General features: G+C 38.7%; 2 protein-coding genes across 5 annotated transcripts; one reads left to right on the plus strand and one right to left on the minus strand.

Annotated features, from left to right (window-relative positions):
- The first annotated feature begins 45,447 nt into the window (after nt 1–45,447).
- On the plus strand, nt 45,448–111,503 carry IL12RB2 (interleukin 12 receptor subunit beta 2). Its single transcript, XM_044238435.1, has 16 exons — nt 45,448–45,601; nt 47,462–47,573; nt 49,367–49,654; nt 56,845–56,959; nt 57,881–58,065; nt 59,255–59,397; nt 60,935–61,085; nt 70,841–70,920; nt 81,648–81,867; nt 89,768–89,968; nt 94,830–94,928; nt 95,019–95,177; nt 99,715–99,852; nt 102,818–102,908; nt 105,730–105,829; nt 110,904–111,503. Exons 2-16 carry the CDS (start codon nt 47,498–47,500, stop codon nt 111,441–111,443), a joined length of 2,586 nt encoding a protein of 861 aa, XP_044094370.1. The 5' UTR covers nt 45,448–45,601; nt 47,462–47,497; the 3' UTR covers nt 111,444–111,503.
- An 11,166-nt stretch (nt 111,504–122,669) lies between these two features.
- Nucleotides 122,670–137,816, minus strand: SERBP1 (SERPINE1 mRNA binding protein 1). 4 transcript variants are annotated; one of them, XM_044238437.1, is made up of 8 exons: nt 137,400–137,816; nt 133,298–133,448; nt 132,491–132,631; nt 132,289–132,360; nt 131,594–131,713; nt 128,605–128,782; nt 125,245–125,418; nt 122,670–123,891 (listed from the first exon to the last, which is right to left on the minus strand). In XM_044238437.1, exons 1-8 carry the CDS (start codon nt 137,710–137,712, stop codon nt 123,835–123,837), a joined length of 1,206 nt encoding a protein of 401 aa, XP_044094372.1. In that variant the 5' UTR covers nt 137,713–137,816; the 3' UTR covers nt 122,670–123,834. The 4 variants fall into 4 exon arrangements, with proteins under 4 accessions (XP_044094372.1, XP_044094374.1, XP_044094373.1 ...); XM_044238439.1 differs by having other exon boundaries at nt 131,594–131,668; nt 137,400–137,815; XM_044238438.1 differs by having other exon boundaries at nt 131,594–131,668; nt 132,289–132,378; nt 137,400–137,815.
- Nucleotides 137,817–144,179: the final 6,363 nt, after the last annotated feature.

Below are 144,179 nucleotides of genomic sequence, written 5' to 3' on the forward strand. Positions count from 1 at the left end.
ATCGCTCTCTCTCTGTGTCAAATAATGAATAAAATCTTTAAAAAAAAAAAAATCAGTCTAGCCTCTATTCTGAACTCCAGACTCATTCAACTGTCTGTCTGACATATCCATTTTCACATCCTCATGGCCTGTAATACCCATATGAGATGACCTCCCAAGCCTTGTGTTCTCACAGACATCCCCATCCTCATAAAGAGTATTGCCATTTTTCCAATGCTCACAAATCTAGTTATTACCCTTGGCTTTTTTTTTTTTTTTTTACTGCTCTTGTTCTCACTCTTCATGTCTACTCTATCAGGAAATCCTACCCACTCTACCTTCAAAACATATCCAGAAATTAAATCACTTCTTCTTACTACCTCAACTTGATCACCCTGGTTTAATCACTACTATCCCTTGTCTGGGTTATTATAAAAATCTCCTAAGGTCCATCTTCACTAACACAACTGTATGTACCTAGATGATCCTGCTGAAACAACACTTCTCTGTTTAAAATCTGCCAACAGCTTCCTATCCCACAAACAACAGCAGTCTAAGTCACAGTGGTGACCTATGAGGTCCTACATAGTTTACCTCTATCTGTCCCCCTGGCCACCTAGTAAGTACCTCAGAGTCTTTGCTCCTGCTATTCCTTCTTCCTGGAATGCTCCTCCTCAAGACCATTGCATTGCTCATGGACACACTGCCTTTAGCCCTTCCCTGGTCACTTTATAATTGCAACCCCCCAGCCCCAGCCCATATTTCCTACTCTCCTTTGCTTTTCCTTCATCAAAGCACTCACTACCACCTAAAATCAAGTGCACTGCACTTTTTAGACATTAATGTGTTCATTGTCACCTACTCTAATATAAGATCCAGGACAGCAGGAATTTTGCCTTTTTCTCCCAATAAATCTTTAATGCTTAGAACAGTGCCTGCCACATAATGGGGTGCTCAACAAATGTTTGTTTAAAAAATGAATAAATAAACAATGGTCTAATCTATTAATTCCATCTGCTTCACATGAGAAGGAAATCAATACACAAAGGTGTCCAAGAACTTTCAGACCTCAGTGTATTTTCTGAGGCTCTTCCATAACTCTATTAGTTTATCACCATCATTGTTGCTTCTCTCTAAACTGACACTGTGTTAATTGATGAGAAAACGGTAATACGATGTAAACATAAACATTTTTCTTTTTGACTGTGCAGTTTTATTTTATTCCTTAGATCATTTCAACATGATAGCTTTTTTAACCACTTTTTACTTTTGACCAAAACTGTTATTTCAAAGAGTTGCATATGGCAGAGTTAACAACACCTCAGTGTGCAAACAATGTCTTTCATTTCTTCAGGAAGAAAAGTTTCTGGCCACCAGACTAATTAGACAGCTCTCTGGCTGATAATAAGGGCCAGATGAATTGCATGATGTATTAAAGAAACCAGCAAACAGGGGTTTCCCCTTATAGAAGATGCGCTAAATAGCTTACTCATAAAAAACAACAGCTGAATTCTAAAAGACCGGGGAATCTCATAGTGGATAGGAACTTTGGCTTAAAGAAATGTCAGTAAATTCTACCTAAAATAGCCAAGTAGAGATAACGCATAAAATATACTTATTCATTTACTTGTTGTTTCAAATGCCATCGAATTGTGTTTCAATCTAGAAAATCTTCATTTTCTAAATGAAGCTGGGGTTGTCTTGGTCATCTGTGGAGGAGGCAATTCCTCCTCCTGACTCCTAGTCCAGATCTCTTTTACAACCTACAGCAAATCAGCTGTTTTGAAATGGACCAGTGGTTCTCATTTACCTAAACATTAGAATCACCTAAGAACTTAAACAACAACAACAACAACAAACTACCAAAGCCTGCTCACCATGCCAGCCTTACTGATACTTTTTCATCAGGGGTAATTTATGCACTACCAGGGTTGAGAACCATCCACTTAATTGTTCCTCTTTGTGAAAAGAAACTTTTTGCCTTTGTTCATTATTATTTGGCAGCAATTCTTCTGTCTCCTCTTCTCAGAGACAACAGATGTAGATCAATGAAAGCCCCTCCACCTCATTATATCCCATCTACAAACTTGCATTCACCCATCTTCTCTCCTTAGCTCCGTAAAACAAAAAAGATGCATGTTTTCCCTGCTGGGCTAATGTCTCCATCTAGCACTGGACTCTTTCCCTCACCTTGTGCCTTCTTAGAGACTGGCTATAGGTATCAATTTACATATCATATTCATCTTTTTCCCATTTACCAGTATCTGTCTCATAGTAAATGTGGTAGAGACTTCAAATTGTCTATTCAACATCCATTCTCACTTTCTTAATTACTAACAGAATTCCTCCAGTAATGAAGCAATAATGCCCCCCCCCAAAGACACATTTTCCAGCCTTCTTTGCCACTAGGTGTGGCCGTGTGACTGAGCTCCAGTCAATGAAAGATATACAGAAGCTGTTAGAAGGATTTCTGGAAGTTTTTTTTTTTTAAAAGAGGGCGGCAGAAAAGTGGATAAATATTTTCCCCTCCATGTCCCCCCTTCCTCCTTCCTAACTGGAAATTGGGCTTAGTAGCTAGAATTCCAGCAGCCATCTGGGACCATTAGGTGTCCTGGAGATAGAAGTCATGCACTGGGGATAGTGGAGCAGAAAGATGGAAAAAGGCCATGTCCCAGATGATTTTGAGGAGCTGTCCTGGATCACTTATTTCTTACTTTCACATGACAGTAATATTTTAATTTGTTTGTTAGTTTGTTGAAAGATTTATTAAGTATCTCTACACTGAACATGGGGCTCAAACTCACGACCCCGAGGTCAAAAATTACATGGTCCTCCAACTGAGGCAGCCAGGCTCCCTGAGAATAATGCTTTGAAATGACCATTATTGTTGGTCTTGCTATCCATATCTAAATTAATAATAACGGATGCAATAAGCTATCAAAAATTTATTTTTTCACAAAACGGCTGGAGCACACCCCTATGGTGGTCCTATATTGTCTCCCCAGGTCCCCTTTTCTAGAAACTACCCCTTTCTTTCTCCACTGTTCCTTTGGTGTCACCCTGGTCAGCTGGCAGCAATTGACTGATGTGAAGTATCCTCACCCAATGAGGATGAGTTCTGCCCCAGGACTTGCCTCTAATCATAACAGTTGGGCTGGAGGTGCACACCCAACCTAAGCTGGACTATGGAAAGGCTCTCCTCAGCAATTTTGGAAAAAACAGGGACTCTCTCCAGTGACAAAGTTTTAGATGCAAAGTTTAGAAGCTATTGTCAGTCATGCTCTTCTCTGTGTGGCCAGAATAATAGGAGGATGGTCTGTAGACATAAAACAAAAACAACAAACTGATGAATAGAAAAGGGCAAAAAGGAAAGATAGAATGGGAATCCTAAATGCACCTGAATCCCTCGTTATAATTGTTAATAAGGTTCAATCACCTTTGTGACTTATAGCATATGAGAAACTTTTATCATACATTCTTTCTGCTTAAGCTTCTTAAGAGTTGTATTTCTGTTATTTATGATTGAGAGTCATATTACAATCCCCTAGAATTAAGAAAAAGCTTTGTATTTTGCTCCTAGAATCTATATTACTTTCTTTTAATTATGATTAACAATGATGGCATTTGTTTTCTCTTGTACACTAATTTACCTGATACTGAATAGGGATTATTGCGCAAAGATGTATTTGATGTTGCTTTCAGTAAATGTTACTGGGTTAAATCTCAAGCCAACCTGACAACTTCTCCCTATATCAGCTTCTTTGCAATTACAGACAGAGGAATTGGCAGTAAATGCAATTCAGGTGAAAGAAAATACCATAAATTTTAAAAGCTTGTGAAGGACCACTGGATTGCATTATCAACTCATTATGCATCCTATCTGGAAGACTAAAATAGAAACCAAGTTCTAGTGTTCTTGTTTTTGTAAACGTATATAATTGTTATCTTTCCATCTCAATAATTATGTCTTGATAAAGATATTGCACGTTATCTGAGAAGAGGAAAATCCCTTTAAATTACATGACTAAGTTTCAGAATGGAAGTAAAGCATGGCTAACCAAAATGTTTAAGTGAAGTGATGTAAATTTCCTTTTCTATGCCTACATAAACAAAAATCTTTTGCACGGAACCAAGTTTTATGTGGTATAACATGTAAAAGAGAAAGCACTTTTTCTGTTTTTGCACAGGAACCAGGTAACTTTGTCATAAACTGGGGAAGAAATGACCTAAGTGTCACCTCCCACATCTCCTGGTGTGAATAAACTTAAGAGCTACTAGTTGCCATAAAATTAAATCTCAGTGCACAAATTGAAAAAAAATTTTTTTGCCATAAATGAGTTCTACATATTCATACTGGGAGCTTCCCATGCCTGACTTAACCTCCCAACAACTTGTGAGGCATTATCATCACCATTTTATAGCTGAGGAGACTGGATCAGAGAGATCCTGCATCGCTTACCTAGCTTTTGAACATAGGTCACCTCATTTGCACCATGTCCCTCATTTAGCACTGTATCCTAGTGTGAATTTCTCAAGGTATGGGAGCCGCTGTTTAAATAGTGTCTATAACGTTTGTCATACAAGGCTAGAATCTTCTTGGTAATAATAATGTGTACAGCACCAAGAATATAACAGTTACACCAAGAATATATTAAAGTCTGCAGGTATGTGTAATAGAGGAATTACAAAAGGCACACCTGTGAAATATTTTCAGATTCAGCAATAATAATCATTTAAAATCTAAGCTTGACCACCAAATACATCGCAAGATCCTAAATTGAAACCTATGCCAAAAGCAAGTAAGAGGGGAGATTTGCTGTCAAGATTATTATGAGACCATTTGACAAAATCTTAATATAAACTGTAGATTATTCTTAAAATGCTGTATCAAAGTTAAATTTCCTGCATTTGATACCTGTAATGTGAATACTTAAAAATGTATCTTTATCTATATGAAAACACACTAGAATATAACTAAAGAGACATAATATATGCAAACAACCTCTCTTAGATGGCTTAGTAAAGAAATTATAACAAACAGGCTTCCAGTTATGGAATGAATAAACCATGGGAATAAAAGGCACAGCACAGGGAACATAGTCAGTGATGTTGTAATAGCATTGTATGGTAACACGTGGTAGCTACACTTGTGGTGAGCATAGTATAATGTATAGGGAATGGAAATTTCTATATTGTATAACTGAAACTAATGTAACATTCTGTGTCAACTATATAACACATTTTAAAAAAAGAGAAATTGCTTCAAAAGAAAGTGGAAGGGAGTGACAAAACGTAAAAAATAATCCAGTAAAAGGTATATCGAAATTATTTGTATATATTGTTTTCACAATTTTTCTGTAAGTTTGAAATTATTTCAAAATATAATGTTAATTAAGTAAAAAGGAGCACTAAGTTTCTACCTAGAGTCTTGGGTACGGGCTCAGGTTTCCTGTTACCTGCCTGAATGGCATGTCTCATTTCACATAACCTCTCTAGACCATGTAAAACACAGAAGTTCTGTTTTAAATGTAGATTGCCATTCCATTATAAGAAATGGCTCATCCATTCCCCTACATTGAGTAGTTTTGACTTTTTCACTATTACTAACAACGCTGCAGTGAGCAGCTTATACATGGTTCCTTATGCTCATATACAAACTTGTTCTAGAATTAATCCAGATGTATCAGGAGGGATAAACTTAAGAATATAAGAATGAATGAAAAAAAACACACTGCAAAATAATACATCAAAATGATTCCATTTATAAAAATGTTCAGATATTAAAATACATCAGAGAAGTATAAAAACATACACTAGGTTGATAGACATCAACTTCACCATATAGCTTACCTAGAGGGGAGGGCAGAGAGAGGGAATGATAGGGTTGGCTTTAAATGTATCTATAATGTTTTATTTCTCAGAGACAGACAGACAGAAGGAGGGAGGGAGGGAAGGAGGGAGGGGGAAAAGAGAGGGAGAAGGAAGGAAGAAGAAGGAAAAAAGGAAGAGCCAGAAGGAGACGGAAGGAGAGAGAGTGTAAAAAAGGGTTCAGCTAAAGAATCTCTCAGTCCCTTCCAGCTCTAATGACCTATATTCAAATTAGATTTGTTACCTTAACAAACCTTATAAACTTTATCTTGCTGATGAGTATGTGTAGACTTAATTTAACAGAATTCAAAAGGCCCATGTTGGAGAAAATGTGCAAGACACTGAGCTACCTACCAGGTAGTCAGAGATAAATAAAATTTGGTTTGGAATGGTTTGAAGGAAAAAAAGCTCTAATATTACTTTGAAGAAAAAGTGTGGATCAATCATTTCCTTGAGATAACATAACTTAAGCTACAATTAAAGGAGAAAAAGAATAGGGGCTGGGGGAAGGGCAAGCGTTGGAGAAATGCTTTTAGCCATTTATTCCTGACATAAAAACAGGAGTTTTTAATTCTTAGCCTTTGTTGGCTCAGTCAACTGCCCAAGGAAGTTACAGCCCAAAAGAAAACATGTTATTACACATTGAAATTGGTCATTTATTAATAGCTACAATTGAAAGGCATGTTTTGAAATAGCAGAAAAACACAAGCAAAGAAAAATATTTTTGATCCAGGACTGGTATTATTTAAAGTAAGATGAAGAGGAAATTTAGTAATTATCCACTGAATTTCTGCAGCTTGATAACCAGACTGGATAGTTCAAGCAAAAAAGGCACATATTGGTTTACACACATGATTATAGCAAAACATTCTTCTTGGGGTTCCTAGGTGGCTCAGTGGATTAAAGCCTCTGCCTTCGGGTCAGGTCATAATCCTGGGGTCCTGGGATCGAGCCCCATATCAGGCTCTCTGCTCAGTGGGGAGCCTGCTTCCCCCTCTCTCTCTTTGCCTGCCTCTCTGCCTACTTGTGATCTCTGTCTGTCATATAAATAAATAAAATCTAAGGAAAAAAAAAAAAACCCAAACCATACTTCTCTACCTCTGAGAGTCCCCTTATGTAGAAATGAATAAGAGTTTATCCATCCAGTCTCTTTTGGTACTCAAGAGGAGAAAACCTGACTCAACTGAACTTAAAAGAAAATGGAAATTTATTGGATAAAGTAATTCAAAAGTTCAGGGTAGATTTAGCTTCAAGTACACTTTGACCAGGTGCGAAGGCAACAGCATTAAGACTCAGTTTCTCCTCATCTCTTAGCTTGTCTTTCTGCAATGTTGGTTTTATTTTCAGGCTTCGTGCGGTGGCCCAACAACTCCACCCCCTGTCACTTTAACTGTTAGCAGTCCCAGGGAAAAAGAGACAGTCTCCGTTGAGTAGTTCCTACATAAATTCCAACAGTGTGTTTGGCATAACATGCATCACATACGTATTTCTAAACAAATCAATCACTGTTGCCCAGGAATGCACTGCTCTTGCTGGCCAGGCCAAGTCACATGCCCACCAGAGGAGATTAGAGGTTAGCTACACTCTCAGCACTTATGGTAATGAGGTGTTCTTAATGAACACTTCTCATACTTTAATGTGCATTAAATTGCCAGGGGAACTTTTAAAATACAGATTCTAATTCAGCAGGTCTGTAGTAGGCCCAGAGAGTCTATATCTACAACAGTCTTGGCCATGTGAAACTCCCACTCAGTGTGCTAAATGGATGTTTAAGGATTGTTAAGTGTAGTTAGTTGCAGCCTAGACCAGCTTCATAAACTAAGGGGCCTATGCAAAATTAAAAGTGGGGCTCCTTTTTTTTTTTAATTTTATTTACTTATTTGACAGACAGAGATCACAAGTAGGCAGAGCAGCAGGCAGAGAGAGGGGGAAGCAGGCTCCCTGCTGAGCAGAGCGTGGGACTCCTTATTAAAAAATCACTAAGAATTTTGAGAAGACAAAAGCAGAGAATTAAACTAAGCACAACTTTTCTCAGTATGTGGCCTGTGCAACTGCACAGGTCACACACCCATGAAGCCAGCCTCATTTGCAGACTTCTATTTTGATGAGTCTGAGGCTAGAGTGAGATTGCTGTGAATAGGGGAGGGTTGAGGCAGAACTTGTGATCCTCTCTGCTCTTCTCAGATGTAACCTCATCTCTGCACAAATGTTGAGCAGTTATTTGAAAACATCTCCCTGAAGGAACACCAGTTGTTTGCCTGGTTGTGGAACCTACATATCTCAGTCCATCTCTCATTAGAAGAGCACTGAAATGCTTACCCATGTCCTTAATTGCCTTTGAGTTTACTCCCATATTCAGCTAGGTATTTTACTGTGTGTCCCCAAAGCAAATTACACCTTCAGGATCACAGCACTTAGTACATATTATCTCTGTTAATAGTTTAGTTATTAATAGTTTAGTTATCTATCTTCCCTCTTGGACTCTAAGTTCAAGGAAGGTAAGGACAGTATTTATCTTGTTTATCTTTGTGGCTCCTTTCTCTAACATAATACCTGAGATAATGTTTTATAAATATCTATGAAGTGGGTCAGTAATTGTTGTACTAGTTAACACCTGGCACTGTTAGACATTTAAAGTTTTAGCGATTCTAATGGATAAGTGGTCATATCCCACCGTGGTTTTAATTTGCTTTTCCCTGATGACTAAGGAGGTAGAACACATATTTGTGTATTTCTTGACCTTATGAATACCTTCTATATTCATTGGCTGGGACTGTTATAACAGAGTACTACAGACTGGGTGGCTTAAACAACAGAAACTTATTTTCTCACAATTCTAAAGGCTAGAAGTTCAAGATCAAGGTGTCAATATGGCTGGTTCTTCTGAGGTCTCTCTATGATTTGTAGATGTCTGGTTCTCCCTGTTTTTACATGGTCTTCCCTCTGTGTGTGTCTGTGTTCCAATCTCCTCTTCTTATAGGGACACCAGTCATAATGGATCAGGGCCCATCCTAATGACCTCATTTGAACTTAAATACTTCTTTAAAGATTCTGTCTCCAAATACAGTCATATTCTGTGATAACAGAGATTGAGAATTCAACATATCAGTGGGAGGGCACAATTTGGCCCATTACACCCTTTTGTAGAAGTGTCTTTCAAGTCTTTTGCCCATTTTTCTTTTGAGGTGTTTGCTGCTAGGAGCTCTTGATATATCTGGGTTCTGTCCTATTGGCCCTCTATTCTCTCTAGACTCTAGCTGGATGTATGTTAGACCTCATCATTGTTTCTCATATGTCCTTTACATTTTTTCTCTCCCTGCTTCAATCTGGATATTGTATTCTGACCTACATTCCAATTTGCTTATTTTCTCTTTAGCTGCATCTAATCTACTATTAAATCAATTCATTTAGTTCTTACTTAGTATTTTTCAGTTGTAGAACTTCCATTTGATTTTTACCATTTTTAGCTCTCAGCCAAAATTCTCCATCTTATCATTTAATTTCGTAAACATATTCTCCTATGTTATTTTAGGATCATGTCTAAAAACTCCAATATTTAAAAAATAAAATAAAAATTAAAACTCTAATATTTATATCTCCTATGGCACTGTTTCTATTTTCTTTCTGGTTTGGGTCAGTTATTATTTCCATAGGCTTTGTTATTCTTTATTGAGCTCTAGACATTGTACATGAAAAATTACAAAGGCAATTTGAAGCTCTGGTTGACCTTTACTTCTGGCAGGAAGTTTGGCCAGAGGAGACTTAATGTAATCTGGGCTTAAAATAATGCAAAGCTAAACTGCAGTTCTTGTGAAGCCCATCTCCCATTTACATTTGCTTCTAGGATGAGGCCCTTCAGAAGCTCAACTGAATGAATGTCTGGCATGTTTGCCAGGTAAATTTTTCTGAGCTCCAATTTTTGTCCCTCCATTCTTTGTCCCACTTTTCATGGAGCTTCTCTGTCACCATTTTTGTCCCAAGTCTCTAAAAGGAAAGAGAGTCAAAATGCTGAACTCACTTATCTAGGCTTTCTTTTTCTTCTTAGTCTTGGTCCAGCAAGTTCTCATTGTCTTCCTTGGCCTCTTGCCAGGTAGTTCCGGATGGGAAAAGAAGTAACCAGAATCACCTTTTGGGAAGCTTTCTCAAAGGGTTCCACTGTCAGGACACATCGGTTTCTTGGCTGAGCTATACTTGGAAGTCTCATGAAACCACTACTATTGCCTAAAGAACAAGAAGCCCCATCACCAATTCTGGCTTTCTCTAACAGAATGGAGTACACACAGCTGGGATCAAGTAAACCTTACAAATATTTTGGGAGCACCTGAGTGGCTCAGTTGGTAAAGCATCTGACTTTAGGTCATGATCTCAGGGTCCTGGAATAGGCTGGCTTTGGGTGGGCTCCCTGCTCATTGGGGAGCCTGCTTCTCCCCCTCCCTTTGCCCATACCCCACTCATGCTGGCACTCTCTCTCAAATAAATAAATAAAATCTTTAAAACAAAAAATACTTTCTCTAGAGAATTACTATTTTAAAGACATTCATTTTCCATAACACATCAGCCAAATCTGTATATACTTTAAACCAAATGATAAACCTCATCTTGAAGTTGGGCTTTGCATCATGAGCACTCTTTGTGAGCAGCCTGATGTGACAACTCTGCCAAACAGAAGAATGACTGTACTGTGTTGAATAGTGTCCTCCAAATATTCATGTTTCCTTAGAACCTTAGAATATGACCTTATTGAGGAAAAGGGTCCTTATAGATATAATTCGTTAAGATAGAGTCATACTGAATTAGAGTAGGCCCTAAATCTAACAACTGGTGTCCTCATAAGAAAGTCATGTGAAGACACAGGCAGAGATTGGATGCTGTCACAGTTGAGGATTGCTAGGAGCCATCAAAAGCTAGGAAGGGGCAAAGAAGGCAAAGAAGAATTCTTCCTAACAGGCTTCAGCCTTTAGAGGCCCATCTTGATTTCAGACTTCTAGCCTCCAGAAGTAGAAGGATAAATTTTGATAGTTTAAATCACCAAGTTTGTGGCAATTTGTTACAGCAGCCCTGAGGAACTAACACAGTGAATAAGAAAATTAATCATAACTTCTCTCATTAGTATTGAGTCTGCGACATCATTTTGATTGCTCAGGATTTCATTTATAGAAGCAACAGAGTGATGACATGGAAAGGTTAATGCCATTGAAAAAAAGCTTTATTACTCATAGATGCCAAGAGAAAGGAGCATATCACACTGGGCACACCACATAGAGAAGTTTCAGAATTGGTCAAGAAGCAGAAGGAACAAGGAGATTGCATGATCTAGAGACTGTTTGGTAGGGGGTGTGTGTGTGTGTGTGTGTGTGTGTGTGTGTGTGTGTTTGTGTGTGTGTGAAGAAATGGGCAAGGCAGCAAGTTTAAGCAAGTTTAGAATCGGGATAGTTAGAATAATTTCAGTAGGCTCTGGGCGATAGGGGTAGTCTTTAGTTGTCTGGTATTAGGACATGGAATGGTTTAAGGCAGGGGAAACACAGACTTAATGTGTGGGAATTAGATAAAATTATATGTTTGGAGATATGGGCTTTGGATTAATTGGTGTTATGGACTGAATGTTTGTTCCTCCCCCACTCCAAATCTGTGTGTTAAAGCCCTAATCCTGGAAGTATAGGTTTTGGGAAGTAATTAGATTAAGTCAGAAAGGTGGGACCTTCACGATGGAATGAGTGCCCTTGTAAGAAAAGGGAGAGAGAGAGAGAGAGAGAGATTTCTACACACACACACACACACACGCACACGCACACACTGAGTAAAGTCCATGTGAGCACACAGTAAAAACATAGCCATAAACAAGCCAGAAAGAAAGTTCCTACCAGGACCAGAATCTATTGACACTTTGATCTTAAACTTCCAATCCTCCAGAACTCTGAGAAATAGATGTCTGGTTTTTTAAGCCCTGTGGCCTGTAGCATTTTTTTTATAGCAGCCTGAGCTGACAAAGACAGTGGTTTGTACATGAAAGAAATGTTTTTAGGCAAGCTGTTTATTATCTCAGGAATCTGTTAGCTCTGGGAGTGTCAGTCTCTCTTTGAATCCTCAGGACCCCAAATGTCAAAGCATAAAAAAATACAGAAAATTGGGGCACCTGGGTGGCTCAGTGGGTTAAGCCGCTGCCTTCGGCTCAGGTCATGATCTCAGGGTCCTGGGATCGAGTCCTGCATCAGGCTCTCTGCTCAGCAGGGAGCCTGCTTCCTCCTCTCTCTCTCTCTGCCTGCCTCTCTGCCTACTTGCGATCTCTCTCTGTCAAATAAATAAATAAAATCTTTTAAAAAAATACAGAAAATGAAAAAAATGATTAACACATATAGACAGAAATTCCCAGAAGCTGAAGCAATAGAGAGAAGTTGGGAGAGAAGGAGACAGAATCTGAAATTTCTTCTTTCTTTTCAGAACCAAATTTATTGAATTACTTACATTTCTTGATTACTTGTCATTTACTCCTCAACAACTATAATTTGACTTTTTCCCTTAACTAAAATCTAAAATATTCCTCTTATGCAGATAACTGACTTCCTTGATGCCAAATATAATTGAAACCTTCATTTATGTCACCTCCCGAATGAATCTTTCCTTTCTCCCTGCCTTCCACAGGTAGAACTGGTTTTGCTTACACGGGTGCTTTTTTTTTTAAATCTTACGGAAATTCTAATCAAGCACCTTAAATATTTCACCACACATATTTGCTTATGTATATACTCTCTCTATTAGAATATGAGCTGCCCAATTTTGAGTTGCTATCCTTAATGTTTAGAACCTAACACAGACTAAGTTCCTAATTAATCTTTTACAAATGAATTTAATGACTAAAGGTATTCCTTTGAAACAGAACTTAGAATTTTGGACTATTCCTTCCCTTCTTACACTTGCTCCTCCCTCAGTTTCCATGGCCTCATTCTCTACCTCTAGCTCTCAATGCTTCTTGTCTATCTCATATTCTCACATCTTTTACTTTAAAATTATTTATTTATTTATTTATTTATTTATTTTAGAGAGAGAGAGCAGGGGGCAGGGTAGAGGAGAGGGAAAGACTCCTCAAGCAGACTCCCCACTGAGCACAAGATTCAAATGCTGGCCTCAATCACAGAAACCCCAGGATCATGATCTGAGCTGAAACTGAGAGTCAAACAATTAACTGACTCAGCCACCCAGGCATCCCACATTTCCATGTTTTTTAAGGGCTGGTGTTCTTAAGGGTCCCAAGAACTTTATAAAATCTCCCTGGATGATCTCATATACTTTCATGTTTTCAATTACTACCTTCATGATGATGACTTTAATATCATAAATCTTAGCTAGATCTCTCTTTAAAGTTTTAGGCTTATATAGCCAGCTGTCTACTAGACAGCCCAAACTGTCTCAAACTCATCATGTCCAAAGCTGAAGTCATTATTCTCTTAGCCATACCTGATGCTCCTCAGGTTTCTTAATCTCCCAAGCCATCTTTGACTCATTCTTTTCTGAGACATGCCATGATCTCCTGATCAAACCTTAGAGTTTCTTAATTCCAACCTCACCTCTGCAACTCTCTGCCCCACTGGCAGAGTACTCATTCTCTCCTTCCTCCAAGTCATTCTTCTATTTATCTTAAAATGTGACTTAAAATATTTTCAGTCCCTCAGTAGCTGTCTATATACTTCAGGATAATTATCCTTCCACATGACATACCCTTCCTTCAGTCTCTCCCTGAAAGACCCTTCCCATTTATCAGCCTGCCAGTCTCTTGTCCATGTAATCATTCAATTACCTTTGATGAGTGCTTTTGATGTACAAAACACTAGGATCTGTCTCCCCATTTCATAAGATGGCCACTTTCATAGAATTTATCAGATGGGACTATGATTACTTATTTATAGGTCCTTTTCTTCCTCAGCTTTACTAAGGTATAATTGAGAAATAAAATTATAAGATATTTAAAGTATACAACAAGACGATTTGATATAAATATGCATTATGAAAGGATTCCCCCCACCATCAAGTTAATTAATACATATATCTTCTCACAAATTTATCTTTATGTGTGTGTGTGAGAGAACACTTAAGAGTACTCTCCAAGCAAATTTCAATATGTGTCTCTTATCTCTTTCTTGTGGGTTTATCATAATCTTCAACCTATTTCAGGCATTTAGCAAATTGTTACTAACGGAATGGACGGCTGCATCTTTCATGGGTCCTCACAAAGGACAAGTGAGTATCTTCCCAATCTGACTCACCTTTTATTTCAGCTCATTTCCCAGCACCCTACTTCGTGAATCTTATCCTACAGAAATTACTCAAACCTTCCCAAGCTCAACCTGCACTTTAACTCCTTATTCTAACCATACTATTACATCTCCTTGGATGGTCTCTCCACATTCCTTGGGGTTGCAAAGTTCCTGTTCATCCTTCCAGACCCACTTCAAGTATCATATCCTGTATAACTCTATTTTTGATCCCTTCAGAATGAGTTAGATACTCTTCTGATTATTCCCATAGCAATGCATACAGTCTAAAACTTACTCTTGCACATATGTTGTGGGGTCTTTTTAAAATATATCTTTATATCTGTTTTCTTCACCAAAATGGGAAATGAAATGTCTACATATCATGGTGTTCCTAGCCACTGGCACTCCAAACCAAATGAATGGTTGCATGGTTAAACAAATGTTCAAATATAGGCTTCAGGAAGACTAACTTGGCAAAAGACATAATTAGGAGTAAGATACAAAGACAATGGGGTCATTTGGGTGGCACAGCCAGTTAAGCAACAGACTCTTGGTTTCAGCTCATGTCGTGATCTCAGGGTCATGAGATTGAGCATCGTGTCAGGCTCTGCGCTGAGCTCAAAGCCTTCTTAAGATTCTCTCTCCTCCTTCTGCCCTTCCCACCCATTCTCTCTCTCTTTTTCTCTCTCTCAAGTAAATAAATAAATCTTTAAAAAAAAATACAAAGACAATGAAGACCTGAATTAGGATGCTGCTAGTATTGATAGAAATACTAAGAAAATCAAGGTGGCAAGGTTAAAAAGATTTGACAATCAAGCAAAAGTTAAGAAAGAGAAAGAATAAACAAAATTAATTGTAGGTCCATTTTATTCAGTTATCCACCTCTGAAAATCTGAGGAAAGCTAAGGGCATTTATTCCTTAAAAAAATTCACATATGCTCATTCACAAACCTTTCTGCACGTTAAATCAGGAAATTCCCTTTGTAAACATCCCCCACTTCAGTTCACACACCACTACTTTAAAGTTGTGAGATTAGATGGTTTGGAGGATGGTGACAAAATTAACCAACCTATAAAACAAATAGCTGGTTTAGAGGAGTGGAATGAAGTTGGGTTTTGAGAAAACAGAAGACCTTAGAGTGTACATTGTTTTGACACCCTTGGGGAGACCCTTAGGGAACATGTGTAATTTCTAAGAATGCTGAAGCATATTTGAATCCTGAGGCACTGCTATATAACAGCAAGTCACTTAGAAATTAGCCCAACTGAACACATAGCAAATAAAACTTAACTGGCTTATACAACCTCCCTAATGAAGTAAAAAAAATAGCTTATGGAATGGGTATATACAAAAGAAAATCATTACTTTAAAGGATAATTTAAATTATGAACCTAAACAAACATTTCTTTATGAGAGAATTAGCAGATACATTCCTTTATCTTGAATATCAAGGTTTACATGTTGAGTTTGAAATGCTAATGGGCTGCAGAGGCAGGGATGCTCATTAGATTGTTGAAATAATTATTAGAAAAGAAACTGAAATTGAGATACGGATTTGAGAGTCATTCCTGCTGAGGAATGAATTTCACATACCTAAGTATGAGATTAGTGTGTGATAGGTGTGTGATAGGCAGAATTCTACAATGGCCTCATCCTTCTAGCTCCCTTGTACTCACACTTCTGTGTAATCCTCTATACTTGGGTGGAGCCTGTGACCTATTTCTAACCAATAAAACATGATAGAGGTGATAGGTTATCATTCCTATAATTATGTGACCTTATATGGCAAATGTGAAAGTATTTTGCAGGTGTAACTAAGGTCCAAAATCAGTTAACTTTGAGTTAATCAGAAGGAAGATTATCTTGGATAGAACTAACCTAATTAGATAAGCCTTTCCCTCCTGAGTTCAAAGAAATTCTCTCCTGCTGGCCTTGAAGAAGTTCTACAGTGGCATGGAAATGAATTCTACCAATAACTCTGTAAGCCTGGAAAGAGACCCCAAGACTCAGATTGTGTCACATCCTGGTCAACCCTTTGGCCACAGCCTGTGAACCCTTGAGCAGAGAACACAGCTGAGCTATACCTAGACTATTCACTTACCCCAACTGTAAGGCAATACATATCTGTTGTTTTAAACTGCTACTTCGGTGGCAATTTGTGATACAACAGTAGAATACCAACACACTAAATGAAGGAGAATATGGAGAAAACCAAAGAGCGTATAAAAAAAATTCTGTCAAAGAATGGGAGAAGATATTTGCAAACAACATATCAGATAAAGGGCTAGTATCCAAAATCTACAAAGAACTTATCAAACTCACATCCAAAGAACAAATAATCAAATCAAGAAATGGGCAGAAGACATGAACAGACATTTCTGCAAAGGAGACATCCAGACGGCCAACAGACACATGAAAAAGTGTTCAACATCACTCGGCATCAGGGAAATACAAATCAAAACCACAATGAGATACCACCTCACACCAGTCAGAATGGCTAAAATTAACAAGTCAGGAAATGACAGGTATTGGTGAGGATGCGGAGAAAGGGGAACCCTCCTACACTGTTGGTCGGAATACACGTTGGTGCAACCGCTCTGGAAAACAGCATGGAGGTTCCTCAAAAAGTTGAAAATAGAGCTACCCTATGACCCAACAACTGCACTACTGGGTATTTACCCTAAAGATACAAATGTAGTGATCCAAAGGGGCATGTGCACCCGAATGTTTATAGCAGCAATGTCCACGACAGCCAAACTATGGAAAGAACCTAGATGTCCATCAACAGATGAATGGATAAAGATGTGGTATATATATATATATACAATGGAATACTATGCAGCCATCAAAAGAAATGAAATCTTAATATTTGCGATGACGTGGATGGAACTAGAGGGTATTAGGCTGAGCAAAATAAGTCAATCAGATAAAGACAATTATCACGTGATCTCCCTGATAATGAGGAAGTTGAGAGGCAATGTGGATGGTTTGAGGAGTAGATAAGGAATAAATGAAACAAGATGGGATTGGGAGAAAGACAAGCCATAAGAGACTCTTAATCTCACAAAACAAACTGAGGGTTGCCAGGGGGAGGGGGTTAGGGAGACGGTGGCTGGGTTATGGACATTGGGGAAGGCATGTGCTATGGTGAGTTCTGTGAAGTGTGTAAACCTGGTGATTCACAGATTTGTACCCTGGGGCAAATAAAACAGTATATGTTAATTAAAAATTTAAAAAACTGTCAAATATACCACATTTGCATGACTAGGGGGATAAAAACAGGGAAAGTAATGGCTATTAAATGGGGGTGGCTGTCTTAATTTGGGTTGCTATAAGAAGTATATAGAAGACTGGGAGGCTTAAACAACATTTATTTCTCACAATTTTGGAGACTAGAAGTTTGATATCAGGGTACTAGTAGAGTCGGATGCTAGCTAGAGTCTTTTTCTTGGTTTCATCACAGTGTGAGAGAGCTTGCTCTCTTCAACCCTTTATAAGTACCAATCCCATTCTGGAGTCTGCATCCAAACGTAATTCCTTCTCAAAGGCCCCACCTCCAAATATGATCACATTGGGGATTAAAGCTTGAACATATGAATCTCAGGTGGGGAAACACAAACTTTCCATCCACAGTAGGTGGAGGCTTCCAGATAATAATACACCAACTGACACAAGAAGGTGTCTCTAACTTCAAACACACAAATCCTAAACAACTTTTTTAATTGTTCTAAGATACGGAGCCAAGGGACACTGGGGTGGCTCAGCTGGTTAATCATCCAGCTCTTGATTTCAGATCAGGTCGTGATCTCAGGGTTGTGGGATTGAGCCCCACAACGGGCTACATGCTGAGTATGGAGCCTGCTTGGGATCCTCTCTCTCCCTCTTCTGTGCCACTCCCCTTCCTGTCTCGACACCCCCACTCACCTATAAATGCCCCCTCTCTTTCTCTCTGAAGGAAAATAAAATAAAATAAAGAGCCAAGCCAAAAGCAGGAAAGCACAGCCCCACTGGCAAGAAATGAAGTGAGGCCAAAAATAAAAGCATCATGTAAGAGCTAAAACTGAACAGCTCACAGGGTAAAGGAGATACTTATAAAACCTTTGGGACTAGAGTTTTACTACCTCTGAAGAGAATAAGCAGACAGCCTTAGACCCATGCTTGATGGAAAGCTTGAATAATCCTATAAAAGACAGGCTATCCTGTTAGTGAAAATGGGACAAGGAAAGCTCTCCCAAAGCAACAGATTAAGACAATGAAAACAAACAAGTAGAAGAATTAGAAGTTAAGAAACAAAAGGTTTCATTATTTTTAGGTGATAAACTATAAAAAAGAAAAGATAAACTATGACAAAATATTATTACAATACTTTATCAAAACAAGATCAGTACAAAGACATCATTAGTGTCCCCTGTCCCAGCAATATCCAATTAGAAAACACAGCCAAAAGATTTCAATTATAATAGCAAGAGGCAATAAAGTAAGTTGGAATCTGTATAATAAGTAACACCAGGGCTTTATGTAGAAAATTTTAAGTAAAAATTATCTATAGGGGCACCTGGGAGTCTCAGTCATTAAGCATCTGCCTTCAGCTCAGGTCATGATCCCAAGGTCTTGGGACCACGCCCCACATCAGGTTCCCTGCTCAGCAGGAGACCTGCTCAGCGGGAGCATGCTACTCCCTTTCCCACTCCCCCTGCTTGTGTTCTCTCTCTTACTGTGTCTCTCTCTGTCAAATAAATAAATAAAATTTTTAAAATTATCTATAAAATAACTTGTAGTATATATATAGTTTGAAATTTTAAAATACAGAAAGAGTATTTTTTTAAGATTGCATCTATTTATTTATCAGAGAGAGAGAGAGCACACAAGCAGGCAGAGTGGCAGGCAGAGGCAGAGAGAGAAGCAAGCTCCCCGCTGAGCAGGGAGCCCAATGTAGGACTCGATCCCAAGACCCTGGGATCATGACCTGAGCTGAAGGCAGCAGCTTAACCAACTGAGCCACCCAGGCATCCCCAGAAAGAATTAAATATTTAAAAATTCCCTCCCACCATTCCCTAGGCACTCAATTCCCTTCTCCAAGGGCAAGCCCTCTTAGTTTCTTATGCATTCTTTTAGAGATATCCTAGGCATACACAGGCAAATACATATTTTCCTATTTTTCTTTTTGCAAAATTACAGCATAGTAGAATGCTTGGCATCCCACTTTTCTTCACTTATCAATATATCTGGGGATAATTCCATATCCAGACATATTGCCTCATTCTTTTGAATGTACCATTGTATTTCATTTACACAATACATTCCATACAAATGGAAATTGGAGGACAAACAATGCTGTTGTGAAATCTCTGTACCTAGATTGTTTTCCACAATTTCATGCGTAAGAATATCTCAAATTCGAATTGCTAGAGGAGGAATTGTTAAGTTGAAGGGTATGTGCAATTCAAATTTTGATAAATAAGCCAAATCAACCTCCACAGAAGTTGCACTAAATCACATTCCCACCAGCAAAGTATGCCAGTACTTGTTTTCTCCCAATATATCCTCTACCTCAGTGTTTTTAAAAAAATTTCATCTTTGTCAGTGTGAAAGGTGAAAACAGTCTCATGCAAATGGCAACCACAAAGGGATACCACTTCACATACTCTAGATTCTAGGCTATAATCAAATAGACAGTAAGTTTTGGCAAAGAACCCTCTACACTGCTGATGGTAGAAATTTTAAATGATGCAGCCACCTTGGAAAACACTTTGGCAGTTTCTCAAAAATTTAAATATAGAGTTACTATTTGATCCAGCAATTTTTTAAAAGATTTTTATTTATTTATTTGACAGAGATCACAAGTAGGCAGAGAGGCAGGCAGAGAAAGAGGAGGAAGCAGGCTCCCTGCTGAGCAGAGAGCCCGATGCGAGCCTCGATCCCAGGACCCTGGGATCATGACCTGAGCCGAAAGCAGAGGCTTTAACCCACTGAGCCACTCAGGCACCCTGATCCAGCAATTTTATCCCTAGGAATACACCCAAGAAAAATGAAAACATACATCCACACAAAAATTTGTATAAGAATGCTCATCGCAGCATCATTCCACTAAAAGACATAAACAACCAGAACAGCCATTAGCTGATGAATGGATAAACAAAATATAGTATAGCAATATAAGAGAATAATATTATTCAACCATAAAAGGGGGAGTACAGGGGCACCTGGGTGGCTCAGTGGGTTAAAGCCTCTGCCTTCAGCTCAGGTCATGATCCCAGAGTCCTGGGATCGAGCCCCGCATGGGGCTCTCCACTGCTCAGAGTGCCTGCTTCCCCCTCTCTCTCTGCCTGCTTCTCTGCCTACTTGCGATTTCTGTCAAATAAATAAAGAAAATATTTTTTAAAAAGGGGGAGTACAGAAATACTAAATGCTACAACACAGATGAACTTTAAAAACATTATGCTAAGTAAAAGAGCCAGCCATAAAAGACCACATTTGACTCCAGTTACATTAAATGTCCAAAATAGACAAATCCAGAGATACCGAGTGGTTGCTCAGGGTCAGGAGAGATTGGGGGAGGGGGCAGTTGGAGGGCATAGCTAAAGGTTACAGTGTTTCTTTGGGGGGTAAAAGAAAACAATTAAAGTTGATTGTGGTGATGGTTGCACAACTCTGTAAATATACTAAAACCACTGAATTATACACTTTAAATGACTAACTTATATAGTACACGAACTGTATCTGAATGTATCTCAAATTTTTAGAAAAAATGTCTCAGCATAGTTTTAATTTGCATTGCTATTATTAAGTGTGAAGTTGGGCATCTCTGCTCTGAAGGAAACAAAGACACTAACTCAAATAGATATCTGCATCCTCGTGTTCACTGCAGTATTATTTATAATAGCCAAGATATAGAATAACCAAGATACAGAAACAACCTTAATGTCTACTGATGGATAAGTGGATAAAGAAGTTGTGGTGCACACACATATCTCAGAATATTCTTAAACCACTTGCAATATCATGGATGGACCTTGAGGACATTATGCTAAGTGAAATAAGTCAGACAGAAAGACAAATATTATATGATCTCACTTACATGTGAAACCTAAAAAACAAACAAATACTGAACTCACAGCTACAGAGAACAGATTGGTAGTTGCCAGAGACAGGGTGTGTGTGGCATGTGAAAGGGTGAGGGGAGTCAGAGGTACAAACTTCCAGTTATAAAATAAATATGTCCTACTGATATAATATACAACAAAGTGACTATAGTTAATAATACTGTATTGTATATATGAAGGTTGCTAAGATAGTAAATCTTAAAAGTTCTCATCACAAGAAAAACAAATTTGTAACTATATATGGTGATGGTTATTAACTAGACTTACTGTGGTAATCATTTTGCAATATATACATATATTTAAGCATTATCTTATACATCTAAAATGAATGTTATATGTCAGTTATAGCTGAAAAAATTATAAACATGCACTTTCCTTGATATTGAAATTTTATTTCCAAAATCCTATGAAATATCCACACATGTTCATAAACATATATGTAAGCTATATAAAGAGTATTTCTTACAATATTATGTGCAATAATAGAAAACTACAAACAAAATGTCCATTAGAATGGAAATAGTTAATGAACTGTGACTTATTTCTACTATAGATGCAATGAAGTTGTTTAAGAAAAATATAAGGTGGACTTATATATCTTGACATGGAAAGAATTCCAACAGGAATAATGCTAATAAAGGAATAACACATAGTCTATGGTCCCAAATACACTCACACAAATAAAGGTATATCTTTGATAACACAGTGAATAGAAGGTGGTGGTGTAGAGATTAGAAATTTTTAACAGTAGACAGTTAACAGTTAAATTTTTAACAGGTCGAAGTTGTGTTTGCTTAAAACTTTGCACAAATTGGAAAAAACAGGAAGCATTGCTCTCAGAGTGTAGTGTAGAAGGACTGATAGAAACGATGAGAGAACTCAAATCTCCCTAAACAAAATGTTGACAACTGTTGAGTTTGTGATGGGGGTGGGGAATAATGGGATTGTTCATATTGTTTTTCACTCTTTTGTATTGAATCTCTACCAAAAAAGGGAAGATGATGTATTAATTGTAATAAAAGGGGGGAGTAGGACTTTAGAAGAAAATCGCATGCTGTGCACTTCATATACTAACAATTATACTCAATACAATTCTATACAGCTACAGCAAGGTTACCAAATGTTTTCTATAAAGGGCCAGATAGCAAATATTTTAGCCTTTGTAGATCGTAGAACTTTAACAATCTCTAGGGCTCAATAAACTAAAGTATTAAATGGACAAAGAAGCACAATTAATGTGACTCGTAAGTAGGAGAAAAATCAGACAATAGAAATAAACCTAGCAATAGCAGAAATTATAGAAATAGAAGATGAGAACTTTACACAACTATAATAAATGTAATCAAGGATTTAAATAAGAGACTTGGAAGCTATAAAAAAGAAATCAAATAGAACTTGTAGAGCTGATAAATATTTTAATATCGTATAGGAAACTAATTAGATGCATTTAACAGCTTTGACACTGAAGATAAAAGAGTAATAAAGTTGAAGACACAGCAATAGAAACTATCCAAACTAAAGAAAAGAGAGGGGGAAAAGCTGGGAAGAAAAAAACAACAAAGCCTCAGGAAACAAAATAAGGCATTCTAAAATTATGTCATTGGAACTAAGAGCGGGAACAGAAGACATATTTGAAGAAATAATGTCTGGAGGGTAGGAGCAAGATGGTGAAGGAGTAAGAGACATAAAAATCATTAGGTCCCAGGTGTTCACCTAGATAGTTATCAAACTATTCTGAACACCTACAAAGTCAACAGGACATTGAAAAGATGAAGAGCAGCAAGTCTAGGAACAGAAAAGCAACCACTTTCTGGAAGGTAGGACGTGCAGAGAACTGAACCTGAGGTGATATACAGGAAGATAGACCACTGGGAGAGGGGCAGGCATCCAGGAAGCAGTAGAGCAGCAGAGCACAAAATTGGAACTTTTAGAAGTCTACCCCACTGAGGGAGGTCACATCACAGACTAAGTGGAGGGTGGAGCCCTCACAGGGACAGTGTGGTCTCAGGACCCACAGAGTCACAAAAAGACAAGGGTGTCTGAGTGTGGCAGAGGTCCCAGTATCAGAGCAGGGAAGCCAGCTACAGAGATGGAGCCAAGGAGGGGGCTCTCAGCTCGGGGTTACCTTAAACTGTGATCTGAGGCACAGCTGGGCCACTGCTCTTCAAGCAGGGACCCAAAAGTGGCAGATCCAGGGAGATTCCCTCCTTCCACCTCTGGGAGGAGAAGCACAGGAGCACACTGCAGGAAACTGCTGGGTTTGGAGACTCCAAATGGGGCTGTGCACCAGAGATAGAAACGCTCGGTCACAAGCTGGGTGAGCACAGAGTGCAGCTGGAGACCAGGGAGATGGGAATGATTGACTGCTCTTCTGTGAGGGTGCACTGAGGAGTGGAGCCCTGAGCTCTCAGCTCCTACAGGGACTAGAGACTGGGAAGCCGCCATTTTCATTTTCATCCTCCAAAGCTGTAAAGAAAGTGTTCAGGAAACAAACCTATGAGAGCAAAACTGAGCAGATTACTTAGCCTAGTTCCTGCCAAGGGTGGTGCAATTCTGCCTTGGGCAAAGACATTTGAGATTCACTGCAAGAGGTCCCATCCCCAGAAGATTAGCAAGAACATCCAGCCAAGACCAAGTTCACCAATCAATGAGAACTGCAGAACTCCACAGCTAGGGGAATGCATCACATAGAATTCATGGCTTTTTCCCCATGATTCTTTAGTCTTTCAAAGTTAAAATTTTAAGTGTTATTTTTTCTTTATTCTATTTTTTAATTTTTCCTCTTTCCTATTTCAACATTGTTATTTTATCTTATCAATAACTCTTTTTTAATTTCTTTAAAAATTCCTTTAAAATTTCAGGATACAGTTTCTTCTAACAGATCAAAATATGCCCTAAATCTGGTGCATGGCTTTGCTCTAATCTCTAGCCTGATCACATTCTTTCCTCTTTTTTTTTTCTTTCTTTGATTTTTCAATCAACTTCTTATCTTGCCAGTTCCTTTTTTAGAATCTGTCTTAATTTTCATCTTTATGGTCATATTCCATCCCTTCATTGTGTGATATATATATATATATATATATATATATATATATAAAATATTATATATATGTTTTCTTTTAAATTTTGGAAGGCAGTCTCTTCTAACAGACAAAAATACACCCAAAATCAGATGTGGCTCTTTTCTATTCACCAGTCTAAAACACACACGCACACGCGCACACACTCAGACCAATATTTTTAACCTCCTTTATTCTCCCCCTGGTTTTGGGTCTCCTCTGATTTGGTTAGTGTATATTTTTCTGGAGTCGTTGCTACCCTTTTAGTATTTTTTTCTCTCATTCATCTATTCTTATCTAAATAAAATGGCAAGGCAGAAAAACTCACCTCAAAAAAAAAAAAAAAAAAGAACAAGAGGCAGTATTAATGGCTAAGGACCTAGTCAATACAGACATTAGTAAGATGTCAGAACTAGAGTCCAGAATGATGACTATCAGGGTACTAGCTGGGCTCGAAAAAACCATGGAAGAAACTACAGAATCCCTTTCTGGAACAATAAAATCCCTTTCTGGAGAAATAAAATAACTAAAATCTAAAAGCTGAAATCACAAAAGCTATTAATGAGGTGCAATCAAAAATGGAGGCTCTTACTGCTAAAATAAATGAGGCAGAAGAGAGAATTAGTGATATAGAAGACCAAATGACAGAGAATATAGAAGCTCAGCAAAAGAGAGACAAACAACTACTGCACCACAAGGGGAAAATTCAAGAAATAGGTGACACCATAAGACAAAACAATACTAGAATAATTGGGATCCCAGAAGAAGAAGAAAGAGAGAGAGGGGCAGAAGGTATATTGAAGCAAATTATAAAAGAGAATTTCTCTAATTTAACAAAGGAAACAAGCATCAAAATGCAGAAGGCACAGAGAATCCCCCTCAAAATCAATAAAAATAGGTCCACACTCCATCATCTAATAGTAAAACTTACAACTCTCAGTGACAAAGAGAAAATCCTGAAAGCATCTTGGGACAAGAGGTCTGTAACCTAAAATGGTAGAAATATAGGTTGGCAACAGACCTATCCACAGAGACCTGGCAGGCCAGAAAGAATTGGCATGATATATTCAGAGCACTAAATGAGAAAAATATGCAGCCAAGAATACTATATCCAGCTAGGCTGTTCATTGAAAACAGGAGAGGTAAAAAGCTTTCAGAACAAATAAAAACTAAAAAAATTTGTGAACACCAAACCAGCCCTACAGGAAATTTGAAAGTGGTCCTCTAAGCAAAGAGAGAGCCTAAAACTAACGGACCAGAAAGGAACAGAGATAATATACAGTAACCGTCACCTTACAGGCAATACAATGACACTAAATTCATATCTCTCAATAGTTACCCTGAATGCAAATGGGCTAAATGCCCAAATCAAAAGACACAGAGTATCATAATGGATTAAAAAAAAAAAAAAAAAGACCCATCGATATGCTGTCTGCAAGAAACACCTTTTAGACCCAAAGAGACCTCCATATTTAAAGTGAGGGGGTGGAAAACAATTTACCATGCTAATGGACATCAAAAGAAAGCTTGGGTGGCAATCCTTATATCAGATAAACTAGATTTTAAGCCAAAGACTATAACAAGAGATGAGGAAGGATACTATATCATACATAAAGAGTCTGTCCAACAAGAAGATCTAACAATTTTAAGTATCTGTACTCCTAATATGGGAGCAGCCAATTATACAAACCAATTAATAACAAAATCAAAGAAACACATTGACAATAACATTAGGGAACTTTAACATCCACCCCCTACTGAAATGGACAGATCATCTAAGCAAAAGATCAACAAGGAAATAAAGGCCTTAAATGACACACTGGACCAGATGGACATCACAGATATATTCAGAACATTCCATCCCAAAGCAAAAGAATACACATTCTTCTCTAGAGCACATGAAACATTCTCCATAATAGATCACATCATGGGTCACAAATCAGGTCTCAACCATTACCAAAAGCTTGGAATCATTCCCCGCATATTTTCAGACCACAATACTTTGAAACTAGAACTCAACCACAAGAGGAAAGTTGGAAAGAACTCAAATATATGGAGAATAAAGAGCATCCTACTAAAGAACGAATGGGTCAAACAGGAAATTAAAGAAGAATTGAAAAAATTCATGGAAACAAATGAAAATGAAAACACAACTATTCAAAATCTATGGGACACAGCAAAGGCAGTCCTGAGAGAAACCTACATAGCAATACCAGCCCTTCTTAAGAAACAAGAAAGGTCTCAAGTACACAACCTAACCTTACACCTAAAGGACCTGGAGAAAGAAAGCAAAAAGAAAGCCTAAACCCAGCAGGAGAAGAGAAATCTAAAGATCAGAGCAGAAATCAATGAAGTAGAAACCAAAAGAAAAGTAGAACAAATCAACAAAACTAGAAGCTGGTTCTTTGAAAGAATTAATAAGATTGATAAGCCCCTGGCCAGACTTATCAAAAAGAAAGGAGAAAGGATCCAAATAAATAAAATCATGAATGAAAGAGGAGACATCACAACCAGCCCCAAAGAAATACAAACAATTATAAGAACATATTATGAGCAACTATACACCATCAAATTTGACACTCTGGAAGAAATGGATGCATTCCTAGAGACATATAAACTACCAAAACAGAACCAGGAAGAAATAGAAAACCTGAACACACCCATAACCAGTAAGGAGATTGAAGCAGTCATGAAAAATCTCCCAAAAAACAAGAGCCCAGGGCCAGATGGCTTCCCAGGGGAATTCTACCAACATTTAAAGAAAAATTAATACCTATTCTCCTGAAACTGTTCCAGAAAACAGAAATGGAAGGAAAACTTCCAAACTCATTTTATGAGGCCAGCATTACCATGATCCCAAAACTGGAAAAAGACAACATCAAAAAGGAGAATTACAGACCAATATCCTAGATGAACATGGATGCAAAAATTCTCACCAAAATACTAGCCAATAGGATCCAACAGTACATTGAAAGGATTATTCACCGAAACCAAGTGGGATTTGTTCCTGGGCTACAAGGTTGGTTTAACATCTGCAAATCAATCAATGTGATACAATATATTAATAAATGAAAGAACAAGAACCATATGGTACTCTCAATATGCTGAAATAGCATTGACAAAGTACAGCATCCTTTCCTGATCAAAACTCTTCACAGTGTAGGCAGAGAGGGTACATACCTCAATATCATCAAAGCCATCTATGAAAAACCTACAGCAAAACCATTCTCAATGGGGAAAAACTGAGACCTCTCCCCCTAAGATCAGGAACACAGCAGGGCTGTCACTATCGCCACTGCTATTCAACATAGTACTAGAAGTTCTAGCCTCAGCAATAAGACAAAAAAAAAAAAAAAGAAAGAAAGAAATTGCATCTGAATTGGCAAAGAAGAAGTCAAACGCTCACTCGTTGCAGATGATACGATACTTTATATGGAAAACCCAAAGGACTCCACTCCCAAACTTCCAGAACTCATATAGGAATTCAGGAAAGTGTCAGGATATAAAATCAATGCACAGAAATCAGTTGCATCTCTATACACCACCAGCAAGACAGAAGAAAGAGAAATTAAGGAGTTGATCCCATTTACAATTGCACCCAGATCCATAAGATACCTAAGAATAAACCTAACCAAAGAGGCAAAGAATCTGTACTCAGAAAACTATAAAGTACTCATAAAAGGAATTGAGGAAGACACAAAGAAATGGAAAAATGTTCCATGCTCATGGATTGGAAGAACAAATATTGTGAAAATGTCTATGCTCCCAAAAGCAATCTACATATTTAATGCAATCTTATCAAAATACCATCCATTTTCTTCAAATAAATAGAACAAATAATCCTAAAATTTATTTGGAACCAGAAAAGACCCAAAATAGCCAGAGAAATGTTGAAAAAGAAAGTCAAAGTTGGTGGCATCACAATTCCAGACTTCAAGCTCTATTACAAAGCTGTCATCATCAAGACAGTATGGTACTGGCACAAAAACAGACACATAGATCAATGGAACAGAATAGAAAGCTCAGAAATAGATTCTCAACTCTATGGTCAACTGATCTTTAACAAAGCAGGAAAGAATGTCCAATGGAAAAAAGACAGTCTCTTCAACAAATGGTGTTGGGAAAATTGGACAGTACCATGCAGAAGAATGAAACTGGACAATTTCCTTATACCACACACAAAAATAGATTCCAAATGGATGAAAGTCCTCAATGTGAGACAGGAGTCCACCAAAATCCTTGAAAAGAACACAGGCAGAAACCTCTTCGACCTCAGCCCACAGCAACTTCTTCCTAAAAACATCACTAAAGGCAAGAGAAGCAAGGGCAAAAATGAACTATTGGGACATCATCAAGATCAAAAGCTTTTGTACAGCATAGGAAACAGTCAACAAAACCAAAAGACAACCAACAGAATGGGAGAAGATATTTGCAAACAACATATCAGATAAAGGGCTTGTATCCAAAATCTATAAAGAACTTATCAAATTTAACACCCAAAGAACAAACAATCCAATTAAGAAGTGGGCAGAAGACATGAACAGGCATTTCTGCAAAGAAGACCTCCAAATGGTTCACAGACACATGAAAAAGTGTTCAACATCACTTGGCATCAGGGAAATACTAACCAAAATCTCAGTCAGATACCACCTCACACCAGTCAGAATGGCTAAAATTAACAAGTCAGGAAACAACAGATGTTGGTGAGATGTGGAGAAAGGGGAAACCTCCTGTGCTGTTGGTGGGAATGCAAGCTGGTGCAGCCACTCTGGGAAACTGCATGAAGGTTCCTCAAAAAGTTGAAAATAGAGCTACCCTATGACCCAGCTATTGTATGCACTACTAGGCATTTACCCCAAAGATACAAATGTAGTGCTCCAAAGAGGCACATGTACCTAAATGTTTATAGCAGCAATGTCCACGATAGCCAGACTATGGAAAAAGCCTAGATGTCTATCGATAGATAATTGGGTAAAGAAGATGATGTGTATACATACAATGGAATACGATGCAGCCATCAAACCCCCACCCCAAAAATCTTGCCATTTGCAGCAACATGGATGGAACTAGAGGGTATTATACTAAGCAAAATAAGTCAATCAGAGAAAGACAATCACCATACAATCTCACTGATATGAGGACTTTAAGAGGTAGGGTAGGGGGTCGTGGGGGGGTAGGAGGGAACAAATGAAATGAGATGGGACCAGGAAGGGGGACAAACCATAAAAGACTCTTCATCTCAGGAAATTGAGGGTTGCTGGAAAGGAGAGAGGTGGGAAGAATGGGGTGGCTGGGTTATGGACATTGGGGAGGGTATTTGTTACAGTAAGTGCTATAAGAATGATGATTCACAGAGCTGTACCCCTGAAGCAAATAATACATTATATGGTAATAAAATTTAAAAAAAGAAATAATGCCTGAAAAATTTTCCAAAGTCAGGAAAAACTGAAAATACTAACCAACCAAGCAAACAAACAAGAAAACCCATAGATCTAACAAGCTCAACAAACACTAAGCAGAATAAACCCCAAGGAGACCACACAGGAACACATCAAAATATAATACTGAAAATCAGTGAAAGAAGACATCGAAGGCGTTGAGAAAAAGAAAGATATTACATACAACAAAACAAGATAAGTATTCCACAGACTTCTCATCAGAAACAATGTAAGCCAGAAGACTGTGGAATATCTTCAATGTGCTGAGAAAAAGAAACCTGTCATTTTACATACACTAAAAAATTTCTTCAGAAATGAAGGTGAAAGAAAAACATTTTTAGACAAAAACTGAGAAAATTTGTCACTAACATATCTGCACTATAGGAAATGTTGAAGGAATTTCTTTAGAAGTGAAATGATAACTCATGGAAACTTTGATTTATACAAAAAAAAAGAATGGTGCTGGTAATCATAGATATGTGGGAAAAAAACTTTTGTTTTCTATTTTTAAATTTCTTTTTAAAAGATAAATAGTTAAAACAAAAGTAGTCACAATGTATTGTGGGTTTTGTTTGTATTATTTATGAAAGTAAAACGTACAGTGAAATATTTGGGAGGTATGAAGATAGAAGTATATTGTGACGTTCTTAAATTATATGCTATTTGAAGATACACTGAGATTAATTAATAATACTTATTTGTAAAAACTACAGACATATGAAAAGATGTTGGTAGTGAGGGATATAGAGTTTTAAAATAATGAGATACTATTTCTCATCGGTTAGAGTAATAAAAATTACAGAAGATAGATAACATTCACTGTTAGGATAATGTTGTATGCTAGTAGGAGTGTGAATTACTACAACTGGGATAAAAATCTGGCATAATCCATTAAAGTGAAAAAGCTCATATTCTTTGATTCAACAAAACATATGTGAGATTCTATTACAAACAAAATTCTATTACAAACAGAATCTATTCTATTACAAACACATAAAATGTCCATATATCTGTATATACATAGAATATTTTTATTTTGGTGAATATATTAAACTTTTGTTTGTGGGGAAAAGTAAAAAACAAACAAACCCTGAAGACTTATAAATAAGAGAATAGTTAACTAAATTTTAGTACATACACAGTATGGAAATTGTAGCTCTTGAAAACAGAATTAGATCGATTGTATATGTTATGGAATGAGGTTTATGCTATGTGGTAAAGAAAAACAAAACAAAGATAGATGGACAGATAGGTGAATAATAGCATGGCTCAATTTTTGTTTCAATGTGGGGGGGGAGCCTGTCATGCTTTTATACACCTATAAAGGCATGAAGAAAAATGTGGAAAGATTCTCACAAAACTATTACTTTTGGAGAAGAGATTGGAGGAGAGATGACAAATTATTAAAATTTGCTATTACTTTATTGTGTTTGACTTAATTGAGATTCCTCCTGTTCAGTTTTAGCATAGATCCTATAGGTCAAAATCAAAAACCCTAACATATCGCCCAGCAGATCAGACCAGTGATATCCAGCATCTCACATGTTTCTTCATTCCAAAGGGGAGCATTCTCTGTTTCTGTTTCACTGCTTTACATTGTGGAAGGGGTGTAGAGTGTAGGTAACATGTGTTTTGGGATTACAAGCAAAGGAGTCCTATCCCACTAGGCAGCCACCGCTGCTCACTAAGTATGGAGCAAAGGCCTATTTGGAGCCTCAAGTAATGAAATACAGAATAGAATGTTAATATACACCAAGCATCCATGTTTCAGAGTGTTCTTTGTTAGGCTTTCATTGAGAAGCTCTATAACTAACTAACTAACTAACTAAAGGAAACGTGTGGTTTTGTATAGGAATATTTGTGAGAAATTTGTCCTTTATGTGAAACACTCTCGTCTTCATAAGAATCTAGAAAACACTTTCTCTTGGGCCACCAAAGTTCTGCCTCTGATGACAGGGATATAAGCCATTATATAATGAAATCCATGGATCCTATAACTCCTGTGTCTCTTAGATTTAGCTGTTGAGAATAGCAGAGTCAGACTGTGAATCAAGTTTATATTGGGTGGGACCCTGTGGTTGTCAGGGTTTTAAATTTGCCTCATGTCTTACTTTACTCCTTAACCTTATTTTCATTTACTAAAGCCTATGGTAATCTTGAAATCTCTTGAATACACTTCACTTTTTTCCAAGAGATGGCATTTTCCAAGTAGTTTGTTCATCTGTAAACATCTGTGCTTCCTAAAACTCTGCAGTTTAAGAATCTTTGGGGATTACTAATAATCTAAGAATCTTGAACTACAGTATTTTATTTAAGCCTTTCAACATATGATACTGCAAATATGTTTAGGAGCTATATTGGTATCCCTATAAGTGTAACATTTTGGATAGATGAATAATTAAGTGAAAACTTTCAGAAATGAAATTTTGCAAAGTGAAGCAGCAAGGGTGAATAATTAATCTTAGATTCTTATCTCCTTATTAAAGTAAAAGGTTAAGATATATGTCAAACTTTCTTACCAAGTTTAACAGGTGCCAGCATTTGTCTGATGCCCTAAATCACTGTTGGCAACCATCTCTTAGTACTTATTCTGACAAATGACACACAATTGTCATAGCACTGTGTGAGTTAGTATTTTTAGAACTTTTGGTATCAACAATGAAACAAAATAGACGTAAAGGAATGGAAAAGTAGCAGAAATGGAAACTGAACTAGTATTTCCTAGAAAAGTCTTTGTCATTGTCACTGTGGTTATTCACTTAATTGAGCTTTTGATTTGCAAGTACATCTAGCTACAGCTTTACAGAAGGTCATTTCACACCCATAGACTTAATAATCATACTAGGTGGATATTTTGGCTTATATGTTAGGCTCTTGCCTCATTAGGTTTTCTCCACTATTTAGGGCTTATTCTCAGAATCTCAAAAGCAAGATTTTTTTTTTCTAACTACACAGCCCCTGATACTAGACATGCATTTATGAGGGAAACTCCCAGATAGTAAAAAAAAAAAAAAAAAAAAAAAAAAAGAGAGAGAGAGAGAGAAGGAGAGAAAGGAAGGAAGAAAATATAAAGGCCTTTACAGGCTATCAAATAAAGAACAGCTAAAAAAAAAAGATGGCTAGATTCCATATGGAAGGTCACTGGATTCTAAGAAAAGCTACATATAATTCAATACCACCTATAGATTTGGTTGACCAAAGAGAATGAGATCTCTTTAGAACAAGTCAATTCAGCTCAATAAACATTTGTTGAACACCAGTCATGTGCCACTCATTGTGCCAGGTGCTGGACATAAAAGAATAAGCAAGACAGATGTGATCCTTGTGCTCATGGAGCTTACAACACAGGGAAAGAACATGAAGGAGGATAGAACTACTGTTACCAGAAACTATTAACACAAGTCTTCTCTCAATATTTAACCCTAATTGAATGATATACTGATGGACTTAGATGATAACTTCTCTAATAATACTTATGTAAGATTGGTCATCTTGTTATTTGCATCTAGGGAAAAGAAGAAAATAATGAAGGCCATCATTGTTGCCTGCATCTTATTGTATTTTTATAATATGTTTTGATTGCTTAACCATCAGATTCAAGTCCTTTCTCCAATATGTTCATTCATTCTCTTTAAAAAAATGGCTCAGGTGCATTTGGGATACCATCCTGTATCTGACTTAGCAATTTTATAATATGCTGCAATTAGAAAGTTTTAGATTGTACATTTCTTTTCTTTTAAAAAAGATTTTATTTATTTGACAGAGAGAGAGAGGGAGGGAGAGAAGACAAGCAGAGGGAGAGAGAGAGAAGTAGGCTTCCCACTGAGCAAGGAGCCCAACATGAGACTCAGTCCTAGGACCCAGGAATCATGCATGACCTGAGCCAAAGGCAGACGCTTAACTGACTGAGTCACCCAGATGCCCCTAGATTGTGCACTCCTTTTTTTTTCCTCCCCCAAGGGAAAATTAATTTATTTAATTTTTTTTAAATTTTTTTTTAGATTGTGCACTCTTAAAGGAAAAAAGGAATTGAGAATACATTGCAATATACGTTTAGCTGTTTTTTTGTTTCCTTATAAATTTTATATATAAATTAATAAATATGTGTTACAAATATATACTTAATATATGTAGTAAAATGTACACAAAATATAAATTAAACTTTAATATGAGATAAGAAGTAAAATACATTTTGGAATAATTTATTGACCAAATAAAAGCCTTTCTTTTTCCTAAAAAAAATTGAAAAAATAACACTATTCTTGAATGATGCAAGCTTATTAACGTTTTGTTATCATAATTTTGTCTGTTACTGATTAGTTGTTTTCCAGAAACTGCTGCATTTTCGTATTTTTTTAAACAAATGGTTTTAAAATTTGCTGAGCTACTCAACTGAAAAATTGAAAAACGATAGCAAATTGTTTCCAAGGTTTTTTAAGTGTTCATTTTTGTAGGTGACAATTTTACCAGCCCTCTACCCCGCACACCCAATAATGGTAACATTTTGAGATATTTGTTTTCGAATGTTCTCTTCATAGCACCTTCTCACTCAGTGTTAAAATATTATTTTTACCCTGAAGGGATAGTGATTTTTTTTTCCAGAAAAATCTATTCGGTAACATACTAATGAGCGATGCATAACATTACAGAAAAGTTCAGCAAATTTAGAATATTTGCCTTTTTTGTATATGTGCTGCCAAAGCGAGCACAATATTTGTTTGGGTTTTTTTTGGTGCAAAAGATAAATAGCATAAAAAATAACTCAGTTTTAACAAGATAACTCTTTGACTTTCTTGAAAATGATTTTCACAATCATTCACCAGTAATGTTAAGATTCTACAACTTAAAGTTTTAATTTTTATCAAATTATTTTCGGAGTCAAACTGCCAAAGTGTGTAAACTACAATACATCATCATCTCCTAAAAGTAATCTAGTGTACATTGTTGATTCTAAAATGCACATTTTTTGGTATTTAACTTATCCCAAAATTGGGAGTCTTTTGCCTTCTGCCCAAACAGTACAGAGATGTGGTTGGCTCTGCAGATGCTCAGAAAACTTGGGTTGGTTTTAGTGGATTGGAAGAATCCCCCAGACTCAACAGTGGGATGCTGCCTTATTTAAAAAAAAAAAAAAAAAAAAACACTTATGTCACTGAGGATGATGCTGGGTGAAACAAAAAAATAATCAGCGGTGTTGGACTCAATGTGAATGTATCTGAAGAATATTTTAATCAATTTATTCTGCTATTTCCTTTTATGAATGAACAGGAGTGTTGGATAATAAACATATTTCTAAATAAGTCTAAAAGGGACATTTCAATAACATTTTAATCGAAAGTCTATTAAGTGATAAGAACCGGTATGTCGTAGTCTATGTGACAGTTCTTATTTCTTACCGCTACATTAAAAAAAATGGTATGTCGTATAGTTGAATTCCTGGATTCAGTAAATACTGTCATAAGTGAAGGGCACTGCCCTTCTGCATTTTGGTCATCCCCTCTGCATTTTGTGCAGCTTTCCCTCTTCCCTAAGAACCCTGAAACAACACCTCGAACGTGGGACCCTTAAGGGTCGGTGTCATGCCAGCTATCGAATGTTCATTTCTTCGTTTTTTAGATAGCTGACCCCAAATAAAAGCGCTAGTATTTTCGCCGGGCCCACGGGGGAGAGTCTGGCGCCTGCATGTGGAGAGAGCGGGCAGCCCGGAGCGCGCAGAGGAAGAACCTCTCTGAGGAAAGTTCTCACTCTAATAAGCGTCAGCAAAGTGGCTCCTCTGTGGCCGTGCAAGCCGAGAACATGGTTTTGTCGTGCTTGTCATACCCTGCACAGAATTGCCCGCACTAATTCAGTCAGTTCTCGCTCAATCGTACGCGAAGACTTGACTGCCCGCATTTTGTGTAGGGGGAAGGCAGGTGCGGAGCGATAATTACCTTGCTCAAGGCGGCGCTGGGAGCCCACCGGTGGCAGGACCCGGCCCCGGCCCCGGACGGCTGGGGGGGGCGGCGTGGAAACCGCAGGCGCCGGCGGGGCCCAGCGTCCGGCAGCTGAAACTTGCGACCGCGTTCCCCGCTCGCCACCACATCCGCGAGCCCTGGCGCCGCCGCGCCCACCCTCGGGGTCTCCCAGCCGCGCGCCGCGGACTCGGCGGCCCGAGGGCGCGCGCTGGCGGCGGGAAGCTCGTAGCGCCGGGGGCTAGCGCGACACGTGCGCGGGGAGCGCCGGGAGCGCGCCGGCCTGAGCCGCCGCCCGCACACCCGCGACGCGCGGTGAGTGACCAGTGGATCAAGTGGGGTGGGGGCACCGGAGACCTCCGGATCCGGATCTAGCGGGGTGTCGAAATGCCTGGGGCTTCTGTGCCTCGGTCCTCCCGGGAGGCTAGGCCGGGGCTCTCTCCAAATGGAGGTGCTCACTCCCTGGGTGTTGATGTGCCCATGAAGGTGCAAGGTTGGAGTTCGGCCGATTGGAGGGGAGGGGGCGCTCAGACTGAGCCTCCAGGGCTCTCCCTGGTGCAGGACACAGATGGTGGGTGCCTCGGACAGGGAGGACTGGCGTCTGGGAGAGGGCTGAGGGCACCGCTCCTGTCCGGTATTGGTCCACGCCCGCAGAAGAAAATAAACCTTCTCTGACTAGGATATTGAGGAGTCTTAGTCTTGCAGGAGGAGTGTAAAGTCCCATTATGGGCAGCACTTTCCTGTGGACTTTGTAGACAGACCCAGAGTCCCTACCTGGCCAGTTAGTTACTAGTGGATGTTCTGGGACAAGCCGCCTGGCTAGCCACTGCCCGGACTCATTTTTTCATCTGTAAAATGCCTTTAGGAAGGCCCTTCTCACTTGGTTTAGGGGCACTAAATATAAACATTGTAAGAAATTAAGTGTCTGCGTGGTTAGATGGACATCTTAAATATAGTAACCCAGAAGCATACAAAAAGGCTGTTCCCAGGTATATCTAGAGAACAGGACAAAATCAGTCTTTATCCCTAACTCAGAATAATTGTTATATTCCCTTATCTGTATATCCTATGTGGATAAAAGTCTTTGTTGAACCACTACTATGTACCTGGCCTTTGGGTATATATTGTTAACGTGTATAACTCTTTAAAAAACTGGGAAGCTGTTATTAATATTCTCATTTTACAGATGTGGGAACTTTCACAGAGATGGTAAGTTACAGGTTTCTGGCTCCAGACTCTCTGCTTCTTGCCTTTGCTCCTCTGGCTGATAACATTATATCCATTTCCACTTGGACAAACATTATATTCTCATTTCCCATTGACTAGAAATGGTACAGTACCCTATTTCTCTGTCCAATGTATAAGCAAAAGGACCTTAGTGACTAAGAGTTATGGTAATGTAAAAATCCTCAATCATTACCAGCATTTTGTTAGGCATGAAAGCTCTGTAAGAGTCTGCAACATGCCTTTTTGATGTGTCTTATTTCTTGAAATATCATTATGATTACATAGGATGGTCAGTTTCCAAATTTTGGCAAGCTCTGAATCCTGTGTTAGGATGAGTTCTAGGGTGAAAAAAATTATAATACATATGAAAGATGTTTTTTTATGGGAGAAGAATCTTCTCTATAGATGTTGCATGTCATTTCTCAAGCATGAACTTATGTTTTTATTACTATACCTGCTTTGTTTTCTGGTTATATGTCATCTTTGCAATAACATTCAACACTATTCTCAACTTCTACACCTAAATTTGTGCAGACCAGCATAAAAATGTAAGCCAAATCCCAAAGAAGGCCTGTCCAGTCCTCTTTGCTCTTGGAATCGTGGTGATCTTTCATAATAGTAACAATAGTTTTTTTTAAATACAAACGTATTGAATAGCTATTATGTTCAAGACATTGTGCTAGTCACTGTAGTGAATATAAAGAAATGTAAGATGCAATCCTTGTCCTCAAGATGTTAAAAGTGTTTGGGAAGACAGTAATTATGAGAACACTTAGTACGTCAAAGATGATAGGTGGCATAAATTCACCTATTACAAGGGAGTTATGGGACCTAGTTTTGATCAAATTAATCTTTAGGTAAAGAAGGTAAAGTAAAGTAGGTAAAGAGAGGGGTCAAAAAGCAAGCCTGTCCTTGAAAAATAAGTGAAAAGTAAGTGATAACACCCTTTTTCGTACCATAATAATAGCAGATAATAATATTTACCGAGCTCTTATTATATACCAGACACTACAATAAGAGCTTCTTATTTAACCCTCACAATAATTCGGTGAGGAAGGTGCTATTTTTATTCTCATTTTACAGATGAGGAAACTCAAGTATGGTAGGTGATTCTAATTTACCTAATTCTGAATTTGCTTCTGGTTTTTTTGTATTGTCTTGGTCAACTTGTAGAGTTCCCCATCTATAGAATTGAGCTACCAATATTTACTTTGTGTGGCAGATGATCAAATATTAACAACTCACTTATATGCTCTGCATTGTGTTAAATTGCTAAGTAAATGCCTATAAAAGATGATTAAGAATAGAATCTTAATTTACATCTCTTTTATATGGTATGCAGAGGAAGAGGTAAACATTGAGTAAAACATCAGGCAGAGATGTTGAACCATGGGGTTGTTGGTATTGAGACTTCAGCCAAATTCATTTATATAAGAAATCTTGAGGAAAATTGTGGTATGATGATCACTAGTCTTAGCTCACCACACCTCCTGTTGGTATGCCTCCAATTATCGTCAGTTGTGAAATTCCTAGAAAATTTCCAAAACAAAGTAACTGTAATGTGTTTTAATATGTTTGACATCTTCTAGCACTTTATAAAGACTAGGTGATTGATGCTACAAGGTAATGCAAAACTTGCCAGGATTTCATAATACCCAAGATGCAAGATAAACCTCCTACCTCATGCCATTGTCCACAAATAGAGACTTCACGATGGAAGGAGACCCTTCCAATAAACCAAGGAAGAAAATTTTAGTGAAAGAGATTTATTTTTCTTGACAAAGGTTAATTGCCATTTTTCAAACAACGAAAAGAGGCTTTGAAGTGTGAAGTTAACTGTGATGGTAACACAGACAAAAGTGGAAGAACCAGGATGGCATCTAGTTCCTCAGACCGTAAGATACTGTGCTCTTTCCAGTATATCATCCTTCCCAAAAGTAAATGGCTTATTTTATTTCTAGCTCTAGAAGAATGCAGAGAGTGAAAATAGAGAAGGTTGGATTGTTAAAACTTAATTGAACAAGTGTTGTGAAAATTGTCGGCTTTTGGAGCTAACCCAAGAAAGAAAAAAAGAAACATAACAAATAACACAAGTTGATTTGAAAGTTCCTTGTTTCTTCAAGACTCCATCCATGTCTTGTTTCTCCTTTCTTTGTTTCTTTTTTGTAGCTCTCTTGTGGGAATGCTTGTTTAGTTTATAAGATAATTCACACTACAAATGATTTGAGGGTGGGGATGGGATAAAATTCTTTAATGCATTTTCAAGGTAGTTTGTTTACATACAACATTTCAGGAGCCTATCTTTTATGTCCAGTGTGGTATATCTGAAATGTAAATAAAGGCAAATAAAATTGACAGAACAACATTTCAGAAAAATATAAAAGAAGGGGTAAAAATATAAGAGAACTTTTGTTATGACAAATGATGAAGTAGGGCACCTGGGTGGCTCAGTTGGTTGAGTGTCTGGCTTTTAATCTTGGTTCTCAGGGCTTGATCTCAGGATCTAGAGTTCAAGCCCCACTTTGGGCTCCACACTGGGCATGGAGCCTATTTAAAAAAAAAAAAAAAAAAAAAAAAAAAAGGTAAGTAGGTAAAAGAAACATGATAAAGAGGTCATAAAGAAGGAAAGGAGAGAACCCTCCCACAGAAATTTAAAAGAAAAAAAAAGTAGCAAAACTTCAGAAGTCTCGTGATTTCAAGCAAGAAAAGAATGTTCTTATGTATAGGTAAACTTAAACTACAAATATTTACCAGTGAAATGAAAGAAAATTCAAGAGTGTGTAAGAAAGGAAAACAGATGTCTGTCCTATCCAGTTTTGCTCATGTAAAGAGTTTTGGGACTATTGGGTAGAAAGAAGAAAAAGCAGAAAGGGTTGAGGTGATGTTACTTTCTTTGCCTCTCACACCACCTAACATGATATCATGAAGAGGCTGATTTGATGATCAGGGCCTGACAGGCCAGCATTTATCCATGTTATGGCTTGTGAGATTTTTCACTATATGGCAGACTTCGGAGGAAAAAAGAAATAGTGCTTCAGTCAGAAGACCGTTCTTTTTCATGACTTAGCTCATGAGAAGTCATGGAAAAGAAGGCTCACTCCAATGGTCAAGTTGCAAGTTATCTACTTGGTCGATGTGATTATCCTTTTCCATCTTCATGGTGGAATAGATCATTAGAGGTGGTTACACACTGCATATATGCAGTTTTTGTGTTGGTTTCATCCTCTTTTGAGAGAGCGAGGAGGGTATCAGAAATAATGATTCACACTGAACTCTACCTTTACAACTAATAATACACTATGTTAATTAATTGAATTTAATTTTTTAAAAAAAGAATGAGTAGTTAAACTGATTTTGAGTGGTATTTGTTGACTAATGGCTTCATTTTAGGGTAAACAGATAAGAAGCACACCACAGGTTTTGGCATTAGATTTTTTTTGGCAGAATAAGTTTTGAACAATTGATCAGGTTGCACTTATATCAGGTTGCACTTAATCATCAATATGCCACTTGTTGGTAGAAATGTTCCCTTGCATAACCATATTCTGTTATATATCCATGAAGCAAAGCTACTGTATATTCAGTAAACATACAGTCTTTCTTTGACTCCAGTTTGATATTTTCTAAGCCTCTTGCCTTATTTGAGGCATAATAAATCATACAAGTCATATAATCTCAGCAAAAAGAAAAGAAAATAAATAGTGATTCAAGCTTCTGAAGATTAAAGCATCAGGCATCATAATTGCTTTACAAGTGCATATCATAAAGATTGTATGTAATGTGCATTTTGCCTGGAATATAGTAAGAGATCAACAAACTATAGCATTAGTATTAATGGTAGAGTGAGTATTAACACTATTTTTATTTTTTTATATATTTTTTTAAAGATTTTATTTATTTATTTGACAGACAGAGATCACAAGTAGGCAGAGAGGCAGGCAGAGAAAGAGGAAGGGAAGCAGGCTCCCTGCTGAGCAGAGAACCCGATGCAGGGCTCGATTTCAGGACTCTGGGATCATGACCTGAGCCGAAGGCGGAGGCTTAACCCACTGAGCCACCCAGGTGCCCCAACACTATTTTTAATAATACGCTGCTACCATCGCTACTGATCAGGAGCAGTCTCACATGCTAGAGGTAATATTGGATTAGAAATCAGGAAACCTGTGTTCTGATCTGGATTCTTCTATTAATGACCTTGGGCAAGTCCTCTCTTTATCTAAGCCTCAGTTTATCTATCTATAAAATGGGGAAGGTGGAAGAGATGACCTCCAAAGTGTTGTCTTTATATTGAGCTGCTACTGGAAAGACATGTCTGTAAATACCTTTGCCAGCAAAAGGGAAGAATTTTGTACTCCGCCTCATTGAGTCAACTGGGTAATTAAGGGCATTCATTTGTAAGATAACCAGCCTTGATGTACATCACCTGATTGTTCTGCAGTCGCCCAGACTCAAATGCCAGCTGTTCAGAGGGAAAGAAAGCAGCAGGACCATGGCAATTAATAGCAAACCTTTGAGGTTCCTTCCTCCTCTGACTTACTAAATTATTTGATATCTAGGTTTAAGAATAAAGAGAGCTTAACATATGATTTTTTTTAACCTAGTTTAACAAAACATATAATTCCAGTATAGTGAAAGTCATAAGTGATTTAAAAAAGAAATGCAAGGGGTGCCTGGGTGGCTCAGTGGGTTAAAGCCTCTGCCTTCAGCTCATGAGATCAGGTCATGATCTCAGGGTCCTGGGATTGAGCCCCATGTTGGGCTCTCTGCTCAGCAGGGGAGCCTTCTTCCCTTCCCCTCTCTCTGCCTGCCTCTGTGCCTGCTTGTGATCTGTCAAATGAATAAATAAAATCTTAAAAAAAAAGAAGAAGAAGAAGAAGAAGAAAGAAATGGGAAAGCAGGACCCAGAAGGGAAAATAGGAGCTAGCCTCAGTGGAGCGCCTACTTGATTCTAGGCATTCTCATGGGTCCATGCCACTATCATATTAATCTTCCCAGTAACTTTGTCTAAGTCCGTATTACTATACCCACTGTAAGAAATGGCACTCTTAAGTTAATAGCAAAAAGTGGGACTAAGATTCACTAGCCTTTTTCTTTTCCACACTGTCCCTTGAACTTAATGTGGTGCTACAGAAGAAAGTGTAGAAGTAGAAAGTGCTCCTGCCTACATGAAACGATCACCTGTGATAAGGGTTTTTCCTAGCCTAGTAAAATGTGATTTTGCAGTAGTACATATTTTGTGCTTCTTCCTGGAGCAGTGGAGAAAGACTCACTGAGGGGTAATTGTTGTCTCTGTTCTCTGCCAGTTCCTATATTTCTGGCTGGTCCTTGTCCCCCTCACTGAGGCACTGTTTTTACTATCTGGAAACTGTCACGATCTGAGTGATGAGTCAATGACATAGCATACTCTTTGATTTTCTGATTCAAGATAGAGTTGTAGTTTTAATATCAACCCTCCAAGCAGGTTGTCTGAAAGATGTTTACAGTTGATAGGAGGTTTCATTTTATTGGAAGATACCTCATTTACTTGAAGGTCTTTGAGGTTCTGAGTTTCTTATAAAAGGAGAAAGTATTTTACTGAGTATTCAAAGAGAATGAACAAGTCTGTGTGTAGATAAATGTACAATATAAACTGAACCTTAAACTTGATTTTGTTTATTTCATATATACATGTATGTATTTCATACATATGTATATTTCATATATATTTCTTATATATGTATTTCATATGTATTTTGTATATGTTTTCATATTTATGCTTTAAAATTTATACATTAAAAATTCTTATAGTAGCTAATAAAATATTTTGATATTAAATATTTTACTTATTTGGAGAATATCATACCTCCAGTGCATATTGACAGTTTTTTTTTTAAGATTTTATTTACTTATTTGACAGAGAGAGATCACAAGTAGGCAGAGAGGCAGGCAGAGAGAGAAGAGGAAGCAGGCTCCCTGCTGAGCAGAGAGCCTGATGCGGGGCTCGATCCCAGGACCCTGGGATCATGACCTGAGCCGAAGGCAGCAGCTTAACACACTGAACCACCCAGGCGCCCCTCTAGTGCATATTGAAAGATACCCTGTAGATACCCCATGTAGTCAGGAAGCAGAAACTTATTTAATCTTCATGTAACTGTTCCTTCATAATTCAATTATCTTCTAGCTCAATTCATAATTTCCTTTATGCCAGAATATTCAAGCATGGTAACAAAGCAACCAAGGTAGAGGTAATAAAAATAAAAACTTATTATTAAGGGTGTCAACCATAATGCAGCAGAATCAGATTTAATATAGTTGTAATGTCATTATATTAAACTAGAAACAAAATAGATGAGCACAGAAAAGCCATATAAGTTGTTCAGTTCAGCCATATAAGTTGTTCAGTTCAGCACATGCCCACTATGTGCCATAAATTGTGGCCTCTGCTCATGAGGAGTTTGTAAGCAAATAGAAGAGACAGATACATAAATAAATTAGTTCTACGTAATATGGCAGGTGCTAAGATATGAGGATGCCAGGATGCTATGCAGGAGGCTTCAGTCTGACCTAAAGACATAGGTAAGGCTTCCAAAGATTTGACGACTTCTTTCCTTCTCTGCTACTATAACTGTGGTCCACATCATCATTTCTTAATCGGTACCTGCGATCACTTCCTAACTGGTATGCTTGCTTCCACTCTGGCCCCCATACATGAAACCAAGACTAACTTTTCTTGTTTGTTTTTTGCCTTTGTATGCATATATTTAATATAATTCATATCTTGTAGTACTCCCCATTAAAACTCATTTAAATAAATAAAACCTTGAATTAAACATCAGTGATTTCCTATAGACTTGAGAGTAAAATTCAGGCTCCTTTCCATGGCAAACAATGGTAGATCTGGCTTCTGGATTCTTCTCCATTTCATGTCCTACCATTCTCCAGTCGCAGTCACTTGCCCTGCCACCCTGACCTTTTTTTATGTGCCTTATCCATAGCCATAGCCAATTTATTCTTCTGCCTCTAGTCTTCATCCTTAGTCTTCATTTGGTCTCTGCTATTCTCAGCTCAAGCTTCACTTCCTAGAAATGTCTTCACTGACCAGCCTCTCTCCTCCCCAGGTTTCTCTCCTCTTAGCTTCTCTTATGTTTTTCTATTATCATCGTCTGAATTTATTTGTTATTTATTTCTTTGTTTTCTGTCTCCCATTCTAGAATGTTGCTTCCATGAGACTGAAATCCTACCTTCTCTATCCCTAGCCCCTGGCACATAGCAACTGCTTAATATATATTTGTTGAATGAATGGCTGAATATTGAAAGATACCCTGAGCTGAGTTGGGATAGATGAATAAGAGTTAGCAATTTCAAGAACAGTGTAAAAGTAAGAGAATAGAATCAGCAAAGATACAGAAGCATATATTGGCATGAGATGTGCAGGGAAACTAAGCAGCTCAGTGTTACTAGACAGTAGAGTGCCAGCAGAGAGTAGTGGTAGATGTGGTTGGTAATAAAGGCAGGAATTAGCTCACAGAGGCCATGTATGCCATGATCTTGGACTGTATGGTTTAGAGAAAAGGAAACTGTTAGATTTCAATTTAGATCAGTGTTTCTCAAACATTTTTAACTAAGACCCACAAGAAATACATTTTAGAGTTGTGTGGGTGGTTCAGTTCATTAAGTGCCTGCCTTCATCTCAGGTCATAATCCCAGGGTCCTGAAATTGAGCCCCATGTCTGTTGGGAATCCCCGCTCAGTGAGGAGCCTGCTTCTCCCTCTGCCTGCCACCCCCCTACTTGTGCTCTCTCCCTCTATCAAATAAATAAATAAAATCTTTTAAAAAAGGACATACATTTTATATTTTCTGTAACCGGAGAGCCACACCTCAGTGTTTTAGAGGACACAGCATTCTTTGGCTCATGACCCCCTTCCTTCATCTTCAAAGCCAGCAGTGGCAGATCCAGGCCTTCTCATATAACAGCTCTCTGACAGAACTTTTTGCCTCTTTCACCCACTTTTGAGGACTTGCTTGATTAGATTGGGCCCAGTCTATTTAGGATAATTTAGGATAACCTCCCCATTTCAGATCCTTAGCTGTAATTGCATCTCCAAAGTCCCTTTGTCATGTAATACAATGTATTCACAGGTTCTTAGGGATTAAGGCCTGTTCATCTTTGGTGAGCCATTACTCTGGCCACCACAGGGATGTTTATAGGGAGTTTTTTTTATAGCTCATCTTCCTTCTCCCTTCCTCCCTTTTTTCTTTCTTTAATAAACATTTATTAAGTACTCTTTCCTAAGGCTGACATACAGCAGTGAGCAAGACAGCCAGTGTTCCCACTCTCATGGTGGCTTAAATTCTAGCACAAAGATAGATGACAGACAGGTAGTCAAGTAAATAAACACAGTAGTTACAGATTGTACCAGGAAAGCAATAAATAAGATGCTGAGTAGAAGGTAGCTGGGCAAGACCACTTTGGCTAAGTGGTCAGGGAGGGGCTTTCTGAGGAAGTGACACATGATCTGTGATCTGAAGTATGTAAGTCAGCCAGCCACTAAGAAACAGAGGAAGAGGATTCTAGCAGAGGAAATGGAAAGTGCAGTCTCTGGGCAGCAAAAGACATGTCTTATTCAAGGAACAGTCTGAAAGCCAGTGCAAATGGAACAGAGTGAGCAAGGCAGAAAAAGTTGACCAAATGATGGTAGCAAGACAGGAGAAGTGAGGCCATGCAGTGCCTGAAAGATCTTGTGTGGTAAGGATTTTTTATTTTATTCTAAAGCAAGGGACATTTGAAGGGTTTTAAATAGTAGTGGTATGAAACAAGTAATGTAATGTGATTTATACTTCTAAAAGGTAGTCGCTATGTGAAAATGACTTAGAAAAAGATAAGGATTGGAGAGAAACGCTGAAGGGCTACTGTAACTATCTTGGAGGGAGATGACGGTCTTTTGGACTAGAGTGAGGACAGTAGGAATGGAGAGAAGCAAATTGATCTGTGATATATTTTGGAGGTAAAATTGATGGGACTTAGTGGTGGTTTGGTTGTAGGGGATGGGAAAGAGGGTGGAATCAAGGATGACTTCCAGGATTTTGAGCAGCTTCAGTTATTTACTGAAATGAAAAAGGCCAGAGAAAGAACCAGTTTGGGGTTGGAGACCAAGAATTCCAATTGATCATGTTAATATTGAGCACTCTATTAGAGGTCCAAGAGGTGATGCAAGGAGACAGATTGGAACACGAGAGATGTCTGAGTAGAAGCTATGCATCTGAGAGTCATTCGCATATAAAAAATTTCTAGAGCTAGGTGACCAGATGAGATTGCCTGGGGAGGGGAGTAGAAATAGAGAAAAAATGTCTTGAGTGAGCTGAGGTCCTCTCAGAGTTGAAATTCAGGAGGAGGTGAAAGATCAGCCATCAAAGACTATTGAAAACGTGCTAAATTTTTTGGATCTTTCCTGATTGATGGCTAGCCTAGAGGTAGGAAAGTCAAAGGAACAAGTGGAAACATTTCTGTATATCCACTAGAGCAGTACTGTTGTATTGCTAGCACTTAACAATATGCCTGGCACATGAAATGTGGCCTTTTGAATAAATAAGTGAATTTTTTTGAAAATGGCCAATATGTTCTGGCATATTTCTAAGTATGGGTGTAAGAAGTGAACATTTGCAATGGCTGGTTTCCAGTGGCCTAGCACCACAGAACTTCCCAGCCTACTTTATGGAATTTTGGCCCACCTTTAACAGAATTTAGAAAATATCCTAATAACTAGAAGAGCCATCCCGTAGGTTTAGATTTGGAAATAATCAGAAATCACCAGTTTGCATTTTCTGACACATTCAAGATAGAAATGCATAGTAAAATAAGCAAGTAATGAATAAACAAGCAAACAAACAAGTGAAATAAACTTCTGTAGAAGACTCCAACAACTCCCTTTCTTCTGACCAAAGAGATCAGTCTTTTACTAAGTTCTAGGAAAGGGTTATGAGCCACTTTTTAACTTCCCGTTACTTCTAGAAGCACATGAATAGTTCAGAAATTCTCATTAGTCTTGGGATTTAACACTGACTAACCAAGCTTCGAACCAAGCTTCGAAGGTTAAGAAACTTGCCCACATTCTCAAAGTTCTTTTTTATTATTATTATTTTTTTTTTTTTTAGGGGAGTGGGCCGAGGCAGAGGAAGAGAGAGAATCTTAAGCAGGCTTCACACTCAGCATGAAGCCCAACATGGGACTCACAGTCTCACAACCCTAAGATCATAACCTGAGCCAAAATCTAGAGTCAGATGCTTAACCTTAACTGACTGAGCCACCCAGGCACCCCACAGTCTCCCCACAGTCTCAAAGTTCTTAAGCCCAGTTCTAAAGGTTTCCAGTGTCTCTTCTCCCACCCTTTGCCAACGCCAATAAGCTTAAATGAATGGGGTTAGAGGTGGCTAATATTATTTTAATTTTTTTAATATTTTTAATTTACTAATTTTAAAAGTATACTTCTTAAAAAAAAACTTAACAATATAGAGAAATTAAAGGGCCATTTTAAGACCTTCTGAATGTTGTTGGTTCTGGTATTTTCTGAATGTATTTAACATGAATGAATTTGTCTTCTTTTACAAGGAAAATTACAGAGGTGTATTCCAGAGTTGACTGTTCATGGCACATACAGTTGGAGGTTGCTCACTGGCACTTATTTTTATCATTGTGTTGTTGTTGGTTAAAGCAAATATAGGTAAGATATTTCTGTAATTGAATCTGTAGAAGGATTTGTGGTTTAAACTCTCAGTTATAGATGAAATATGTATTTGTGGGGATTGTTCTGGTAGTTGGTCTTTTGTAGTCAGTCTTCTCTCATTTTAAATGGATAGGTCTGTTCCCTATCTATAACTAATATGCATTTTATTTAATTTATGCTGATTAATGTACAGATCCAATCATATAATTTTCTATTTAAAAAGTGGCTAGGCGCAGAGCCTGGGTGGCTCAGTGGGTTAAAACCTCTGCCTTCGTTCAGCTCAGGTCATAATTTCAGGGTCCTGGGATTGAGCCCCGCATCAGGCTCTCTGCTCAGCGGGGAGCCTGCTTCCCCCTCTCTCTCCTTGCTCGCCTCTCTGCCTACTTGTGATCTCTGTCTGTCAAATAAACAAATAAAAATCTAAAAAATAAATAAATAAATAAATAAATAAATGAATAAAAAATTTTTTTTAAAAAGTGGCTAGGTAACCACAAAACTGGCATTGCAAATTTTCTAAAATGAAAAATGATAGTGTATTTTAACAGAGATTAATATGGTATCTGGCATGGGTGAATTCAACTGTGCTAAAAAAAATAATGGCTGACATTTTCCTTGCCTTTTCTTTATTGGGAGCTTACATTTTTACTTTCTATCTCATTACAATCAATAAAAGTCAGGCAGAGAACAGACATATAAGTAGGATGGGAGGGGAGAAAAAGAGACTTTGTTTTAGTTCTGAAATTAAAGAATTTTTTAATTTGAAATTAATGTTTAGCATTTCTTTTATTTGATTTAATTTTTTTTTATCAAATCCTGTTTAAGATAGTTGATCAAAGCGATCCTAAAAATTTAAAAAAAAAGAAGACTTTCCAGGGAGGTTTTCCCATCACATCTGAAAATTCAAGGCCAATCTATAATTCTGAGGTTCTTTCATTGGTAGGACCACCAAAAGCTCTTCATTTCTGGCTAGTTGTCATATTTATTAACACAAAAACTTCTAGAGAGTAAGAATGACCTCTCTTTTAATGAGTTTACTATGGTATCTGGCAATAAATAAATAAGGAAGTAAATAAACACTTGTAAAGGAAGAATACATTCACGTAATGTCCTATTCGCTGCATTGGGTTATGATTCATCTAGTCCAGGGTCTTGCATCTTGAAGGAATACCAAAGTGTGGCACGCAGTACCTAGTTTTCATCCTTGATGCCAACCACAAACATACCAGAGCCACTGAATATTTTCTTTTGTTATAAAATAATGTTATAGATTATACATTCTTTATACCACTATAGCAAGAGAAAGTATTATTCCTAAATCTACCCCTTAGAGTTTGCAATAACCTTTTAAATAAATGGTTGTTCATTTTTGCTGGGGGGTTTTTTCCCCCTTTTTGCTCTGAGTATTGAAGTAAGCCTTATAAATCAGAAACGGGGATAGAAGCAAATGTGATTTATTGTGAGAAATAATTCTCAGTAGCCTGGTGAATAATTTGCGTATAAGAGAGCTTGGTTTTTCCTGGCCCTCTGTTCCTGAATGTTTTTCCAACCCTATTTTCTCAGCACTTTTAGTCTTACTATTTTGAGAACAATACATCTTTTAATTAAGGTACAGTTAGGCTTTAATGTGGTTGCCTTCTGTTCTCATGGTGCATTACCAATACAGCCAGAACAATGTGGATTATTTATATTTCCATGGTTTGATGGGATTAATTTTACCCTGATATTGAGAATCATACAAACCCACCATGTTGAAATGGGTTTCTTATGTGCTGACTTGTATCTTCTGGCAGATGCATGCAAGAGAGGAGATGTGACTGTGGAGCCTTCCCGTGTAATTTCACTTGGATCAGCTGTCAATATTTCATGCTCTTTGAAGCCCGAACAAGGCTGCTCACAATATCCCAGTTTTAACGAGTTAATCCTCTACAGGTTCAAAAGAAGAATCAATTTTCTGCATGGTCACTTCCTCAGTTCTCAAGTCACAGATCTTCCTCTGGGTACAACAGTGTTTTTCTGCAAACTGGCCTGTAGCAAAAACAAGGAATTACAAATATGTGGGGCAGAGATCTTGGTTGGTGGTGAGCATTTCATTCTGAATTCTTAAAAATTAGTCATCTTTTGGTATTTGTTATGTGTTAGACAGGAATCTGAATATGGGGCAGTGTTCTTTCTTCTCCGGCCACATGAATGTATTTTATCTTGATAGCAATATGAGCACCTCAATGTGAGAAATCCAGAAAGCAATAGAATTGGGATCTCATTTAGTAATATTTTCTCTCTCTCCCCCGCTTCCCTCCCCATTAGTTTTTTGGCCATTTAGACCAAGGACTTAATTGTCCTTGGACTCCAGTGGCATGAAAGAGAATCTGTGCAGCTGAATTTTCATACCTTCTTGATTTATGAGAATTTTCTCAAAGCTACAGCCACCTAAAAAGAAGAAAGAGATCCTTTTTTGACTTATGAAGCCCAGGTTGACTACCCAAGACTGAGCAATTCACCTTTCCCTAACTTAATAGTCCTTACATCCACATTAACTCCTGAGCACTGGTTATCATACTTAGCAGAGGTTAAAGGAGAACTGTTCTCACACTCTTTTCCTAGGTTTTCTAGAAAGCTCCATGAATAGAACTAATATGCTCGTGCTTTGTCAGGAAAGTTGAGTTATATAGTTTCAAGGAACAAGAGCAAGGGAATGAGCAAGGAAAGGACCAAAGCAAACACGAGGTCAAGTTACTGAGCTGGCCACAGCACCAACAGAAAACACAGCTGGTTGCTTAGTCACTGGGGACAGTCCCAGAAAAAAACGTATGGGAATACAATGACAGGGAAAGAGAACTTAACTGTCATTGGTCAAAGTATACCCATAGGGTAACTGTCCCCCTACTTGCTGGCTTGCACAGCTGGTCCCGGGAAGCTGCTGGGAGTAAGAACTAAAACATCAGAGTTGGCATCTATAGCATGAGCCACAGTGTCCTGGGTGAGCCAGCAATATACCTGCCTAAAACTTGTAGACTACAGTCCACACCCTTAGCCTTGAAGGCCCAGCAAGGCAAACCAGTGACCATGCATGAGCTCTGAGTTATCCCGGGACACTCTGCCTCCATGGTTCCAGAGAAGCTCTGGAATTGCCAGTAAGAGGCATGGGAAGAGTAGGAGGACTGCAGGCTGACTGACCAAGATGCGAGGACAAAGCCCCTGACATGAAGACAGTGATACAGAGCTCAGTGAGAATCTTTTCAGGAAAGATGGAAATCACTTTTCTGTAACCTCTAAGAATATGGTTGGTGCCAAGCAATCTTGCTGGAGAGCCACTGGAAGCACTGAGCAGAATACCAAGCAAACAGTCAAATGAATCACTGGAGGCTGTGGAGACATAAACCAGGTCCAGACCTCCTCTTCCAGTTCGTGGTCTTCTATTCACACCGCTCATGGGTCATGTACTCTCAACTCTGACTGCCTGTGGTATCTTAAAAGGAGCATGGGCTTTGAAGCCTAACCCTGTCACCAACAGTGTACCGATAGGCAGTTTTAATTCTCTGAGCCCCAGTTTTTCTTTCTTCATTTCTTCATAAGATGGTTGTAGTGATTAGATGACACCAGGTATGCAAAGTGCTTAATATAGTACCAGACACGTAGAAGGCACTGAGGTGATAAGCCCTAGGGTGGTGGTTTCAGCTGGCTTGACTCTTCTTCCTGTATGCAGCATGTTGGGTATGCGTCCATTTCCCTTAAAAAAAAAAAAAAAAGTACAAGAAAGTGATAGACAAATGAAAATTTCTTTGAAAACTACCATCGGTCTTCATCTCTTTTGTCCTCAGAACACCTGAATATTTCACTCCATAACTCATTATCTTAGCAGACCAATATCATGTATTTGTATTAGATGTTCCCAGGCCTGTGATGTCAGTTGCTGCTGCTGTATTTCTTCATATTTATAGGCTAACAATAGCCTTGGAGGTCAATATTTTTGTACATGTCCTTAGCCATCCTGTTGTATTTCCTACCTTTTCTCAGGTGTGTTAGAGTGTTTTGACATCTTTCTATTTTTAAAGTTTAAAGTTTTCCATCTAGTGGATTACCTAGGTGGCTCATTCGGTTAAGAATTGACTCTTGATATCGGCTCAGGTCTTGATTTCAGCAGCAGGACTTTTCCGTCCAGAGATGGATTTGTAAAGGCTTGCAGCCTCAGAAGACCTAAGGACATGGTTAAGAGGATCTGTCATAGTGCAGCTAAGTTAGGTGGTACTGCCAGAATGTTGCTTGTCCAGTGTGCTCTTGTGGTAAACACACCATCAATGACTGCTCTTTGAGCAAGTTTAGCACCTTTGAGGTAAAGGACTGACTGGAAGCAATAGCTTATTCTGAGTACTGCTAGTCATTCCAAGAAAAGACATAATGAATTTTGGTTTCACCTAGTGTAGTAAGCTTAATCTTATCTAGTGAGGGAGTAAACAGCTCATTTTCTTTTTTGTGACAATTGGCATTCTTTTTTGTAGTGCCATTGTATATCCTGAGAATGCTGTCATAAAGTTGGCTGGTTTTTCAGAACCAGGAATAGGTAATTTAGTCTTTTCTTCCCAGCCTTTCCCTGGGCTTGGGTGGCTTTGCTCCCAAGAGCTTATTCAAGTTGTGTAGTAACTAAGCCATCAGTGCTCTAACTTAACCTCGCAGGGTTGATCCACAAACTACTTAGAAATTCAAGGTAATAAATGAAAGACAATGGATCCTTGCTTGGTTGTTCTCAATACATGCTTGACTATTGATATTTCTGAAAGCTATTTTTCTAAGACATTTAATTTCCCATAGTAAGTAGGGCTTTTACATACAAAAACAACCATGAGGTACCTGAGTGGCTCAGTCAGTTGGGCTCTGAATCTTGATTTCAGCTCGAGTCATGATCTCGTTGTTGTGGGATTGAGCCTCATGTCAGTCTCCATATGGAGCCTGCTTGGGAGTCTCTCTCCCTCTCCTTCTGACCCTCCCCCTGTTGCAGTCTCTCTCTTAAAAAAAAACCAAAAACAATAACAACTATAATGCTCATAACTATTATATTGCAAACTATTTTAATTTTCAGAGGCTTTGATTTCTGGGTTGTTTTGTTTTGGTTTGGTTTTTTGGTGTCAGTTATTATGCACTTGTATTGAAGAGAATGAAATCTGTTTTCCCCTGGGACAGATAGTCTCTGCCAAAACCAAGTCCTGGGCTGAAGTAGATACCTTGATTTCATGGTGTAGGGACCTCATGTTCAGAAAGTTGACTTGTTTTTTCAGTAAAAGTTTTGCTCTTTAGGGACACCTGGGTGACTCAGTGGGTTAAAGCCTCTGCTCGGCTCAGGTCATGATCCCCATATCAGGCTCTCTGCTTAGCAGGGAGCCTGCTTCCTCCTCTCTCGTTCTCTCTGCCTCCCTCTCTGCCTACTTGTGATCTCTGTCTGTCAAATAAATAAAATCTTTAAGAACAAAACAAACAAACAAAAAGTTTTGCTCTTTAAAAATATGAGTCTCTGTGAACTTTTAGGAATAAAGGTACAAGTGAGAACTGTTTCATTACTTAAAGGGGCCACATGCTTTATATCTCATTTGGTCATCATTACCTTAACCCTATGGAGGTAATGATGGTGCTTTGAACACATGTATTTACATTGATTCCCCTGAAATTAAGCCAGGATGCAGTAGAGAAAGTTTTCTAGAGGCACAAATCCTAAAGGACAAAAGAAATGGGAGGAGAGACATATCAACAAACTTTTGGAAGCTGGAAAGCAGGTAGACCAGTGATAATTGGCTTAGCCAGCAGCTGGCAGTAAGAAATGTCATGATTCAACATGACTGAATGCAGAAGCTCCCACCCACACTCAGAAAGTGGTGATACCGTGTCCTTCTGGGAGTGAGTAAGAATGGGACTAAAAATAGGAGATTTTATTGAAAAATCTATTTGAAAAACAGATTCTCAGATCTCTTTCCCAATTCCATGTAGCTGGACATTCACTGCCCTACTATTCTGGCTTAAGATTGGAGGCTTGGCATTAAAGGATCACTAAACTAGTTCCAGCCAGTTCAGCTGAGATGGTAGTTCCATGCTGGAAAACAGAGGGGATTTACATACAGCTCCTTTCAGCCCTGTACTCTCCTCCACTTAAGTTAGAATATCTTTCGCAGGGAAATCTGTTAAGTCCAAGAGGAAATATCTAAAATTACTTAAAACATGGGTTCCCAAGAAAACCTTGTCAGATCACCTTGGAGTGAAACCCAGAGTCAGCAGACACCCCTCAGCTGACACACATGCAGAGCTCCAGTTGGTAATTTAGTGTCCCTCACTCCTATGCATGAGGAAAAATATAACAATCTGGGGAAAATGTCTACTACAAAAGATAGAAACCAGAATAAACATATGGAACAAAGTATATAAGCAAAGTGGAAGAAATATGTATTTAAGGAGAAGAAATGTTAAAAAACAAAAACTATCCTTGATACCCTCAGAGAATTATAAGAAACTATTGCATATAGAATGAAAATAGGATGCTGTGTGGAAAGGAAATAATCAGAGAATAGAAAACATTCCTCCCAAAGATAAATAAATTAAAAATGTAATAGGAGGGTGGATCTATACACTGAGGAGATTTTCCCCTGATAGATAAGCAGAAAGACCAAGAACTTAAAAATATAGAAGATAAGGTATAAAATTAGAGGAAGATCCAACCTATAAAAACTAGGGATTTTTAGAAAGGAAAAAATAGGAGAGAATCAACAGAGAAATAATTCAAGATTTTTTCCCAAACTGAAGGATAAAACTTCCCAGAATGTATGAACTCTGAGAATCCAGAGGAGAATAGACCCTCATTAAGCATATTTTTGTGAAAATTCAGAAAAATGGGGACAAAGAAAAGATTCTACAGTCTACTGAAAATTAAAAACAGTGGTTCAAGAATCAAATTTGCTTCAGGCTTCTTTTTTTTAAAAGATTGTATTTATTTGTCAGAGAGAGCAGAAGCAGGGAGAGCAGCCAGCAGAGCAGACAAAGCAGATAGAGGGAGAAGGAGCCCTTTCCCATGTGGAACTCAATCCCAGGACCCAGGATCATGACCTGAGCCAATGACAGACACTCATCCAACTGAGCCACCCAGGTGTCCCTGGCTTCAGACCTGAATTTAGAAGAATGTAGAAGACAACAGAGCATCATCTCCAAAATCCTGGATGAAAATTCTTTTCAACTCAGAATTCAGTACATAGCCAAGTGTGAAGGTAGAATGAAGACATTTTTAATCATGCTCAAAATATTTCCTCCCTGAACCCTTTTCCAAGGAATTATTGGAGGATGTACCTCACCAACACAAATAATTGAATCAGGGAAGAAGAAAGAATTGGATTTAAGAAACAGGAGATCAAACACTGAAAAAATAAAGGAACTTCCATTATTCTAAGGATGGGCAATATCAGAATAACAGCTATGTACCAGGCTCAGAGGCAAACCTGTCTTGTTGGATAGTTCCTCAGGCCCCAAGAAAGAGGTCTTCAGGCAAATAAAATAGCATTTGAATATGTGGAATAGTGGTTCAGATAATCGGCTTGAGAGTTTGGAATTATATTAATAATAAGAAAATTAATGGAAGAACAAGACAATTTTTATTGGCTCCAAGATAAAAAGTTCTACAGAAAATGAGAAGTTAAGGTAGTAGTCTAAGTGGATCAGTCATAAATAGTTATGTATACAAACATATACAGTGTATATATACATTTAACCATGCTCAAAATATTTCCTTCCCTGCACCCTTTCTCAGGGAACTGTATACAGTGTGTGTGTGTGTGTGTGTGTGTGTGTGTGTGTATTTCATATATATTCAATATAAGATATACATATTTCATATATATATAGAGAGAGAGAGGGTCTTCTTTCAGGAAAAGAAAGTCTATTATTCCATTAAATAAAACTATATGAGCTACATATTGTATACCCATTTTATAGATGAAGAAACTGAACTTGTGAGAAGTTAATCAGTCTACTATCACATAGGGGGCAATTATCGTGCCCAGGTCTGTGATGTTTGTTAAAGACACATACACCAAAAAAGCCATTTATCCCATCCATGATAGTTTTGTTTTGTTTTGGTACAGACAATATCTAGGGCTTTTTTTTTTTAAGATTTTATTTATTTATTTAACAGAGAGAGATCCCAAGTAGGCAGAGAGGCAGGCAGAGAGAGAAGGGGAAGCAGGCCCCGTGCTGAGCAGAGCGCCAGATGCAGGGCTCGATGCAGGATTCGATACAGGGCTGGATCCCAGGACCCGGAGACCATGACCTGAGCCAAAGGCAGTGGCTTAATCCACTGAGCCACCCTGGTGCCCCAGTGGTATAATTGTTTTATCTCACCCAAATGAAACATCTCTTACATGTGGATAGCAGTATTAGAGTAGAATGAGATGAATGAGTAACAGTATTTTCTCTTACCTCCACTAAATCTGAGAAACTCCTAGCTTTGGGTTTACCTTTGACTAGAAAATGGCTTAATTTACAAATACACACCCTTAATAGAAGGGACCTTGCCTGCCTTGTACATATTTGTATGTCCATAGTTAGTAATGCCCAGCCCATGGAAGGTACTCAGTGTCCATGTACATAAAGAATCAGTTTATAAACATTTATAAAGTGTTCCAGGTGATGCTACAGAAATTAGATTTAGCTGGTACAGCCCAAAAGACATGTCTAGGGCCAGTGGCTGGAAATATCTTGGCAGCGAATATCCAGTCCATGGAGAGAAAGAGACCCTAATCTTTAGAGGTTTCTAATATTTGAATTACTTCACTCTAGATAAGTAAACTCAACCTCACCAGTAGTAATAGAGCTAGTCCTGGATGCTCACCTGTCAGGGAGAATGGGGGAATGTGGTGGTAAAATGCTCTGACTCAAGTCAGCTACTCCTGGACTGGAGCCCTGACTCTGCCACTTCACAGTTTTATAATTTGGGACAAGATAGTTCGCCTCTAAGTCCTAGTTTCCTCTTGGATAAATTGAGGATAGTAACAATAAATACTTGATGGTGCTACTGTGAGGTCTAATTGAAAAAAAACCTCATAAAATGTATAGGACTTGGCAGGTTTGATCCATATTCACTATTGTTTCTTAGAAGATATTCATGCCTTGGAAATAAATTTAAACTTGATGGAATCTAAACATTGGGGAAATATTGTTCTCTTATTGCCAAATAATAACAATATGATTGAGATATTGACTGTGTGCTGCTTAAAATATGAGGCTTTGCACTTTGTCTTTAAAGTTGTTCCAGAACAGCCTCAAAACTTATCTTGTATACAGAAGGGTGAACGTGGGACTGTGACCTGCACCTGGGACAGAGGACGAGACACCCATCTATATACTGCGTATACTTTACAGTGAGTGAAAGACTGTATCTTTGCAGCTATTTTGTAGGTGTTATCTTAGACTACCTTAGAAATATCTAACAGTTTTATTTTTACCAGAGAGAAGCATTAGACACCTCTAGGTAATTAGGTACTTAAGAAAAAAGTCTAGGGTTCATCAATTAAAACTGGTTAATTTCATCTGCAGTGTGGGAACTAAGGTCTTGGATCTGAGCTCCAACTCAGAAATTTCTTCAGGGCATTCAAGGTCCATGTTATGGATGTTCCTCCCTGCCGTAATAGGGTTAAACTGGCTGTATTATATCGCTTCCCTGTTTTACAGCTGCAAACTCTTGGGGGTCGTAATACATAAATAGACTCAACCTTGTGGTAGCTTTCCATTAGCTTTGGAGAAGTTTCCTATTAAAGCACCTTCGCCTGACCTGAAAGTCCTCACAAAGGAGAGTCTGGGAGTCTGTTCCCTGGAGTTGACCCCATAATCCCATCCAAAGACCCAGCTGGTTTGCTCTATGCCAAAATGAGCAGGAAATGGGGGAAAGGAAGTGGAGCCCAGGGTTCCAGTGTGTACTAAAAACTGGCACTTTTGTGCAGAAAATGCCTAGGTGGACTTGGGTGCTTTGTATAAAGATTAGATCTGCCCTGAGGAGCCAGAATGTCAGCCAGGATTTGGGAATTTAGGCAGTGTAGCTATGGTTACTTATCTATATGAACATCAAAAAGTCTCAGTCCTACTGAGAAAGGGGAAAGGAGAGAAAATATGCTCCTATTTATGACCATAGAATACAAATATTCCCAAATGTATCTCCTAGTAATAAGACTGACCTTAACAAAATGTCTAGAATTTTAAATATTTGAATATTTTATTCCTTTGTACTAGAAGGAGCAAGTAGCTCATAAAGTATCTTGCTAAACACAATTGTCTTTTATTTATAGGTTAAGTGGACCAAAAAATTTAACTTGGCAGAAGCAATGTAATGGTCATTATTGTGATCATTTGGACCTTGGAGTCAGTCTAACCCCTGAAATGCCTGAATCCAGCTATACAGCCAAGGTTACTGCTAATAATAGCCTTGGAAGTGCTTCATCATTTCCATCCACATTTACATTCTTGGACATAGGTACAATTTATTTTACTTTTTACAGGTATCATTCATTGGTATATGAACATTATTTTAAACATCACTTGAATGTTCTATATGTTTTTTCAAAAGGGACCGTGTCACAAAGAATAGATATTTAATGCAAGTAAAAGGGTGCATGATGCTAGAACTTTATAGAGATGATTGTATGAAATGAAATATTCAATATTGTTCTTTCTGGTGGAGAAAAAAGAGCCCAGTCCTACGGAGGCATTAGCTACCAGTGATACCATTCGACATGGTTATTCATGAAGCTCAGTATAGGCACATCTTGGCAGAGGTGTCTTTTTAGCCCCATGGTTACTCCACTGTTCTGAGATAGGCTACCTGTGGGCCTGCTGGACCCCAGCAGAGGTGACAACTCTGATAAAGTGTATCAAGGTACAAATGCATCTTTCTCTGAGAATACCTATTTCCATTCCTCTCATCACCTTGGGAGCCAGACAAAGCCAATCCCAGCATATTTCTGAGCAAATATAACTAGCAATTGAATCAGAAGCCAATCTCAAGCATCTCCAAGTTCTGACTATCCGAAGTAGGCCTGGGCTTCTGGCCCGCCTTAAGTTCTGGCCTCCACTGTGTGTGTCTCTTCTCTCTTCCCACAGCACCTCTTTGCTCACATAATGCTATGAGTCTTGACATAGGCATTTACTATATATTTTCCTATCATTCTTCTCCCCATCTTACCTTCCATTTCTTCACATTGACTATTCCTCTGTAAGGTCCCTTCTTTCCTTCTTCCTCTTTTCCTGTGTTCTCTGTTCCTCTGCCCCTTCCACATGACCTTCTCCTACTAGCGTTTCTTCCCTTTCTGAGAGGTGATCACCACTAGCCACCTCTGTCTTCTCAGCCATTGGGACTCTCAGGTTTGGCACACTGGTTTTCTTGATATATTGGATAAATGCAGTTGACACTATCACTAATGTTGGAGGTAGTTTATTTGGTAAAAATAAGGGTAGATAAGGAGAATTATTTTAATTATTTCATAGTGAATCAACCTGTTTCTTCTCTGAAAGCCAGGGGTTTCTGTCTTCTATATTTCACCAACTTTGGTGTTCATGTATCTTAGAAATGAGTTTTGTTCAGGTCTTTCTATCTCACATCAAAACAAAGGTTATTTCCGATTGTGGAGCCTGAATCACACTCTTTTGTTTGTCCTGATTACCAGTGAGACCTCTTCCCCCATGGGACATCAGAATCAAATGTGTGAACGCTTCTGTGAGCAGATGTATCCTTCGGTGGAGCGATGAGGGGCTGGTGCTGCTTAACCGACTCAGATATCGGCCCAACAGCAGTGGGCCCTGGGAAATGGTAATGCTTTTTAGAGTAAATGGGAAAATCAGGGAGGGGCTCTTAATATCACTGCACAGGTCTCTGTATTTTCTTGCCGGTGAAATACGGAGTTTAAGAATGTGTAGCCTGAAGTACACACTTGGGACATATCAGATAGTCACATATACCTCTACTTGTTAAGAACCATCTATAGTTCTGATCACTGATTCTGAAATGTTTTTTAAAGATTTTATTTCTTTAATTGAGAGAGAGAGAGAACAAGCAGGGAAGGGTGGGGAAAGGCAGAGGCAGAGGAAGAAGCAGGCTCCCTATGGAGGTAGGAGCCCTATGTGGGACTCACTCCCAGAACCCTGGGATTATAACCTGAACCACCCAGGTGTCCCTGATTCTGAAATTTTTTTAGCCACTTCATGGCTAAGAAGCCATTGGCTTCTGTAAACCAATATTAATTTTCTGTGGTTTATTTCTAGTAAAGGACTCATTTCACCTTTTTCTGCTACCCTTCCCTCTGTATTACTTTTTAGTAATTTTTTTAACATATTAGAAGAAGGAGTATTAGGAAATGTCCATAGAGACTCATATGGAATTGAATATTCCAAAGATAAAGACCCACAATTTGATCTAATATTAGACATTAATTTTTTTACAATTAAATTTAAGATTATGATTCCTCCTAGTATTTTTGTAAAATATAATGACTCATAATAATAACAAAAGGTAAGTTCCACATATAGCTGAAACTCAGGAGAAATATAGTAATTAATTTTTTAACATACAGTTTTCTTTTTGAAGTCAGTTCTATGTCTGTGTTAGAATCTGGATGCTTCAGTCAGTTAAGCATCTGCCTTCAGTTCAGGTCATGATCTCAGGGTCCTGGGATTGAGCCCTGACCTCTGCTCAGCAGAGAGTCTGCTTGTCCCTCTCCCTCTGCTCCTACCCCTGCTCATGCTTGCTATTGTTCTCTCTCTCTCTCTCTCTCTCAAATAAATAAAATGCTTATCTTATTTTTTTAAAGATTTTATTTATTTATTTGACAGAGAGAGATGCAGCAAGAAAGAGAACACAAGCGGGGGGGAGTGAGGGAGGGAGAAGCAGGCTCCCTGCAGAGCAAGGAGCCCTAGGGAGGGCTCCATCACAGGACCCTGGGATCATGACCTAAGCCAAAGGCAGATGCCTAATGAGTAAGCCTCCCAGGCACCCCCAAAAGAATTATTTTAAAAGAAACATTTATCACATTGTAATTATGACCAAATAAATAATAATCTCTAGAAAATTCTCCAAGGCTCTTTTGAAAATTGGTATTTTTCAGTTTGTTTCAGGATCCCCCTTGGGCCTTTATAGACGGGTAATTAGACGCCAGAGTTTGTTTTTATTGAGAAGTTAATTCAGATTAACATCCTTTGTATTCAATAATCCTGTCATTGTCTTTTCAATGAATGATAGATCTAAAAAAAAAACAGAAGGAGTTATCAACTCAAGTTTCTTACCTATGTATGTCAGAATTCTTTAATTTAATTTAAATAGACCCCTTTAAAAAAATCTTGTCTGATTCAAGGTCAGTACTACAAATGTCAAAGGAAGACATGATTTGCTGGATCTGAAACCATTTACAGAGTATGAATTTCAGATTTCCTCTAAGCTACATCTATATAAAGGTAGTTGGAGTGATTGGAGTGAATCATTGAGAACACAAACACCAGAAGAAGGTATGTGTTTTTAAAGAGGCGAGTGGGAGGAGAGGGAGGAGAGAGATAAGAGGGAGAGGAAGATACAAGGATTTCCTTGGACTAGGATCTCTAAGTACTGGTACTAAACCAACAAGTTAATTTAATGCATTAATGAACAGGTAAATGAGTACATTAATTAACAAGTTAATTTTGACATTAGCTTAAATACTGTAATTGTCCAGGGCGATATGTTTATATTGTTAGGAAATTTTAACATTCAGTTAGTCCTACCCTTGCTTGCCACGTGTTGTCTTGTGGTTACCAGCTGATGCTTTAGTGATATTTGGTTATAACTCTTATTTCTATTTCACTTCTTATCTCAGGAACTCTCTCATTCCACAAAACCATAACCAGTAATTTCATTCCTTTATAGAAGTTAAAACCTGATACATTTTACTTTCTGTATTCTATGAAAATTAAAAGCTTGAAAGAAGATAGTCTCAGGAGACATAACATTTTAAATAAAGTTTAACATCCAGCAATCCTCTCTCCTCTAAATATTATGGCACTGCCTTCATCATGCCTTTGATACTGACTGCTCAAATGAGGGCCACTAGACTGCCCATAGCTACGGAAAGGATATCAAATATAATTCTCAGTCTGATAGGATTTTCTTTTTGGCAATTATGGGAAAGACAGCTTATGAAGGTGTAATTTTATTGGAGCAAAATTACCTGTCTGAGCTTTATGTCAATATTAGCAAATCTTTGGATACACAAGAAGTAGCCATCTGAGTATTAGTTTTTAAAGCACTCATTTAGTGACATACTATACAGCTTCTCTTAATCTGTATATTTGGCTCAGAAGAAAAATTATTGTCATATAATCCATTATTTTATTACGTGGAGATTTTGAAGTATTCAAGTGAGAAAATCTTAAGTGCTTATTTGTAAAATTTATGGATATATGTGCCTGTAAGTTAATCTCATGATACAAGTTACATTCATTTTCTGTTAATGACCTTTGAGAGTTGACGGCACTTACCAGTTATACCCCAGTGACTTTCAAGGACCCAAAGGGTCTACCTGATAAGATAAAATACCTAATATATAAATTTTAGAATAATTGTGTATTCTTCCTTTATTCTTATATTAATTGCATTCCGTATTTTAAAAAAATATTTTAAAATAAATCCACCCAACAAATTCTAATTTATTCCCTCTCATTTTATGATATAAATCTCTCTCTTTTTTTTTTAAAGATTTTATTTATTTATTTGACAGAGAGAGATCACAAGTAGGCAGAGAGGCAGGCAGAGAGAGGAGGAAGCAGGCTCCCTGTGAGCAGAGAGCCCAATGCGGGACTCGATCCCAGGAACCTGAGATCATGACCAGAGCCGGAAGGCAGAGGCTTAACCCACTGAGCCACGCTGGCACCCCTTATGATATAAATCTCTTAATGTTGAGCCACTTGTTCTCCATTTAAATGTTTGTCCTTTTTCTAATCCAGAGCTTACTCTTTTTATTCTTTTATTACACATAGTCAAAGTAATGTATTTTTTAAATACCTCATGGATTATACTTTGTTTATGTGTCGTACAGATAAAATTTTTGAAAATGGGCCATATTTTATGTCGAAGGCCAAGGTAGTAAATAGGCTGAGAAGATTTGAAGTTCTATCACATTAGGCTTAACTATAAACCAGGGAAACTCTGGGCTTGTGAATTCTTGTCATTGTTACTGACATTTAATAATGACCTGTTTGGAGATGTGTGAAAAGGATTTTTTTTTTTTAAGTGTCTACGTGTTGAATTAAAAACACTTCAAGGTAAAACAGTAACTTTCTCATAGCCCCTAAAATAAACCACTATCATAACAATGAGTGCAGCAACTTGTTATGGTTGTGAACTCGTGGACAGTTATGAATTAAACCAAGGAACTGGCTCGTTCAGAGTAATCGCAGACATTTGTGAAGAAACCCATCCTCTGAGATACCACGTTTACCAAGCTCTGCTGGCTTCCTTTCAATGTCTGCATTTCCCTTGACTGTGTTTGATCCTTCTGTGGGTTGATGCAAGACCTCTTCCTTCTTACTCTGAGCAGTATGGTTTTCACCCCTTACCACTGCTTCTGTCATCAGTTTCTTTATGAAACACCAACTGATATCACCTAAAAGGTGTGATTTTTTTTTTTTTTAAGAACGTCTTCCTTTCAGCCTTTGACTCTGTACTCATATGTAACTTGGCATTTAAAAAATTACTGGTAAGCTTTCTCTCTCTCTCTTTTTTTTTTTTTTTTTTTTTTTAGTTTTTAAAACTGTGAATGACCTCATGATAGAGCCCTTTGCAGCCTTGGCTGCTCGAAACTGAGAGCAATGTTATCTCCTGGTGGATTGGGTAGTTATTTAGATCACGTCATCAGAGATGGAGGGTTTTATTTACTCCATATGGCTCTTTCCTATGTCATCAAATTCAACTTCTGTCATGGTCCTCCATGAAAAACACTTTTTAAATGGCCACTAAATAAGGAGTAGGAGGAAAGAACCTGCTTTCCTCTGTTAAGGAAGACAGTCCCTCAGCCCTTATCTGTCAAAAGCAGGCCTGATACTGGGAACTGAGCAACCATATTTAGACTGTAGTGGAAAACAGTTGAGTTTGGGCTGCATGGCCTCCAGACATGCCTGAGAATATGCCCAGGTGTTGGGGGAGGTGATTCCCTCAACATTCAGAACACCCAGGAGGAGACTCCAAAATAAAGATGAACAAGCCATTCCTCAGAGCTGTAATATCAATTAAGTGTTTTTGTCCACTCATTCACCATTTTTTAAAGTACAATTTACATGTTCTGTAATCTGTACTATGGACAATGAATAGAGAAAATGCTACATGCTCAAACTCATGCCAGAGCAGTAAAGGAATAACCCTTCCCCATCATAGGTGATGGCATGGGTGATTGGTGAAAGACCCCGCCAGAGGGGAGAAAAGGTAGGGTTACCCATTGCAACCACCCCATCTCACGTTTGTAATTTGTAATTTGTAATTACAAATTAGTAATTTGTAATTCTGAAATATTGCCAAGACGGGTGAATTTAAATGAAGACAAGAGCCCTGACCCATGGTAAGCATTCAATAAATTTAGCTATTGTTTTTTTCATTTGGGAAGGAGCTTGTTCAAGGTTCCAGAATAAGTAGAGAAGCCAGGTTTTGAACACTGGTCTGTTCATTGCATAGCCTGAGCTCTTTACTTTGCATCCTTCAGTTACCTTGGGCTGAAAAGGCCAATTAAATACTAGAGATTATTTTACCATTTTGGTTGTCAAGTACTTCATAACAGTCTAGCTTAGGGGTCAGCAAAATTTTCTGTAAAGGTACAGACAGTAAATATTTGCTGCTTTGCAGACCATATCTCTGTCAAGTACTAAAATTTGTTATTACAGTGTACAAGCAACCAATGACAGTGTATAAATATGTAGACAAACCTATGTCCCAATAAAACCTTATTTATGGACACAAATTTGAATTTTATGTAATTTTCACATGTCACAAAAAACTATTCTTCTCTTTGTTTTCAGCCATTTAAAAATGTAAAAACAAAACAAAAATTAAAAAAACCATTGTTAGTCCACAGGCTGTACCAAAACAGGGAGCAGATTTGGTCAAGAGGCCATCATTTGCTGACTCTTAAACTAGCTAAACTTGAATATATATTTGTGTCTTCTTGCGTAAGACCTGAGAAGATGAGAATGAAAAGTTCTTAGCCTTTGAAAGAGACTTACATGCTAACATTTTCATTAGAAGGAAAATGTTGCTTGAGATCTAATGACAGTCTCTGCCCTTCTTTCTTTTTTTGGTCCCCTCTAAGCCCAGCGCCTATCCTGGAAGAAATCAATGTCTGGGTTCAATTATTTGATAAGATGGTGATTATTCCAAAGGAAGAAATGCTCTCCCTGTAGCCTTCCAAACAGAAACCAATGAAAAATATATGCTTCTCTGGCTGATCTGTGAGGAAGGTGTTTGTGTATCAGGAACTATGCCAGGTGCTGGGATACAATGATAACCAGTCAGACCCTCAAACTCAAGGACTTATAGTCTATTTTGGAACATTAGGGAAAGATTCCTGGAGGATACAACACCAAGAAGAAATGCAAAATTCCAAGGGAATTTTGTGGCCTTCCCTCACCTAGAACAAATGGCTTCCAAGGTCATTGCAGTAGGAGAAGGGAACTAGTTTCTCCTTGAAGTACTAGATTCTTTTGAATTTTGTGAAATCTCATATTCCTGGATTTTATTTTGCTTTATTGGCCAGTTCTTCTTGGTCTCTTACTGGTCATTTTTCTCTTCTCAGTGTCAACCCCTATGGCTCTCTTGTTTTCCCAGGTGACTTTATCCGGTCCCATGGCTCTAAAACTAGACAGACAGATGATAGGTAGGTAGGTAGGTAGGTAGAGTATATAGTTTCAGTCTTGGATTCCCTCCAAAACTTCATATTTGTGCTCTGGTAGCCTGTTCCATATCTTCACCTAGATATCAGCAGACATTCTGAACCACACATAGCCTAGACAAAATCTCTAAAATACTTCAGTTTCAATATTTTCTATTTCAGTAAACAATCCCACCATCTCCCTGGTTAGTGAAGTAAAAAACCAAGAAATTATCCTTAAATTCTCCTTTTAAAAAAAATTCTCCTTTTCCCCTGTTCCCCTATGTTAGCACTTGACTCTCCTAAACATATTCAGAACCTCTTCATTCCTTCTGTTGCCACTATGATTATCCTAGTTTAAGCTACTTTCTCCTTACAAAGGATAACAACAAAATGAGCAGTTATGAACTCACCATTCAACTTAAATACTATAAAAGTACCAATATATTCTTAACCCTGTCATGCCTCCCCAGAGGTAACTATTATCCTGTTCATTTATCAGTACTTTTCTCATAGGTTTGAGAAATGTATGTATCTCTAAACAATAATTAGTTTTGCTTGTTTCTGAACTAATCATAATTTTATACTGTAATACAACTTGTTTTGTTTCCCATCAGCACTTTGGCACAATGCCTCCATTAATTTTAGTATGGGTGAAACCTCCCTGCTTCTATCAAGAAACGAGTTCTTCACTTGTGACCTGGATGTTAAAAATGTTAAAAACGTGGTGCTTGGGTGGCTCAGTTAGTTAAGCATCTGATGCTTAATTTCAGCTCAGGTCATGATCTTATGGTCATGGTCTTGGGGTCATGAGATTGAACCCTGCATCGGGCTCTGCACTCAGTAGAGGGTCCACTTGGGACTCTCACCCTCTCTCTCTCTGCCCCACTCCTAGCGGGCACTCTCTCCCTCTCTCTTCTCTCGCAAATAAATAAATAAATCTTTTAAAAAATGTTAAAAGGTCATATTTCTAAAAAATACATATTAAAAAAAAAAAAAAGAAGGAGAGCTTCCCCAACTATGTCAAAGGCTTCTCAGTAGTCCAATGACATAAGAACAAAGAAGTGACTCTTAGATTTGGCAACACAGATTCACTGCCAACCAGAGGCAGTGTCAGTAGAATGATGGGGAGACAATCTAAGGTGCTGTAGGTTGAGAGTGAGTGTGAGGTGAGGGACTAAAGACAGGACAATTCACAGCTCTCCAAGAAGTTCTATGAAGGAGAGCAGAGATGCAAGGGAGTAATTGGAGCAGGACGAGGTATCAGGAAATGCTTTGGCTGGTTTTGTTTTAGGATCAGAGAAAATGTAGTGATTTTCAGGGTAATGATAAGGTCCCAGCAGAGAGGGAGAAATTAATGATACATGAGAAATGGAGGAAAGATCCTTGATAAAGCAAGAGAGGATAGGATCAAGCACTCAGGTTAAGGGGTTGAAATGTAATGGAAGTAGGAGTGCTATGTTTGGGAATTAATGGTGAATTTTGGAAGTTTCCATGGTGAAAAGATGAGGGAACCCCTGCCTGATTACTTCTTTTTGCTCAGGGAAGTATGAAACAGAAACATCTGTTGAGAGAAACATATCATTAGAAGTGGGCAGGCAGAGGGAATGACGGTACCAGCTCCTGGGAAGAAATAACCTGGTAGCCCTTCATGACAGTAAAAGAGGTGACAGAAAGAGGTGAAAAGAAAGAGTGAATCAAGTGTTAAACATCATTAATCAAGAAGGAAGAGGAACGGGGAGTCTGTGTAGGGCATCCTGTGCAGGCATAGCTAGTGATAACATCTGAAATTAAAACTTATTTAATCAAGTAGATACTTACAAGATCTGTTTGAATCTAATTGTTTAAAACTAGATTTTAAATAAATGTGTCATCCCCAAAAAGTGGACATTGAGGAACCAGGGCAACAAATAACTTATCTCTGCCTTGTCCTGGTTGGAGCATGACTTGGACCAAAAAAATCTCATGAGCTGCATTTAGTCCACTACCTGAAACCTCCCTAGGTAATGCCTTTTCCATATATTCTTTGTGTTAAATTCTCTCAAGATAATGCCTTTTCCATATTCTCTTTGTGGTAAATTCTCCATTTTCACTGTTCTTGGAAATCTTTATACTCCTCCTCACTGCCTGTGAAAACCTCTGTCGAGAGATTGCTTTCCACCTGTGATTCAGTTGCCCTTGACACATCCCTGCACTTGCCTGACTTTAGATATGGATGCTCATCTCAGAAGCACTTGGATTGACTCTGATTTGTTTGCCACACGTACTGTTTCACAGAAACCCAGAATCTTGGGATTTTAGAGTTGGAAGCCCCCTCAAGGTCATTTAGGCCCATCTCCTGCTTAATTTTGGATCTTTCCTTCTTTTCATGCGGGTGACTATATTCAACCCTATAGTTTCCCCATTTATTATATAAGAGGTAGTTTCATCTCAGGAGACCTGACTTCCATTTCTCCATATTTGTATTTTTAATCATTTGTGTTCATTTGTTTTGTAATCACTTGGACTTGGCCTTTGACTTTCCTTTTCTGGCCTGCCTATAATAGTTTTATCTGCCTTTGTTAGATAACACTGAGGTTAGAACTTCAAGTGATTTTGTGTCAATTGAATGTCAGAGATTCTCTTTAATATCAGCACTTATGTTGCTTTAAGCAGCAGTGGTTTAACACCCCTGGTCATGAAATTTTGTACTTTGAAACTCACACAGATTCAACTAATGATTTCTCTCCCATAGAGGCTAACTCTGCAAGTGGGCACCATTAAAATTTCAGTTTCACTTGCAATTTTTCCTTTGAAGAGACTGTGATCCTAGAATTCAATTCTTAGCTCCACAGTAATCTGGTAGGTTATAGATCTTTAATAAGGCAATGAGTGTTCCTTCAAATTTCTTACCAATATGTAATTAACTGGAGACATTAGCACTAACAAGTCAGCTGGCTTTGACATTGAGCACACCCAGGCTTCCAAATCCTGATTATGTAGTCAATGTCTGGATTATCTAGTTTGTTCAGATTTTTGTTTATTGTAGTAAACTGTAATGGAAGAACAGTGTCTTTGGGAATAGTGGAACTTGGGCTCAGCTCCTGGCTTTGCCATTCACCAGCCCCAAGTGTTGTGTAGATCATTTAACCTTTGTCAGCCTTCTAGTCCTCATTAAATGAGATAATGTACAGATTATTAAGTGTCCAGATGTTCTTGGAACATAGTAGGTTGTTGATAACTCTCAGGTCCCCTTTTCTTCTGTTGCTTGTGTTGTTGTTGTTTTTTCCCCCACCTTTTTGCATCTGGACTAGTAGGAAAAAAGCCCTAGGCTTGATTTCTGAGTCTCTCTTCATAATCCTGAAGGATGGAGAGCATTTTCAGAATGTCTTAAATAAACATTTCTTTTTTTTTTTTCTTTTAAAGATTTTATTTATTTATTTGACAGACAGAGATCACAGGTAGGCAGAGAGGCAGGCAGAGAGAGAGAGAGACAGAGAGAGAGGGAGGAGGAAGCAGGCTCCCCGCAAAGCAGAGAGCCCGATGTGGGGCTCGATCCCAGTACCCTGGGATCATGACCTGAGCTGAAGGCAGAGGCTTTAACCCACTGAGCTACCCAGGTGCCCCTTAAATAAACATTTCTTATCTTTAGGTCCTCACTGCAAAGGTACAAGTTACCACTAGTGGGAAGAGAGGGGAAGAAAATAAATGAATAAAGTTTTGAAAAAAACAGATAGGAAAGAGGGTGAGAGAGGCAGGAAAAGGAAGTGTAACAAAGAAAGAGATTAGAATATGAAAGAGCACCTGTTGGGGGTGGAAGTACTGTAGAGAAATTGTAAGCCTTCTCAGAGCCAGATAACTGCAGGGTACAGAGCAAAGAGCTAGGGCTATGGGATGAAACAGACCAGTGTTCAAAACCTGGCTTCACCACTTACTATTTCTGGGACCTTGAACAAGCTCCTTACGCTCCCAGCATTTCATTTTCCAAAACAGCAACAGCTAAATTTATTGAATGCTTATCACAGGTCAGGATGCTTCTATTCATTTAATTCTCACAACAGCCCCATGTGACATATAGAACTACGACACTCATTTTGCAGATGAGGAAACTGGCTTAAGGACGTGGTTAACATTTGCTCAAGATCGCAGAGTTGGGATTTGCCCATAGATGGTCTAGCTCTGGAGCTCACACTTTAACCACTGCATTAGAGCTGCGTACTTTGTGGGATAAGGAGGACAGGGGAGATAACTGTGAGTGGGCCTCTGCAGGACCTGCCTATAGTGTGTGCAGGTCCATGTGCTCCCTACCTTTCCCTCTTTCTCTTCTTCTCTCCCTGGCTGCTTGTCCTCTGTTTTCCTGCTGGGACTTAATGTTTTGGAAACTTCCATCTGGTTAAATGGAAATTGTCACTCGAAAAGGAACTCGTATGTAGCTTCATCTCAATACACTCTAAGTGTCAGTGATAAACAAGTTACATTGCTGTAGTAGACTATTTTCAGGGACTCTTTCTGTTGAGTCCACCCCTGACTGTAAATCAAAACAAATCTGATAATGGGAGAAATAAACTACTTCACCCACTCACATGTGCACACACAGTCTTTTTCTTACACACATAGGAGTTGATTGTCCAGTTCCTTTTCTAATCTCTTTGATTGACTTTTTTGAATTAAATTAGGTCATATTTGACCATTATCTTATGGATTAGTGGTTATTCCTTCTATCAGTTCGGCCTGTGTTTTAGCATGAAGTAGCTAATATTGCCTTAATTGTCCGTTTGCTCATTCATCACCTAAAAAAGAGTTTTTGGAAGCCTGTTACCTTCTAAGCACTACATAGGTGTGAGGGATATTAAGATGAATGAGATAGGCCTTCCTGTCAAGTAGATCATTGCCTAATGATCATAAAACCAAGTAATTATGCCACAACATGGTAAGTTCAGGAATGGAAGTGAACACAGTTTATCATTTGTATTTTACATTTTATAGGATTAGAAAATATTTTCCTTATGATTTACGGTTTTATTTTTCTGCTGAGAATTCTTTCTGCATTCTAACAAAAAAGAAGAAACCACACATACTTTCTCTGAGTTATTTTATCAATACCTATTTTAAGAGAGTGTTAGGAGTCTAATTTCCTTACCATTTTTAAAAATTTTTTTTAAGGTAACCTCATATTTTCTACAGCCAACAATATACATGTTCACTGTTTAACAAAAGGAAAACAATACTGGGGCACAAAGAAAATTGAAATTGTTCTATAATCCTACTCTCCCAGAGTTATTTATTAAATAAGTAATTGCCTTTGAAAGGTTTTATATTGGGCATCTGTGGATGTGTGTGTGTGTGTGTGTGTGTGTGTCTGATACCAAAAAATATGTTTTTTCCCCTTCAAAACAGAGCCTACAGGGACGTTGGATGTCTGGTACATGAAACAGCACATTGACTACAGTAGACAACAGATTTCTCTTTTCTGGAAGGTAAGTTTTCAGTGTCAGTATAAAATTCAAGAGAATCATATATTTAATTATTTTTGTCTTATTTTGTTTTTACTGAGATATAATTGTTATATTAAAAGAATTATATGTTTGGACAATGTCTCAAGGTAAAAAAAAATATGTTTTATTTCCACAATGGCTCTATATGAGGCTTCAAAGATTTAGTTAGAACTCATTTTCTCAACAGTATCCTCATGACACTTGACTCAATGTCATTTATTTTTGCCAGATAAAGGTGAGAGCTCTGTGTTCTCGCCTCCGTACAACCACATCTTTTCCTTATCCACTTCCACGCCTTCCTCCCCAGACCTGTCCACCCTCTGACCCCACTGCAGCATTTCTTCTGACAGTTGCCCCTCCCAGTCACCCTATTCTCCCTACAGAGCACATGTCCAGCCATGACTGTGTCACCTTACTTATTCACTTTTTTTGGAAATTAAAGATGAGAAATATGTGGATATGGATTTTCAGGAATATATTTTCTGTAGATACCAAAAAGGTAGAGGGTGGAAAGAAGGCTGCTCTACCTCAAGAACTCAAGTAATAGTAGAAAATAGTGTGAACAGGAACAGAAAGCAGCTCTTCATCAATAATAGTAGTAAAACAGTAGTAACTGGAAGAACCTTCCAGAAAACAGTAAGACCTAATGTTTTTACAGGGTGTGAGAGTTTCACAAAGTGCTGAAATCTGGGGCGGTTGTTTCGCGAAATCCCTTAAAAACCCTGTGAGGTAGGTACGAGGCATCCCCACTTAACAAATGGAAAAACTGAGAGAGAGGGGATGTTCTTCCTACACTTACCCAGCTACTAAGTTCAGAATTGAGATTGAAACCCCATCCAGACCTCTTTCTGCTACATCATGACTCACCTTTATGAAAAGAAAATACTATTTGAATTGAGCTCCTGACTGGAATGCTCGTAAGAGGTTTCCAGGAGAGCTATGCTCCTCTTTCCTTCCCCAAGCCTGCATCCCTCTCCTTACACATCTTCCACATAAGGGTAAGTCAACAGTTTTGGAATTAGGAAGCTGATGAGTACAAAACCCAGACAGTCAGAGAAATGAGTATAAAGTCCTCTGATGGGGTTAGCATGATAGATTTTGATAATTGCAATCTTCTTCAGTTTTCAGAAATGAGCCAGGCAAGAAATGAGCTCTTTCTCCCTCTTTTCCTTTCTCTCTCACACGCACACAAAATGTCTGGTATGAGACCACTATAAATAGCTTGGTGAGTCATAACCAAGCTCTTCACTTTGAAACTAAAACTGCAGCTTAAAATTTATTTTAAAATAAAGCCATGTTTAAGAGCAAAGCAATTCTCAAAGCAAGACATTTAGAGCAGCCATAATTGGTATTATAGAAGAACCCAGTCCAATTCTTGGCTGTTGGTTTTCATTTCACAAGTAAGCCACTGGTTAAAACCAAAATTCCTCCTTCCATAAAGATTCCTTCTCCCAAAATGTCCTCAGCAGTGATCTGAAAAGATACACTGTTTTAGTTCCAATAAACATTTGTTAGCCACAGGTAAGGCTCAGCCCACGTGCATATGCAAATACTTCTCTGCTTCTCATTTTAATCTTGCCCCTAATCCTTGAAAATCCTAAATTCTGAAGTGAGGTCTTGGAATTCAGGAAGACTCCAGTTCTCTTCTAGTCCACCCTTCCTGTCATAAACATTGCTCCCACTCCACCCAGGACAGAGGGATGCCTCTGCTGGGACCATCTGGGAAAGGAAGAATTCCCCTCCGTAAGCAGTCTATGCTGTGGTGGGCATCTCTTATTGTTATAAAACTTTCCCTTTTGGGGCGCCTGGGTGGCTCAGCCTCTTAAGTAGTTGACTCTTGATTTCAGCTCAGGTCATGATCCCAGGGCCCTGGGGTTGAGCCCTGCATTGGGTTCCATGCTCAAGGAGTTGTCTGCTTGAGGATTCACTGTTCTTGTCCCATTGCCCCTTCCCCATGCGCTCGCTCACTCGCTCGTGTGCCCTCTCTTTCTCTCTCTAAAATAAATAAATAAATCTTTAAAAAAAATTTCCCCTTTTGTGGAGGCAGAATTGTGGGTGCTAGACTGGAACTGACTTGAATACAAAACCAAAAATGTAGATTCTAGAAACTTCTCCAACTTGGTGGCCAAGACAGGGCACCTTCAAAACCTTTGGTGACTATCCAGACTGAGGGGCTCCTTAAGGAGTGTTGGATCTAGTCCTCAGTTTTTCGGGGCCATAACAGGATTAAGTCCTTGTCTACAAAATCCTAGGCTTATTCAGGGGCCCCAAGTAGACCACTTATCTGGGAGTGGGAATAAAAGACTGACCAGAGTTACTGAGATGAACAGACCAGCTTCAGACCACAGAGCTATAGAGTCCAAGAGCCAGAGGAAATGAAAGCAGTGTGCAGTCCCATCACTCACATTGCAAACACAGAAACAGTTCTAGGGAGATGACACTCCATCATCCTAAGGAAGATTTCAGGTACTATGGTGCTTGCTGCTAGGAGCCTTTCCTGAATAGAAATCATTGCCCCTTCTGTCTGGAGCCCCTCCTGTCCCATTCTTCCAACTGGGGATTCCTTATGCTACTCTCAGGCAGGTTTGGGAATTTGATGGGATATTGCCGTTACATGGGGACTTGTCTAAATGACAGACTAAAAAGAAACACTGCAACCAGATCAGGTGTTCTGTGGTGAGGCCCAAATCAGACCTCACTGGGAAAGGAAGCAAAGACGTATGTGTGTGTGGCTTTTTTTTTTTTTTTTTTCACTTTGATTACTACTGGGAAACCCAATGAGAGGGACACCCTGTCACTGCGGAGAGGGGGATTTCAGGTCTTGGCACCAAAGGAAGCCCCAGGTAAAACCCCATTAGTCTATGAACAAAGCGAGACCATGTTTCTCTTGCAACCGGGGAAATGTGAGATGACCTTTCATTTTTATAGGATGTTTACATCAGAAGCGAGCAACTTGGTGCTGAATGGGTATAGCCCTTGCGTGAAGTATGAATGTAGATGAGTGTGAATATGTGTGGTGAGAGTGCATCTGTGTGAGTGATGTATATGCATGTGTGTTGTAGATGTGTGTGAGTGCAAAGGGTAAGTGTGAATGGGTGTGAGTTTTTTATGTGTGTGGGGTGTGAGTGTGGATACGTATATATGAGTATATGTGTCAGTGCGGGTGCATATAGATGAGTGTCTTAGTCTATGTGGGTGCTATAACAAAATACCATAGACCAGGTGGCTTATACACAATAGAAATCTATTCCTTGTGGTTATGGAGGCTGGAAGTCCAAGATCAGGTGTTATCATGGTCAGGTGAGGGGCCTCTTCAGGGTTGCAGACTTCTTGTTATATCCTCACATGGCAGAAGGGGCTAGTGAGGGGTGCCTGGTGGCTCAGTGGGTTAATAATCCTTTGCCTTTGTCTCAGGTCATGATTCCAGGGTCCTGGGATTGACCCTCACATCAGGCTCTCTACTTAGTGAACGGGGAATCTGTTTCTCCCTCTGCACCTCCTCTAGCTCATGTTTGTGCTGTCTCTCTCTCTGAAATAAATAAATAAAATCTTTTAAAAAAGAAGAAGAAGAAGGGGCTAGTGAGCTCTGTGGGGTCTCTTTTACAAGGGCACTAATTCCATTTATGAAGCTTCCACCTTCATGACCTAATCACCTCGCAGAGGCCTTACCTCCTAATACCGTCACATTGGACATTAGGATTCCAACATCTGTGTGAATCTTGGGGAGAGACACACAAACATTCAGACTACAGCAGTGAGTGAGTATGAGTGTGTAAAGGAGTTTTGTGTGGGTACGAGTGTGGTTGTGTTTGAGAATATGTGTGTATGTGAATGTGATTGTGACAATGTGTTGAGGGTGAAGGAGACCTTTGCTTTGTTGTTCTGGTTCTTACTTATTTACTTCAGGTTTCTGCTCAAAGGTTTCTTCCTCAAGTTCTGTTTCTTCAAAAATATGTTGTACTTTTTTTTTTTTTTTGCTGTAGCTATTTTTAAGACAAAAATTCATTCTGTACTGAAGCCAAAAAGTACAACTTAATCTATGAAATAAAACAAAATACCAAGGTGTTGTTAAAACAATAAATGCAATGACAATTAGAAAGTGTTGCTCTGTCACAAAGAGCCCCAGCGTCATGTTAGAGTCCTTCACAGAAGAACTCTAACATGACACCGAAGAGTAGGCTTTTAGCCTCCTCTCCCTCGGATTCCCTGTCTCTTCCTTCTGTGCAAGTTTCTTATTATTTCCTATTCTTTGTTTAAGCGTTCAATCCATGATTCCAATATACTTTTCTTCCAGTTAACACAACATGTATTCTTTAAGAGAAAATCACTGTGTAGATAGACAGAGAGATAGATAATGTATGAAAAGATATGGCAATGGGTTTAAGTCACATTAACTTTTCCAGTTTCTTCTGTTAATTTCTTAATCACAGCAGACCATAAACTTTCTTGAAATTGTGGTTGAGGCCTAGATCTGAAAGAGAAATATGTGTTTATAAAGGAAGCCCAGTTCACTTTATTTATCATCCATTCACTCAAACAGACAAACATATTAAAGCCTCTCTTTAGTACTGGGCACTGTTCCATGCCAGGGATATGGAAGTAAGACAAGTACTGTCCTCAGGTGCTTGAGCTCACAGACCAGGAGGACAGAAATGGGGGTGATGAGGACAGTTAGGTGTTAAGGAGCAGTTCAAAATTCAGCTAGGGGAATGATGATCAGGGTCAGCAAGGAGAGCAGAGGAATGGGTGAGGCGTCACAGAAGACCTCTTGCAAGGTAATGTTGGAACTGACCCCAGAAGAACATTTTAGCTGGGACAAGGGTGGGAGAACATTTGGTAGGATGTAAAGGATATAAAGGATCACTGTAGTGAAGGACCATCCCATAAAAATATAAAGCAAGCCACAAATGAGAGCCACATGTATCATTTCAGATTTTCTTGTAGCCACATTTAAAAAATAAAAAGGGGACACCTGGGTGGCTCAGTTGGTTGGGCAGCTGACTTTGGCTCAGGTCATGATCCCAGCATCCTCGGACCAAGTCCCACATCGGGCTCCTTGCTCGGCGAGGAGCCTGCTTCTCCCTCTGCCTCTGCCTGCCACTCTGCCTGTGATTGCTCGCTCTCTCTCTCTCTCTCTCTCTCTGACAAATAAATAAAATATTTAAAAAATAAATAAAATAAAATAAAAATTAAAAGGTACAATTAATTTTAATAATGTATTTTATTTAACCCACATATGTATGGATTATTATCACTTCAATATGTAGTCATATTTTAAAATTATTGATTAGCTATTTTACATTCTCCTTATCCTACCAAGTCTTTGAAAACTGGCATATCTACTAAGTGCTCATGGGTACAGGGGCTAAGACCTCCCCCGCAGCAGAGAGCAGTACATCTCACTCAAACTTCAAGAGCTCCGTGGCTGTGTGAGGCTGGCGGCTCCCTCCTGGAATGATCAGGGCTCTTCACAAGCAGTAGAAAAGAGAGTTAAGCAAACTCAGTTCTAAAAATGGGGAGAAGATTTGGTGGGTTTTACTCATTTGCTAAATGAAGTAACTCATTTGGATAAACAGCTACCCTCAAACCACAGAAGGTGAGAAGAAAGAGAAAGTAACAAGCCTCTTACAGCAGCTCACAGCAGAACCTCAGAATGGCTGCTGTGGCCAGAGGCAGCCTTGTTGGCACATTCTCCTTGTCTCTTTCTCCCTGTATTTCTCTGTGTTGTATGAAGACTATTCCCATCCATATCACATTGCACAAAGGGGATGTGTCCTTTGGCCTCCTCATATGAAAGAAATCCAGTAAATGTAGGAAATATTACTTGTAATCTGATTTATATTGATGTAGAATGAAGGTCTATCATAAATCCACAGGGAAGATTGGCTGTCGGGACCCTGAGGCCTTTATATAATTAAAGGAGGCATCCAATTTCAGAATGGGTATTTAAATACAAAATATTTAAATACAAAGGCAGCATCCAATTTCAGAGGCATCCAATTTCAGATTTGGTATTTAAATACAAAAGCAGCAAACGAGAAGATTTTGATAGTTTTGTTGTAATATTCAACTCTGTCTCCTTCCCCTTCCCAGCAGGCTGGCACAGCATTTCTGAAGGTATTTTTGGAAAGAACAGGTTGTTTGCCTTGCTTACTAGTCATACATATTATACTAGCTGTTATGTAGGGAATTTCAGTTGGATGACAGAATGTGGTCAATGACGAAGATAAGAAAGTGGCTAGCAGAGAAGAATTAACAAGATAGAAAACAGATGGAAGGGGAGTTCAAGTTTTGCTCTGACAAAGTTTTGCTCTGACAAAGTTTATTATTTTGCTGTTCTTCTGCTGCAAAATAAGGTAGAAATCATTGTGTCAGGGTGACTAGCATGAGGGATGACTATCAGTTAAATAGGTTCAGGGTAGCAAAGCACCTGGGGCTATCTATTGAGTGCTAACATGACAACAGTTAAGAGTTCATCCTCTAGGTAGAGCTGTGCTAACTGGGTTCAAGTAGTAGCTTCACCGCTTACTGGCTGTGTGTTCTTCTGCAAGGTGCTTATCCTCTCTGTGCCTTCCTTTGCTTACAAGTAAAGTGCAGACAGTAATAGAATTTACCACATGAGGTGGCTGCAAAGATTAATGAGAGAATCATGAAAAGTGTTTGCTAAGTCACTAGAAGACAAACATGGTGCAGGATGCCGAAGAGGCAAAGATGGGCTGACAGGCTAGTGGGAGGACAGATCCACAGATGGATCATTTCAATACAGTGATTTCTTCAGTTTGGACTGGGGTTGCTGAAAACAGTCATGAGTTCTGAAATCAAGGTACCCAGGCTTAAACCCACATACTGTATGTACTTTGTAATCAACACTATGACAAAGGTGAGACTTCTATACAGAGCTGTGGTGGGAACTGAGTCAAGATGGCTGGGCTTTCATAGATTGGTAGAAGAGTCAGGGGCACCAGACTGGTTCAGTCAGTCGAGCACGTGACTCTTGATCTTAGGGATGTGAGTTTGAGCCCCATGTTGGGTGTAGAGATTACTTTTAAAAAAGATAATTTTAAAAACAAAACACAGAGGACTTGCATTCTGACATGGGCCAGATTTTGTCCTATCATGTCTTATATTCACCACGTTATTTTTGATGCTGAAAGACTTTTCAGCCAACAGAACTCTCACAATAGTTTTATAAGGGAGCTGCTCACTCTTTGCTTCTTAGACAAACCTAAATCAGAAAAGTCACGTTTACTAAGTTAAAATCATTTCTCACACAGCAAAAAAAAAAAAAAAAAAAAAACCTGAAGGACACAATAAGACAGATTTTCCTGTTTAGCATACCTTTACCAGTAGGAGAGGGTGACAATGCAGGAACCCTGGCTTGACACCCCTTTCAGCACTGCTCATAAATGTACAAGAAGTACCAGGGACATCGCACACATTCAGGACAACGCCTTCCTCTCTCATGCCCACCAGGGGGCGCACTAAAATCTCCCCCTACTTTGTCTGTGAAGCCTCGTCGATTTCTTAACTCAGGATGGGAAGATATGAGGACTAAATGGGAGAGTAGATATAAAGCTTTTGACTCGTGGTATGCCCCAAAAAAGATAGTTTCTACTCACCGCACACCCAAATATATAAACATTAGAGTAAAATAAGTTCATCTGGAAAGACCTAGCTGGCTCCTCACATGGTAGTTCTTCTGGGTTCACAGTTAGTCTCCTTGTGACCTAAGGCCTGTTGACTCTGGAAAAGAAGAATTCTGGACCTCCACTTTCCCAAAATTTCTGATTTGATGTCTGCTGTTGATGCTTCACCTCAGAATGTCCTACATCCTCACAATGAGACAAGCCGCTTTCCAATGTCTGGCCAGAAGCTTGACTGGGATTCCAACTATGAAACACAGCACCCTATAGTGATCTGTTCATTGTCTCAGGCTTGCCAACGTAAGGAGCACAGCGTCAGAGTAGAGGGATCGCTAGTCTCAAAGGCAAGAGCCCTGGGTTCCACTCTCAGCTCCTCCATCTGTTCCTTGAGTGGCCTTAAGCAAGTCATTTCGAGTCCTGGACTTATTTCCCTATTGATAAAATGAAATGTTGAATTAATTGTTAAACTATAGAATCCTTTCTGGTTCTGTAGTTCTGTGATGATATTCCATTACATCAGGACCAATATAATCCAGAGGTGATGGATTAACGTGCATTATTTGCAAATTTTATGTTGTTATTTTTAAAAAACCAAATTAAACTCTTTACAGTTGCTTCAGGACATTATGCCCAGCTGGATAAATACCTGATTTCCTATTGACTAAATTGGCTTTTTGTTCCATGGACCATATTGGACAGGTTAAGCCCATTTTCAAATTGGTGAAGAAGGCCAACTCCCTGAGAGATGTTAACTTTTATCCCAAAATTTGAGCTTGACATTTTATATAAGCATAACTCATGGGATACCATATTTATTTCTCTAACTACCTTAACCCTACCTTTACCTTCTCGATATTTTCAAGTCTAAAATGGGAGATGTGGAGGAGAAAATGCAAGGGTTTGGGTCTAGGCCCTTCACTACCCTCTAGGAACCTTTACTCATCTTTCAGACCCACATCTCTTACTAGATCACTGTAGTGTGTGGAAATCAGCTAGATTTCTACAGCAGTAGATCCAAGGCATCTTGGATCCAAGGCAAGTTCATCGGATCCAAGATGACCTGACATTTCCCCTTCTTCCAGTGCTCTACCATAGGATTGATTGGGATTGCTGAGGTGTCTATGAAGGAGAATGAGGGGAAGGTAATAAGGGCTGATTTGCAAGGTGTTTTTCTTTCTTTCTTTCTTTCTTTTTCAATTAGGGTTCTGGTTCCTCAGTTGTCAGAGTAAGCCTGAAGCCCCTTGGGTTCCTGCCAAGAATGGGGAGCTTTGTGAGCTCAGTTAACTCTTAAGGAGTGCCTTGAAGGAGAAGGTGCATGGTGTGGGAGTGAAATAATAGCCTACAGAAGAGTCCAGGAAGGACGGATTGAGAAAAGACCTGAGGGGATGTTCTTCCCTAGCCAGCTTTTGCTTTAATTTATCTTGTTTTTCTCCTGTGACGAAGGGCATATTTATTAATAACAGTTCAGAACACCACAATTTCAAAAGCAGACACTTAACTTTAATCTACACCTCAGGCCTTTAAAATTGATTGTGATGGACAATTAAAATGTTAACTTCCTTGGTTCCTGCCAGAACACAAAGATGTCTTCTAGGGAAAGGCTGAATGTGCACCCTGAAGAGTCCTCAGCAATATGGCATTCCCCTGGTGCACTGACCATGAGATCCAGTCCTGGACTTTGTGGATCCAGAAGGGCACCTGGGATAGGACCTGCATTAATCAAGTTCCCAGAGACTGAAATATAAAAAGCTAGATGTTCATGGATTAATTTACAGTGAGGAATGCAGCTGTTGGGCTACCCAGAAGACTTGAGTCAGCAGATAGGAACATTCTCTCTCAGCATGCTAATTATTTCAGAAGCCAAATTATCATCAGAAGGCCAATTTATTCACTTAAAGGGAAAAGTACAAAAAATTTTAAGTGAACCAGATGTTCATGTTACTCCAGCCTTTCCTGAGAGATTATTAGAAGATTGCTTAAGAGGTGGAAAATCAGAGAAAGGGGCATTTGCCAGTCCTAATGTGTGTCTTTTCAGCACCTGAACCCATAGAAGGACTAGCCTTGCCAAAAAAACCATCATGCTTACGTCTGGCAAGCTAAACCTTCCTCTCCCTGCACAAGGCAAGGATGGGCACTACCAGGACTGCCCTTGGCCACTCTCCATTTTCATTGCTTCTGTTTCCCATGGTCCTTATCCAAACAGGGTTAAAATACAAATAATTAGTTTTCTGCTTACTTTCTGGGATTGCTCCCAAATGATCTCAATTGGAATTTTTGCAATTCCAAAACTCATTAGTCACACATTTATAAACAGTGTCTTACTTTCCTAGCACAGATGGCTAACCCAGCTCACTAAGTGTGGATTTTATGAGTTTAGCTCTTGAAAATCTCATTTTTTATTTAATGGGCAGCATTATACTTTCTATATGAAAAGGGCTGTGTGTGGAGGGGGTCGTATTTCACAGATTCAGAGGAGCTGACTGCCTTGCTCTGTGTCACACAGCTAGTGGTGGTTGGTAGAGATAGAACTGAAACCCACATCATCTGAGTTCAGATTCCACACTTGTTCCATTAGATGTAATTGAGCTTTCTACTGTTAGGAAGTTTTATTTTTAAGCAAGGAAGGAAAATCAATATGTTTTTATGAATTAGCTTTTAAAAATGTTAACTGTGGGGATGCCTAGTAGCATAGCTCAGTAGGTTAGGCCTTTGCCTTCAGCTCAGGTCATGAACCCAGGGTCCTGGAATCGAGCCCTGCATCGGGCTCTCTACTTGGCAGGGAGCCTCCTTCCCCCTCTCTCTTTCTGCCTGCCTCTCTACCTACTTGAGATCTCTATCTGTCAAATAAATAAATAAAATCTTAAAAAAAAAATGTTAACTGATTTTTTTTCCTAAATGGTGGGCTTGCTTGGGCTTGGGTGCATATAAAAATATGGAGTGGAGGAGATGAGATATAAAAGGTCACTCATATGTTACCTACTGCTGCAGGGGCCATCAGGTCCAGCCACAAAGCATCCAGCGACCTTGTCTGGGAGTACACAAGTAAGTGAATGTGTGTCGTTGCAGAATATGACTGTATCTGAGGCACGAGGAAAAATCCTCCACTATCGCGTGACCTTGCAGGAGGTGGCAGGAGGGAAAGTCACACTACAGAACATCACAGAACACAACTCCTGGACATGGGTCATTCCCAGAACTGGAAATTGGGCTGTGACTGTGTCTGCAGCTAACTCAAAAGGCAGTTCCCTGCCCACTCATATTAACATAACGGACCTGTGTGGGACAGGTGAGTACCAACTTTGATTTAATATCGCCTATGGTAAACTGTGTCTTACTTACCTCTTATCTCCCATAGGCTCAGTCCAGGGCCTGGCATGAGTAACACAGGAGTTTAGACTTTGGAGCCAACAGCCTTCAGAGGCTCTTTTGCACTTAGTCTGTGAGTGGTTTTGGACAAGTGAATTAACACCTCTGAGTTTCAATTTCCCTCTCTCTAAAATAGGGGTTGTATTATCTGTCTTGCAGGTCATTGTGAGATTCAATACAGAGACTAATACATAGCAGGTGCTTAACAAATGTTAGTTGCATTAAATTGAACACTAATATCTGGCTAATTTTTCTAGTACAAGAATAGTATGTGTTGTCAAGTTCTAGGAAAAAACATTCTACACTTACAGTCAAAACATGTTTTTAAAGCCAATAGTATTAAAATGAAATTCTGGCTGTAATGAAACTGTAGCAAAATTTTTCTATACTACAGCTCTTTATTATGTAAATTTAGATATTTATCCAATTATCTACATTGAAATCTCCCAACTAGCTATACACATTTTATAGTTGCTTGTTCTGAAAATTGATTTCTCAAGATAAAAGCCTATGATTAGTCAACAAAGTGGCTATAAGTGCTATTTCTCAATGTCAAGATCATTGGCCTAACTTTTCCAAAAATGCCTAATAAAACTATAATTAAATCCTTTCTTAAAATTCAGTGGAACAATTTTATCTACATATGAGTCTAGCAGCCATCATTTGAAAGAAGCTTCTACCCAAACATGATTATTTTATATACACTGTTAAATCTTAGTTATATATCCTTTCAGTCATATATCCATAAACATAGAGATAATAGAGTAGTTAAAAATAACTAGAAGAAAATACGAGTAAATATTGATGTACCAAGGTTGGTATATAAATTAGGAATTGCTTTTAGGAGTAAAGGTTGCTCTTACCAGAGGCCTGACTACAGTGGCTTATCAGTTCTCTCACATAAAAGAAGTCCAGAGGTAGACAGTTCAGGGCTGATGTGATAGCTTGGGGACATCATTAGGATTCTAGGCTCCTTCTTTCTATTTCCTCTGCCAAGTTGGCTTCCATCCTCAAGATAGAAATGATCCAAGGTGACTGCCAGAGCTCTATCTACTTTCTTCTAGAAAAAGAAGGAAGAGAGGAGGACCCACCCCTCACACTTGAGGAACTTTGTTCCAGGTCATGCAATACACTTGTAGTCATTGACTCTTAACTGGTCACCTGGTCACACCCAACTGCAAAGGAGGCTTAGAAGTGTATTTCAGGCAGCAGTATTCCCTTGCTAAAAAGGAGAGAATATTTGGTAGGCAACTGGCAATCTGTTGACTAGTGTGGGTATGTACCTAAAGTACAAACCTGAAAAGATGAATTAACTGTGGGGGAGGAAAGCTCAAACACTATGCATAGTAAAATAAAAATTTTAAAACACCACAAAGCCTTAAAAAATGTAAATATCAGTTTAAGAGAAGCATATATCACATTTTTTGGAAAAAGAAGTTTGATTATCTACCTGTCTGTCTATCTACTTTTTCAAATAAATAAGAGACCGGGGATATGAACAAGCAACTCAAAAATTAAATAGAAAAGTAGCAATAAAGATATGAAAATATGTTCAGCCTAACTAGCAATCAATGAGATGCAAATTTTGAGAAGCCTGAGAAACTGAATCAGACCGAGAAAAAATAAGTAGAATTAGTGTACCCCATGTGGGTAGTGTGTGAGGAAAAGATATACTGTACCCTGCTGATGGGTATGTAGATTGGTACAACTTTCTGAAGACAGTTTGGCCATATGTAACTTTAAATACTAACGTATTTTTCACCAAAAAAATTTACCATTAGAAATGTATCTTCAGCAAATGATAAGTGCTTTAAAGTAAAACACAAAGATGTTTATTGAAAATTTTTTGAAATACTGAAAGAGCATGAACAATCTAAATGTAAAATAATAGAGAAGGGACTGGTTTAGTAATATATCATGAATCTTACTTGCCTAAACCCACACCAGGGTTAAAGTGGTGTTGTAGCTATGCTTTTATTGGCAAGGAAAGATGAATATAATAAGTTAAAAGGTAGACTATCAATAGTGTATATGGGATGATGCCATTTAAAATATGTATTTACATGAATACACATTTTTTGCATGGTAAAAAATCTAGTAGTGTATGTGGAAATGTTAATAGAGGTCACAACTGCATCATGGAACTATAGGTGATTTTCCTTCCCTTTTGCTTTATATATTTAAAAATTTTTCTTCTCTGGGTAAGTACTACATATATAGTTTTTCAGGTGAATTCTGTTGGGGAGATTGAACTCATACCACTATATAGTATCCTGCTGTTGTTACTATGTAGTATGTAGGAATACCTTACTTCTTCAGGTGTCACTGCATACGGGTCTTGAGGCTATAAACTTCATGAATTTTCTGGGTCTGTTCCAGGTGCTTTCTTTAGATTTGGTAGCAACATCTCAAAATGACACATTCATTATGTTAGAGCTGGCCTCTACTTTATTCATTAAACAGTTGTTTACTGAGCATATACTACATAAGGGAGCTAGAATCCAGCAGGAGCTAAAAAATACTGTTGAGGTCCTCCAGTTATATTCAGTCACGTGGGAGGGACAGACATAAACAAGGAAACTGTGCTGCAGTATAAGTGTGAGATTAGATGGATGCCAGGGTAACTCTAGGAAGAGAGGAAAGATGAAACATGGGCTTGGAGAAGATGGCCAGGGAAGGAGGAACATGTGACTGGAGTATGGAGAGAAAAGTTCGTGGGAGACAGGTGAGGGAGAGGTATGTCATGAGGGTTTGCTTTAAATTGAGAGCTGAGCAAATGTGCAAGTTGAGGAAAAGAATTGGGTAGGGAAGAGTTTGGAGATTAAGGGGAGAGAGGAGTTAATTAATGGAATGAAGTCCATGCGGAGTGGGAAGACAATGGAAACCAATGACAAAGAGAGAGGTAAAAGGAACACCTGTTTCTCCCAGATTGGGCAGGAGTTGCGTAAGGATGAGGCTCAATAAGGATGAACATCTTGCGGGGGTAAGATAGGAGAGTACTTGAACTGAGCTGTAACTAAGAGCGTCCTGGTCCTAGAAATCTTGGAATCTCGAGGGTCTATTTTCTCTCCTAAGACCACTTCTGAACCACCCAATACTCTGGGTATCCCAGAGTGACATGGAGGGCATACTGGCAAATTACACAGTCCCATCCTTGAGTGCTCTTACACAAATTCTGAAAGATCTATAGGAATAGCATACCATGATTTTGTCTCCCTCTCTTTCAGGATATGTTCACAGTACTCACATATATAGTTTTCCTTTTAGGAAAGGAAAAACAATGTGCCCCCCACCGCCACCCAGGCAGAAAGTAGGGACAACTTTGTTGTGAAAAGCACCTGCCACAGCATTGCCTATAAAGAACCATGAGAGTGATTTTGTTGTTCTACAATGAAAACTGAATGTGTGCTAAAACTTGCAGTCAACAAGTAAAAACATATTTAATATTTCAGACTAATCCCTGTGTTCAAGAATTCTTGAAACTACGGAGAGTCAGAAGCCAGTACAGTCATAAACAGAGACCCACACAGATGTCAGAGACTGAGGCCCCAGGAGCTGAAGGAATCTAGCCAAAACCATACATCCAATTAGTGGCAGAGCTGGACTGAAAACCAGACCACCTGTCTCTTAGGTGGGCACGTGTTCCAAATACCCTATGAATTGTATAACTCTGTTCAGAAGCTCTCAGGGGGAAAGGAGATGGGAAGTTGAATGATTAAAGTTAAAGAAATAATTTTGAAAAGTGATAGAAAGAAGGTGAGTTATTAGCAGAGTTCTGAAAGAGAGAATGTGCCCTGGCAAACATTGTGGGAAGGAAATTCAGGCTGGTTCCTGGTAAATATGGTGATTCAGGCAGGGTAGTGCCAAGTTGATTTGCTTAGCTCATTCCAAAGAAAGCAGTGGTCAGAAGGGCTCTTTGGCTATTTTAGCCCATCACCTGCCAAACGGTACTAGAAGATATAGATGCTCAATAAATACTAAATGAATGCATTCCATTCTCAAAAAAAAAAAAAAAAAATCTTTTGGCATAGCCAGGACATCTAATACCAAGGCAAATGAATATAAGGGAACTCCTACTGGGGAATTCAATTCCTTGCAAAACAGCCAGTGCACGGGTTATAGGTTCTCACCACCAAGCACATTTCTGAGGAGGTGAGGAGGACAGGAGGGACAGGATAGATGGCTGAGTGCAGTGGGGAATAGTGATAAGGGGGAGCAGTGAGGTAGCACTTTCTGGTTTTCCTCCTCCTTCTAGCTCACATTGCCCTGATATGATCATTGCTTGGACATCTCTACTATGGAGCAGGGAAGTCTAGAGAGCAAAACAAAGTAACTTCAAGGAAGCCCCAACACCTAACTGTGGAAGACGACTGAAAGCAGAGTACCTATGAACTGGCTGGCTCTTGAGATTTCTCCTGCCATCCACCCCGATGTGCCTGGCAATTACAAGATACTAACAGCCTTGAATCCCCGTGAAGAGCAGCTCCAGTCATGGCAGCTTGGGTAGGTTCTGGACGTACCAGGTAGACCTTGGGGGAACCTGGATATAGGTAGAGCTTAGGCTGCATCACTGTAGGCTTTCTGGCCCGGAGCTTTTCACCCGCAACAGCTCCTCCACCCCACCTGAACTTGCCTGGAGAAGCACAAACTAAGGGAAATCTTTCACTTTCCCCCTGCAGAAAGATAAAGGCCAAGGCTGCTGAGCAATCCAAGAAAATAACACAAGATCCCAAAGTAGAAAATTAGGAGAAATCTGAGAGGCACACATTCTGGGAAAGGCAACCTGTGCCATAGGAAATCTCACTAATGCAACAGAAGGAATGAGAGTTTGAATAAGCATAACAAGTATCCTTAGAAAGATTAGAGAGAATGCTAGAAACATGGCTCTGTCAAAAATAGGTGGTTATGAAGAAGCCCCAAATAAAGAGATTCAATATGGAAAGTTAGTTTTGAAATCAAGAACGCAGTCAATAGGTTGGATAGCAGAAAGGACTCATCTGAAGACTGAATGAATGAGCAGAAGATTGGGTGAGAGAATCTTCCAGTGGCCATCCAAAGTGGGAAAGAAATCAAAACATGAGAAAAGTGAAAACATGGAAAGAATAGAAGAGAAGTTACAACAACTACTTAAAAAGAGTCCCAGTAACAGAAAAACTAAATGAAGGGGAAAAGTACTTGAAAATATTTATAAAAAAGATCTTTTGGTGGCAAATGCCACACTGGGGTGCCATGCTGGTATGGGACATTGGCAGCGGGACAGGTTGTCCCCATGTGGGGTTGGGGAGTATGTGGAAAATGCTGCTGCGAACTTATCACTTCTCTAAAACATAAAATCTGCTTTTGAAAAGTCTCTGCCAAAAAAAAAGGGGGGGGGGAGGGAGGGTGGAGAGAGGAAAACTAGTGCAGAATGATCAAGAGGTTTGACCCCAAGAATACAAAAATGGATCAACATCAGAAAAAGGTATTAATGTAACTCATCACAATAATAAAAAAAGAGAAAAGGGGTATGTTTTTAACAGATGTGAAAAGTATTTGGTGAAAAAGAATTTTTTAGTAAATAAGTATCTTATAAAAATAAACCTATTTGAAAACTATGAAGAAAAAGAAATTTTTTTAGTTTTTTAAAGACTTTCTACCAAAAATCTACAGCAAATATCACCTTATGAAGGTAGGTAGGCACATTCTCTTTAAAATTTGTAACAAGATAAAAACAAAATAGTAAGAGATTTAATTTGAAGATTGGAAGAAGATATTTCACATGTGGAGCTAATAAGATTACTATGTGGAAAATTCAACAAGGGCAGTGGACAAATTACTAAAACTAATTAGAAATTTTAGCAGGCTTGCCAGGAATAAGAATAATACACACAAATTAATGGTAGAATAAATGGTAGAAGATAAGATGCCATTTTAAAGAGCAAAGTCAGAGTATAAAGTGTCTAGGAATTAGCCTGTAACAAAGAATGCATAAAAGCCTTACCTCCATTAAGGAGGAATTGGGGCTTATGAAGAGGAGCTGAATAATTTCAATGAAGCAGCATATTTACAAATGGAACAATTTAACTTAATTCCAATAAAAAGTACCAGCTGAAATTTCTGAGGACTCTGATACACTAATTCTAAAAGCTAAAAGGAAGAATAAAGTGTCATAAATATCCAGGACCACTTTGAAAAATGAAGGGCAAAATGAGGGAAGGACTTTATCAACCAGATAATCAGATATCATAATGCCTAGTAATGTGAACAGTGTGTTCTGGGAAAGAAGTTGACTGCAGACACAAACCCATGAATGTATGGAACTTGGTATATATTAGGGGTGGCATCACGTTTGGAAATATTGACTCACAGTATGGAAAAATATAATAAAATCTATTCCCTTTTAAAAAAAAAAGCCTTTTAGCTAGATTTGGATTAAAAACTTAAATGGGGAAGGTAAAACCAAAAGCCAATAAGAGAAAATGTAGGTCAGTATCTTCATGATCCCAGGTTGGAAGAAATTTGTAAACAAGACTCAAAATGCACAAGCCATAGATAAATTCACCTATATCAAAGTAAATAAAGTAAATACTTATGTGCAACAAACATATCATAAAGTTATCAGAGAGTTGAAAGACTGGAGTATATTTCTAGTGTTGGAAACTAACAAATGATATCTAGAACATAAAACCTATTGCTGTAAATCAGAGAAAAGACAGGAAACTCAACAAAAAACATGAGTGAAGTATATAAGCAGGGAGTTTACAGAGGGGGAAGTCAGATCGCTAGTCATGCATAAAGAGAAGCTTCATAAGAAATTGGAAAACATATTTATTATAAAAATTCGGAAAAACAAAATAAACTGCAGTAAAATGCCCCCTTGCATGTACCAGATTGGTAGAAACTTGAAAGTCGGAGAATACCCAGTGTTGGTGGGGAAATAAGAATCTTCATGCCTTTTTTATTGCAGTGTCAATTGACTGGCTATATTAAAGATCACTTGCTGTGTTTAATGAAATAATGTGTGGATTTACTCTATAATTGAGCAACTCTGTGCAGATATATCCAGAGACACTCTTGCATAGGCTCACATGAGGACATGCCAAAGAATGTTCATTGCATCCTTGTTTGTGTTAGCTGAGTGTTGGAAGGAACCTCCTGATCGTCACTTGGAGACTGGACAGAAAGAGGTTTGAGGTAGCAGTTGGAAGGAATGAGCTGTATTTAAATATAGCAGCAGAATGGACATACTCCAGAAATATAATATTGAGTGGGAAGGAAAAAAGTAAGAAAAAGCATTAAATTTACTCCCAGCACGTTTCATGAAAATACAGAACACAAGCACAAAGCCACACTAACTTTCAAGGATACATAGATATCTAAATAAACATCTGGGAGGTAGCTTAGAAGTATGCATATATCACTACAGCAGTTACCTTTGGGGACACAGAAGTGGAAGATGAAGGGAAAATAATTCTACCAATAACCCTGCACAGGGTCCTTGCACTAATAAAAACAAATCTGAAGGTTGTTTTTTTTTTTAAGATTTTATCTATTTATTTGACAGAGATCACAAGTAGGCAGAGAGGCAAGCAGAGAGAGAGGTGGGGGGGAAGCAGTCTCCCCGCTGAGCAGAGAGCTCGATGCAGGGCTTGATCCCAGGACCCTGAGATCACGATCTGAGCCGGAGGCAGAGACTTAACCCACTGAGCCACCCAGGTGCCCCAAATCTGAAGTTCTTAACAAGAAATTGGTTTTTCCTAACACTTTGGGGGATGAATTGTTTTTTATATCTTTATCCACCTGTGATTTTGTTTTTGTGCTTCCCCCTTTCTCCCCCAAAGGGTTGCTGGCTCCTCGCCAGGTCTCTGCAGATTCGAAGGGTGTGGACAACATTATGGTGACGTGGGAGCCTCCTGGGAAAGCTGCACCTGCTGTCCAGGAGTATGTGGTGGAATGGAGGGAGCCCCATCCCAGGGGTGGCACACAGCCCCCTCTAAACTGGCTGCGGTGTACCCCACTCAACGTGTCGGCTCTGATTTCAGGTATTTAGTTGTTCACCTTCCTCTTAAAAAGCTATTAAGCACCCCCCCCGCTTTTTTTTTTTTTTTAAAGAAAGTGCAGATGGGAACCCAGAACCTTCCTCAATTACAGGCAGTTGCATGAGAGGAACAGTAATGACCTTGAGTCCTTTAGGACACTACCTTAAAACACAGCACTGCAGACATAGAAGACCAGCTGATTGACCAAAGCCTCTAGCATTTATGGATAGTTCATATGCCTGGCACAGAGCCATATAAGACAAATGCTTCATTGACGCACACAAGCTTGGCTGAGAGCTAGGTAGTAACCCGTCAGTGTGACAGGCACCTTCCACGTGGGAGTTTACGAAATTCTCAGAACAATCATGCGCACCAAGTGTTTAACTCTGCCCTTTGTACCGGAGATCTTTCATTCCCAATTCTGTTGTATGTTATGTGTGAGATAATAAATCCAGATTTATCTATATGATAGTTGGTATCCCAGTGCTCAAATCCAAATCTGTCAGTGGTTTCTATCAAGTGATAGAAAGCATCCAAAAAGATACTAAAATGATCAGACAGAACTTTGTCAATGTCACTTTTAGGAATAAACTCAGTGTATTAAAAAGTGCTGTTTCTGGGGCGCCTGGGTGGCTCAGTGGGTTAAGCCGCTGCCTTCGGCTTGGGTCATGATCTCAGGGTCCTGGGATCGAGTCCCGCATCGGGCTCTCTGCTCAGCAGGGAGCCTGCTTCCTCCTCTCTCTCTGCCTGCCTCTCCATCTACTTGTGATTTCTCTCTGTCAAATAAATTAAAAAAAAAAAAAAGTGCTGTTTCTGCAGCTAGACTATCTGGGTTTAAGCCCTGGCTCTGTCACTTACTAGGTTGTGTGACCTAGGGCAAATTACTTAATGTCTCTCTGCCTCAGTTTCCTTACTGTCAAATGAGGAAAATAATAATACCTACCTCATTGGGTTATTGTGAGGACTGACTGAATTAATGGAGAAAAAACATTATGAACAATGCCTCACACATTTTAAGTACTCAATAATTTAGCTGTCACTGTTACTGTTATATGTGACAGGGCTAAGATTTTCATAGGTTTTCAAACTCTAAACTCTATAATATTTTTATTACACCATGGCCATCATTACATCTCCCCAAGGGGATACACACGCCCTACCTATGGAGACAAGACAAATGGAATAAACAGACCACACTACCAAACAATATGTGAGCTAGTCCTTAACCGTGAGCCTCTTGTATAGGTTAGCTGTTCAGACTCGTAGTGGGTTGTGTTCAGTTATTCACTACACCTAAAGATGGTGTTGTCTAGATAACCCAAAGAATATCAGAAGAAGATGAACATGTTATTGGGGTTCTGGAACTTTTAATATGGAAACCATTTGGGGCGCCTAAGTGACTCAGTTGGTTAAGCATCTCTCATCTCAGCTCAGGTCTTGCCCTCAGGGTTATGAGTTCAAGCCCCGCACCAGGTTCCATGCTGGGTATAGAGCCTACTTTATAGTAATAATACTAGTAATAGTAGTAGTAATAATGTGGGAACCATTCATCCTGTAGAAAAGAATTGTAGATGATTGTAGATGTGGGTGGGCAGTTTGATGGCTGTTGCTGGCTTTGATGTATATGTGGGAAAGACTATGTGTCCTTTGTTGCTCTGGAGAATGAAACTAAGTCCTCTACATAGACATTATAAACCAGATATCAGCTCAGTTTTGAGAAAGAAATTGCCTTACATGTGAGAGTCTCTAAGGTTGGCCCTCAGAGCGATGTGTTCCCTGTCCCTAGAACTGTTGCAGTAGAAGCAACTTCCCTTTAGCGCTGTTACGCCTATCAGATCAAATGAAACAGTGGATAGAAAAGGCATTTACTGAATTCCAAACTGCTACAAAATTGTAAACGCTTATTATAAACTATATTAGGATTGACCTCTTTGGGGTAGTTTAGACCCTGTGGCCCCTATAGTTTCTTACTTTTAGAATTTCTGTAATAACACTCAAATACCATTAAGAGAGATGATAAGAGAGAATGTTTTGCATATTTAGGGAACTAAAAGATTTTTAAGCACTTTAGAAATACTCATTTGAATGAAATCAGTATAATACTGGGTAAAATAACTTTGTTAATTAAACTTGTTCCCCTGCTTGAAAACACTTGCTTGGCTATTAGTGTTGATGTTACATTCTGGAAATAAACACTTAAAAAGTTAAGTAATTCATATTTATGAATTCAGTATGGCACTCTCCAGTCAGTAAGGTGACTCCTTGCCATTAGGATCCTCACCAGCCTTTTCCCAGCTGCCAGGGCATCACTGGTGTTTTGGAGTATATTCTGGAGGCCAGAACACAGTCCAGCTCTTGGGCTGTAGGTTGGTTGTAAGCTAGAGACCGTCAGTACTGTCTTTTGTGGGTAAAAATGATTCTAACCATACAGAGCCACTCCTTTTACAAATATGTCAGAATCCGTAGGTGTCTAGAAATGCCTTCCCCGATGCCTGGGCTTCTGCCTGCTCCCACTCTATTTCCTCAGTGATGACTCCTCGTTATTGATCATTTAATGTTTGTCCTCTCCCATACTTAATAGATGAAAATAGCTTTTGACAAAATATCCACCAAAGAGGTAGTTTATAAATATGAGTCAGAGCCCTTGCCCAAGGATGGGAGGTATATATGTAGGCACAGGAGTAGTGGGAAATGAGCCTGGAAGTTGGGGCCAGTGTGTAGAAAGAAAGAAAAATCTCAGGAATGTGGATGTTGTACACTAGACAGCAAAGCTAAGGACTTTCTAAGGTGAACTTCTGAAGGCTAATGATTAGGACATGTTTGTGTAAGAACTAGCCAATAAAACAGGGATCCCTAAAGTCCGAACCAGGGAACAAGCTTTTTAGGACTCTTTTCTTCATACAAAGGGAAATATCAGCTAAGTTAAGAGCCACACTTTCTTCCCTCCTCCACTAAGGATAGGCTGTTCACAAGAAACCCACAGCTTCTGATGCAGCAGTCTCAAGGCCTCTGCCCTGAACTCACGTTTTGCATGGCAAAATGAAATGATACTAATTGCTTAATGAGCTCCTCTGGAATTCCCACACCTGCACATGACATGGTGGCTGGTCGGCTGCTTCCAGGACTAGAGACAGCGGCCAGGCCCAACCCTCTCCCAAATGAAATATGATTCCATGTTCCAAGTTGCCCTTTTGGCTTCTGGGTCTGCCTGCCATGGCGAAGAATCTTTGGATGACTAAACTAAGCGGACTGTGTCCTTCTCTCCATATCACTTGGTTCATGAATACATGAACCAAGTATCACATGGAGTGATACTACTCCTTGTAGTCTCTTCTGACAGTATTGTTGCCATCTGAGCTTTATGTGATACTTGCTGGGATAGTTAAGGGACAATGGATTTTCATATAAAACACACATTATTTAGTAAATTATCCTGTGATATAAAATTCCTCTTCCTCAAAAATAAAATGTTACACCCTAATCAATTGTCAGTGGAGGGGACCAGATCTGTTCATGGCAGGACGTTAAACACTGTGGGAGAGAGTGATTACTCTGACCATGTGACCCTATCATTGTCTAGTAAGGATTCTCTCTCATTTCCCATTAAATTTCCTTGGGAATTTAAAGCTATGTTATGCACAGTATCTGTGAAAAGGGCCTTTTCTTTTCCTTTTAAAGAATTGTATTTATTTATTTGACAGAGAGAGACACAGCGAAAGAGGGAACACAAGCAGGGGGAGCTGGAGAGGGAGAAGCAGGCTTCCGGCTGAGCAGGGAGCCAGGACCTTGGGATCAAGACCCAAGCCAAAGGCAGACACAGAACCGCATAAGGACTGAGCCACCCAGGTGCCCCAAAAAGAGCCGTTTCTTTACAAGAAGTAGAATCTGAAATTCATGGAAATAAGGAGTTTTGACAGGAAAGAGCAACTTGCCAGCCAACTTCATGACCGACAGAAAATTGCAAAGTTTGGCATTTTAAAAGCGAGGAATTAGCATTACCATTCTTAGGTATCCTGCTAATCTCCAGGCTGTGAAGCAAGTGAAATCTGACTGGAGCTGAGGGGAGCTCAGGGGAAGAGGGCAGCAGGAGAGGCTGCATTGCCCTGAGCTGTCCCAGTGTGTCCCAGCCGCATGGGGCAGATCCCCATAAGCATCCCTGGAGTGAGAAGGCCCGTCCAGGTTCTGTGCTGGAAAACACCAGCCGCACTTCTCTATAAATAGCAAACGATTGGTTTGTAGAAGTCCATGGTTCTTCTTTCTTTTTCTTTTTCTTGAAAGTGACTTCTGAGGTGCCTGGGTGGCTCAGTGGGTTAAAGCCTCTGCCTTCGGCTCGGGTCATGATCCCAGGGTCCTGGAATGAGCCCCACATCAGGCTCTCTGCTCAGCAGGGATCCTGCTACCCCCTCCCTCTCTCTGCCTGCCTCTCTGCCTACTTCTGATCTCTGTCAAATAAATAAATAAAATCTTAAAAAAGAGAGAGAGAGAGAAAGTGACTTCTGTTTCAAAAGCAGTCTGTGTGGTTATATTTAGATCTTTGTTGGAATTGGAATAGCTTTTGTCTCCTTGATTGTGATGACCCTGAAAAGACACTTCAGGTTGGCCTGTCGGTTCACCATTAGGTGAACTTGGGCTTGGTGGTGGGAGCAGTGGCTTCCTGAAGCCATTGACGTGGCAAACAGGATGCTGAGATTTTGTGACTTAGGTCATCCCTTCACCCTCAGCCCAGACTGTCCTTGAACTATCTTCAAATGAAGGAGAGCAAAATGGATGCCTTGAATGCATCCATATCAGATACTTAAATGTCTCCCTTCAGTGACTTACATATGATGCCAAACCTGTTATAAGAACTCCCTTTTCCCCACAGAGAACATAAAACCCTACAACTGTTATGAAATCAGCGTGTGTGCGATATCCGGGGACCAGAGAGGGTGCACCTCCATCCGGGGTAACTCGAAGCACAAACGTGAGTCTTGGGACCTTTTGCCAAATTTTGCTTTTGTTCAACAGTTTCGATTTGGAGGGTTACAAAAGCCGCCTGTGTTCTACTTTGCAGCACCACGGAGTGGCCCCCACATTAATGCCATCTCAGAGGAAAAGGGGAGTATGGTAATTTCGTGGAACAAAATTCCAGCCCAGGAGCAAATGGGCTGCCTCCTCCATTACAGGATATACTGGAAGGAACAGGACTCCAATTCCCAGCCTCAAGTGTGCGGTATGTGGGAGAGACAAATGCAGTGCATCTTTCTCATTTAGGTGTCGGGGACATGTAACATCACGCATATGCATCCTGACAGGTACTAGCGCTGTGAGCGGCACATAGTAGATGCTTACTAAATATCCATGAAATTAATTGGATGAAGAAAAATAAAAGATATAAACACACACACGCACACAGAGTGACTGACTATGTTAGTGCCCAGCAAGTAGAAGTGAAGGGGATGGACTAGCCTCTTAGGAATGGCTCAGACGACATTTGGTGAGATGGCATTTCAGAAAGCAGTAACAGCACTTGAATACTATTATGCAGACCCTTGAGGTTTGCAAGGGATGAGTTGGGAGAAATTTTGAATCCTCACATTTGTAAATACTATCATAGCATATTATTTTCTCCTTAAAATAGGTAAAATACAATACAGGGTAAGTAACTTCTTTTGACCTGCAATTATTCTGTAACTCTAAAACGAAAGCAATTAAATTCTGGCTGGGACATTATCTCAGATGATTTCATCTCTCATTTATGTAGCAGCTCCAAGTTCCTTGCCAGATTTGATGTTCTAATCTTTGATTTATTCAGAGTCGTGTTTTTTTTTTTTTTTTTCTTCCTGGCTTGACCTTCTTTTTATTTCATAAGCAAGCTGGCTTTCTTTCAGGAGCATTTATCATAAAGAAGCAATATTTTTATTCCTTCGTGAGAACTGTTAGGTCCAGGAAGAATGCAGCAAATCTACTCTGAGATGTGGGCTCCAGAGAGCTGTCTGCAAGAGGGACTTTTACCTGGGAGATTGGACAGGATGGTCCTTTCTCTTGACCTTAGCAGATCTTCAATATTGATTTTTCAATATTGATTTTCAATATTGATTTATATAATAAAAATAAACTAGCATTAAGAGTGCTAGTTAATGCTAGCACTTAATGCTAGTTTATTTTTATTATATAAATAACCCTTGCACATGGTAAAAGCATTCAAATAGTTGAGAAACTATACAATGGAAATTATCTCTTCCTTCACTCTTAGGTTATAGCAGTGTTTCACATGTTCTTCCAGAAAAAAAACCTTAATGCACATTAAAGCATATATTTGGGATCATCATCTATATTCTGATCTATACCTTGCTTTTTACCTCTCAATAATATATCAGTCCACATCAGTATGTATGGATTTGCATCACTCTTTTTTAACAAAAGCTCTATATAATTCTATTAGTCACTTAACAAATCCACCATTGGTAAATAGAACCTATCACTGGACAAAGCTGCTTCCTACTGGGCCTATATGGATAAGTCAGTCCAGAAATGCACCCCAGAACCTGGTGACTTCATTGGCCTCTTTGTGGGCCATTTGGAATTCTCCACTTGAAATGTGGAGAATTCCTCCCACCCCCAACTGTCATTTTGGCAGAATTAAGACCACGATGCCTATTAACAATCAACACAGTCAATTGGTTCTTAAAGCTACTCTTAGACATGTTGAAGAAAATCTCTATCTTATTCTATCACAAATCTGATGAATCTAAAGTCTATGTAAGGGCATTTGAAGTTTTATTTATTTATTTATTTATTTATTTATTAATTTGAACACCCAACTCGACCCCAAGATCAAGAGTGGCACACTCTAGGGACTGAGCCAGTCAGGCACCCCCTATGTAAGGGCATTTTAAAATAAGTTGAAAGGAGGTAGAGATTCAAAATCCTACTTCACACCGGTTTAAAATAAGTTTTCCTTTTGCTCAGTAAGCACTTGGTGATGAATCAGACCTGTGCCCTGTCTTCCGAGAGCTCTGGGTCTACGGAGGGAGATGGAGAGGTCCACAAAAGTGATGTAACCGCTAGAATTAAGGACTGATAGCTCCCTACTGTATTTGGTAACCAGCAATCATTGGCAGACCCACAAGTACAGTTTCCGGATAGTGGTAGAGGGCAGCAAGTGAGGACATGGGAAAAAGACGTCCAAGAGACATCACAAATGGAAGAGGAAGATGGAGCACCAAGGAGGAAGGGGCCCTGTCCTCTGTCGTTGGGTGCTACCTGCCCCAGGCAGCAGCACAAAGGGAGCCTGGGGAGTGCAGTAGGAGTACATAGTTGGCTTGAGCAGAAAGGAGGGGTGCAGCTGCACAGTGTTAGTATCTTGCTCAGGGGATTCTGGTGTACAGCCGCTCCACTGGATACATGCCAACACTGCCGTGGGTTCCAAGAGCATATGTCTCTACCGGTGCACACATTGTGCATTGTTACTTCCTGGCTGTTTTTGTCAACAGTTTCAAAGCAGCTGGAAGGAAGAAGCCCTGGCGGTTTGCTCATAGTCTCCCTGTACCTACTATACTGTCAGGCATACAGGAGGTGTACGTAAAAACAGTATTTGTTGACCGACACATGAGTGAATACTGCCCCACACTTGTTAAACCAGTGGAGACTGTCAGGTTAGAACTAGTTTGCGGTAACTGCAGCTAAGTTTTGTCTGGTAGTACTTGACCTTCCTAGCTGCAGCCTTTCAAAAGATTGGTAACTATCCCATCTTCCTAAACTGGTGCCTCCTCATTTCATGACCGGAGCCTAAAATTTCAGACCCCTCTGGATTGAATGCCCCTCTTTATCTCTGCCGGAGATCACAGTCTGGACCAGGCAGCAGAACCAGTATTTCTGGCATGACTTCTTTCTCCCATTACTCAACACAAATTCTTTTGCCAAACTGCTGGCTCCATCAACCACCTCACTGCTCCCTCCACAGAGTTACGATTTTTGTTCTTCAAATATGTGCGGGCGCGCGCACGTGCATGTGTGTGTGTGTGTGTGTATGTGTGTTTGCATGTCAACTTCTTTGACCATTCTTTGACCAGCAAACCATTCAAATCCCTTCCCTTCTGTTTTGAGGTCTCATTTCACTCTCAGAGCTGGAGATGCCTTCACGCAGTTAGACAGCTGACTCGGAGGCTCCCTGATGCTTTGCTATGGCAAGATGAGCAGAAGGTCTCTCCAAAATTAATTTTTTAATCCCCTGCCTTAGGAATAAGGAAAGAGATTTTTTGAGTTCAATCAGACTGGTTAAGTCTGTGCAAACAATTTCATCAGGTTAGAGTTGGCTTGCAATTTTCTACATGGTACTTTTTTCTCAACAGGATGTTGAATATAGAGAGTGCTCTGATAGTCACAGCTGTTATGTAATCTGCTCAGGCCTCACCCCCTTTGGGTGAAGTGACCATGATATTACAGGACTCCTTCTTGCTGGTTACCCATAGTAAACACAGGTGTGGGAATACAAGAGGTCTGTTTTCCCCACTAGATGGTGAACACTTTGAGGAAGATTCTGTGCCTTTGTATATGTGGTGACTTGTCAAGAGCACAAGCTCAATAAATATTTGTGACTATTGAAATAAATTTAGCAAACAGGAGTGTTGTCTGACCTACCCTGGGGTTTGTGACCTGGTAACTGATGTTGAGGCTCAAAGTGCTGGGTTCTAGTTTCCACTTTGATCACCAGCACAGATGCATCTGCTGAATGAGCCAGGAGGCTACCCCTGCCAAAGTTCTGCCCTTGATCTTTTAGTCCCCCTGCTCCCATATCCCCAGCTTTTGAGAAGCCACTCCAAAACCCACACCTGGAAGATCACTGGAGAAGATTGCCTACAGAAGATTGTACTACAGGAGGAGAAAAACAACATCCGTGCATTGCCCAAAAAACACAACATCTTCCTTGCTGAGACTCTGTAGGAGTGTTGAGAGCAAAAGGGACCAATAATCTAGGCTTAAACCACCAAGTAAATCTAATTTAAGTACCATTGCTCCCACTTTTAGGTTTTATGTCAAATTAAAGCACATCATTATATTAAACCCATTAAGACCAGTATCCAGGATCTACCAAAAAAAGCAGAAAACAAAAATTAATGTTACTTAACTGTCTATTAACTGCCAAACTTAGCTTGCTTAAAAATTCTATTGAAAACAATTTGTGTATTTAATTTCCTCCCCCCAAATTTTCAAAGATATCTTAAAACGTTGGAAACATTATAGTCATGGGAAATAAAAGGAGTTACTACAGCTAAATAATTTCAGAAGCAGAATGATAGGGGCGCCTGGATGGCTCAGTCGGTTAAGTGTCTGTTTTTGGCTCACGTCATGATCCTCGGGGATGGAATCCTGCCTGGGCCTCCGTGCTCAGCGAGGAGTATGCTTCTCCCTCTCCCTCTGCCGCTTCTGACTCTTGCTTTTGCGCATGCACAAGCTCAGTCTTTCAAATAAAATCTTAAAAAAAAAAAAAAAAGGCAGAGTGATAAAAGTTCTTTCAAAAGATTTTATCACAGAAAATATATTTAATTATTTTGGTATGCTGTGAAGTAGGACCACCATAAATGACAGTGTCTAGAGCCTATCAAAGTACTAAGTACTAATGAATTAGTACTTGTAAAACAGCAATGTGCTTTTCTCTTTCAAATTAAATAAAGCTTTAACAACAACAATAAAAATAAGTAAAAGCTCACATTCAAATATTTCCTTTAATACGTGCCTTTCTTCTTTTATCTTTATCCTTCTTTCAGAAATTCCCTACAGGGTATCCCCCAATTCACATTCAATAGACAACCTGCAGCCCAGAGTGACATATGTCCTGTGGATGACAGCTCTGACAGCTGCTGGGGAAAGCCCCCCAGGAAACGAGAGGGAGTTTTGTCTGCAAGGTAAGAAATAACTTCAAAGATGGTGTGTCCACCCTGGAACCCTACGTGGGCATACACTCCCACTATGTCTGGCATAGAAATGATCAGTTTCTCTCATTCATCAGTTACCTTCTTGCTGCTACACCTTTCCACTTGCTGTTTCCTTTAAATGGAGTACCCTATCACTTCATGGTTTGCTTGGAGATAGTACCTACTTACCTTTCAAAACTCAGTCTAAATGTTTCCTCCTCCAGGAAACCCTCCCAAATGCATCAACATAATTCCTTCATAATGCACTACATTTGACCCCTATTCAAAACTCTGAATCCAATAGGCAGGAACTGGTATCTGTTTATCTTCAAGGTCTAGTATGGTACTTGTTCACTAAATAACTGTTCCAGTGCCCAATGAGAATAATCTCAGTAATAGCAGCTACTTCATATCAGATAGTTACTATGCAGCAGTCATTGTGTTAAGTACTTTGCATACTGTGGTTATTTTGCTAGGGCTCTTGTAACAAAGGGCCACAAACTGAGTGGCTTAAACAATAGTAATTTATTTTCTCACACTTGTGGAAGTCTTGAGTTCAAGGTGTCGGCGGAGTTGTTTCTTCTGAGGGCTATGAGAGAATCAGCTCCCTGCTTCTCCCCTCCAAGTTGAGTGGCAGTCTTTGATGTTCCTTGGCTTATAAACCGTTGTCTTCATCTTCACATGGAATTCTCCTTGTGTGTGTCTTTGTTCAAATTTCCTTTTTTTAAAAGGACACTGATCATACTGGATTAGGGCCACCCTACTCCAGTCTGACCTTATCTTAACTGATTACATCTGCAGTGATCCCATTTCCAAATACGGTCACTTTCTGAGGTACTGGAGGTTAGAACTTCAACATAGGATTTTGGGGGTGGGAGGACACAATTCAGTCTGTGTAACACATACTTTTACTCATTTAATCCTGACCACAGCCACATGAAGTGTCTGCTTTACATGATTGTACCTGGCTACAGTACCAGGAGGCACTCTATTCAAAATGAATAAAGAAATATGGAATGAGGATGCCTTTTTATAAGGCCAAGAAGGTACAGAAAATTACCCAAAGTCATATAAGTGGCAAATGGTAGAACTACAGTTCAAACTTAGATTTTAGTGACTTCAGTTAAATTGGAGTACATAAATAAGTGACCTAGCTAGCATGGGCTTCCCTCTGCGGGCTAAGTTGTGCTGTTCTCTCAGGCAGCACCTGTCTGCATCTGCTCCAAGCATGAAACAAGCTGTTCTTTTGCTTTGCAACATGGGGTATTAGGTTGATCATTCGGGACTTTGTTGTTCTATGCCAGGTACTTCTCCACTGGGAAAGCTGACAAAGCCCATCTCCTAGTACTCCCATGGAAGCTAACTTGTGAGGGATTAATTGGATTAACGACTCAGCATCTTTCTACTTGTGGTACTCCAGACTTGTCCCATCTGCCCAGGAAGGACGGCAGATGCTAAGGAAATGTCAGATCGTGCTGATTGAGTGGTGGGAGTAGCAAAGCTGCCTGCATCAACTTCCCCCCGCCCCCTTCAGCCCCGTGACACACCTCTCATGGGGGCTGGCAGGGCTGTGGCTTCTCATCCCTCCTTGCTCACCCTCTCTCCCCCAGGTCCCCACCTCTACCTGCCCTGCTGTGGAACAGAAGAATCTTTCTACAAGACACCCTGCTCCATGCTGACATTCCACTTCCTGTGGTTCCCCAAGGCCCTTTAAGCCGAAATTCAAACTGCTCCCTCCCCAAGCCCAGCACGATCTGCTCCTGTTCACCTGTGTAGCTTCATCCTCTGCCATACGCTCATCACTTATACTTGAAAGCAAGACCAGACTACCTGTAGTTGCCGGAAAGTGCCACTCTGTTTGCTCTTTACATGCCTTTGCCTAATTGTGTCTAGTCTGCCTCCCTAACTTGTCTGCTTTGCTGGCTCCATCCTTCAGATCTTTCACTTTTCACATCGTGTCTTTGGGAGAACACCCTGGGCTCCCCTTGATGTCATTTCCCATGCTGATCCCTGCTACACTGCCTTGTACATCTTTATGTATACCCCATGGCATCATGGTTTATTTACATGTTTACACATGTCTCCTGGACTAGATTCATGACTTAAGACAGCAGAGCCGATGTCCTAGTCATCTGTGCATCCCAGCACCCAAGAGGGCCTAATGTGTTAATACTCATTAACTGGATGAATTAATGAAGAATCCTAACACATTGCAAACTGCATAGTCATAGCAAGGAATCAGAACAATTTCAAAGACCCTACTAAAACAGAAGGCTTTCCCTTGGGGCGCCTAGGTGGCTCAGTGGGTTAAACTTCTGCCTTCGGCTCAGGTCATGGTCTCAGGGTCCTAGAATCAAGCCCTGCATAGGGCTCTCTGCTCAGCAGGGAGCCTGCCTCCCCCCCATCTCTCTGCCTGCCTCTCTGCCTACTTGTGATCTCTCAATAAAATCTTAAAACAAACAAACAAAAAAAAAACAGAAAGCTTTTCCAATGGCTTGGTGAAATAGGTCATAACATTTCTCAAGGGCTGCTTATATTCAGATACATTGCCATGTGCTTCATATGCACCATCTCTAATCTTCACAGCAACCTGTAAGGTAGACGTCATCATTCAACCTTTATAGATCAAGAATCTGAAGTCCACTGATCACACAGCTGTCAGTGGCAAAGTCAGGACTAGAATTCGGGCCTCCCTGTTCACAGCCAATGCTTTGTATACCACACCCCCTTCTCCTTCTGCCCCTGTTAGAGGAAGGAGCCCTTGTAGGGCTGGAGCCCCTTCCTTAGAACCATAGGCCCCTTTTACCCAACTGAAGGAACAAAACCAAGTTGACCTTGTTCTTGAGCCTGGCTATCCAGTAGGTGGGTAGGTGGGTAGGTGCCAGAGGGCTCACGAAAATGTCTTTTTACATGTTCATTGCAGATAACTAAGTCACAGGGTTTGCTAACTTTTCAGGTAAAGCCAATTGGAGTCTGTTTGTGGCACCAAGCATTTGTGTTGCTGTCGTCATAGTGAGCATTTTCTCAATGCGTTACTTCCGACAAAAGTGAGTTGGTTACATTTTCAAATTTCAGTAAATTTACTTTTTTAATGATAATAGCTGTTGCCACTATGGGTCAGAGAAATGGGTTTTCTCAAACATTTCTGGTAGCAGATTAAATTTATTCTACTTTCTTGGACAACAGTGTATATTAATTTAAAAAAATTGAAAGATACTGGGGCACCTGGGTAGCCCAGTCAGTTAAGCATCTGCCGTCAGCTCAGGTCATGAACCCAGGGTCCTGGAATCGAGCCCCACATCATGCTCCCTGCTCTGTAGGAAGCCTGCTTCTCCCTCTGCCTGCCGCTTCCCCTGCTTGGGCTGTCAATAAATAAAATCTTTAAAAAAAATTAAAACATACCTATGACCTAGCAATTTGTAAGAAGAAACTTATTACAAGTGTTTCGTAAGTATATGCATATATTTAGTGGCAAATATGTTCACCGAATTATTTTTCATTAAGGGAGAACAATTTGAAACAACCTAAATGCCCAGTGATATGGGACTGGTTTCCTACATCAAATTGTATCTCATGCTGTATGGCATATTATATCCATTAAAGAGGTAGAAGAAAATTAAATGGTTAACATTTGCAATATTACATGTTAAAAAGGTTGTAAAGAATTACATACTTTCACTTTTTAAAAAGTACACACACACACACACACACACCTATATGCAAGATAGATCAGCTAGCATTAAATTTGGTTCTATGGAACATAAAAAGCCAATTATAGGACTTAAACTAGCTGAGTTTCTCACCCAAGTTAACGATGTAAACTTAGGTTGAGGACTGGTATAGTAGCAATGTAGTCATTAGGGATCTAGGCTCTTTCTGTCATTTTGTGCCACTATCCTCTCTTGGCTTTCATCCCTTGGCTCACTTCATGGTCCAATGACTGCAGGAACTGTAGTCGTCATGCCTGCATTCTTCAACTACAGGCAGAAGGAGGGAAAGCACCCACATATCCCTGTTCAGGAGCCTTTACATGAAAAAGTTAGGACACTTTTGGTTACACCACATTGGCCAGAATGTGGTAGGGTAAGGGAAACTTAAAACTGTTGTCTTACATCTAGGCTCATTGTCATCCCAGTATATCAGGGTCCTCTACCTAAGGAAGAAGGTCGAGTATTAGGAAGTGATTAATACTCTCTATCTCAGAGATATGCACCAAAATGTTAATGGTGGTTCTATCAGAGGATAGAATAACAGGTGATTGTAGTCCTGTTTAACTATTTTCTACATTTCTTTAAACAGATATGATTTTGTAAAGAGAATTTTTTAATGAGTTATTCGATACAGAGTTTTTTCCAAATGTATAAAGTAAGAAGAGGTCAAAATAATACAAGCTCAAAGTCATTCTACTAGCCATTGAACTTGACTGAAAAGCTTTGCATTTATTGAAGCTCCCATGTGTGATAGATACTTCAAAGCAGAGTTCTCTTTAGGTAGACTTTGAAAAAGTTTAATTCGAATAGAGTCAAAGAGGATCACATTCATCTTCTTCAGGGAAATATCAGTTAGGGTGAAGGCTTTTTTGTTTAAAAAAAAAAAAAAATCCCCAGATCGGTGGCTTTAATAAAATAGTTTATTGCTCTCCCACAGAGTAGTCCTGACGTGAGTCATCCAGGTTGGTTGGCAGCTGTGCTCCACACAATCATTAGGGATCCCATTTCCTTCCGGGTTTTTATTGGCCCCCAATCCCTTGGGCACTGTCCTCATCTGCATGATCTGCTCACATTTGTTTGAAGAAAAACTGTCACAGGGGCACATCTCTTGCTTCAAAGGACTAAACATCCTGGAAGCTTTCTACTCTTATTAAACATCAAAGATTATTAAAGCCAATTTTTCAAAAATGTTTCGTATTAGTTTCAAATTTTAAAAAATAAAACGTTTAAGTCACATGCATTTATAAGAAACAGTTTAAGGAATCTTTTCCTTCCATGTCACAAAAGTAATATGAACACATTTTAAAATATATTCAAAAATGGGGCACCTGGGTGGCTCAGTGGGTTAAGCCTCTGTCTTAGGCTCAGGTCATGATCTCAGGGTCCTGGGATAGAGCCCCACATCAGGCTCTCTGCTCAGCAGGGAGTCTGCTTCCTCCTCTCTCTCTCTCTCACTCTCTGCCTGCTTCTCTGCCTGCTTGTGATCTGTCTGTCAAATCAATAAATAAAATCTTTAAAAAAATTTTTTTTCAAAAACCCAGAAATGATCGAAAGAAAAAAAAAAAAGACCCATATTTCTTCTGATTATCAAATACAACTACTGTTAACAGTTTGGATTATTTCTCTCTGGCTTTTTTTTCTGGGCATTTAAAAAAAAATTGGTTATGTTCAAACTACTTATGCCATTTGTATCCTGCTTTGTTCTTTAAGGGTTTGTTGTTTTTTACTTTTATCATAATAGTTTACCTGTTATCATGAACACTTTATAAACATTCTAACCTAAATAATAAGCTCCCCACGGATAGGAGCCATGTCTTCTTGCTTGCTATTCCATCTCCATTATGTGGCATGTGCTCATCACACATTAGGGGTTTAGTCACTGTGAAATGAATGCACGGCTGGAGAGTGACAGCTAAACATTACATTGAGTAAAAGTTTCATTGTTTATTTAGCAAACCCCAAATGGCTGCATCATGACTCTATCCAAACCAGAGAAAACTAGTCTAGCCTTGAATGATGCATCATCTTTCTCCTTCAGGGCTTTATTGTATTCATTTGCATACCCCCATACTGAACTACCTCTACAATGAAATCAGTGCACCAGTGCTGTCACGCCACTGTGGGCACACTTAACCAGATGTCATTGTTTTATCGATAGGGTATCTGTTCTCCTTTTGGCCCTCAGACCTCAGTGGTGTAGTAAAGAAATTCCAGACCCAGCGAACAGCACCTGGGCCAAGAAATACCCCATCGTGGAGGTAAGGTTATAAAGGCTTACTGGTGAGTTGATGGGATTCCAGTGATGTAATCTTCCCGCTCTTAGTTACCAAGTGCTTAGTTCCTATGGATAGGTAGAACCCCCTGTGCTAGGTTACTGAGTCACACTCCCATACACAGGAATTTTCGAAGCTTATGACCAAAAGACTAAAAGATCTATAGCTTTTCATTCCTCTCTCTGCCTTATGTTCCCCTCCTCACCTCAACTACTTCAAAAAAAATTAAAAAGCAAGTGTTTTTGCCTTTTGCTGAGCACTAGCCTGACTCATCCAAATTCAAGAGAATTGGAGCTTTACCGTGACATTTCCTGTCCTGAGCATAGAACAGATAAATAGAGCTCAGACTATTTTGGTGTTGGCAGGAAGCCAGTAAGTCATTCCATTGTGTAAGGAAAAGGTTTTATAGAAGGAGAGGTTGCTCGGCTGGTAGATAGGAGAGCGGAGACTAAAGGGATGAGAAGGGCACTGCCACACGGCCCAAGGAGGTAAGAATAGCTCACTGTGGGCAAGATGGCCATCTTGGGTGGGGGTTCTAGGAGTTGGAGGCATCTGAACATGGAGCAAGACTGTGCATTTCAGGGAAGCAAAGAGGAGGAAGGCGGTATGCCAGCATTCTTGCCCAGGACCCTGGCAGCCCACACTCTTCCTTGCATCTCATAACCATTCTCCTCCAAGATTCTTCTCAGTTACACAGCGCATTCTCTCATCCACACCCTTCCTCAAGCCAGAAGCCAGTGGTACCAGCTGTTGCTCAGGGAGAGAGCAGGTTTCAGCCATGTCTGCCTCAATGAGAACTGAAGTCACTGCTGTTAGTGCCTTTGAAATAAAGTTTGGGTGCAAACCCCACCTTTGCCACTTATTATGGTGGATTGTGCTTGGGCAACTGTCCTGATGATCTGAGCCCTAGTTTCATCCTCTGTAAAACAGGAATTGACAGTATCTCCCATGTAAACTGTTATGAGGATGAAGATGTCACGTAAGGCACATGGATCATACAAGGCAAAGGTGGTTCTTCCCAGGAAGACTCACACCTGACATCTTTCACTATTGAGGAATTTTGTCCCTGTTAAGTTTCAATAGCAAGAACAATAATAACAACAGTAGCTTTTATATAGGTAGACATATATTTAATTATATATATGTCATATACATACTGTATTACATATAATACAGTATATAATTGTATTATTAAATAATATATTCATATGTTTACATATACATATATTCAGGCATACCTCTGATTTATTGCTTTATTTTGAACCACTTCAATAAAGTGAATATTGCAATAAAGTCAAATGAATTTTTAGGTTTCTCATAAAAGTTATTATTTATCCTATACTGCAGCCTATTAAGTGTTCAGTGCATTGTCTAAAAACACAATATACATACCTTAATTTAAAAAATACTTTATTACTAAAAAAAACTAATCCTCATTTGAGCTTTCTGGAAGTCATAATCACTGATCATAAATAGCCATAACAAATATAATAATGAGTTTGAAATGTTCCAAGAATTATAAAAACGTGATGCAGAGACACAAAGTGAACAAATGCTGTTAGAAACATGATGCCAGCTGACCTTTTTGAAGCAGGGTTACCACAAAACTTCATTTTGCAAAAAAAAACCACAGTATCTGCAAAGTGCAATAAAGCCAAGCATGAAAAAATAACGCATATATATATATATATATATATATATATATATATAGCCATATAGCTTTTCTATGCCAGGTACTTTAAAGACCTCTTTCATGCATTAAAATCTAATCCATACAACAGCTTTATGAGGTTGTATTAGTTTTTTTTTTTTTTTTTGAGGTTGTATTATTTTTATCCTCACTTCTCAGATGAGAAAATTGAGGCACAGAAGACTAAGTAACTTGCCCAACACTAGTTGGCTAGTAAATGGTGGATCCTGGATTCATATACAAGTAGGATGTGCTACCTGCCATTATATTACATACTCTAAAAGATCTCCTTTAAGCATAGGGTGCATAGGGTTTCTAGGAGTCAACACCTCTGAGCTGAACAGACTAACTGAACAGGTGTTCACGCACTGGGCTCTCACTTGGTGGCAGTCTTGTGATGACCTATGGGCATGCATTCGATAAGGATGCCACTGTCGGTGTCAGAGAGGATCCAAGTAGAAGCTCCATCAGCTGAGCTTTAAGATCTCTCTCTTCCATTGCTGAGATTCCACAGTCCCACATCCTAAGAGCCTGAAATAGCATGGTGGGAAGCATCTCTGGGTCAGTCCCGGACGCCTGGCTCCCAAAATTACAGCTTTGGCATCATGGTCTCTGTTTGCCTCTGTTTGGGCATGAGGAGAAACAGGCATGTAGGGCCCATGAAGACTGTAAAAACCTAGAAGAAATGCTGGGAAAGACACACAAAGGGTTAAAGACAGTAGCACAGAGAAAAGCTCATAGAAATTGCCATCCATGTGTCCAAGGTTGTAGTTTATATATTGTTCATTGTAGCACTGTAAACAGAAGCCAAAAAATTGGGCATAATATAGCCTGCCACCAGGGGAGCAGATTAAATGTGGGTACATCCATACAAAAGTATTTAAGCAACTACTAAAAAAAAGAGAGATCTACATGTCTAAAAATCCCTAAGATATTTGAAAGTGAAAAAAAAGTTTGTAACAGTTGTCTAAAATGGGTTCTCATTTGTATAAAAAGGAGGGATTTTATACACATACACAATTGCAGCATGTGTACAGGATATTTCTGGAAGCCTGCATCTGAAACTAATATTGGTTGCCTTTGGGTAGCAGGTTGGAGGTAAGAGGGTCACTTAATTTTCATTACGAAGTCTCTTCAGACTTTAAAATCTTTAAAATTTATTTACAAAACTATGTGCATATGTATCTTTTGAAAAAATAACTGGTAAATTAAAAAATAAAATTTTGCTTAAACATGGCACCTGTTATGATGGCCTTGAGGTAGTAGCCTCAGAACTCCATGTCACTTGACCTCTAAAGTAGGTGGACTGTTTTTAAAGACCCAAACTGTTCTCCTGGCAATAGGCTGAGGCAAACATTAGAAACACAGTATTATGTCTTTCACCTCTAACAAAACTCTCAGAATTCTTTGAGTTCCCAGGCCTTAGATTCCCCCTTACCACTTTTTAAGATGTGGCTAAAATGTAACATGTCTCCAAGCTCTAGAGAAAAAGCCAAACCATAAAGACGATCGCAGGGATGTTCTCCATTTTGAACTTGTAGAAACTAAACAGTGTCCATAAGGTACCTGAGCTAATAGTGGTCCCAGAGGCCTTGCCCCAGGCCTGGTTAGCTGGAGGGTCTGCTTTGTACAAGCTCTGAGGAGCAGGCCCTATCAATAGTGTCAAAGCTTTCAAGAAGGCATAGCAAATGCCTCACCTTACAAAAGAAACAAACCATTTCCGCATTCTGTATAGTCTCTCCCACATCTGGGTTACAGTGCTTTTTTAGCTCTGTAGATGGCTAAAGGCCATCTACCAAGCCAGACCATTCTGCCACAGCCAGTTTGGGTGATGATCAGAAAAAAGCACACTCCCAAGAAAGAAACACACACTTACCCTCTAGCTTGTCAGTGTCCTTTGTGGAAGTGTGTCCTGAGGCAGCACCATCATTCACTTGTTGGATGCTTGCCACGCTCGAGGAAAGAAGGGGACATCAGAGGCCAATCCAGACCTAAACACTCTTACACAACTTGGCATTTGACAGATAAGGGAACCAAAGGCCAGAGAGTTGAAGGAATTTGCCCATCCTGTAGAGTACCACTGTACCAAGGCTATTTTTTTGTCATCCTACTCCTCTATTAAGGCATGAATGATCCTTGTTTATAGATGGTATATGGGCATGCAAAAAAAAAAAAAAAAAACAAAAACCAACAACAACAACAAAGCAATCGTATAAAATACCATGTGCCAAGAACCTGATGGTGGTTTCTTTGCTGTTGTTGGAGTCCAGTGGCAGAAACAATCAGGAGGGTCTTCATGAGAGAGGAAGGGCATCAAGCAGGAAATGGTGCAGCAAACAAAAGCAGGGTGGAGGCTAGCAGTGTGGTGGTGGCACTGCAAAAAATGTGTTTAAAAAAAACAAACAGGATGGTGTGCCTTAAGTAGTTTCTGAATGTAGACATGGGGAGGGAGAGGAAGGTGCAGGCACCTGACTAACTAAAGGCTAAAAGCTTCACTGCAGATTAAGTCTGAGTTGATGAAGGCTTTGGAAGTCTGTTTTAGAAAGATCAAGCAGTCAGTGGGAAAGATAGTTCTGAGGGGCAGGTAGAGCCCACTAAAGCATGGAAAGAGAAATGTTAACAAAGTGCTTGCACTTGGACGCGGGAATCTGCAGTAAATTGGGAAAGAATTAGGATATTGAAGAGTCAGTAACTGATGTGATATTGACAAAGAGAAGGCAGAGAAGTAGCAAACAAAATCAGCCATAGGGGGAAAAAGAATGAACAGTTTTTCCAAGGAAATCCAGATTCCAGTTTACCCTGAACCTTTCAGCAAAGCCTGAAGTCATTAGCATCCCTTAAAAAAAAAAAAAAAAAAAATCTCTTCATAATGTGACCTCAAATTTCCAAAAGCCTGTTTGCCTGGCAAAAGAACTAGCAGATTCCAGAACAAACCAGTCCTCCTGGCCCATTACATCCCTACTTGAAAAGTTAACTTTCTCAAGATTCAGCTCCAGTGTAACTTTTTAAAGTCTTTCCTGGCTCCTCCCCCAGACAGGAGCAAGCCCAGGCTTCGCTTTGCACCTACTATGCCCTCTATCCTAGAGAAACAGCTAGTGCAGTTGGACTCATCAGAAACAGTCTGGTTGAGGGTTGAGCTGCATAGTAAGTTACTCACTGGCTGGGGGTCTTAAAGAGCCATGGCTCTCATCTTGCTCCCTGATGATGTTAACTGCTTCACTCCTGTCACAAAGTCAAGGGCCCACAGAGTCCCACCTTGAGCCAACTAGGCAGTGCAGGCTGTGAGGCCTTTCATAACCCTGGAAAAGTCGGTTGCCAAGGGCTACTTACATAACATAGCTGTATCAGTCTCTCCCTCCCCTTTCTCAGAAGCAGCAGCTGCCCTTGGACAGACTCCTGACAGACCCGCCCAATCCTGAAGAACCTGAGACCCTGATCATCACTGAAGTCCTTCATCAAGTAACCCCACTCTTCAGACATCCCTATCACCCCAACTGGCCAGACAAGGGGCAAGGAGTCCAAGGTCACTATACCTCTGAGGAAGACACACAGTACAGTGCTTCAAGCCTACCACCTTCAAAAGCTCTCATAGCAGAGACAGGACAACTAGTGGATCTGTACAAGATGCTGGGGGGCAGGGGCTCTGACTCAAAGCCAGGACACCTAGCGAACCCCTTGACAGTTCTCCCAGTGGACTACCTTCCCACCCATGAGGGATACTTACCCTCCAATATAGAGTATCTCCCTTCACATGAGGTTCCTATAACTGACCCTATGGAAGAACTAGAACCTCAACACATCTCTCTTTCCATTTTCCCTTCAAGTTCCCTTCACCCACTCACCTTCTCTTGCGACAAGAAGCTGACTCTGGATCGGTTAAAGATGGGATGCAACTCCCTCATGCTGTAAGTGGTGAAGTTTGGACAGTCAATGTGTCCCCAACCCTGAATGTGTCCCACCTCCCCAGACTTCTACTCCAGTGGCCAACACCTCTAGGGTGCTACCATCAGGTTTGCAACTAGAGGGCAGACAAGCAGCTCAGGATCAATCTTGGGAACTGAGAATGGGCCTTAACCCAGATACACATCTTGCCTTCTCTAGAGGGCCTTGGGATTATGGGTAATCCTTGAACAATGTGAGGGTTAGGGGCACAAGCTTAAACCAGCATATTTTTTTGACTCCCCAGAAAGATAACTGTTGGCCTGATGACCACTCTTATTGATAACCTATTTTGTGTATGTATTATATACTGTATTCTACAATAAAGCTAGAGAAAATGTTACAAAAGTCATACGAAAAATATATTCATAGTACTATACTATATTCACTGAAGAAAATCCACCTAAATAGACCCACACAATTCAAACCCATGTTGTCCAATGGTCACTTGTACACTGTGTGCACCTAGACTCCAATCTGGTTTCCTACAACTTCTTGGCTCTGTTTGTTGGGAAAGGGAAAGGGTAGAGTGGAAACCAAGCCTCTTACTAGCAATCACTAACAATGCAGGGGACTGTTCACTCAGCAGTTTATAAAGCAGCTACTCCATAGCAGGTCATACACCTAGGTCAGTAGTATCCAATAGGCCTAAGGTAGAAATGTTGATGCAGTAGATATGAACCACATTGGCTATTGGCCACTTTGGAATTTGTGTAGTAGAACTGAGGGAGAAGTGGATTTTGACTGTTATTAGTCACACATCGCTAGTGGCTACTGTACTGGAGGGCACAGATCAAAATGACGGATACACCAGTAAGCATTATAGGGAGTTTTCAAAACAGATCAACCCTGTTTTACAGATAAGGACATAAAAGTCCCCCCAAGATGGTCGTGACTGTCCTCATGAAAGCCTACACAAATGTACCTTTTTCCTATTGTTTCATCATCACCTTCTTTCAGTGAATCAAGAGCAGCTTTATGGTGGAAAGTTACCATAAACCTTCCGTGAAGACCCTGGGCTAACAGCTTTCCCTCTCTGAAATCCAGTGTCTTGGAAAGTAGTGGGCCAAAGGCTGACACCTTGTTTCCTCTTCCTTCTGCTGCAGCAGCTGTTGCCTTCAGGATCAGGGCTGTCTCAGGGTCCAAGACCCAAATTACTAAGGTTACACTTGTGTCATCCCTTTCCCCCCAAGTCATCCTATTTTTCCTTCCTCAGGAAGACTGAGCTGGTCTTCAAGTTGAGCCTGTAAGATACTTTTTTCTCAGCATAAACTTGGAACATGATACGTTTTACTCCTTTAAAACTGTGGCCCTGATTTGTCTCCCTCCCTTATTCCATCATGCCCCTGTCCCTTCACTATAGGCCCCTCTACAAAGCTGGTAGGGAAGTCTTTCAAAATGCTTAGTGCCCTTCCCAAATAGGAATAAAGGTCCAAGAACCTTCTTCTTAAATCCCTGCCAAGCCCTGGAGCCTACTCCTTACCCTGACACCACCCCAAACATGGGCACTGAGACAGTGTTGGTTTTACCAGATGTCCCTCAGAGATTTAGAAATTGAAATCGTGAACATCTGCTATGCATTTTCATATTTAATTCTTTATCTATACTCCCGGACACTCCAAACATACTTAGTTTCCTCAGGCTTTCTTTGAAAAGCTTAAGTTCCTTCCTTACATCTCTATTCTCTATTTAGGTGCTAAGAAACACCTTCACACATGGTTTCTTCCAGCTCAGCAGCTTCAGTGTTGGCTTGTCTATACCCAGGATTTAGTGCCCCATGTTTGACTGTTTAAACTGGGTTGTAACAGACAAGGCCACCTCCTTAGAAGCTGGATAACTTATCCCTCTTGACAATGGGGGCAAACTTCTCCTCTTCTAATACCTGCTTTATTTATCTCTGATTTTGATTGCCTGATATCCATCTTAGACATTCATCCCCTCCCCCCTTGGACCCAACACCCAGCTCCAATCTTCTTATTGCCCCCTAGAGACTTTTTCCTGTCTTTGGGTGATAATGCATTTGTTTTCCTAAAAAGTAAAAATAGAAAAAGTTTTTTAAAGTCATTTAAAAAAAGACAGACCTCCTTGATTCCTAAAGGCTCCTTCTAAGACTGCAGAGGTCTCACCCCCTCTTTGCTTCCCTAAGCATGATGCCCACTTACTTCTTCTACTGGACTGTAAATAACATGAAGGCAGGAACGATGGTAATCTGCCTTCCCAGCACCATGCCTGTTTCAAAGTAGGCCATCAATAAAAAGAATCATCACCTGCCACTGTTATCACTTGTTCCTTCTGTTCCAGAAGCCAGTCTAGCTGTGCCTGCTTCCTCTTTATTGGGACAACTGAGTTTGTATTTGTTCTTCACTCCCAACATTTTACCCTACTGTTCATTGACATTGCTATATAATACATGTAGCAGTAGCTCTTAAAATCTCTTTGAACTTTAGCTGCTCACTTTGCCAGATAAAATACCCTCTTCTCATGAACGGTAGAGGATGGGTAACCATTGTCCTGCCCTTGCCAAGTAGTTTTCACAATCCCCTCATCCTGCAGATGCAGTCAAAATACCAAGTCAGGTTGCCTCCTTTAACCAGGACTAGATGAGGCTCATGAATACTCATATGCTCAGTTTTTATTACTCAGGAAAATTACCTTTGATTTCAATCCTCACTCCTTCTACACATCCCAAAGCCAACCCAGAAATCTCTGCTCCTTTGAAACACATCAAATTCCTTATTCTCTGAGACCTAAATACCACAAATAGAGTTCAAGTTCACTCTTAGTGGATACATGGGAGTCTCCACCACTAATTCTTGTACAGAGATCCTTATCTTAAATTGCCCCTCAAAAGGACCCTCTTTCCCCAAAGCCAGAGATCCTATTTCCTGGGCCTGTCTTCTTTTTTGGCAATAAAGTCTAACTAGCGTTATCTAGTTCTTTCCCTTTACTGACTTTTCCCTTCCATTCTGTCCTAATTTCTCAGCTTCCATTAATAGCCCACAGCTGCAACTCACCAATGCCCTGAGGCCAGTGAAAGACATGCCAAGCTAGGCACATTCTATTCTAGTCAATCCCTTATGTTGATTCTTGGTTTTTCTCCATTAGCCTCTTTTCCTTCATCTGGTACAGTTGTGATCTGTTCCAATATTGCAGCTCAAACATTCCAAAGGAATCCCATTTTTCTCTTCCTGATCTGAAGGACTCCTGGACATTCATATTATCTACCCTATGAAAGGCTGATAGGTGAACTCTAAAGTAAAATCACTTCTCTAGAATAATTACAGAGCAGAAAGGTCTCTTTCCACTAATAAAAGATAAGTAATTCAATCAACTGGCTGTCAATAGAAAGGCGTCAGATCTTAACATCATAGCCTAAATAAGAATAAACTAATAATAAAGTATAATTAAAGCTTTGCAAACACTTACACCAAATAAGATAAAAATATTTGCAATATATGCCCAAAATAACAGGTGTTTTTAAGAAATCAATATAAAAGCCAACACTAAAGAAAAATAGACCAAGCCAACTCAAAATACATGTAACTGCCCAAGAAACATGAAACAATCACCTGTAATCAAAGAAATGAAAGTTAAATACCATTTTCCACTTACCAAATTAGCAAAATCAAGGGGAAAATTAGCCAGTATTAACCAGAGACACTGGTATTCACAAATAGGAATGTTAGCTGGCTCCTTTTGGGAGGCAGTTGGGCAATAATATTCAGTAAAACTAGAATAAGTAACTCCACTCCTAGCAATGTAGACTAAAGAACAGTATAAAGTTGGATCAAGGACTGATTACAGCATAGATGAAAATGGAGAGGGGCCTAAATGCCCTTCAGTAGGAACCTGGTTATAGCATAATCCATATAATGAAACACTCAATTTCATGGAATCTGATTCTACCAGTTTTCAGATACACCATTACTTTACGTTCTGAGTAGGAAAAACTGCTAATTAAACTGTAGTATTTCATCAATTTCTATGATGGACGTTCCCTCTGCCCCCATTTTAACATGCCTGAAATTTGAATGGATTATAGAACTGCTGAAAAGCATACTATACAGTCTTTATAGAAGTATAATGATACTTGACATGGAAACGGTTAGTTACAAAAGGCTGAAGACAATCCTCTCATTTTTTATAAAAATCAATGCAAAAACAACACACAACAAAAACTGGAAGAATATACACCAAAATGCTAGCGGTTATCTCCAGCCATAGGTTACATTTCTGCATTCTTTTCACCAAATACTCATTACTTTTATAATTGGAAAAAGTCAATAAAATATGAAGTATTACCAATTTCTTTCCGAAGACTTGAAACAGTGGATCTAGAGACAGACCCTACTGAGCACTTTAAGCCCATGTCGCTTTCATCCTCCACCGTGTCTGGCACTTTCACTGACCAATAGTACTCCTGTCAGAAGGCACAGCAGAAAAGTGAAAAAGGCAAAGTAGATGACACACTCAGTGAGGGTGGGTGTTGGAAATTTTAGGGTAATAACTTAACGATGGTTCTTGGAAATTTAAAAAGTTTATATGACAAGCCAACGTTTCCCAAATCCCCCTTATAACAAAAGTAACGATCAATAACATCTAACACAGTCCTTACTACATGCAGTTTTGAAGGGTGTAATGCAGTACTCAAACTATAGAAGTGGGGAAACAGAAACTACCTCCTAAGTCACATAACTAGTACTTGATACTGAACAGTCTTGTTTCAGAGCATAAACTTTACTGTGTAATTACTTCCTATGTAAGATTACGCTACAAATTTACATCAACTGATGTTTTGACTATAATTGACTGTTAATGCCATAAAAATCTTTGATTCCTATTTTTACTAGGTAACCAAAAAATGGCATTTCCATATTTCGGAAGTTCTAGATTACAGACTCTTGAGAAAGCTACCTAAAACCATGGTAAAGCTCAAATGATCAGAAAATATCTGGCACTCCTGAATTTGCAAATTTATCTACCCAGCTAATCTAAATCCTACAATAGAAGGCAGTTAGGCCACAGAAAGGAGGTAACACTCCCACTAAAGCCCATTATTTAAGGAATTGATAAACCGAGTTAAAGCTCTAAGTACATTATATTTTTAAATAGAAAAATAACCAGAGCAACGTGTTTTCTGTTCAATTAAAATAGCTATTACCCCACCCACCTTACCTATTAATTTTTTCCACAAAGGCTTTCTTGGGGCTGCATTTGACTTTTGTTGTGTATGTGAATTGTTTTTCCTCCACTTTGTGGTGACTGGTTCCACATTTTGCTAGTGGTCACTTATTTATGGCAGCAAACCCATTCCAGTTGGTTGGAAACCAACCAGTTGGTTCTGCTGAGATTTCCAATCACATCTCTAAGTGACATACAAACTTATTCATGTGCTGTCATGGGTTCCCTTTAAAAATAAATTCATGCCTCTTTCTAATTTCCACAAATTTAAGTAATTCTTCCATAAGAGACCCTGGCCTTACTCCTGGCAAAAAAATGTAAGGTGATGTTCAAAATACCCTTGCCTTGCCAATTTCAGACATTTGACTATCTGTAAGTTAATAATAGGACCCCAAAGAAATACTATAGGAACTATCAGGGGTTTCTCAGAGAATAAAAAAACTGTTCTCAAAAGCCCTGAATTGTCACTGCAAAGGCCTGAACGCCCCATAGCAGGATACTTTTACTAGTTCAAAAAGCTGCAAAAAGAAAAAAAAAAAAAAAAAACAACAACCAACTTTCAAAATCGGATGAATCACTTGTTCTTTGTGAAAGAAAATCTCAATTCACCTGCTAAAATGGCAATCATAGCAAATGTGGCCTGTTAGGCAGAGGGCGCATTTTTTGTGCCACCTAAACCAAGGAGCCTGAAGACAACACATCCTTAGTCCTCCCCAAACAAAAACTCTCAAGGTGAAAATAGGGTGTCACAAGGTATCATTTAGAAACAGAAATCTTACTTTATTCCATCATGAATAAAAAAATCACTTGCCACTTTTCCACGACACTGCATAAAATACTTTTCCTAAAGGTTCTCTCCTCATACTTGCACTACAACTTCATTATGCCTAGATTCCTTTCCATTCCTATACACTCCCTTTAGTTTAGCCCTCCTGGTCTATGGCAGGGTAGATTTCAAAGCAGCTGCAGACAGTTTTTAGAAAACACCCACTTTGACCTGCTTGCAATAGACTAAAATAACTTGCAAGGATAATTAAGTCATAAGTCATTTCTCCAGCTACAGATGCAATCTTCAAATCAATTCAGATTTCTTTCCTCTAAAAATCTGCAGTTATTTTTAAAATCTAATAACTCTTAAGTAGCAAGACTGATCATGATCCTGGAAAAAAGGGAAACATTAATGCCCTCCCTTAACTGGAGGTGCTTATTTCAGTTCTTCATCAACAATATATTGGCAATCTTCTAATAAATCTTGCCCATTTTCTCCTGAAAGGAATGTCTTCTCAGATTCTCACTGTGTAATACACAGCATCAAATGCACTTCTCCACTTCAGTCAACATGACTTCCAGAGTTCCACCATGACCCAAGTGTGTGTGTTGTGGGGGGAAGGAGGGGATCTAATTGTTTAAAAAAAAAAAATTTACTGGGTTTTGTTAATATAGTGACTAAATGCCCCTTATCCATTATGAATAAAATATACCTGCTAAATTATGCTGATTTCCTTCCTAGTGACCAGTAACAGGTTGCAAAAGTATCTTTATCCAATCCATTCTTCTCATGCACTCTTCACTCTTTAGCACTTAACACCTTGGTGACTATGTATATAAAATCATGCTGAAACAAAAAGTTCTTCCTTTACTGGAAAAAAAGTGTAGAAGCTTCACTGGAAATTCAGTATTTCTAGATCAAAGACAAACCAACTCTCTCTCTAAACAGAAAGGTATCTGTTTAGTTCAATTCACCAATCATACTGGCAACAGCATTTTCAGCCAAGAAATTGGAAGTTGGCAGGGTGGGTGGGTGGCAACAACTACCATCTTCTTTGATGTGTTTAGCCATCAATTTCTGTAACCACTTCTTGCAGTCTCAGCACTTTGAGTGAAGTTGTCAAAGAAATATTTCACTATAGATTATTACACCCAAGGTGTAAAACAAAGAATTCAGCAAATTGACATTATTCATCACCTAATAAATTTTAGGTCCAAGGTAACAAAACTCTCTGCACTCAAATGTCAAGAACCACATTCAGGTGGACGACTTTATAAGGAATCTTCACGCTAGGTTGATGAAAACCAGTGCCATTTCTTCAAATTAAGACAGCTCTTTAAGTCCTAAAATTTTTACATGATCAGCTACAAATGCAACTGAGGGTAATATAGTATAATCCTTACTGTCCATTTCCAGTACTCAGTTCACCAAATATCAAAATCCTGAATATTAATTAGCCTTATGCTCCCCACCTTTCTGTACCATTAACACTTTATACAGCTATTTAAGAAATAAAACCATTATCAAGACCAGGTCAGAGCACCAGAGCACCTCTCTCAACACCTGGTATCAGTTATCCAATAGGTTTAAAAAATCCATAACTAATCAGAATTATTAGTTATTATTAAGATGTTAGTTATCACAATTATCTTTATAGGTCTCCAAGCACGAAGCTCAGCATACACATAAGCATACTAGGAAATACTACACCCTGCCAAGTAGGCAGCAAAAGGGACAATGTTAACAATTTAAAAGACTTACGTACCTACATAATCAGTAACACCTCAAACAAAAACATAATTTGGTAATTTCCTAACTTCTATGGGTCATTTTTCATCTTTTCTTTCCTTCCATTTAGCAATACTGACTTCTAGCTATTTACGAGGTAATCAATGGCACAAAATCTAAATTCTGCCCAAATGAATATACTTCAGAAGCAGCTCTGAGAAACTCAGTCATCAAGAAGCAATTCAACCCCAACTCAACCTATGGAGTTCATGAAAAAAGACATTCGTTTTCTCACCTATACAAAATGCTCAAGTCTCACCTCACAGGAAAAACCCATTGGAACAGGAGTTTAGCACTGACAAAAACGAGTACTATATATAAAACATTAAACTGCAACCATGGCATTAAACATACTTGCAGCAAATTTATATTTTCCTAAAGTTTTCAGGACATATATTTAAATTACAAGTTATATAATCTTTCTTAAAATAACAAGACCATCTTTGTTAGATGTTACCAGGTATCTTGCCCTTATTCTGATTGTAGAAGTTAAGAGGTAACTTGATTTAAGATACTTCTAACTTCACAACTTCCCATGGGGTAGGATGATTTAATTTGTACCTAGAACTAAACTTTTCATTTGAAAGAACTCTTTTATGTTGACCTGGGAATGACAGCTTAGATCAGGTGTCAGGAAATATTTCCTATAAAGGGACAGATGTTTTAAGATTTGTGGGTTATATCCATCTTTTGTATAGTAAGCTTTTAACCCTTTAAAAATGTAGAAGTATTATTAGCTCATGAACTGTACAAAAACAGGCCAAAGGCTTTAGTCTGAGGACTCCTGGCTTAGATATAGAACTTATTTAAACAGTACTCATTTCCAATGCCATCATTCTGAGGCCAAAATCTTAGTAGCTTCACTAATGTTATTTTTATATCCTACTAATCATTTCCTGAAATTGAGCTTCTCATCCTTTAGTTACAATTTTTCTTTCCTTATATTGATTTAATGAATTCCTCCAAGCCTGAAACATGCTTACTTCAATCAGTCCTTGTACATCATCTCTATTTAACCTAAAATTCAAGTGGGATTTTTTTCAACATGAGAGAACATGACCAAGGTAAACCTAAGCTGAACAAAAAGAAACCACCCAAATTTCTAAAAGCTGCTAGTCAATACAATCTTAATGCTAAAACTTTTGACAATTTTGCAAATCACAGCAAAAAATTAGTTCAGTAATTACTAGGTCTGAAAATTTGGTTAAGAGATCATTTTACAACTTTGTCACTAAACGTTCTGTAAAGTGTACTACTAATCACACTCTGGGCTTTTTCCAGCTGATTTGGAAATGTAGCTTATGTTTTTACTCACTCAACACAGGTTAATTTCAAAATTACCTTTAATTTTAATTTTAATTTCAAAATGTATGGGTTAAAATCTAAGTATTAACTTACTTTCTTTAGAAAGTACAGTTTAAGTATACCTCAGGAGCCCTAGAATTTGCATACCAGTTGCATCCAAGTTGGGACAGATGACCATTAATATACCTGATATAATCTTACCGTGTAGTTAGTATCATTCAGGTTCCAGTAGCTTCACACTTGCGGGTTTTATTGCTTTTTTAAAACCTTTTAATACCTGTTGGCTCCTTCCACGTAATACTAGTGCTCTAAAGGCATATTTAAATATGCCATAGTTTAAATATCCAATACATAATATTTACACTTTGTATGCAACTCCCTAATGGCACAATAAAATTTTTCTATTTCAGTGCAAAGACCTCTAGCAACTGGCAAAATAATAAAATCAGAATGAGTACTTAATATTCTCCCTCCAAACCCATGCCCTGAAACAAGCCCCAAATACATTTACAACCCTAGAGATTATGTGTCATGCTTACATGTTCAAAATAAAACTGGGTAAATAAACTAGATACAGAATGCCTATTGCACATTTAAAAATCTTTCCTCATTCCACACAGGTCTCCAAAAACTAAACTAAAAAAGTAACTAGATTCCAATTATTTCAATGCAAGCTGAAAATGTCTTAAGTACCAACTCTGGCATTACTCCCATGTAAAAGCATCAAGATAAATATTGACTAGAACATTAAATCAGCCACCACTATTATTTAAAGATACGTATTAAAGGATTTTTAGTATTTTATCATGTGTTTAAAAAAAGAGAGGCATTCAGTACGATTAACCTTCACACTCAATATGTGATCTGCTAAGAGAAATGCCAATTGCCTTGTCAGTCCTTGAAATTCATTTTTTTAAAAAATTCGTTTTACAAGTTAAAAATTCAACTTTCTAATTTTTGTAGGTTTCATCCCTTCCAAAAGTGATCCAATGTCCTGGTTTAACAAAAACCCCACAAAGGCAAAATCTAAATCTAAGGGGGGGTAAAAATGAAATGTGATCATTATCTTGGGGGTGCACACACAGGTCAGAAAACACGTGACGATAAATGGGCTCCTATTTGATTGTTTTCATGACTTTTAAGAAGTGAGCATGAAAATAAAATCTTTATTTTCAGTTATTACCCACCAATAAGAGAAAGTTAGGTTCACAGTTTTAGCTCTTGACACAAAGTGAACTAGGAGGCAAATTTACATCCATCAGATACAACTAATGGACCAACTTTTTAAAGTTCAGGCTATCTTGAAAGCTTGCAACATACCAGATATTGCTGTATTCTCTAGTGACAGAATGCCAGCAATGGCTGACACTAAGTAGACCTTGTGACGTGTTTTTAATAGGAGGTGTTTTCTATATGTTGCTAAAAATCAAGGTTTACATACATGTTACATGTCCAGAAACAAGGTAAGATACTCAAAAGTCTAACCACAATGATTTCAGATCATGTATGTTGCAATCTCAAGAGGGGTCAATAGTCCATATGGACTAAATTAATACTTGCCTCTGGGTAGCAGGTATGTTTGTAAATATAAAATTATATTAGACATTAGCACCAGTGCAGAACATGCTCAGCATCATAAGATCCAAACACCAGCACGAAAGTTTATCCATCATTAAAAACCAATTACCTCCTTCCTAAGATGTCCAACTAGCAGGTAACTAGATTAATAAATCTAATCCAAATGACTAACTCTTGTACTGTACAATTTCTCTTTTAGAAGTATACGGGAGAATGAATCAGCTAAATAGGAGATATTTTATGATTTAAGATCTTCAATATTTCAAAACTGGACATTACCATACACAGGTAGAAAATACTGAGTTACAGAAGATCTTTGAAACTGTACATGAAAATTCCTTTCCTGTTTACTAATGAATGTGGCATTAAGATTAAAAAAAAAAAAATCCCAGAAAATCTGTTTGTTGATAATTCTCCATGTATGTTTTAGTAAGTGGTGATGCCCCTGTTCAAGGAACCCATTAACCTAATTTTCTAATGGAGGAAGAGGTAAAAAATACTTATCACTTTATGTGGAACAGTTATCTATCAACTCAAGACCCAACTTAACAGTAATATAGGAAATTCAGAAACAGTAAGATTTTTGGTTTATATTTCATGGACGGTGCTGCTGTTCCAACCTTATAAAGTAAAGCTGTCTGCTTTCCAAATTCCAAAAATTAACATACTCCCCCATCTTACCATACAAACCAGTGCCCTTTGGTTTCTTTAGAAAAAGGAAGGGTTAAAGGGTTGTTGATTATGGAAGAACAATTTTGATTTGGGACCTTCCATACACATATATCATACTAAGTGGCTAGATGCTTATTTTATATAACAGTTTAAATATTATGCAGTAGCCAAATCAACTTGTTCCACCCACCCTTTGGAGGGGGAAAAAACCCAACCCCCATGAAACTACTTCACTTGGTAGAATGTGTATCAACAATAAGTAGCTTAAACTTCCACCAATAAGGTGTCTAGTCTGGTTTTTTAAATGGGAAAGCCACACATTGTAGAAGTAAATATACTTGAAATCGTGTCAATTATAAATTTGAACCTAATGAACCATGCAGGAGCAAGGGTTAATAAACCAATGTGCTTTGAATTTGTTCAAGTACTGATATTTCTGTATATAAAGATTTAGCATATATAACAGCTATCATGAGAAGTGAAAAAAGATTTTCCCCAGAAATGAAAATATTAAAACTAAGTTAAAATACATAAAGTAGTATTAGTATTCCACACAGCATAAAATTTGACAAATCAAAGTTTACATGACCCAGCTGACCATGTGTGAAAATGCAAAGCAGGTATTAAAACTGATATTATGTCCAATATTTAAAACCAGTTTGTAATTGGGAGAACATCTAAATCCTTAATTAAAAAACACAAATGAAGTGAAAGCTTTAAACTGGTACACACTGTTCACACCTATATTTCAAGTTTGGAAATGCATATTTGCAAGCAGCAATACAAAAGTATTCATGAAGAATGCATAATCTCTGAAAATTATGAAAACATCCCTGCTACCAATACATTTCTAAATACAAAACTGACTACCATATTGTTACTTCTGTGTAGCGAGAGAAGTTCATTTTCAAAACAGATAAAATTCAGTCTTTAGGTGTGAATGGTATGAATGACAGTCTTTTTTTTTTTTTTTTTTTTTAAATTCTTAAGTCGTTTGGGATCCTTAAGCATGCAAAACCTCAGATGGGAGGGTCCACAAAGGAACCAGGGTTGTCTTATGGCATCCAGTTACGCCAGAGCTGGGAATGCCTCAGGGTCATCTACATCAGGAGCAGAAGCACTTGACTGAAAAAGAAAGAAATCAAAATTAACAATTCTCCAATCTTGGATTTCCATGTCTACATTTACACACATAACTCTAAAATACTAAGTAAAAATGTGTCAAAGCTTTACTGTTACGGATCAGAACAGGACTGTAATTATTTGCAACAAGGCTTGTCCTGTGTGTCTATCAAGACCTATTCCTTAATAACATGGGTTTAGTTTCCTAATAAATCACATAAAGAGATCCACATGGGATATATATATATATATGATTCTTTGTTTACTATTTTATTCTCCTCAGTTGCTAAGTAAGAATGGCCTCAGTTTGAAAGCAGGCTAAGAAACCTATTACATGATCCACTCATCAATACTAGAAAGGGACCCAACTCCTACTTACAGTCAAAGAGTAACAGCAAAAACATACTTAAAGATCTACATACACAAAGACCCTTTAAAAAACCTGATGTTCAGAGGAAGAAAAAGAAGTCAGCACCCCATGACATTATTATTGGCAACCATAAAATCTGTATTAAGCTACTATTATAATCAAACACTGACAGACTCAATCAAGCAAGTAGGTTCCCAATTTGCCTCATCAGGTGTTGACAATTCAGGACATCACTGTTTCCTAGCCAGACCACAAGAGATAATGAACTAACCTAACCCAGAAGTTACTGCTAATACTTTAATAGTATCTAGTCCTTAACAGTATGTACTTTGGTATCAGATCAGAATTCATATTTATCAATTACTAGGGCTTCTATAAAAATATTTAAGAACCTGTTTTGTGTCATACACATGGTACAAGTTATTAAATTATAAAAGTAGGACAAAAATGAACCAGCTCTCACACTGTAGTTAAAAAAAATTTTTTTTTAAATCAAGAAAAAATACATGCCTAAAATCATCCAATTAGTGTCACACAATTATGGACCCAAATGCTATCCTGAGACTAAAAGAGCAGGAGAGTCGAGGCAAAGGAAGTAGTTGGAATTTCAAGTAGACCTCAGCCAAAGCCAAAAGTTTATTTGGTTCCCTATACCTCAATTTCTTCTTCTATAAAATGGAGATGTCAATGTAGTGACAACAATTAAATGTCACAGTACATAAAATACCTGCACAGCACCATGACCAGCACCTAGTAAGTACTTAATAAACACCTGGTAAATACTCTGTAAACAGTGATAAGTGTAACTTTACTAGAGCACTGTTCAATTAAGTGCCTTAAGCAAAAATATAGCCCAAAATGTATTTTCTTCAAGGTATATCTATTTCCTTTCCCTTTTAATCCTATCCCCAAAAAGATCTAGGGCACTCATTTACCGAAAGAGGTCCTCAAATTACTTCAAAAAGTGAAAGAATTCTTAATATTACCTTGTCAGTTCTGCTGCCACGGTTTGGACGTCCACCACGCCCACGGCCACCTCGTCCTCCCCTGCCACCACGTCCTGGGCGGCCAAGGTCTCCAAAATTGATCTCCAGCTGAGACGTTATATCATTTGCTGGCTTCCGGAAATGATGGTCCATAACTGAATCTTCAGCATGAGCCTAAGAATTTAAGAGCAGACCATGGGGTGATTTATAGAAAAACAACACTGCAAATTTCTAAATAATGAACTTTCTCTTAAAAAGACTAAAAATCTAATCTGCACTTCATGTGAACAAATAAATCAGCAAATGATAATTTTAAAAAATGCCAATGCCACTACGTTAATATGTAACGCTTAGGGATCAGCTATAGTCATCTTATAGTAAGAACCCTCTGACTTTTAACTTTATAAACTACAGTTCATACTGGCAAGTCTTGAATAAAGGTATAAAATCAAACAACACAAGTGGCTGGGCCCCATCTGAAACCTACTGAATCATAATCTTTAGAACTGAGGTTTGGGGGCGCCTGGGTGGCTCAGTGGGTTAAAGCCGCTGCCTTTGGCTCAGGTCATGATCCCAGGGTCCTGGGATTGAGCTCCACATCGGGCTCTCTGCTCAGCAGGGAGCCTGCTTCTTCCTCTCTCTCTGCCTGCCCCTCTGCCTACTTGTGATCTCTGCCTGTCAAATAAATAAATAAAATCTTTAAAAAAAAAAAAAAGAAGAAGAAGAAGTGAGGTTTGGGAAAGTACATTTTAAATGTGTCCGTCAGGTAGATTCCAATATGAACCCTTGATGAAGACTTATGGATAGATGGAATGGGAGGTCTCTACTGATGATTAATACTGACTCACTTTTTTTTCCCTTTAAATATTGAATCACTTTTTAAGTTTTAAAGAAAACTTGCTCTGTACTCTTCCCAAGTATTACTTGGGAAAATCAGGTATAAACTTCTCAGAATGCTTTTCTGTTCATGTACAACTACTCTGTGTTCTTTCCTATAAACTAGAAAATGACAGACTCAAGTGAAATGTGACTTTATATCAGGGAGCCTTGAAAAGCCAAGCACAAAAAATGCAAGTCTTAAATATAGACAGGTAACCTTAAAGTCAACATGTTTATGAAATCCAAATCCTCCTCTGTATTTATATATAAGGTATACCACCCACTCTGTAAAAAAACAAAACAAAGCCAGACAATTTTACGCAGCTGAATTCTTAATTTCTTCCTGTACGTTTGGGATGAATAGGTTTTAAATTCTTCTAATTGATAACTTTTCTTACGCTACTTTAAAGTATGTTTTAGTTTTTCTAAATACTGGTATAATCCTTTTCTGAAGGACAATGAACATTTTGTTCTTTCTAAATCTTGTAACACTACATCTGTTAATAACTATCCCTTAAAGTACCAATATAAATTTTGTATGTTTTGTATATTTTTGTATGTTTCTATGTTTTTACCCCTTTAATCATCTAGTATCCAAACTAATTGTCATTCCTCAGTGCTAGGCAACTTAAAGGCAGTAAAAGGTTCTTCTTAAGAGAACAATTTAAAATTAATGTTTAAATGTAAATCCACAAAACCACTAGCAAATTGAAATCAATTATATATACTAATTAATTTTTAAACATTTGCTATTGCAAGGCAACAGTATCAATTCATTAATTAGAATCATTTTATAAGTTTATAGAGCACAGAACCAAAAAAACCTAGTTGATACACTACACTGCTGAAACACCTCAAAGTTTTTACTACAGTAATACAGAGGACATTTGGATGTTCAGGGAACATCTCTTTAAGGCAGCAAATAAATGTGCATAGTTTTTGCTTTTTCTTCTAGAGCAGTGAAATGATATCAAGAAATAAGAGCTCTAGCTTCAGCCCTGTCAATTAACACCATAATTCAATTTTCCATTTCTAAAGTTTATTTTCCCTAATTACTACTTATTGTTCTGAGGATTAGGATATGTAAAAGAAAAAGGGCCCTTAAATATACAACAAACTTGAAGATCTACCCAAAGACCAGACCATATATGCCAGTAAGGTCAGATCCGAACAGGTAGCCACATCACAAAGGCTACATGAATCCACACAAAAGGTGGCTTGATAACAAAATTATCCTAGTTTCAGTTATTCTCAACCACTTTCACATTTTAATTTTCAAAGATTCCTAATTCTACATATATCATCTTATATAATAATTATTTCTGAAAAGCTCAATGTAAAACTGTGACTATCTAACCTGATTTTTACAAACTGCATAAAGAGACTTCAGGGTAACTAATGAATTATGTAAAATAGATCAGTATTTTGTGCAGCATCTTGTTCTGGAGACTGTTCTGTCAAGACCCCAAAAAAGTTACAGATAATTCTATCAAAGGTACCTAAGTAAATCTTTCCCATATTAAGCAGTTTAATCATCAGTACAAATTAACAATCTTCCCAGATGAACTTGCATGGTTTCTTTAATCAGGAATACTCTAACCCAGATACACAACTTCATCTGAAAGAATTACAAAAAAAATAAGCAAAAACATCAAATAAAGCCAAAAAAATTTTCCCCCCCGCAGGACTTGGCCCTTAAGGCAATGTCCCCATTTATATTATTTTATGAGTCAAAGTAGTTTCAACCTTGATTTTATTTCAAAATGTTCCAAGTTTGTTTCACAAATATTTAAGAAAATTAAAATGCAATTATCTCACTGAATCTTATTACAGGTTGCCTTAATTTCAATTTAACTTTATGATTAAAAACTCATACTTGCACAAGCCCTAAATAATACAGCAGTGAGCCATTCCTCTACCTACCTACCCAAGGGACTGTTATCAAATCAGAAACCAGAAACATGTCTCTCAAATATTTCACTAGTAAATTAATCTGCTGGTTCTTATAAGACATCAGCCCTCAGAAAGGATAGCATCATTTACTGAAAAGTCTTGATCATTATAAATGACAAAGTTTGAAAAACCGAACATTGATGAAGCCATTCTTTTAGGTTTGGGTAACCACATGAAAATGCTTACCTTTCAAATGATTCAAAGGCGGGACTTTAAAAAATATCATCATGAAAAGACCTACCTTATTTCAAAAACACTAGTAATTGTATGATATACAACAGACTGCTTTCTAGAAAAAACAAAACCACCACATTAAATATATTCTGGATTGAATGAAAGACTACCTTTCTTGAAATATACGGTAACACAGTTTATTTTCCCTTTTGAACAATTTATCTACCCCCAAGGATCTTATGTAAAGTGTTTATTTTTTATAAAGATTAACCATGTGATATTTTGAAACAAGTAGTATAAATACAATTCAACACACATCTGAGAATTTCCAAACACCACAAAATATAATTTTACCTCTTCACTCTTTGACTTATGAAGAACAAATCCCTTCTTCCATTGCCCATCAGCACCTTCATTTGGTTTTCGGATATTAAATTCTACTTTTGCCCGGTCCTTATTTTGAATAGCTTTCCACTCATCCAAAGTCATTTCTTTTGGACCCTCTTCCTTTACTTCTTCAACTTCGTTCTCCCTGTGAAAACATACTTGTTTTATAGTTGGTAAGGGGCTGATAATATCGTAACTTATGATTATAAGGAAGAAGAAAATTTTGGCTGGTTGGTAATCTTTAGAGCTTATCCAAGGACAAAAGGATACCAGTCTTCTGTCTTCCAACTGTTAACACATAATTTGGTGGAGGATAGAAATTCCGTGCTTCTTCAATTAGTGAAAGCATGAGTAACAGAAATACACAACTCAACTTCATAAACTATGAAATCAACTATCAGTAATAACAACCTTGAACTGTCTTTATCCAAAATACACATTTCTTAAAACTATACTGCTTTAAAACTGTATTCTTGGGGCGCCTGGGTCATGATCCTAGCATCCTGGTATCAAGCCCCTTAACAGGGGCTGAGCAGGGAGCCTGCCCCTCCTTTTCCAACTTGTGCTTGTGTTCCCTCTCCCACTCTCTCCATCATAAAAATAAATAAATAAAATAAATAAAAGCTGTACCCTTATGTGATTAAAATAGTTGACCTAGCTTCTCTTAAAACACACTTTTAATTTCTATAATTTCCCACAATATAGAACTTATAACAAAAATAGAGGCAGTCATCTAGGACGCCCGTGAGCAACCAAAATTCATACTCTAGAATATAAAAGAACTGTTCCTCTCTCCTTTATCAACTAACACTTAATGGCAAAACAATTTTAAAAGCAAAGTTCCCATAAATCCAAAATCCTTTATACTCCAAACTTTCAAACCAGCCTGCGTATGGGAAGGAGACTGGTGGTTTTATAAGTACTGGAACCCTCCACAAAACAGTTTCAATACTTAATACTAAATTAGTTATTTCCAAGTAAAATTCTCAGGATATAACTGTTATATACTATACTTTTCCCTTTTTATAAAAACAAAGCATGGGCCTAGGAATCTATTATTTTAGTCTAATCTGAACATGCAATGGTCACCAAACAAGTTGCTTGCTATTTTGGGAGCCCTGCTTCCTTCCAAAGATAGTAGGTGATTCAGTTAGCCTTAGAGCTCAAATATCTCTCTTCCATGCTACTCCTGTTTGACAAATCTTATCTTAAAACTGCCTATACCATGTTTACATTTAATTAATGAGATCTTGGCTATCAATATCAAGTCCAACTCTGTCACTTTACAAATGAGAAAACTAAGGATCAAGAAAAGGTCCTAGTTATTCCCAAGTCATGACAGAGCCAAGAATAGAACTTGGCATACTTTTACCATGTCATGAAATCACAATACCTATCTTCAAAGGTTGTAAGGATCAAATGAAGAAAATGGAAGTTCTGGGAACTACATATTAAGGGAATTAATCAAAGTTCAGTTTGTGCTTCTTAAATTTACACTTCCACATGCAAGATATAATGCTATATTCAGATTCTCTCTACTCTAGAATAAGACCAGAAACTGCTCTAATGTCATTATCTCAATCTTCTTTAGGCCAAATACCTGCAATTTCATTCCTGGGTCCTGTCAATACATCATTTCCTCTGATAATCTTATAATCTTTGCAAATCACTCTTAAGGTGATCTAAATATAGGCTCTTTATTAAAGGAACAGTTGTGTTGGATGTTGTGAAGTACTCCTGTTACATTAAGGTTCATTTTAGTCGCCCACCATAATTTCATTGTTTACCACTCAAAATTATAATTTCATATTACCCCAAGTTCAACATCACTTAATACCATGTGTTTTTATTTACTTTAACTATAAATCAATTATCATTCCTTCTTCCAACAAATCTATGGAATATGACAGAATTACCAACAGTGATTCACTGTAGGATCAAGCCTTGGAGAAAAAGCAGAAAACCACCCGATTTAAATATGCTGATTAAGAATTATAAACCCTATATAATTCCTAGTTAAAAGTCTTTACATCACAATACTACATGACCAGCATGTAACTTCTGCTTGGGCTGACAGATACTAGAGAAAGGCATTAAAGTATTTCTATCTTAAAATTCTTTCATCCCTGAATGAAAACTTCAAAATCAAATCTTATACCTAAAATTTCAGAAAATGAAAAAACTGGATTAAGAAAGCCAGTGAATTAATAACATATTCTGGCCCTTGCTGTCCTCATACATTTTAAAACATGCCAATAATGCTATGTTCCAATTCTATGTTGATGGAAAAAGAAAAAAAACCTTCAGATGGACAAAATATTTTAAAATGGTCACATCTTCTAGTTTTGGAATAAAATTTATATAGTTAAGAGTCCAAAGTACTTTGAATTATGTGTTCTAAATACTACCTTTTCTGTCAATCACTCGGTCTAATTTTTAGAAACCCCCAACTTTAGCTTCCAGTTCCCACCTATTCAATGCCTCTGGATAGCCATCATCACCAAGATTATTCATAATAATAATATTAAAAGCATTCACAACTTCTCTAACAAATAGCTAAGTAAAATGCAGGACATCTTATTACTATTCTCCATTCTCAGGTTAAATAGTTAATTTTTGTTCTTAAAGTTAACAGATATTACTAAAATACGTGTTTTCCTTATCTTTTCAAAGACAACAATGACAATTTAAAATAGAAATAACCATTTCTATTTTTCAAGCCATTATAGCCCAATATAGGAATGTGTAGAGCACTCTTCTGAATAGATACTATTTGAAGAACTGTTGTACAATACAAGTCTCCTGTAAAAGCCATCAAATAACAGCATTAGTGCTCGCTTCGGCAGCACATATACAAATAACAGCATTATACATCTATGTTATTTTCTCGGTAGAAACCCAAATTGCTTCCAATGCTTATGTCCAGTGGCATCACCACTATACATAAACCACTTACTTATTTTCAGTGTCTGCAACTGGGTGCTCTTCACCTTCAGGTGTTTCCTCAGTCACATTAGATTGATCCAAGTCACTGCAATTATAAGATATTTGTTTCTGAATGTATTTTGGGGACTCTCTAAGGAAAAAAAGAAAAAGAAAAGCATCTAGGTCCATTTACATGTAGCTTAAGAATTTCTTATACAACTTTAAAAATCTCACATTCTGAGTCTTTTCTTACTAAATTTACTTCCCAGTAGACCTCTAAGAAAAAATAATTTAAAAATGCATACTGATCCAAGTTTATAGTTCAAGTACTCTACTCAAAACGTAGCAGGAAAGAGTAGCTTGCTTTAAGACAAACATCACCAGACTGTCAAATTTTTAATGACCACAAGGGTCAACAGCTATAACAGGAACTATTAAAGACACACAGAAAATGAGTATACCCAAATAACTAAAATGTAAAGTTTCAGGAAAAGTTACATAGCTGTATGAAAAGAAAAACTAACATCACATTTATTTAAATATAGAAAAATCGGTCATGTGACATACTGTACTCAAACCTATCCAACAAGCTATTTTAAGGAGTAGCTCTGAGAGTACCTGTTAATGTCCTACAGATAAGTTAAAATATAATAGTTACGGACAAAACTCTAGTAAAGCATAAAATCAATCTTATTTAAATATTATTTAAAAAATCAGAATACCAACGTTAATTCATCTTTGACAGTTCCCCAGTTGTGAGATCCGCTACCTCCACGTTTATCCTCATGCTTCAGGCCACTGTAATGTGAAAAAGAACTAACAAAACTGAGTTAACATAATACTCTTTAATTCTAGAAATGCAAATTTTGTTATATTAAAGAAGTAGAATCACATGTAAAACTACAATAAAAACCAATATAAGACTTACGATCTATCACTTCCACTATGCCTATCAAATTCACGTTTGCCACGAGAATCAAATCCATCTCCTCGGCCCATTCCACGTCCACGGCCTCCTCGACCTCTTCCAAGACCACCACGGCCTCGGATGGGCCGATCAATAATCGGTCTGCAACAAATAAAAAATATCGTATATTTCCAAGGTTTCCAGAAAAAACAAAGGGGGAATGGAATGCATCCAAAGGCTCAAATGTAGAAACATATTTATTGGCTAATAACCCAATGGTTCATTAAACACAGGTTTTAGAAAATTCAGAAACAGTCTACTTCGAACCAGGAATCAGAACTGGGAAGCTCCCCCCAAATAGGAAAATTATTTTTGCTTTCTCTAAAAGTTTACTACTAATGCCTGTACTTTTTCATGATTATGCATATTATAATCCAGTAAAACTATTACACCTCACCAATACACTTCGAAATTAAAATGAACACATCTAACATGCGTAACACATCTAACACAATAATATGAGTAATCTGTTTTGCTATAAACAATTACCCAACAGGACTTTTCTGCTAACATCTGGGGATACCAAGGAAAAGAAACTGTCCATCAATTCAACTGAAGTGTTCCATTACTAGAAATCCAAGACTGCACACTAAAAATTGTTACCAAAATGTTCACAGTAGAACAATGAATACACTTAGGTATTTCTTGAAAACTGATAAACATACCAGCCACATTGCTACCTGGCAAATTACACCCAATTTATAGATTTGTATTAAAATATGACTCTCTTAAACTGACAAAACATGAAGAGATTTTTAAAAATCTTGCCTATCAACTGAAAATTCTCCTCCTTCACCCTTTTCTTCAAGTGGCTTTTCAAATCGTCGTTCACGAGGTGGTCGCCTTTCTGGTCTCCTATCAATTATTTTCCCTTCACCTTGCAGCTGTTGATCAGGTCTTCTTCCAACACGTCTTATTCCTGAAATGATAAATAACCTGCGTAAGCAAATTATTTTTGCAACACAAAAAAAACTGGCAGACTATTGAAGACCAAAAAGAAAAAAAAAGCTGTTTTTTTCAATCCAGTAACTAGCACTTGCAGCTGAAAAAGGCCAAAACTACGCCATCTCTAAAAAGTATAACAAAGTACCTAAGAAATTCCTAAAGACCATAAACTTGTTTCAAACTTCTGTGTAGTTTGCATAATTATGCCTCCCCCACCAAGCAGTCTCTATAATCAACTTGAAAGTTATCTGAGTAACCATCATTTCTCTCGGGTTTCAAGATGCCAGTCTCTTAATTTAAAATTCTAACTTTTGAGAAATTTTAGTCATGATACATTCTGGCTTTAAAGATACCAAGAGATTAACCCCAGTAGCCACTCATTAATAATACCCAAGCAAATCAACACACTCACCAAAGAAGGGCCCTCAGAAAAACAGTGAGAACCACTATTTTAAATGATCTGGAGAAAACAGAACTCCAGCAGCGTAAAAAGAGTGACAGTTCTATAAATTGAAAAACTGAAAGGAAAACAAACAGCACTGAGGATTACATCTCCACAGTTTCAAACAACTAATTAACCAGAAAAGAGTACTATTTTCTTGTATTAGTATATATTCACATATGTATCCATCCATATCCATACACACAGATTAAAAAAAAAAATACTGCTATGCAACCACTAGGAAATAGTCCAGTTCTGTTTTATTATAAATGGAGAGCTTTTTTTTTTTTTGCCTTAACAAGTATCTTTGTGTCCAAATCTTTAAATCCCCTCCCCACAAACACACATACCCCTTTAAAAACTATTTTTTTCCATTTCCTTAAATAGAAAAACTATTTTTTTCTATTTAAGAAATAGAAAAACTATTTTTTTCTATTTAAGAAATAGAAACTTGTGGGGCGCCTGGGTGGCTCAGTGGGTTCCGGCTCAGGTCATGATCCCAGGGTCCTGGGATCAAGCCCCACATCCCACTCTCTGCTCGGCAGGGAGCCTGCTTCCTCCTCTCTCTCTGCCTGCCTCTCTGTCTACTTATGATCTCTGTCAAATAAATAAATAAATAATCTTTAAAAAAAAAAAAAAAAGGAAATAAACTTGTTACACTAAGTGATGGCTGAAGTATTTAGTGACTTCCCCCAGTATTACTTCTTTCCTGTTAGTGTCACAAAAGCAACCAGTATACATTACTGGCCTCAAGGATAAGTAGATAAATTCATGACTGGAAAATTTCAGGTATGCTCTAACTCCCAAACCATAATTTCTGACAAAGAAAAAAAAAGGCTGAGGAATTAGTTTTATAACAAGATCTTAAGTTAATCACTGGTTCTAAGAAAGTGACCACCATCAGGATGCACCCCATCATTCAAATGCTTATAACTAAAGTCAAATAATAAATATCAAACTCTTAAATGAAATTTTAAGGTCCACTCCACATAAACTCTCAGGACAGGCCATAAATGTAAGATCTTAAGGCATCTTAAACAAATGTTGTCACAGGTATAGTGTACTGGGGTGGAGCTATGGAACCAGTCCTTATAATCATAATATCCAAGCCAAACACACCCGAATGAACAATGGCTTCCTTCCCCACCCAATATCCATTATTATGCTTAGAAAACATAAAAAATTTACTAAATAAATTCACCCAATGGCTGACATTTAAAAATTCAAGCTTCTCTTAATCTATTTACCTGTACTTGCAAACTTCACTTGATTTTCAGTAGATTCCAGGCTTTGAATTAAAAAATTTAAAAACATCTCAGTCTACACTATTAGTGATGTTCTGCGGTGTCAGTTCGCAGATTCTTCAAATGGACAAAACACAAGACACAAAACTCCTATAATATTACTAAGAACATGTACCTAAGATATGCCTAGTATCTGCCAGCACCTATATGCAAAGGCATAAAACACATAATCAGGTAGCAATTCTTCCCACTACATGAAGGTAGGAAGACTTTTCACAGATCAGTCTCCAATGCCCAAAACATCAACTGACAGGTAGTATGATATAAAAACAAAATCTTTTTCACTCAACTTTTTCCTGTATTTATAAGCTTATGTTTTATGCAATTTAAGGTTACGAGTACTATGAATTGGTGATCTAAGGAAGATGGTGATAGCTAATATGTAAGTTTACCCAAGGAAAGAGTACTGAATGGTAAACTCTGTCCTGGTTATAAATTTATGAAGTAATTCCCCACCACTGCAACTTAAAATACTAGGTTCCAGGCCAAAAGCTTACCTCCTTAAAGCTGGGCTTTATGATCAAAACAACTGAGGGGTTTAAACCAGGCTTCACAGTTTGAGCATTCAAAATGGGTGAACACATCTACCCGGTACACTTTAGATGTATTAGACTCAATTTTTTCATGCACTTTTTTTGGATTAGTGAGATTAAGGAGGTAAACCTGAGCAAAAACAGTAATACAGGCCTGTGTTCCTTAACGCAGAAATTAATTATTCAACTGTGCTACAGGCTGCTTTAAAACCTAGATGACTGAATTGATATTTGGTCTAAACGATGTATAAAAGGCTTTCAAACACTCCCAAGTTGTGCTTCTCCCCAACCTGTAATTTTAACACAAGAATGCTTTTGTTTTATTCACCACATAGGTTCTTCATTCCAAGCATTACAGAAGTTCTGTATTAAAAAAAAAAAAAAAAAAAAAAAATCCTAAGCCAAAACCGAACACAATTGCTGTGATTTTTATAATTAGTTGAATGCTGCGGGATTCAACTAAAACTAATGAGTAACAAGTTTCTTTCAGGAGCACGTGCCAGAAAAGGGTAATTCCAACTTTCAACATAAAAAGGCAACTTTAAAGAACCATAGCTTAAGTCCTACACCTACTTGCTACTGATCACATACACTTTTATCCTCAACTGTTTTGCTTTTTCATCCACCACAAAAGATCAAACAGAAATAAAAAAAGGCAAAAATCAACCTCAAGACAAACCTGTGAAGTTTACAGTGACCTCTGGTAGCAACTATTACCCGCCAATGAATCCTGACCATGCTTCACGCACATGTGGCGAAAAAGTTACAGACTCAAAAGAGGTCTGCTGTGGCTAAAGTTGTGACAGCCTCTGCACTCAGTTCACCACGAGGCCCAAGCTGGGCCACCATATGAAATACTAAGTGCAGGGGGGAGGGAGCGGGCGAGATGTTGGGAGAGAGGACGGGCCTCAGGATTTCCTGCAATAACCAGTCTCCGTTCAGAATTCCCGCTTCTGCTTACTACAGTGTAACCAAATTTCTCTTTTCAAAAGGTTAATTCACTTGAGCAAGTTGGTAGTTTCTAATAGTTGAAGGGATGTGGGGCGGACAATTAAGGCACATGTGGCATCTAAAACGGTAGCGCTCACTCCACAGAACCCAGAACTAGCTCAGGTGCAAACTCCGACCCCCAGCTTTTCACTTGGGTACTCCGCGCCATCGTGGGACAAGATGGCAGGGAAGAAGCCAACCGCACCTCAAAGCAGCACGCCGAGGGAGAGCTCTGAGCAGGAAGAAGCTCTGGACCCCACGCTTCCCCGTAGCTACAAACGCTTCACTAAGTAGCCAGCCTCCCCGAACCTCGGTCCATGCGCTTGCCCGCCACGGAATCCGGCGGGAAGACAACAATCTCCCAGGATCGCGAACACGCTCAAGGAGCAGCTTATCTCTGGAGCACGCTCCCCCCTCTCAGGAACTGAGGCGGGAAGGGGGTGGCTCCAGGATCCTTGCAGGTGGTTTCAACTTGGGGCTACCACGCTACCAGCACCTTCGCGGGACCTAGCTTTTGTGGTGTGGGGGAAAACCTGAGGAAATCGGCGGCAAAGTCTCCCGCGAACCCTCGGAACTCCAGAAGCAAGTGATAGCCTTAAGTCCCCTCGCTCTTTCCCTCCATCCCGGGTCTCCCCCACCTTCTACCACAGCTTTACCTTCTTTCTTAAGCGCCACGGGCGGCTGCGTCTCCTCTTTCTTGTCAACCACGCCAACGTTGGGGGGCAGCGGGTTCTTGCGGTCTTTCTGGGACTCTTTACGCAGCTGTTTGCCTGCCGCGTTGGAGTTGGTCTGGGCTGCGGCCTGAGCTGCGCTCTTGGCCCCAGGGCCCCCAACGCCGCCCCCGCCGGCTTCTTTTTTCTTATTCTCTGCTGCCTTCAACACCTCAAAGGGGTCCGATTCGTCGTCAAATAACTGGTCGAATCGGTTGGTGACCACGCAGCCGAAGCCTTCCTGTAAGTGCCCAGGCATGATGGTGGCTCGGCGGCGCGTTCCTCCACGGATTGCAGCGGGCCGCGCCGAGCCAAGAGCGCCTGCTTCAGCTCTTCCCACAAGATGGCCGGGCCGAGAGAGGGGGGCCGTCTTCTCTTCCGGCGCCAGGCGCACATCCGGGAGCGGCCAGCGCCGCACGGCACTATGGGGTATGTAGGCCAGAGTCGCTTCTCCTGAGGCGGCTTCCGGCGCCAAGACTACAATTCCCAGAATACGTGGCGCGACAACTCTTCGCGCGCGCCTAAGAGGCGGGACCTCATGGAGGGCGTGGAGCTAGCGAGCTGAGGGCGGGGAAGCGCGATGGTGGGCGGAGTTCTGCCACCTGCTCTTGCCACCCTTAAACTCTCTGGGTCTCACGCTACGCTGAAAACAGGAGAACGTGACCGCGTATTTCGCTCGCGAAAGTGTTCTGTCTTTAGTTTTATTCTCCCCGCCTCCATCCCTGGACTAACTTTCCCCACTTCCCCGGGAAGGTCAAGGTGACTCTAGATCTTACAAGAGGGGACTCGCAAACTTCCAGGGCTGGAGGGCCTCCCGAAGGCAGGTCCCGATCCGTTCCATGTCCCTAGCTGCCCAGGTGCTGGAGTAGCCCTCTTGCAATGCCAGTAACGAATCGAGACTTTAGTGTTTAATGTGAGGAGGAATACGCTTTCTCTCGCGGTGACACGAACTCGGTTAGGAGAATTAATCAAAAAGACAAGTTGAACTGTCGCCGGGGAGTACTGCGCGCCTTTCCTAAGTGTTGCGTTGGGTGCTTAAATTGCTGTTAACTCCTAACAGTGCAGCACTAGCTAGACACTGGGCAAGCCACGAAAGGCAGTGTTTGTGAGAACATTTTCTGAACTCAATCCAACTGTCCATTAGTGTCCGGCAAGCTGAGGATTAGGCGTTAGTAAAATGTGCTCAAGACACAACATTTTAAAGTATCCGACTGTGCACGGTGCTGAGAGATGCAGTGAGAGGAGGAAAATAGTCATCAAATTAATTGCCATTACTAAAAACACTGATATTAGCTGATAATATTAAAGTCCATTAAGGTAATAGATGTCAGTGCACATTCAAACGTATCTGGTAACACTCTTAAGTGTTTAACTATATCACCGTAATTTTTCAACCTTTTTCCCATTTACACTAAATAGGAAAATGCATCTCTATGTTCCACGTGGCATGAATAACTTTAATCTCAACAACTTGTTAGATAGGTAGTTTCCTCTTTTTACAGCTGATGAAAACATTTCAGAGGTGAAATTAGTTACCAAGTTCATACCTCTTTAAATCCTAATGCCAGGAGGTAACCCAGTCTTCTAATCCCACGGTGAGACCGTTGACATCAACTTTTAGATCCAAACTATACCTTCTGATAGAAGTTAGTCTATTATTAATTAATTTCAAATCTTTAATAAGATTTGAATATTGTTGCATGTCAGGCAGGGTATGTAAACATGGCTGAATGTAATCTTACCAATTTCTGAGATTTTAAATCAATTCCTTAACAGGGAAAATAGTCATACTGCAGGCATGTGGCAGCAAGCCTGGTGGTTTTCTAGTTTCTATCTGCAGCCTCACTCCTCAGTCAATTATTTCTCTGTTGCCTCAGTCCCTGCCACACACACTCCCATTTTACACACACACACACACACATCCCACCCCATTCTGCAAGCTATGACTCTTGTGGCTCCCACCAAGACTAAATACAAGGACTTTTGACAGTACTGTTTACGGCTGTGCTATCTCCATGCTTTAAGAAACTCTTCCTCTTTACATGGGCTGTTAATATTTGCATCTTTGAGATATCTGCTACAACACCGCTTTACCTCCTTCTGGCCAATGCCACAACAACAATAATAAGAGCTAAAACTTGAGGGTGCCTGGGTGGCTCAGTGGGTTAAAGCCTCTGCCTTCAGCTCAGGTCATGATCCCAGGGTCCTGCTCTCTGCTCAGCAGAGAGCCAGCTTTCTCCTCTCTCTCTCTGCTGCCTCTCTGCCTACTTGTGATTTCTGTCTGTCAAATAAATAAATAAAATCTTTAAAAAAAAAAAAAAAGAGCTAAAACTTGACATTTTACGATGTGCTTGATGCACTTTACATTTATGATTTCATTTCATCCTTATATCAGCTTGATGAGAAAACTCATGTATTTCCTTTTTAAGGTGAATAAAATGAATTACAAAGAGACTAACTGGGGTGTGGAAGTATAAAGAGGGATTAACTGGGGCATGAGATAAACCTATCCTCAGTAATTTTTATGTTATATACAGATCCCCAGTTTTCTGAAACCGATCTTTATGACCACCAAGTGTTATTACAACAAGAATATTTACTGATAAGCTACACAGAGGGGAATTGTGTAGCCATGAGTTTCTGAGGTTTACTTATGCTCCTCAGAGAATTTTACCTACCAATACAACATAAAAATAAGAATAAACATTTGGGGGAAAAGGGGAGAAATTTGTAAGTATTTTCAACTTCCTTCTCTCCCTTTCTTATCTCCCGGAATTTTGGTTGATCCAGGAAAGTTTTAAAGTCCACTTTTAAAGTATATAGTAAACCTCAAAACACCAATTCTTTCACACCTCACAATCAGTTATTATTTTATAAGTAATTATTTCTACTAATGTTTTCTCTCTCCTAAGAAGTTAAAGTAGTCTTTTTTTAAAAATAGAAGTTCCTGCTGCTCTCCATAGAAAAAATATTGACTGAATAAACCTTAAGGGAGGAGGAAAGAAGACTTCTTGACAGATTTGTTACTCAAAGGGTTGAGTTGTAAAGTGACAAGTGATAAGATACCACTGATTAGAAATGTAGCCTAAAATATCAGGACTCTGTAGCAATGATTGAATCACATACTGTTTTCTGAAAAGTATTCATGCAACTTCAAAGCTTTATGTTTATTTAGCAAGCTCTCTAAAGAGTTTTCTAGCAATAAATCCTGAAAACTACCATCTTGTTTAAATATGTTGTTTAAATGTTGGATACAGTTACCTAATGTTAATGAAATTGAGAATAAGAATATTGTATATCCTTCCAATGCTCGCTGTTAGGATTTTAATACTCACTTCTCAGGTGCCTGGGTGGCTCAGTGGGTTAAGCCGCTGCCTTTGGCTCTGGTCATGATCTCAGGGTCCTGGGATCGAGTCCCACATCAGGCTCTCTGCTCAGCAGGGGGCCTGCTTCCCTTCTTCTCTCTCTGCCTGCCTCTCTGCCTACTTGTGATCTCTCTCTGTCAAGTGAATAAATAAAATCTTTAAAAAAAAATACTTCTCAACCACATTACAACTTGTTTCTACCCATTTCTTAATAATCTCAATCACCTATCAGTTATTAAATTAAAATAATAATAGCTAGTAACTACTGCAATTTGAGCATTTACTATGCTCTTGACATCTTGTGCTACGTTCCTCACTATTTTGTGCTAAGTTCCTCATTATTTCCTTTAATTCTCAGAACAACATTATGAAGGAAATAGTATCATGACCTCTACTGCCCTTTTACAGATAGAGAAACTGAGGTTAAGTGTCTCTCCCAAGTTCACCTTGCCTGAAACGATTCAGGCAGTCTGATCTCACAGCCTGAGTATTCAACTATTATGCTTGTGAGGGACATGGCAGAGGGAACAAAATCTTTCATCTTTATATTGCTATTACCTTTTAGCAAAGTAAAACTGTTATTATAACACTTGGGGGCCACTAGACATAGGCAACACATAATGTAAATAAAAGACTCTAATTTTTAGTATACTCTAAATATATTATGCATTTTTAAAACAAAAGCAATAAAGGTGGTACTTGTGAAGAAAAGGGCAAATCCTCTGGGTCTAAGGATGCAAAGCTAAGTATGAAATTGCAAGTCTATACTCTTGCTAAAGTTAGAATATCAAAGCTAAAAATAGAAATATTACACTCTATTTTGCCACCTCAAACTTACTTTGAAGTTTGATCCTCTTCATTTTAAACTTCCTTTCCTTTTATTCCCTTGCACTGTATTCTTAAAAAAAAAAAAGATTTACTCTCGAGATATGATTCATATGCCATATAAAATTCACCCATCTAAAGGATACTATCCAAAGGCTTTTGGTATACTCACAGTTATGCAACTATCACGACTAGATGATTTTAGAACATTTTTATCACCCCAAAAAGAAACAGTCACTCCCCATTCCCTCTAACCCCAGCTAGGCAACCATTAATCTGTTTTCTGTCTCATAGATTTACCTATTCTGGACATCTTAAATAAATGGAATTACATAACATGTGGTCTTCTGTGATTGGTTTCTTTCACTTAACATGTTTTCTGGGTTCACTCATACTGTAGTATGTATCAGTACTTTATTTTGACTGAATAATATTCCATTTTACAGATAGACTACATTTTAATTATCCATTTTCCAGTTGCTGGACATTTAAGCTGTTTCTGCTTTTTGGCTGTTGAGTATTGCTGTTGTGAATATTTGTTTATAGGGCTTTTGTGGACATGGTTATATTTCTTTTGTGTATATATATCTGGAATGGAATTTCTGGATTATATGGTAACTCTATGTTTAACATTTTGAAGAACCAAACTGTTTTCCAAAGAGGTTGCATCGTGTTACAATCCCACCAACAATTATGAGGGTTCTAAAGTCACCACATCCTCATGAATGCTTGCTTGGTCTGTCTTCTTGACTATAGCCATCCTACCGAGTGTGAAAAGCTATTTCACTGGTGCTTTGATCTGTATTTCCCTAATGGCTAATGAGGCTGACCATCTCTTCACGTATTTATTGGCCATTTTTGTATCTTCTCTGAAGAAAATCTATGTAGGTTCTAACTGGTATATTTACCTTTTCAGTATCAGGTTGTAAGAATTCTTCATATATTCTAAATTTCAAGTGCCTTATCAGTGATATGATTTGTAAATGTTTTATCCCATTTTGTGGGCTGATTTTTCACTTTCTTGGCCATAACCTTTACAGCATAAAAGCTTTTAATTTGATGTGGTCTTTTGTGATGAAGTCCAATTTGTCCTTTTTTTTTTTTTTGCCACTTGAACTTTTGTTGTCATATCTAACACAACTTTGTCTAACCCAAGACCACAAAAATTTACATCTATGTCTTCTTTTATCTATCTATTATTTATTTTCATCTATGTCTTCTTCTAAAAGCTTTATGGATATTTTTATAGTTTTAGTTTTACATTTAGGTCTATCATCCATTTAAAAATAATTTTTTATTTCATATATTCCTCTTCTTTTTTTATTTTTATTTTTTAATTTTTTTAAGATTTTATTTATTTTATTTGAGAGACAGAGATCACAAGTAGGCAGAGGCAGGCACAGAGAGAGGAAGGGAAGCAGGCTCCCTGCTGAGCAGAGAGCCTGATGCCAGATGCCAGGCTTGATCCCAGGACCCTGGGATCATGACGTGAGCCAAAGGCAGAGGCTTTAACTCAGGCGCCCCTTATTTTTTTTATTTTTAAGTAGGTTCCTTACCCAATGTGAAACCCAATGTTAGGGAAAATAAATAAATAAATAAATTTAATAAATCTTATTAAAGATTTGAAATTAATTAATAATAGACTAACTTCTATCAGAAGGTATAGTTTGGATCTAAAAGTTGATGTCAACGGTCTCACCGTGGGATTAGAAGACTGGGTTACCTCCTGGCATTAGGATTTAAAGAGGTATGAACTTGGTAACTCACCACCCTGAGATCAAGACCTGAGCCAAAATCAAGAGTTGGACTCTTAACTGAATGAGCCACACATGTGCCCACCCCCCTTACTTTTAATTTAAATTAATTCTGAATATGTCAAAACAAAAAGAAGAACTTTAGAAGAAAAACAAGATACTGTTATTATTCATCTTATTTTTAAATTTTTTATTTTTGAAATTACAATAAATAGCAAGTTTTTAGGTTTAAATACATCCAGTGAAGTTCCAAATACATCTGTCTAAACCCATTTGAAAATAGAAAGTATGGTTTCACACTTAATACTATCTATTCATTCTAAGAATAGACATTTAATTCAGCAATTATTTATTAAATACCCACCTAGGTGTTGAGTACTATTCTGAGCCCTCAGGATTCTATGGTGAACGAAATAGGCAAGGCTTTCATTTTCATGGAGTTTACACACTGGTGGAAAGAAACAAAGAAAAACAAGTAAATAGATGCATCATTAAGATTTTTTTCAGAATGATAAGTACTGTGAGAGTATAATATGAGGGAGGGACAAGTTTTTGGATTACAGGATCAGAAAGTCATTGAGCTGAGGTCTGAATCAATGGCCAATAACACCAGCTTTGCAACGATTTGAAAAAATAAACAAACAAACAAACAAAAACAGATGGAACAAGAGACCAAGAGGTAGGAAGGAATTTGTAGGAGCCAAGATAAAAAACAAGAGGAAAACCAATTATCTCTGCATATCTATAGGCAAATGAGCGTAAGATTGAGATGGCAAACTGGA

The sequence above is a fragment of the Neovison vison genome, chromosome 2, assembly GCF_020171115.1.
Source record: "Neovison vison isolate M4711 chromosome 2, ASM_NN_V1, whole genome shotgun sequence".
NCBI classification, from domain to species: domain Eukaryota; kingdom Metazoa; phylum Chordata; class Mammalia; order Carnivora; family Mustelidae; genus Neogale; species Neogale vison.

Excerpts from the sequence above, each read along its gene's own strand:
- SERBP1 (XM_044238436.1), bottom strand. The coding sequence starts at position 137,712 with ATGCCTGGGCACTTACAGGAAGGCTTCGGCTGCGTGGTCACCAACCGA. Across the intron at positions 133,449-137,399 it reads CGTGGCGCTTAAGAAAGAAG|GAATAAGACGTGTTGGAAGA; the intron begins GTAAAGCTGTGG and ends TTATCATTTCAG. Across the intron at positions 125,419-128,604 it reads ATAAGTCAAAGAGTGAAGAG|GCTCATGCTGAAGATTCAGT; the intron begins GTAAAATTATAT and ends TTAAATTCTTAG.
- IL12RB2 (XM_044238435.1), top strand. The coding sequence starts at position 47,498 with ATGGCACATACAGTTGGAGGTTGCTCACTGGCACTTATTTTTATCATT. Across the intron at positions 61,086-70,840 it reads AACACAAACACCAGAAGAAG|AGCCTACAGGGACGTTGGAT; the intron begins GTATGTGTTTTT and ends CCTTCAAAACAG. Across the intron at positions 102,909-105,729 it reads ATGCGTTACTTCCGACAAAA|GGTATCTGTTCTCCTTTTGG; the intron begins GTGAGTTGGTTA and ends TTTTATCGATAG.